Genomic DNA, 107,185 nt, shown 5'->3' on the forward strand with positions numbered 1-107,185 from the left:
AGTTCAGAGAATTATAATCAACTCCTGGAGCTACTCTTAATGGCCCTCTCTGTCTACCAATTCAGCTAGTCAGGCATTGTACTGTGCAATTATAAATTCAATCCTTATCTAGGTGTGAATAGAAAGTGCAGTAGTCTCATAGCAAAATATACTACTAAAATAATATTTCACTATTTTGATGCAGAACCCTTACTGGCCACTGTTCCCAACCCGGCGAGTTGAGAGGACAATACCAAGAAAAATATTCTCATTGTCTGATCATTGTGACTGAAACTGAAGGTGTTCAATTGGTTATAATTGCGCTTATTGTGACTAACCACCCAGTTCAGGCATGCCTAGCAAAACGTGTGGTTCTAGTTTACTTTTAGTCCACTTGAAATCATCTATGAAAAAGATAGTTCAAAGCAAAAAAAGTACACCTCTATAGGTGTTATTCTCAAATATAATTGTAATAACCAAAATTAAATATTCAAAGTGCAGATATTTTTACAAATTTCGATACTTTCAATACTCTGTTATTTTCTCATGGAGTGATTCCTAAAATGATTTAAGGTGTTTCCAGACATTCTCACATCTTTTAAATCTATATAGAAGAAAATGTTTGATATTTTTAAAAGCTTATGACAAATTCAGATAAAGACTAATGGTGCAAATTGAATTTAACCTAGGTAATGTGGGGCAGTGATATATAGTAATTTGAATAGACATTTTGTAATTATGATGTTTAGGTTGAGATCTGAACAATTTTGCTACATGCCATATCTACTGTATATCAGATAAAAATATGAGATATTCGTTACAAAATTTTATTTTTATGTTACGGTACTTTGAATACTAAAATGAATCATATTATGATAAATTAAATACAACATTTATACTAAAATGTCTTTATTTCTTAACAAGAATGATCTTAAAAAAATAGTCTTAATTTAAGAAGAAAGACACGGCAGTCTGGTTGTGACAAAATAAGTTATAGTATGATTAAAAATCTATCTAACTGGTCTCTACATTTGTTATTAGAATGCTACTGAAATGCTCCTATAAATATATGGCAGTGGGAAGGCAAAAATATCTTCAAATTGGAAATGTTCTTACACCATAGATATCTTAATGCGTAATTAGGGTTGAATGAGCCCTACTGCTGATTTCCTGCCTAATGATATTCTTAAAACTCCATTGTCAAACATAAACTAGAATGGGAAAAGAAAATGTCCAGACCACATTTAGCATTAGATCTCCATACCACACTATCTTTGAAAGAAGCTGGTATTGTTGCCTTGGATATCGATATTCAGATTCTTTATTGAACATATTCTTGGAGAATAAAACAAAAGAATGTTTGTATTATAGTAATATTTTAAAGTGTTAGTATTTGTGAAACTTAAGAATTTTTAATCAAAGTAGATATAATTTATTTAGTAGTGTGCTTGACTACTTGCACAGGTAAGGAACTTGCTGATTTGTCTATACGACATTGTTGCAGTTGCAGAAATATTTTCAGCTTCTTGGAGTTTTGTATTTTTAGCTCTTTACGAAGTGCATTGAAGTCTTGCACCAGCATATCCAGGCTTATTCTCAAACACAGTTGTCCTGTGAGTTGGTTAGTAGAAATCATTATCTTGTTGGGTGTTTTGTCCGTGGATCTCCTTATTTTTTGGGAAGTTAAGTATGCAGAACCACTTCCAGGATGTATGAGAAGCCACTGTCATGATGTAAAAATTCTTGAAAGTCTCTCTACAGCTGTCACATGGCTTCAAATTGATCATAATCCTAACACTTTTTTAAGGATCATGTGTTGGAGGTTGTTACATGATGAGCCTCCCCACAGAGTTATCTCATATCTCACATGTGCCTCAAATAGAACATAATAATTTGTTTTAGTTGCTTTCTCAGTACTAACGTTCTTAATTTTTTTTAGGGTAAAAATGGCAGTCCTGGGTTGGGTACTTAGTTCGCCAACATGGAAATTCCATGACAAGCAATCATCCGGCAATACCCCAAAGTGTGTTGTACAGTACCACTTGTAGATTTGGAGAGTTACAGATGTCCTCCTTGTGCCTTTCCAGGGCAAGCTATTTAGTTTTTTTTTTATTTATTTTCGTTGAACATAAGGTCATTCTGAACTGTTGTGCCATACTGAATGAGATGAATGTGATTACCACAAGCTATGCAATAGACTTATTAGCAGTCATGAGCATTGTATCATCACCATACATAATTGGATAAAATATATAAAATATGTGGTTTCATTTGAGATAGAACATCTGCTGTAAACAACACCGGGCCCATCACTAATCCCTGGGGGACTCCCTTGTTATTGTCAGGGGAGCTGATTTCCCTTCCTATGACTGTCCATTTATATATTGGTTTAATACAATCTGTTGACGTTCACTTAAATAACTATCAAACCAATTCAGTGCTACATTATTTATACCTAGAGAACTCAGCTTCCTCACAGCTTCACTTAGGTCGAGAAAAACACTTATGATTGCGTTTCTAGCATCAATATTGTCAATTTTCCAGTCAACCAAGTCAGTCAACGTAGATACTGTTGATCTTAAAACCAGAAAATCTTAGTCTTTCTGGAAATCAATCGATAAGATAAATATACCGTTATCAATTCACAAAATGCATACTAAAGGTATACCAACCAATTTTTTTTAGAGGGCTCACGGATACAACAGTTATTTTAAATATTCAAACTCGTCCTCTCCACAAAATACCTGTATAGATTTGCCTCAGGGCAGAGTCTTAAGCTCCTTGCTTTTTGCAATATATATCTCTGAATTAGAACAATGTATTCCAAAAGAAGTTAAAATATTGCAATATGCTGATAACATTGTATTGTACAGTACTAAAAAGGCCATAGATGTAGATGAAAACTGCAATGCAATAACACAGTGAAATATTTCTTAATAAAACTGAATTTATATTGTAGTACTAATAAACTCAAAGTAATGTTTTGTAGAAATAAAATTAAAATTTCTACAGAAAACTTGTCCTTAACCTACTGCCCTTCTATTACGGAATGATCCCGCGACACCAAGTGTGGACTCAAAAGTTTTATCAAGGGAGCGTTCCATGGCGAGTAATTTATTTTTACTTTTTTTCATCAATAGTTTAGAAATAATGATAAAATGAATGAGAAAACTCTTAAATATGTGTGCAAAAATATTTATGCTGTTAAAGTTATCATATACCGATATTTTATGTCAATTTCGGTCTAATATTTTTATTGTAATATTTTTCATTATTCTTAGGTTGAATCTTGTAACTTGTGATGTGTGATATTATTACTTTAATAGCCTTGTTTTTTATTTCAATGCATGGCCAACCAGTGAATGTATATCTGACATTATTGTTTTACACAGCTGACTTGTCTTCTGCTTTGTGTTTGGGAAGAAACACGTGCTGATTATAAACATTCAGTATTCAAGTGGGAGTTGTGTATAGTTGACTAATATTGTTGTAACACATAAAAAAATTCCATTCTACAATTAATTGAAATTTAAATAATTACCCTAATAAATTGTTATAAAAATCATAGTGTACTACAAAATGAAAATTTAATATTCTTGAAATCATTAGTTTGTTTGGAAAAAACCATTATTCTTAGGAATTATGCATACACATATTATATACGTTAAGGTATTTCTGTGTAGAAAAATAAATTCCAAATCAAATAAAAAAAAAACATGGTCTTTTATTGGCACACAAAAGCTGGTATTATGTTGAACATTTCAAAAAATTCTAAAATCTTTCTTTGTTTGCACAGCATTTATTTTTTAAGTATATGACTAAAAAATATTACTATTTATTATTACAGCCCATTTGATGGCAATTAAAAATATCATATGTTACCGGATACTCAAAAAATAAAATTTTTATGAACGTATAACAAAATCATTACGTTTCCGCACTTTTTTTTAGGATAACTCCAGAGTTGTGCTTAGTGTAATAGTACATTAAAGCCAATGGGTTAACTATAAACAAGCAAATAATTCAGGTTGTACACAATGTTAGGCTGCTAGGTGTTATTTTTGACAGTAAACTATCCTTTAAACCTTGTGATAATATTTTATATAAGCAATGTTTGAGATTTAAATATTAGTAAGGCTGTAATTTGTGACAGAAAAGGTACTTATCCAGATTTTGCCCTATTAATCTACAAATGTTTTATAAGACCCAAGCTTGCTATCTATATGGTCATTTATCAGGACAAATCCATAAAGAAAGATAATAGTCATAGTCATAATTTTTTGTTTGTACAAGGGTACAGAGATAAAATGATAAATGACAGATTAGTGTACAAGATCATAAGTCATCCCAACCACCCAGCCTATTGCTTTTCTATTGTATTTTAAAATTATTACTATTAAATATCTTGGATACTGGCATGAAAAATAAAACTAATATATCATAACTTAATGGGGAGACCATTAGCGTAGCCAGAAATTTCGTTCGGGGGGGGGTTTTAAAACCGGGGATCCGGGGGACGTTTTGTGTGTTATTTGCCAATGAGTTCACTGGTAAAAGGTAAAAATATGGAGCTTTAGTAACTATGCCTTATAGAAAGTGGAAAGATGTAATAGGCAAATTCAACTCACAGCAACTCTAGTACCACAAATTTTCTTATATAGCTACAAAAACTTTACGAAGTTCGATTCTGGCCAAGTAGAAAGCACCAATGTGATGTTGCATTCACTGGATAAGAAAGAAGAACAAAACAGAGCTTCACTCAAGCGTATAATTGACATAACTATATTCTGTGGAGAAAATGAAATACCCGTTCGGGGACATTGGGCCACTGAGGGCCGAAAACCCTTTAGAAAAGGTGGGCAATTGTCTAGCGTTGCTCGGGTACAGATCAAACTAACGGTCGGAAAATGCACCGGAAAATCTCTACTGATTAGAAGTTCGGCTGCGTTGGATTTCACTGATAGAGGTATTTATGAATGAGTTATAATGACGATTTTTTGTATCATTACACTGTAGACGAGTACATAATTATCGGAAAAAAATCACTTTCGGTCGGAAATAAAATACACATGACAAACTCTAATGATTAGAACTTCAACTACTTCGGACTTCAGTTATTGAGGTAAACGTGGTATTTTTTATTGAGTTAGGGCAACGATTTTTTGTTATCATGAATCTGAACTCAACTAACTGTATATATATTAGAACTTCTTATCAGTAGAGTTTTTCCAATGTATTATCCGAACGGAAGTGATTTTTTCAATTTTTCCTTCGATAATTATATATGTATTAGTCGGCGTTGAATTAATACCTAAAATCAACGTCGTAACATAATTCTAAGTACCACTTTTACCTCAACCAGTGAAATCCAAAATCGTCAAAACTTAAATCTGTAGAGAGCTATCACGGTATTTTCCAACCGGAAATGATTTTATTGTTTTGTTTCTCGATAATTATGTATGTATTAGTTGGCGTTGAAAAAAATCAACGGCCTAACATAATTCTAAGTACCACTTTTACCTCAACCAGTGTAATCCAAAATCGTCAAAACTTAAATCTGTAGAGAGCTATCACGGTATTTTCCGACCGGAAATGATTTTATTGTTTTGTTTATCAATAATTATATATGTATTAGTCGGCGTTGAATTAATACCTAAAATCAACGTCGTAACATAATTCTAAGTACCACTTTTATCAGACCAACTCAACCAGTGAAATCCAAAATCGTCAAAACTTGAATCTGTAGAGAGCTTTTCCTCGGTATTTTCCGACCGGAAATTATTTTATTGTTTTGTTTCTCGATAATTATTTATGTATTAGTCGGCGTTAAAAAATCAACGTCCTAACACAATTCTAAGTATCACTTTTACCTCAACCACTCAACCAGTGATATCCAAAATCATCAAAACTTGAATCTGTAGAAAGCTTTTCTTCGGTATTTACCGACCGGAAGTGATTTTTTTCTCGATAATTATATAGGTACAGTACGCGCGCTGAAGGTTCGGCTCCGAGTCAACCGAGCAGACTACGGCAGGGGACGGGTGGATTGTCCGATATAACAACTGTTCTGCAGACATCCGCCAATGTTTGGGCCGCTGCAGTCTGAATATTTATTGTCCCTGTTCTCAGGATTCTTTATACATCAGTGTTTCGTATTCATTCATCTGTCATAAAATTAGTGTATAAACAATAAACCCCAAAACACTTTCTATTCGAATACAATACAATGAAATTCAACATAATTTCATTAAAGTTTAAACTTTTACCTAAAGTGTGTTTTTTTTTTTTTTTTTTTTTTTTTTTCATAAATAAACTATTGCAAAGTGATTCAATGTTAAACTTTCAAATGGTATTGCCGTGTTGCATTTACGTGAATGGGCCATAAACTGTAGGGCAGCGGTGTCGGCGATACATTCCACTTCAGACTAAGTTACGGCTAAACTAAACTGCTGTATGTATCTGAAAAAAGTTAAATCTAAAATTAAATTCAGTTCATTCAGAAAAACTTTCCCACTGGTGAAAGTTTCCTGACCAAATAATAAAAACAATTCCTCAGATACAAACTTTTTTTGTATCACAATTTTGGCACAGTTAATTTTAAAATATATTTTATTGAAGAAAAGTAATAAAACATTGAAACTTAATACATCCATTAGCATTGGCATACACAGGAAAATAGATCTGCGAAGTTTCAGAATTTTATTTGTACAGGAAGTTGGTCTAACCATAAGTTGATTGTCGAGCGAGAATTAAACATTGCCGTCCGTGACGGATCATTGGAGAGTCAATGTTTTTATTTGGTTAGTAGGGCAACGACAGGGCCGAACCTTCAGCGCGCGTACTTGTACAGTGTACAGTTTAATGATAACAAAAATCGTCGTCATAACTCAACCGAAAACACCACGTTTACCTCAATCACTGAAGTCCAAATTAGTTGAAGTTCTAATCAGTAGAGTTTTTCAAGTGTATTTTCCGACCAAAAGTGATTTTTTTATTTTGTTCGATAATTATATACACGTCTACAGTTTAATGACACCTAAAATCAACGTCGTAACTTAATTCTAAGCGGTCATTTTACGTCCCCAAGACGAATTTAAACGAAGTGGTCGCTAATTTAAACTGTTCGCCGTGTTACGGTTCAGTTTACTTTGCCACGTCACGTGACCGCGCCCTATAGAAATACCGTGATTACACTACACTATCCGAAAAGCCGAGCCCAAAAGTATCGTTTGATACTTTATGATTTAAGCGAAAGGACAATTATATTTTTAACAACGGTCACTTTCATCAATTAAACCAATCAATTTAATGTTTGTAGACAAGAGTAATGATAACTCTCCTTTTTTCTCCTGCTCCATGCTTCATTTTTTAATGTCTTAAAATTTCGGGGGGGGTCCGGACCCCCTGGACCCCCCCTTCGCTACGCCACTGAGTGGACCTCATCTTTCTGTGGAATACCTGTTTTTGTATTACTGTGCGACTACTGTTGTACCCTCATCCTATGATGAGGGTGATGCTCCATCTTTGGCATCTGGCCAAAGGGTGGCGAATTTCTTTACGATGACCTGTTCTATCGTTTTCGGCTTTACAGTACACTTTCAGTGCGTACAAAAAGGTCCTCGAGACTTCAATGCCTAGCAGTAGGCCATCCCTTAGAATACAAAGAAGAATTCTACCTCTCCTAAGTATAATAAATAACTCTGATTAAAAACTTATTGATTGATCATGGATAGAAACGTGTCTTACTATGTATTTCACATAATTTTTTTTAACTCTAAACTGTGTAATTCATGTTCTATTCTATTCCTGGATAACTCTAGTGTGATAAAGCTTTTACAAGTGGTCCTAATTGTTTTATATAACATGTAGGAACCAAACTTTAATTTTTTGACATGAGAACCGTCTTTTTTCTAATTTGACAGGTATAGTGATATTACCATCGGTCAGCAGCGCAACATCTACACACATCTGGAGCGCTGCATCACTTCCAAATTGAGGACAGCTAAGGTAGTGGTATCCACTCTTCCTCACCGACACGACTTACCCGCCCAACATCCGATCAACAGGGAGACATCCTTAATTAACGCCTACATAGAGGAGCTCTGCGTGAGGCAGAGTGGAGTGGAGGTGGTGGATTTCAACCGTATCGGAAGGGGTGCATTCACGAACCATGGGATGCATCTAAAGCCTCAGTGTAAGCGCCTGCTGGCCGAGCTGCTGATGGAGTGTATGGGAGGGTTCTGCCGTGCTGTTACATCGCGTCCGCCTCCTCTCAAGTCCTGTAGACCGTCTCTGCCCCGGACTGACCACCTGTCGAAGAAGTCAGTTGCCTGTAAGACACCGGCTGCAGTGGAGCTTCCGACGCTGTCCTTTGAGACGTTTGCGGACGTAGTGAAGCTCAACAACAACAAGAGTGGCTACAACCAAAAAAACTCTTTAATTCTAGTGACATCAAATGTGACTTAAAATCAAGGATATCAGCATCGGATGTACAAAAGAATAACCTAAATTTTAAACAAAAACAAAATAACAAAATTCCGTTTTCACAATCAAAATTTTCTGTTGTGCACCAAAACGCACAAACAGCTTCTAATAAAGTTGATGAGCTATCGCTCATGGCTGGGGAGCTCCATCCGGACGTTTTCATAGTCACTGAGCATAGCTTCTCACCTGAAGCGGATATTGTGTTTAAAATTGACAATTTTCAATTGGCAGCAATATTTCACCGAAAACATTGCAAAGGCGGAGGTGTGGCAATTTTCGTTAAGAAAAGGCTAATATTCCAACCCTTCAAGGTTGATTACAGTTGTGATCTAGACTTTGAAGTGGGAGGTATAAAAGTCAATCTAAATTCCGTAGGAAAAATTACAATCATTGGCTTATACAGATCCCCAAATGGTTGCTCAATAAATTTTTTTGAAAAATTTGAATCCCTTCTAAATTTTCTCTGTTCTAATTCGTTGAAGTTTATCATTTCAGGTGACTTTAACATCGATGTTTTGGACCACACCAATCCCCTGACCCAGCGGCTACGCGATATTCTCACCTCTTTCGGCTTAGTTTGGTCCGTGAACACGCCAACACGAGTGAGTGCTACATCGAGTACGGCCATCGACAACGTTATTACAAACGTATTAGACGTTTCGGTTTCCGTTCTGGACGCGGCTGTCTCCGACCACTTCGCGCAGGAGGCCGTGATCGGGAATCTCAGTCCGAAGATCGAACCTCTTTCGGTAAATATAAGAAGAGATCTTAAAATTCAAAATATCCAAATTCTTAACAGATTTCTCCAAGAAGAATCCTGGTTTTTTATTGATAGTTTTGATAATGCGGAGGAAGCGTTTTCTGCATTTACAGACCGTTTTAATTTTTATTTGAACATCACTGATCATTCAAAGAGCGATCAGACAAAAAACACAACACTTGGATAAATCAAAACATTCTCAATTTAAGAAAAACATTAACATTTTATCATTCAATTTACATAGAATCGACAAATGAAGAATTCAAAAATTTCTTTCGAGCATACAAGCTAAATTACCGCAAAGAAATAAAAGCCGCTAAGGCTCGGGATATCGAAAATAGACTAATGAATTCTGAAAATTTTTCAAAAAGTGCGTGGAATATAATTAAAAATACAACTCAAACACAAGTCCTAAAACATTTCAAACCTAACCTTAAAATACAAGGTAAAATAACAAAAAAACCCGCTTGAAGTGGCAAGTGAATTTAATAACTTTTTCTCCACGGTTGCTGGGCCGGACCCATGTTTTAGTGGGAACAGCACCCGAGAGGACTCATTTATGGGACCGGTCTCGTCCATGGTCCTGTCTCCTGTAAGCGAGGCGGAGTTGGTCCGTGTGGTGCGGGAGCTGAAGCCGAAAAAGTCGGGTGACATCAATGGGATGTCTGTGTGGTTACTTAAGCGCTGCTTTAAGCACATTTCAGCACCACTCACAAAATTGATTAACCTGTCGTTCGTCCAAGGTGTTTTCCCGTCCACTTTGAAGACAGCAAAAGTCATTCCAATTTTTAAAAAGGACGATCCTTATGTCGCAAGTAACTATCGTCCAATTTCCATTCTTCCGGTCCTCAGCAAAATTTTCGAAAAAAGCCTTCCTTCGACGATTAGAAGATTTCTTCAATCGCTTTGAAGTTATTTGTAATGAACAATTTGGATTTAGAAAAAACAAATCGACTATTGATGCTGTCACGAGTCTCATTGATTCTGCTGTCGATGGTTTGGAGAGGCGGGAACGTGTGCTTAGCATATTTCTCGACCTCTCAAAGGCCTTTGACTGTGTGCATCATGAAATACTGTTGCACCAGTCAAGCGGTGTTCGTGGTTTGCCTCACAAATGGCTCTCGTCATACCTAAATGATAGAGAGCAGTGTGTGCAGATCGCGAATACCCTCTCAGGAAAAGTTAAAATGCCCTATGGAGTCCCACAAGGATCGATTCTAGGGCCTGTCCTTTTTCTCGTCTACGTCAACAGATTGAGTTCATCAATCCATAATGGAAAGATGATTCAGTATGCTGACGATACGACTCTCTGCATTAGATCAAAAACCAAACCAGATCTTGAAATCAAAGCCTTTGAAGAACTCAACTCATGCATTGATCATTTTTTCAATATCAATTTGAAAACAAATTGTTCTAAAACAAGCGTGATTAATTTCTGTTTTCGGCAACATGAAAACGAAATCCGATCAATTGTGATGGTGGATGAAACCATAATAGAAGAAGAAGAATCCACCAAGTTTCTTGGGATGCACCTTGATCGAGGGCTGACATGGGACGTTCACATTGAGAGTGTCTGTTCAAAGGTTGCTTCTGGCATTTATGTCTTACGCAATTTGGCAAAATTCTGTTCATTGGATATTCTGAAGACAGCTTACTTTGGCCTAATACATCCACATTTAGCTTATGGTCTAAGATTGTGGGGTGGCTGTTCTAGATACAAATTTAATAGAGTGTTTAGAATGCAAAAGAAAGCTGTCAGAATCATTTACAAATTAAATCAGAGAGAGTCGTGTAAATTAGCCTTCGGGGAGCTTGGATTACTCACTTTGCCTAGCCTCTACATTCTCGACGTCGTGCTATACTGCCGATTCAAGTGCGTCTCACTTCGGGGTAGCGACGTACACCAATACGGAACTAGAGGCCGGGACAACTTTCGTATGGCACAGCACAGAACTACTGTTTTTGAACGCTTGCCATCTCAGGTTGGTGTGAGGCTAATCAATAGGCTCCCTGAAGAGATCAAACGCGTCAATAACCACAAACAATTTAAGTCTCGATTAAAACACTTCTTAGTGTCCAAAGCATTTTACTCAGTTGACGAGTTTGCGATGGGTCGCTGGGATAGTCTTCACTAACATTAAAAAAAAAATTCCAACTCCCCTTCTGATATCCAAGAAAATTTGGCCACTATCGAGAAAACGGCGGCAGGTGGCACATAACCAAAAAGTAATTTTTATTTTAAATTTACTCGAATATTTTTTTACTCAGAATTAAAATTAATTGTGTTAGTTATTAGATTAGGACTTTTATTTCTATATGACGCTTGCAATACAATTATTGTTAATTGTTTCCTGCAATAAAGAATATTATTATTATTATTATTATTACAGTAGACGTGTGGCTAGTCAGGTATTTCATTTTTATAGATATTTTATAATCAATACTCTGTTTAACAAAACAGGTTCTATGGACTCGTAGTAATGGTGGTGGTGTGCGTTGGCTTGATTAGTTCATTATATGACCAGAGTAAACTATTTTTCAACCGCCCTGTATTAATGTCCTTGGACAGCTATACCACCCATGTCTGGGACATCCCCTACCCTGCTGTCACCATTTGCAGCGAGAACCAGATTAGACCTTCCTTCTTTAACTACTCCGATTCCAAGGCCAGAACCAATATGACAAACAGAGAGTAAGTAATTTTAGTAAACTGTACAATAACTAGTTCATTGTGTAATAGTGTTTCTCTAAACTACTTGTATACCATACTTGCATAAATTTCAACCTAGAAAGCATTTCAAACAAAAAATTCTTTGGGTTTCAGGCTGATTGAAATTTTTGAATATCTGAGAATGATTTGTGATTACAACATAACTGAATCTGGAATAAAGTTCTTCTCCACTGATGTACTGGATCAGATTCACAACGTGAGATGATTTAAAATATGTATTTGGTTAAAAATGTAATTTTATATCTTGGAATACACACACACACACACACACACACACACACACACACACACACACACACACACACACACACACACACACACACACTTGGACAAAAGTTTCGCACCACTATCATCTTTGTATATCAACTTTATTATTTATGAAGTCATTTTAATATCAATTTTCTCTTTTATTTTGTACTGAGGTAATAAAACTGTTAAAAAATAAATTACGAAATCAATTTGATTCCAAATATTTAAAAATGTGTATAGCAAATACGGGAATTAAGATAAATCATGGTCAAGTAGGACTGCAAAATCTTTTTCTTTTTTGTTCTGGTTTACTCTTCACCGTTTTTAATCAGTGTATTGTGATTCCATATTTTGCTCATATTGCCTCTTGGAGTCTCCGTCTCAAGTAATAAGATATTAAATATATGTTTGTGGTGTTGCCTTCCACTCCTTGATCATTTCCTTTTGTAAGGCAGCCAGGCTTGTTGGAGGATTGCTTCTGGCTCTTATACTTTTTAAACATGCCACACTTGTTCTATAGAATTGAGATCCGGACTTTTTGATGGCCATTCAATCGTGTGTATACCACATGTTCCAGGTAGTCTCGTTATGCGTTATGCAAATGAGCGTTGCAATGCATGCGTGTTTAAATTGAGGACCAACAAATGAACCAAATGTAACTACATCTTTTCTACCTACCTTTGTGCATTTAAAGCTGGTCTAGGAAGTGCTATGAGCTCTGAGCGTGCGTTAAAGTTCGACCCAAAACATAACTGAACCCCCACCAAAGCGCAACCGGGGGGAAAGCGGGTTAAGGAATCTTTCACACCGTCTTCTCTAGACACGCTGGCATCAATTTCGAGAAGTTAGACTAAATCTAGTCTCGTCTGAAAACAGTACCTTCTTCCAATCGTTTATGTTCCATTTGACATGATTTTGGGAAAACCTGCCTGGCCACCCGATTACTTGTCGTGAAGAAATGCCCTCGGCAAGAGTTCTGCTCCTCAAATCATCCTCTCTAAGAAGACGTCTACGTACTGTACGGCTTGAAATGTGCACGTTACTTACCTACCTGAACCGGTCCTGCAGCTGGGTACTGATACTCGGTCTCCTGCATATATTATTGCCGATAAGAAATCGCTCATTTCTTCTACCTGTGGTTCTTGGTCTGTCCTGAACTGGCATTCTTTTGTGATGTAAAGTTTCTAGAAATTGCCTTATAACTCTCCCAACCATTGAATGGCGAATTCAAAATATTCTACTCACTTATCTTTGCGAGCACCTCTGTTGAACCAAAATTCTTGCTCTACTTGCTTCAGCAGAAGTCAAACGAGGGTGAATATCCATTACTGTCTACTTAATGTCCAGCTTATTGATTGCAAACACAATTCAAGCTTACAGTAATAAAGAATAAGATATAATGAAAACTGTAAGAATTATATTCATTTGGAATTTGAACTATAGAGTAGATTACAAAATCGAAAATACGACAAGGAAGAAGTTTGTTATAACAAGTAAAATATTTTTCTTTAGATGATGATCTTTGGGATTTTGTTGTTAAAGTGCTTATTTAAACAAAGAAAAATCTTGTTCTCAATGTTTTGTTTGATCTGCAATTTGATCTCTTCCTCAGGTGGATGACTAACTTAAAACATAACTTAACTAAGAAATTCGGTCAGAATGAACAATAATAACTAAACATGTGGCATGCACAAGTCAGGAATTTCAACAAATATTTTGTATGTGAAATATATACGTTCAATTTTTAAAACATATACATGCAAATAAAACTATTAGTTATAAACTGAAATAAATACTGTTGTACACTTTACAATAGGTCTGGACGCTTTTATGAGGGTAATGGAAAAATGTATTTAAATGTATCAAAATGCAACTTTATCCCCCATTTTGAGTAATAAAACAATTTTACTTTGAAATTCGAGATAGCTAAGACTAAAATTTAGTAAGATATAAGATTATCCAATTAGAGGTTTGACATTGTTTTAGGTTGTATGCCATAGAAATTATTTTGTAAAAACTTCCGCAAATGAATAAAAACGGAATGCCCATTGGTACAATTAAAATCTTTCCTCATCATCATAAAAAGTTGTGAAGTTCAAAATTCGGCGGGAACAAATTCGGTTTCAAGCATTGCACCTTGTTAACGTGCCTACGGACTTAAACGTAGTTGAGCACAAACTTTTACATAGAATACGTGAACTATCAATAATGTAAATCAAACTTAAAAAGTCAAATATTACTTGGAAAATTACAAAATTTCCTTACTTTGTTTCTCTATCTTCAATGTTTTGTATACATTAAATGAAAGTGTGTTATGAAATAATTGTAAATCAATATACCGGAATTTTGTTTCCGATTAAAATTCTGCAAATCTTTAATCTCATTTATAAAATCTATAACAATAAAATTGTAAATCTTTTATAAAAAGAGGTTTATCTAAAACTTCTTATGTATATAAAATTAAGTAGCAAGATACACTATGAACCAAATTATTAATAGTTTGTCATCCTGTTATATTTTCTTATATAAGTACAGAGTCAACTCATCAGGTTATCAATCATTTACTGTATTTTTAATGTTTATTTAATCTCTGTTTGAAATGTAAATAAACTTAATCTTACTAAAAAGAAACTCTATCAATTACATTTATTTTCAGGACATTTGGAACAGTTGCAATGAGACGATTGATATTTGGTGGTTGAATAAATATGTGATAAATATCTGCAGTATTATCCAGCCCTCACTTATGCCCTCAGGAGCTTGCTACACCTTCAATAGCCTTCCAGGCAATCAACTCTTCCGGAAATCCATTTTCTCCTCGTCAGTATATTATTGTTTTATTATCTCTTGTCAGTTTCCAATCATACCCGTTTCCATATAAGTGTATTACTTAAGTACAGTTAGAGCTTTACAATTTAGCAAAAAAATTAAGTCAATTTGTGATTTTTTTCAAATTTTCGACGTGTACCGTTTTCACAATAAAAGACATATTAGTAGGCTACAAATGTAATGTATTGTATAAACGGAATTATAGCATTGTTACTCCATATGAATTATATAATAATCAGAGGTTAGTAAACTTGACTTTACCACAAAACGACAATCTATTACGTGTTTTTGAGTTATTTCTCATTCTAAAGTAATAATATTTTTTTAGTTTGTGCAGCTCCGTATTTGAGGTTATGTTGGCCGTTAGAATGTTCTAGAAGCTTTGCAGCGCACGTGTACATTTTGAGGTTATGTCAGTAGAAGTCGCTGTAAATAGGCTACTTAATCTTGTTTCGTTTCCATTTAGTTTCCATTTAACGCTAGTTTTCTTTATTAGTGGTACCATTTTTGAGAGTTTAAATCGACCTAACATCCCTAATGCACAAATGAAGCTATTAGTTTAAACTAGAGAGGAAATAATAAAATTCTATTTTTTTCCTCCCTGGTTTAAACAGTAATTTAACTTTATGTTATGAACCCAAAAGTAATATTTTCGTGCATCTAAAATACTGTTCAAATGATTAAACCTTTGTATTAAATAAATTACAAGAACTTTTACTTAAAATATTATAAATTGTTATTCTCAAAAATGCAATGATCGTGCCTCCGAAGGAATATGCAATATATTTCATATTTCATAAACCACAGAGACAGGCGGATTCGTAAAACCACTAATTGTATAATGCGCTAAACATGTAACCCTTCGGGTACAAAACCCACTTTACTTAAAGCCCAACATGTAGCCATTGACGACAGTTATGACAGTACGCGTATCCAATGGTACACATGTCGTCTTAAACCTGTAAAAAGATTAAACCGTGAACAATTTTGGAGTGACTTATGTTTTTAATTTTGATAACTAGATATAACAAATAATGAAATTTCAGTTTACCTAATCATGCCCATCAAGTGAAATACAATGGTGATATTATCTGGAGTCCTGACAGAGGATACAGGGGCAAGGATATATTTAAGAGCCCGCCATGGAGGGTCCGCGGAGGAGGCTATGATCAGGATGCTCACTTCCTTCTCAATCTGAATATCCCAAACTTTAACGACTCTTGCTTTTATGGAAGTCATGGGTTTAAGGTGAGTAAGAATTAAATTAAGTTTAACATCGGCTTAAAAATTAAAATAGCCTGAACAAAGTTAACATCTCGTCGTCTAGGGCTGTGACGGGTTGTAGAAACACTTTAAAGCAGAGATGGAAGAGTCTTGTGGATTGACGCAGCGAGAAGAAGCGATTCAGCGACTTAGCTGTCGGATCTACCGGCAACAGATCAGTGCACCTCCAAAAGCTTATAAGTCCAATGTTAGTACAATATTTAGGATACATATATGTTTAATTCATTTATTACTTTCATATATATATGTATTTTTAATAAGTGAGGTTATTATTAATTTATTTCATCCGTCTTATTTGTTTAATATAAAATAATTTTGTCTAATTTCAAAAATTCGTTCACGGTGACTGCCGTGGTTACTAATATTTGTGGTTCACGGTCGCCCCACTGTTGCTAGTATCCCATGGTTCACTGTGGCCACCATGGGTTTCAATATCCGTGGCTCACAGTGACTGCCACTATTGCTAGTATCCGTGGTTCACGGTGGCCACCACGGTTGCTATATCCTTGGTTCACGATGGACGCCACTGTTCCTTCTATCTTTGGTTCACGGTGCCACCACGGTTGCTTGTATCCGTGGTTCAAGATGACCGCCACGGTTGCTGGTACCCGTGGTTCAAGGTTGCCGCCACAGTTTAGATGTGGTTTATTTATGAGTATTAATTCTTAGGTGGAAAACATATAAACGTTTTTGGTGATTAATATAAAGTTTGAAAGTGAACAATTTGTTCTTTCAATTTTGCGGAACATAAAACCTCAATTAATATCAATTTAAATTTTAGAACTAATAATTTGATATAGGCTGCTATTTTTCTTAACATTGATGTTAAAATAATGTGAAAAGTGCTTATTTTAAGGTGTTAAAACTCATTTCAACACGTAACTTTTTTATTTTTTACGGTATTATGTAGTCTCAATAATTGTGTCAAAAATATAATTGTTTACAGGTGATTCTGCATAGCCCCGCAGAGGCGCCCACCCTTTCTCATCCTTCGATATACGTGCGCACTGATTGCTTGACCACCATCTCAATTGTCCCAGAGATCAAAACAACTAAAGAGGAGTTAAGAAGATGGGACCCGACACTGAGAGGTTGCTTTTTTGAAGATGAAAGGCCGCTTCAGTATTTTCAGTACTACACAGAGAAAAACTGTGACCTGGAATGTGGAAGTAACGCATCGCTATCACGCTGCGGTTGTGTGCCTTTCTATTATCCACGTAATATTTTTCTTAATAAGGGTTATTTTAGCAATCTTAAATTAATATTTTTGCTCTGTTTTAATGTAATATTTTGAAACTCCGTCCAAAATTAAGGTAACGTAGACTTTTACTTTACATCTATAGCTATTAATGTAGCAAGCTATAGATGTATCCAGGAAGCTTGCATTTTGTTTTGAGGTTAGCCGTGCAGTGGCAGTGGCCATTAGAGATGTGTCGTTCAATTCGAACGGGTCAGTCAAGTGAACAAGTTATGTAGATCAGAGTGTTTCAAAAGACCCGTTCATCTAGAACGTTTCGTTCACTTTTTTCTGCCAACTAAATAAGTTTGATACTTTTTGTCAAACCAGATATTTTATTTTTAATGATCGTTAAAACTTGTAATATTATTTATTAAGTCCATTTAAAAACTCTTATCCATGAAATAAATAATAATAAACCATACACAAAGTACAAATTTGAATGGCAGAAAGTTATTGAATACTAAGGGATACCATACTGATATAATTATGAGGTATAAAACCAAATATGCCCAAAAATATTCTAAGCAGCATGTTCTGCGAAAAGCTAAGCACGTGGAGGTACTGTAACGTTGTATACACAGACGGGTCAACGGGTCTGATACCACTTGTACCTTTGTGACTGCGAGAACGGAACACCGGTTTTGTGATTGCCGCCTGTGTCCTTCTCAGTGTTCTCAGCTGAGCTAACAGCCACTAGAAAAGCACTAATATGTATCCCTGTACTGGTAGGCTATTAAAATGATGTAACTCCTTGAGTAGCTTACAGGCTATCACTGACATACCCTAAACAGTTCATCATCTGTAACAATAAAAACGCTCTGAGTGACCTGGCGATATGTAATATCCAGGTGGTTCTTATACGGGTACCAAGTCATACAGGAATCCCTATCAACGAACTGGCTGAGAAAGCTGCACGAGATGTGAATTGGCTGATTATCACCCTTTACTCAACACCTAGTAGCTTCAGATTAGACAGCCATTATAAATGATATATTGTGAGATGAATGGCAGAGATCGTGGTCAGAAATTACCAGTAATAAGTTTGAAATATTAAAGAACAGTGTTACTTCGGGAATAATTGAATCGCACCATCCGCAATATACCGAGGTGGTAAGAGGTGCTGTATTATACCGATTACGGATAGGACCTCTGTGCCAATTCTGTAATATTGTAATCTATGAAAGACATCATGACAGAGTGGAACTTATATTCTCGACAAAGAAGGACTACCTTATTCCAGCAACGTTGGATTTCCAAAAAAAAATACTTTGTTACTTGGCAGAGTCTGAAGGGTCTTTTGAAGTCTTTAATATCATTTTTAATATGAACTGGGTGAACCCATTTACATCTGACCTTGGTCTGTAATTTTTATGTGCGGTATTTCTGTAATTATTAAATGTTTTACATGTATAAAGGCTGGTAGCGCCAACTTTGATGTCGCCAAGATTATGAGCAGTCGTTACTAGAGAAATTCATCTTGACGACCAATGTATTTGAAATTTGAAAAATACTGTTTGAACGTTATTCTTTACCAGGTACAAGAGATATTCCTGTTTGTACCATGGAAGCAATTAACTGCTTCATGGATAGTATAGGTAAGTACATTGCTAATAAATCAACACAATATCAATAGTATTATTACTATTCATTAACAACTGGATTTTTTCTACACATAGTACTCTAACATAAAATATAAATGATCCCTACTATTATAGTACAATTAACTTAGTTTACAAGACATTTAGAGTAATTCAATGAGTTGCTGCATAGCCGTTTCAGAACAATTCCGCATGTGAAACAAAAGCTGCAGTACCTAACATCTTCCACAACGTGGTTCAAATTTATTCAATAGCCAACATAAATATTGATAATTTATTTCTTATGGGTTTACATGTGATTAATATTTGTCAACCGTTTGAGATACTAAAACATTTTTACTATAAAGAGTTAAGGGAATGTATTAGCATTCCAGAACATTTTTTACTTTTTATTTAATTCCTTAGATAATTGAGTTGTGAATTTAAAATTTTCATGGTCGCCATTTTGGAACGATATGACGTACCAATCTGACCAATGAACGTGACCGAAATATTTATTATATACATTTTTTTGTTCAGAGATTGAACTTGTTTCAGTATTCCTATTGGCAGTTCTTGACGACTAAGGAAATACTTATGGGATTTATATGTAAATAATATTTTGAAAACTATATGAAATGCACAAGTTGTTATTAGAAAAAATTTAGGAGGTTTTATAGTGTTCCGAGTTAGCGAAAAAAGACAGGAGGTCTCGGAAGCGCGCCCCTCCCAAACTCGGAGCAAATCATAAAAAAAAAAAACAATCACATGCCACTAGTGGGAAGAGACAAAAACGAGACAAGATTTCGAGTACAAGAAATATAATTAGTAGGTGGCAAACATTTTCCATGCAACAAATACAATTATGCAGCACCACGGTGCACCGCCGTAACTTAAAAACTAAATAACAACAATAAATATAATTCCAATAATGACAATAATAATAAATAAATAATATAATAATAACACAATAAATAGAAATTTGGTCTATAAATAACATATATTCAGGTACGGCGGTGGTAAATATAAAATTTTTAACAGGTAAATTTTTTATGAACTGAGGGGAGGGAAAAAGGTTGATAGAATTTCTAGGCCCACTATTTTTGAAAAGTAATTTTGTTTCAAGTTTGTAGCCGAAATTAAAAAAAATATATTTTAAAGCCAATTTTCGAAGGAGGCGGGGGCTTAGTTGCCTCCACGAATCCGAATTAAAGATGAAATCCTCCCCTTCAGGTCATGTAACTAACTAAATAAATACTGGCTAGGTACTGGCCCCTCCTCCCAGATCTAACATCTGGCAGCGCTCCCTGCACCCCAGTCCTCGCAAGTTCAGTATAAGAAGTAAAAAAAAAACATTTTTTAATCCAACCTTGTTACAGAAGAAATGAATGGGAGCACTACACTCCGGTTGGATGCCGATCCAATAGCGCTGGCAGGGCGCGGGCATTCAATTTTTCAGTTGTTCGGGCAGACTCGCCGCACCAGTCCCGCTGACGGCACTCACGGGGACCCTATAGAATCCCAACATAACCAGTAGATATCAGAAACAACTTTAACTACAACCCGAGAAGAAATAATAAAAACTTAATTATGTTTGCCCAAAGTATAATAAAATATTTAAATTTAAACAATTAAAAAAAATAACAATCTGTAACTAACAGTACCTTTTAAGTATTGAAAAACTGTTTCCTAAAAAATAACTCAAGACACCAAGTATTAAAAGATACACTACTTGGTGACAATATTAAATATTACAAACAACAACAAATTTTCAAATATATAAACATTTACTTATAGGCTAGAACAGCCATACTAAATGATTAAGCGTGATAACAATTACTTGTAACTATAATTCGCTGGATTTTTAATTCATTATATTATAATATTATAATAATTTACATTTTGCTATTAAATATTAATAGTAAGGTAGGCCTAATAATTAATTATATAATTTACAAATAATAACAATACATTATTTCCCAAATAACAATAATTAAATTCCAATCAGTTCACGCTACTATAAAGGCAATAATTAAATAATAAAATTGAAATCATGAATGTTGCCACCTAATTTTGCACGCAACACCAAAACACGAGCTAACAAAAATTTGCAAAGTCTGTACCGTCTCGCTTACACTAAAAAAATCAAAGTGTGTACACGGAATAAATAATTTCCGTTCGCCGAACGGATCAGTTAGAAAGCACTAGAGCAAAAATATAAAAACTTAACTTGCATAGTAAATAAAATTAACAAATTTAGAACGTACGAAAGACAGGATAGAACACTTTGCGACACGAACACGTACACGAGGAACACCAGTTACAAAATAATATATATAAACTACTTATAACTAATCAACGAAAATATGTGTCTGGGTGGAGAGAAAAAACCGCCAAACTATAATTAAGTAAAGAGAGTGAAAAAGACAATTACCTGCCGAAAGTCGGTGAATAGCCAGCCATGGAGAAAACGGGGAAGAACAGAGAACAGCCAGAACACAGTAAGCTTCTCCGAACGTGTCTGACCGCTTCCGAACAGTAGCCAGAGCCAGTGCCGGTGCCGGTGAACAGCTGGTCGGTATAAACTAGTCAAGTCAACCAGCTGACCTCAACCAGGCAGAAAATCAATACTCTGACGGAGTGACTCCCCACCGACTGACAAGAGTGGCCGAGGTGGGCAAAATAAAAGACAAAAATAAATTGTCCAAACTGAGCCCCGGCTCAACCTCCCCCACTAAAAAGGGTGCAACCCAAACAAAACCTCTCCCCCACTGAAAGAAGAACCAACAAGCTCTGGCACAGGAAAACGGGAAGTCGAGAACCCTAACAGGAAACGAAGTCCTGAGCAGGAGGCAGACAAAAACACGATCCTCCTGAAATTTTGAGAGGCGCCTCTCTTGGAGAAAGAAGAAAATAGAAAGAGAGTAAAACGACACCACAGGGAAAACCAGGGGTGATCAGTCCCCGGACACCCCCGCAGCCGCACCAGTATCCAGAGCATGACCAGAGGTATCACCACGGAAGGCCTTCAGATGAGAAACGTGGGCCTTCCGCCACAACCTCCCCGATACGGGATCAACCAACTCAGCAGTAACTGGGGAGAGAAAACGAAGAATCCGGTGAGGACCTGTCACCGATAGCAAAGTTTGGCTGCCCGTTTATCCACGGCCGAAACTGACCGGATGGGCCTTACAAAAGACAAGATCCCCCACCTGGAAGGGGTTTAGCAATACGTCCCTTATTGAATTTTCTCCTCACCCTTTCCCTAGACTGTAGGAGCTTAACCCTGACTGCCTTCCCAAGTGTCACTCACATTGGGAGTACCAGGCATCTGGTAGAAGACTATCCAGACTCCAGAGATTAGACAAGGGATCAGAAGGAGGACGACTAAACATGACCTGGAAAGGCGTGGAATCATGACTTTCGTGAAGAGCAGAATTGAAGGCTAACTGAAGCCAGCTCAGGTTTTTCATCCCAGGTAGTTTGTTTCTCAGCGTGATAAGCGATGAGGGGCGGCTCCTCAGATTGCGGTTGAAACCGCTCAGCATGAGAAGGCTGGGGGTAGTAAGGAGATGTCGTAACATGTTTGATTCCATGACCCAAAAACAGAAGCGATGAAACTCCCTCGACACGAATTGTGTCCCGTTGTCTGAGACGAAGGTGGTCGCGGGCACTCCAAAAATTCTGTAGAAGGGCGGGACTTGAGTGCCTTGACGGTGAGCGACGCCGTGGCACTCCTAAGAGGAATCAACCAGCAAACTTAGAGAAAGCATCCACAGCGACAAGCAGGGAGGTGTTCCCCTGACTTGCTACGGGGAAAGGGTCCCCCACATAGTCAATGAACACCTTTTCAAGAGGCCGCTCCGCCACCCTCGGAGGAAAGAAGTCCTAATTTTGGTATTTTGTGCTGGTTTACTGACCGAGCAAAGATGACAAGCTCGTACTCTACCAGCAATGTCTCTGTCCATACTCTTCCAGATAAAACTTATCTCTGATTTTAGCGATGGTCTTGTGAATCCCTAAATGACCGCCCACGGGAGAAACATGAAAATAGGGAAAAGGACCATCGGTGTTATGAGGGCACTCGGCAGAACAATCTTGGGACCACCTCCGCGTCGGGCACGACAGCAGAGGACACCCTTGGACAAGAAGTAAGGAGAGTGGGCTTCTCCCTCCTGGAGCTCACTAATGATGTTTGACAACTCGGGTCTTTGAAGTTGGTGAGAGCCAAAAACTCTCAAAGGCAGCAGGGAAATCCAACATCACAGTCCCACACAACGGTGCTTGAGATCAACAGGATCGCTGGGTAGATGATACCATTCTAGAAAGAGCATCGGCGACGACGTTTTTGGGTGCCGCGAATGTGCTGCACCCTGAATTTAAAGGCCGCAATTTTGACAACCCAGCGACCAATCTTTCCCGAGTTGTCGAGGATGGGCCAATAGCCAGGAAAGAGCCTGATTGTCAGTTTTTCAGCAGAAATTCGGAATGCTCTAGGAACCTCCGAAACTTATCCATGCCGAAAACGACCGCCAAACACTCCAGCTCATAAATAGAAGTTTTCTTTTCCTGAAGGTCAAAGTCCTAGATGCAAAAGCTATAGGTTGCCGAGCACCGTCGAATTCTTGAGAAAGCACAGCTCCTACAGCACAGGATGAGGAGGAGTCAGTCTGCAAGATGAAGGGCCTACTAAAGTCCGGTATTCGCAGCACAGGAGGTTGGAATAATGGCCTCCCTAAAGCAGTTGAAAAGCACGTTCTTGATCTTCACCCCAAACGATAACTTTGCGTCTTTCCTTCTTTAAGGTGTTCAGTGAGGGGCGGCCACCTCGGCAAAGTCAGGAATAAACCTACGGTAGAAATTAACCATGCCGATGAATCTGGCAACACCCTTGGCATCCTTCGGAGGAGGGAAATCCCGAATGCCTTGGGTCCTGGCAGGGTCTATAGATACACCCCTAGACGACACGAGGTGACCGGAGAAACGATATTTCAGACTTGGCGTAAGACACCTTCTCCGGATTGACTGTAAGGCCAGCCCTACCCAACCTAACCAAGACCTCCTCAGATGTTTAACGTGTTCCGTGAAAGACTCACTGTAGACCAGAAGGTCATCAAGATAATTAAAGACATATCTGAACTTCACATCGTGGAAGATGGAGTCAAGCAACATAGTTAACGTTTGGGCCCCCACAGCTAGCCCCCATAGGCACAGATCGGTACTGATACAAATTCCACGGAACACAGAAGGCCGTGAGAGGGACGTGATTCCTTCTTCAACGGAATCTGATGATATGCTTGGTTCAAATCAAATATAGTGAAAAATTTGGCCTTACCGAACCAATCAAAAGCAGAATGGAGATCGGGGAGAGGCACTGAGTCTATTTCAATTTTGGCATTAAGTTTTCTTAGGTCAACCACCATACGATGTTTTCCATTAGGCTTTGGAACCAAGAACGCTGGACTGGCATACGATGAGTTTGAGGGCTCAATAACTCCTTGATCCAAGAGATCCTTGATGATACCACGCATAACCTCCATCTTTGGAGGGAGCCAACTTGTATGGGTGGGAGCGTACTGGCTGAGTGTCAGTCAGACGAATTTCATAATTTCAATGAGATGGGTAGAACCGAGCTTGGGTGTGAGGACCTCCGGAAATCTTGAGCAAAGCTCACGGAGAACCCCAGCTTGCTCCTCATCCAAGTGACCGAACGGGTCCCCAGGGCAGAACCTTCCTCACACTCCACCTCCACAACCTGCGGCGTCGATTTGCATTTATCAGAAAAGGGGACTGACACTCGCCGATTGAATTTGAAATAAGACTGGCCCGCCTGAAGATCCAGCACCAAACCAGTCTTTTGAATAAAATCCGCCCCAAAATACAATCCATACTCAGGTCCTGGGCCACAAGGAAGCTCCACACCCATGAAAAAATATTCAACCTTAAACTTGATTGAAGCCTTCTTCGAAATTGGAAGAGGGGAATTAGAAGCAGTCCAGCAAGTTAAAGAAGACTCCTCGGTGTGCTTCACCAAACTAACCTTGAAATGGCTTCAAAAAGACGGGAAGAGATGAGGCCCTCTACCACCTACAGGCTGACCCGGAATCAACTAGGGCCTTATGCACTGAGTCTCCCACTAAGATATTGATATAAGGGCACACCGAAGATGCTGTCCTAAGCCGTTAGGTTTCCCTTTTCTGCTAGGCTCATAGTGTCCAAACTATTAATCATAATTTTTTCGCACAGGTACTATTTTTTTTTGAAATTTTTTCTTAGACCTCGGGGGAACTTCAGAGAAAACCCCCTTTGATCTAGTTTTTTGGACCAGTGCGATATCTCCTAGGACACTCCCGACGAGTATGACCTCGTTCACCACAGGCATAGCAGATGGGTGGATGAAAGCCCACCAGAGTGATGTGGCCCATCCACGGGATTCTGTACGGCCGTGACAGCCCTGGAGGGCTGGATGGAACGATGATTGTTCCTCTCCGCCCTCTGCCGGTCAGCAAACTGCACGCTGCGCGAAGCAATGCACAGACGGTCCAGTTCAGAAAAGGTGGAAGGGCGACCACAGCAAAAAACTAGACGGGGACCTCTCTTCAGGATTGAGACCCTCAAGAATGGTGGTGACCACAGTACTTTCGGGGGATATTGAGGCCTATTAACACCCTATCAGTGTCCCTCACCTCGGCCACAAACTTAGCCAAACTCTCTCCGTTGCCCTGAGGCCTAAAGAATTTCTCCACACGGAGACGTTCCCTCCACTGACCAGGAACAAAGAAATCCAATGCCTCCTATGAAAATCATCCAGGTACCACCCCTCTGGAGAACTCGAACCAGACAGTCACCCAAAGGTGGCCTACAAAACGGAGAGATGACATGCAGGAAGCTCGCTCCCTGAAGACCAGGCAAGTCATGCAGTCGCAGGATCTCAGAAAGAAACCGCAGCAAGGCTTCAGTATCTAGACCATCCACCGTTGGTAGTCGCTGCAGCAACGGGGTAAGTGGGTTCGGAAGCTTGTGATACTGAACAAAGGATCCCGTCACCACAGTCCCAGTCCCCCAGATCCAGCAGGCATTTGGGTCACAGGCCCCGGGCCCCGTCCACACCAGACACCCCCGACGCCACGCCCACATCAAAATCAGCAACAACTGACCCAGGGATCCGGCATTCACCCTTAACAGCCGCAGCAGAGTCAATCGCAGACAAAGTTTTTTCAGGAGCCCCCTTTGCCCCTCGTCCCTCTCGAGTTACAGTCAGCAGGCCGTCAACAAGGTGACGCGTTCCTCCAACCACTCCTTATCACCAGAACTGGTAAGCTTGGCTCTAAGTAGCGACAGCCTCATATGTAGATGGGTAAGCCGGGACAAATACCTAGCCCTCTCTCGTCCAGTAGGCGGCGACTCCAACACAGTCCTCCTGACTATTCTCAAACGTCTCCAACTTAGCCTCCAAAATAAGGCCTCTGCTTCTGGAACGTCAAATCTCTAGGCCAGGTCGTGTCCAGTTCCATATTATCACGCAGTTGCTTCCGCATGGACTCGCAGTCGGAACCCGGAGTAAGCCCACGAGCCAACAACTCAAAATGCAGATCCTCCTTCAACAAGTATTCAGGCACCAGAGAGACAGGCATGATAAATAAATAAATGACACAGACTAACAAGTAACACACACTGACTAGAAGTCAACGACTAACAAAGCAAACAACTAAGGCGACAAGTAATAACGCAGTGAAACAACACTCTCAGCAGGGTCCCCAGAATTCCTGCCGTCCACGAAACACGGCAGCGAATCCAAAATACCACAACAAAAAACACTACGCCGTACCAGAACAAAACCAGAAAAAAAACAATGAAGACAAGATATAACAAAAACACACAAAAGTAACAATAATCAGAAAATAAATAAGTTCACACACTTCCTGTAAATCAGCGAAAAATAGCTCAGCGAGACGGCACAGGCGCAGGAAGTCACAAAATACTAACTTCAACTCCTCTCCTCTCACCACCAGTGGCAAAACAAAAACCCCGGGCCCGCAGAGGGTAAAAACACGTAACCACGCTCTGCTACCATTTTGTTCCGAGGTTAGCGAAAAAGACAGGAGGTCTCGGAAGCGCGCCCCTCCCAAACTCGGAGCAAATCATAAAAAAAAAACAATCACATGCCACTAGTGGGAAGAGACCAAAAACGAGACAAGATTTCGAGTACAAGAAGAAATACGAGTATAATTAGTAGGTGGCAAACATTTCCATGCAAAATACAATTATGCAGCACCACGGTGCACGACGCGTAACTTAAAAACTAAATAACATCAATAAATATAATTCCAATAATGACAATAACATAATAAATAATTATAATAATATAAACACAATAAATAGAAATTTGGTCTATAAATAACATATATCAGGTACGGCGGTGGTAAATATAAAATTTTTAACAGGTAAATTTTTTATGAACTGAGGGGAGGAAAAAAGGTTGTAGAATTTCTAGGCCCACTATTTTTGAAAAGTAATTTTGTTTCAAGTTTGTAGCCGAAATTAAAAAAAATATATTTAAAGCCAATTTTCGAAGGAGGCGGGGGCTTAGTTAGCCTCCACGAATCCGAATTAAAGATGAAATCCTCCCCTTCAGGTCATGTAACTAACTAAATAAATACTGGCTAGGTACTGGCCCTCCTCCAGATCTAACATCTGGCAGCGCTCCCTGCACCCCAGTCCTCGCAAGTTCAGTATAAGAAGTAAAAAAAAAACATTTTTAATCCAACCTTGTTACAGAAGAAATGAATGGGAGCACTACACTCCGGTTGGGATGCCGATCCAATAGCGCTGGCAGGGCGCGGGCATTCAATTTTTCAGTTGTTCGGGCAGACTCGCCGCACCAGTCCCGCTGACGGCACTCACGGGGACCCTATAGAATCCCAACATAACCAGTAGATATTCAGAACAAACTTTACTACAACCCCGAGAAATAATAAAAAAACTTAATTATGTTTGCCAAAGTATAATAAAATATTTAAAATTTAACAATTAAAAAAAAATAACAATCTGTAACTAACAGTACCTTTTAAGTATTGAAAAACTGTTTCCTAAAAATAACTCAAGACACCAAGTATTAAAAGATACACTACTTGGTGACAATATTAAATATTACAAACAAAACAAATTTTCAAAATATATAAACATTTATTATAGGCTAGAACAGCCATACTAAATGATTAAGCGTGATAACAATTACTTGTAACTATAATTCGCTGGATTTTAATCATTATATTATAATATTATAATAATTTACATTTTGCTATTAAAAATATTAATAGTAAGGTAGGCCTAATAATAATTATATAATTTACAAATAATAACAATTACATTATTTCCCAAATAACAATAATTAAATTCCAATCAGTTCACGCTACTATAAAGGCAATAATTAAATAATAAAATTGAAATCATGAATGTTGCCACCTAATTTTGCACGCAACACAAAAACACGAGGTAACAAAAATTTGCAAAGTCTGTACCGTCTCGCTTACACTAAAAAAATCAAAGTCTCGTGTACACGGAATAAATAATTTCCGTTCGCCGAACGGATCAGTTAGAAAGCACTAGAGCAAAAAATATAAAAACTTAACTTGCATAGTAAATAAATTAACAAATTTAGAACGTACGAAAAGACAGGATAGAACACTTTGCGACACGAACACGTACACGAGGAACACCAGTTACAAAATAATATATATAAAACTACTTATAACTAATCAACGAAAATATGTGTCTGGGTGGGAGAGAAAAACCGCCAACTAATTAAGTAAAGAGAGTGAAAAAGACAATTACCTGCCGAAAGTCGGTGAAATTAGCCAGCCATGGAGAAACGGAAGAACAGAGAACAGCCAGAAACACAGTAAGCTTCTCCGAACGTGTCTGACCGCTCCGAACAGTAGCCAGAGCCAGTGCCGGTGCCGGTGAACAGCTGGTCGGTAAATTAGTCAAGGTCAACCAGCTGACCTCAACCAGGCAGAAAATCAATACTTTTTTTTTTTTTTTTTTTTTTTTTTTTCAAAAGCTTTATTTCTGGTTCAATTACTACAAGTAAATAATTATACACAGAAGTTTGAATCATAGAGAACAGAAGAACATAGAAAATATTAACATTAGTGGGTTTGCTCCAATGGAGACACCCTATAACATATACAGTTAACAGAAAATAAACAATAAAATTAGTACTTGACAAACAATGTAAGTTTCAAATTATAATAAAATGTCTTGAACAAGACGTGCTTTCAGTCTTCTGTTGACAGTTCTTTGGCCAATGTTTAAAATGGACAGCACCTGTTGATTGGTCCAGAGTTTCTAGAAATGTAGCACTTAGTTTTCGGATGTAGTCACAGATGTCGGAATTTCTAATTCATTATGAATCTGTCGGTTTCTAACAAAACCATGGAGAATTTGTTGCTATTCTCAAAAACTTGTTTTGGAATACTTGAAGTTTGTTCATTTTTGATTTATGGAGGCAAGGACCCCAAAACTGGACAAGCATAAGTTAAGAGGGGTCTGAATTATTCCTTGGTAGATTTAAAAGAGCGCATTTAAAGTTTAAGAGATGATCTTCTATTGATAATTGGGTACATTTGTGCCAATCTTGTGTTTGCTTGATTTAATTTTGAATTTATGTGCTGTTTATAAGTAAGTTTAGAGTCTAATAAGACACCCCAAATAATTTAACAGTTCTGTCATTTTCATTCCATGGTTATGATGTTATCTTGAATTTCTATATTCCTTAAGGGATTGAATTTTTCTTAGCGAAATATTTTTCGCTTCACATTTTAGAGGGTTAAGTGCGATTTTCCAATTAACGAACCAATCCAACAGTAGGTCTGTATCAGTCTGAAGCATGTCAACTGCTGTGTCAATGTCTTGATGTTGGGAAATCAAGGCAGTGTCATCAGCGAAAAGAGCAAGCGTAGAATGAGCTGGAATGGGTAGGGTCATGCATGAACATATTAAACAGGATAGGTCCTAAAATTGAGCCTTGTGGCACACCAGCTCGGATCTGTCGAACAGTGGAATGAGTAGAATTTTATTTTTACTGAAAAAGTCCGGTTTTCTAAAAATGATTCGATGATGTTTTGCAAGTAATTTGGAAGTCCAGTTTGAAATAGCTTATACAGAAGGCCTTTGTGCCATACTTTGTCAAAGGCCTGAGCAACATCCAGAAACAAAGCAGCAGAGTGTCTTTTATTTTCAAAACCTTGCACTATTGTTTGTGTTAACCTCGCAAGTTGCTGCGTAGTAGAATGTTTTGCCCTAAAAACCGACGAATTGGTGGGGAGGAATACATTGAGCATCTTCAATGAATCTGCATAGTCTCTTCTGTATTAGCTTTTCAAATACTTTTGCCAGAGTGGGTAGTAGGCTGATGGGTCTGTAACTAGAGGGATTTCTAACAGGCTTACCGGGCTTGTGGATAACCAATAACTTCTGCATGTTTCCAGGATTTAGGAAAGTAAACCAACGTGTAGGCATGTATTAAATAAAGTTTTTAATAGCTGATGGGCTGTTGGCGGGAGTTCCTTTAATATTAAGTTTGTTATCAAGTCATACCAGGAGCTTTCCTCAACGGTAGGTATTGGATAACATTTCTAATTTCAGATGTTGTGATATACTGAGTGGGAAGCTCAGCAGATAAGATTGTGCTATTTAAAAACCTGTCTGACTTCATCTTCAGTTTGCAAATTAACAGTAGGGTTAGGGGAAAAAAGCATTTTCAAAATAATTCGCAAAAAACCTCACATTTTTCAGAGTCACTCTGGTACGTCTCCTGGCCTTGTTGAAGGGGAGGGATCGTAGAAGGCGTTCGTGAGAATTCTTTTGGTTGCCAGCCACATTGAACTATCGCCTGGGTTTATTTCACTCAAATATTTCTGATAGTCATTAATTTTGAAAATATCTAATTCTGATTTTATTTTCCTGATGAGCCTGTTAAGCTGCATGCGATCTTCTGGATGCCTGTGTCTCTGCCACCGTCTCCTAAAAACATGTTTTTCTTTAATTAAATTAAGAATTCTTTGCGGAGGGCGATTAGGACAAAACATGGTTTGTGATTGTTTTGCGACTGCTTTTTTAACCGAATTTTTAATCAGCTTCAGTGAATTGTAGTACACAGTTGTCAATATCTTCGAAAGACTGTAAACAATTCGGCAAGATAATATTAGTTTCTAATTCGTTATGAAATACAGCCCAGTCAACTTTACCATTTATTAGTTTCAATGGAGGGATTGGTAAAATCGGGTTTAATTGAAAAAGTTACAATTACTGGTAAGTGGTCAGACGTTAACTCGCATAAAGGTTTGCTGTACTATCGGTTCATTGAAATTATTAAACAAAACAATATCTAATATGTCAGGTTGCTGGTTTCTCTGCCACGGATAAAATGTTGGTTCTACAGGAGCAGATATATTAATAGTTGTACGCATCAAGTAGTCATTCAATTTATTACCCTTTGGGTTATTAGTGCGACATCCCCATAAAGTGTTTTTACTGTTTAGATCTCCCATTAAAATAGTAGGAGGACTATTATTATAGAGAATCCTATTAAAATCTTCATCAACAAAAAACGTTTGTTAGGAGGTAAGTATGCTGATACTAATGAAAAGTTGAGTCCATTTTGTAAAAATATTTTTATGGAAACAGCTTCTAAACTTTGTAATGGGGAGCAAGAAATTCGTGGTGTTTTATGTTTCTTTTTGATCAAAATTGCGACACCCCCAGAGGCATGAGGAGCCACTCGGTCCTGTCTGTAAATAGAATAGCCACTTATTTTAAATTTATCATTGGGCAGGAAGTGAGTTTCAGTGGACACATGCAACATCTATATTATGTCTTACTAGGAAATCTGTAAAGAGATGTTTTTTTGTCTTTCAAAGCCATTGGCATTCCAATTGAGAACAATTAAGTTTTTAAAGAGAGTTGGGGCCTGATTGTTAGTCACGGGCATTTTTAAAGAAAGAAGCAATTAACCTGCTGAATAACCTTTTTCAACTGGGGTATGAGTATTTTTTACTACATTGCTTATTATTTCGTCAAGACCCTGAGATGTTACCTGCTTCCAGAGATTGTGGATCCTCTACGGAGTTTGCAGTTGAAGGAATGTACGGACGGTACGGACGGATGAGCCACCTCAGCATAGCTGGGGGAGTTCATATTCAACGGAGATCGAGGTGGAGATGATTTTGGTTGAGTTTTCCCTAGGTTCGTTGAGTTTTCGGGTCGTGTCGTTGTAACTTGTGGACGAGATTCTTGGTCGTTCCCTATGGAGGATTTCTTGCGACCGGTCAATTTCTGCTTGAGCCCTGGTAGTATTTACACCTCCTGTAATTTGAAGTATGTTCCTCGCCGCAGTTAACACACACTGGTTTGGTTTTCTTTACTGACCGGGCAGTCTGAATAGAGATGGGATCCCGAGCACCGCACACAGCGAGGGTCCAGTTTGCAGAAGTTTTTTGTGTGACCAAAGTCTTGGCATCTCAGACACTGTGGGATGTTTTTTGACTTCCTTTTAATTTCCACTTTAACTATGGCGTGAAACAATTGTTCAAGGTTCATAATATCACGACCACTTTCCGAATTCTCCAGCTCTACAAAACAGAGTGGCATTGGACTTTTGTTTTTGTTGAACAATCTTGATACTTTAATGGTCGGGTAACCCATGTCACATAACTCTTGATTGATTTCTTCGTCAGTTAGAGAGTAGGGAACATTACGAATGATCACTTCAAGGTTTTTGTCCTGGGAAGGTTTAAAACGTGAAAAACTTTACTTGATTTGTTTTCATAAAAGTTAGTTAGTTTCCTGTAGTCATTTATTTCTGTTAGGTTTATCTTGATCGATTTAGCTTTGATTTCAGTTGTGATAACTTGATATTACATTACACTTAATATCTTTTATTAATTTCTTGGTGGTTATTTACGTCACGCAAAAATATTGGTGGGATCTTAGATCGTGATTTATTTTTCTTTATATCATCAGGAGATCCTTGTTCCATTTCATGTCCTTGTTGTTGAGGAAGGAAGACAGTAGCTATGATCTGCAACATTGGTATGGGTTGGTTCAAGTATCTTGAATCGGTTTTTTGAATGAATCTCACTCACATCGAGGTAGTACTTCTTAGGAGGTGGAGAAGCATTTGCAGTTTTAGTAATATGTCGCTTTTTTGGATTCACGAAGTCGTTGTTGTTATCGGGAAGAGGAACAGTTACGCATTTCTCATTCATGTCTAACGTCGAACTTTGTCCGAGCGGGAACAATTCATTAGCCTGGCTGGCTGTCATAGCGGTAGGAGTAGGTTTAAAAACATTTTAGGTTAAGCCTTTGTTTACAATATTTGAATTGAACATCAAATTTCTTGTGTGAACGAATCTTGTGAATTAATCAAACAAATACAATCTAAACACGGTAAAAAGTTAAAAACAATAATTAAAAAACACTTAAATAAAACTTTTTGAACAAACAATTCGAAGAAAAATAGCGGACTAGAAAACACTAGGTTAAAAACTGTTTTGTCAGTCAGCTGAAGATCTCAAAATCAAATACTCTGACGGAGTGACTCCCCCACCGACTGACAAGAGTGGCCGAGGTGGGCAAAATAAAAGACAAAAATAAATTGTCCAAACTGAGCCCCGGCTCAATAGGAATTCCAGAACATTTTTCGTTTAGGTCCATCAATAACGAAGTTGTGTTTTTTTAAGTTTGAACTGTTGCCGTATTGGAACATAATAGCATACCGAGCTGACCAACAAACAGCTGAAATACTTATAAGAATAAGTTGTGGCCCAATTTCAATTTGTTTAGGCTTTATCATTGACACAAGCCATGGTATATAGTATAGATATGAATATTATTTTGAAAATGTATAAGGAAGCTAAATTTAAGGTTAAACACGAAAAACGAAGGTACTTTACGTTTGTCGGCAATTTACAAAGAACATAGACGCATTCCTAAGCATTTTTTTTTTTAACTGAACAACAATCACATTTATTGTACAGTTTCGTTTTAAACCTGTCGCGCAACTCGATGTTTTAACATTTATCCGTCGGATTAGAAGGCAACTGGATCTGATAACATGTATTATTCTTGTAAAAAAAATTCTATTTAGTATTCTACCGATTATCACGATGAGTTTTTAACAAGTCTCTGACTTCTGGTTTGTTCATTTTCATGGAAATGTGCACTTTTTTATACACGTAATAAGATCCCATTCCCAAATCTTCCATAAGATTAGAGACCTATTAGTATCCTGTCTGCTCTTTCTAAAGGTTTGGAACGCACTGTTGTCTCAAATTCTGGATTTTTGTCTTGTAACAATATAATCAATATATTTCAATCTGGTTCTGTAAATGCCACAGCACTGATATAGCACCCTTGATAATCAATGACGACATCATTCTGATAATCCATGGACCGCAAGCAGTGCAAATGTAGATTCTTCTCATCTTCTTGATGTTGGTTTTTCTAATGTCGCATTATGTTGGACGGGATCTTACCTAGGTGGCCGGTAACAATTTGTGTGAGAGATTCTCGAAAGATATCTGACTGGATGCCTGTTGTTTGTGTTGTGCTCTAGAAGTCCATACTAGGCCCATTACTGTTTACTATTTAAATAAACGACATTAGTACAGTACCTACTTAAATATACTTGATTTCACTGTTACGCTAACGATCTACAAATATATACTCACATTAAAGTTACTGATGTTGATGAAACTTCCAACAAAATCAGTAAAGACATTGAACGTATTGTACAGTGAACAATAAATCATGGCCTCAAACTTAACTCAGGCAAATATAAACCTACTCGTATATTAATTAGACACTATTCTTTGCTAAACTCTTTGAGTAATGAAACCGTACCGAATATTAAAGTTACTGAAACATTTTTACCTCACTTCGGCAAAGTGTAAAGCTTACTGTTTATCAACAAAACTCTTGGATGTACTGACACAGTGATTAATACTTGTAACAGGGCATTTGCAGTGATACATCAACTAAAAATAATACAGTCGTTTCTACCGTGTCGTGTAGAACGTTTACTGACTACGTCATTGACATATTCACATTTTAACTATTACAGCGTTGTTATTACAGCAAAATCCATAAGTGACAGCAACTAAGTGACATACTACAGCGAACCAAAACTATTGCATTTATATTTAATCTACCGTGGGAGCACGTTTCTGCTTACTATACATAACTGAATATACTTTAACAATCGTACCAAAGACATATGCGAGTTGCATCGATGTTACACACGATACTATATACTTGACCTCCGTAACTTGCACGCGACTTTGAATATATAACTGTGAGTAGCTCAAGGCATATTCGTTCTGGCTCTTCCACTCTGTGTATTCCTCGCCACAGAACGACGGGCTTCAATAAATCCTTTACCTTACTGCTTGTCCAACCTGTAACAGCATACGCTTTTGCAGCAATAATCACTTTTCTATAAGTTCTTTTGTAAACTTGAAAAAAGCTTTAAACTCTTCATTGTTAGTAATTCTATTAATGTCTGAAAAATTTAAGTTTTTCTCTTGAACCAAAGATGCCTTTTGTGATCCAAGTATTTTGTCCCTTTTTTGTACAAACTATTTTAGTATGACATCAGGTATTGAAGTGGAAATTTAAATAATCAGTAAAAGTTTAAGACTGACGATTTACAAGTTGTAACGAATTTAGAAAATTCGAATTTTCTTTGAAAAGGGAGATGTTGATGAGAGCCTGGCCTTTTTTATAATGTTTGGTTCTTTTGTGACTAGTTTACCTCTGATAATAAATAGCCCCTTGGCCAAAGTGATCAGAGATTGACCAAAGGACACTGCGACACTAGAGACGTTAGTAACGTTATTGTCAATATTCGATTGTGTGTTAGCAGTTACTTTGGTGGATAGGTGATTGTTGTTTACTGCTTCGACATTAAAATCACCCACAATAACGTACTTTTTTGTTTAGTCAGTTGGTAAAGCTTCGAAATTCGAAAAATATACTTCATGTTCTCGCATATTTATGTATGGAAATATGTACTGATTTTTTTTATAATACATGTACATTTTTCAGTTACATCTCTGGATCCAGATACATCCACGTATCAAGATTGTAACTGCTTACCTGCTTGCTTTGAAGTTGATTACAGGATAAGTGTTACAAACTTCAGACGGAATTTATCAGCAATACAAGCCAAAGTACCCTTTGTACCCTTTATTAACACAAACATTAGGTGAGTCTTTATGTTTGTTTTCTTTTCATTCTTATGTACACTTTATACTAAAATTGTAAGGCCAATACTGAACTGCCAAAAAAGGTTAGTCTTTTAAGAACATCAGGTGATATTATTTCCTATCTGACTGTATCACGTTTAAAGAAAGATATATAGCATTACAAAAATAATTAATTCAATTATTCTTTTATTTAGGATAATGAGTAAAAATCAGATAGATTAGACCTTAGTATAAAATACTATATAATACCTTAGTACTATATAGTAAATTAGAGTCTCTGCACATGAGTATCCTCTCACTCACATTTAAAAAAACGTTTTGTAAAAAATAATTTTTATTGTTATGTATTAGCTTTAATTTTATATGTTTAATTTTCAATTTCTTTTCTTACTGTCACGTCATATTTCAAATACCGCCATTGCAACGTCTAAAGGTCAAGAAACTGTGTGTTTGTTGAACATAGTTGCAGTCGTAGCATTTGACCCACTGATATTGAGACATTATGTTCTGTCCACTCATGATGAGAATTAAAGCTTCTTACAGTCATACCATAATGCAAATACCACTATTGAAAACTCTCAGGTATCAGAAATTGGGTGTTTATTGTTGGACATAGAAGGAGTTGGAACGTTTAACCCACTCATCTTAAAACATTATGTTCTGTCCATTCATGTTGATGACGAATCCTTCTTAAAAATCTTACCCTACTCCAAGTACCACCATTGCAGACTCAAGGGTCAGAAACTGGGTGTTGAACATAGATACAGAACAAGCAGCCAAATAAGTTTAAAAATCTAACCATTTAATTTTTTTTTTTAAACGTGTTCATAAGCAATTTTTTATAAAGTGTTCTCAGAAACTTAGAAAATATTAAATTTTTTACAAATAAAATATAATTTTATAATCCTGACTCAAAAAAGTAAATATGAAAAAAATTAAAATGGTCTATAAAAGTGCATTTCTTTTAAAATTCGTTTACAAAACTAGTCAGATAATAAAACAAAATAAAATTTAAATACTGAATCAAGCAAACTACCAATCCACCCTTTTTGGTGTAGGTTTTTAACACAATGGTATATATATATAAAACGAACTTTAATTTATTTTAGTGTTTGAAGTAGTTAAAAACACATTTTCTGTACTGAACACCTATTTTAAATATTTATACAGTCCAATAATTATTCACGAGATAAAAGTGGCGTTTTAAAATATAAGATTAGCCTAATTTTTAAATGCTTGATTTAAAAAATATGATCTAGTTAATTTCCAAAGCACCTTATTTTTTGCAGAAAACAACTTTGCTATCGTTAGAATCCTGTATACAACAAAGACAGTGATTGCACAGACGAGAGTTGCTGTTTTCTCTTTTACTGATTTTCTTGGTAAGGTCTCTATAATTGTCAGTAGTAATAATAATTTTATTGTTTTTAAGGCTAAGCTGATTGTGGATAGTGTTGTTGGAAAATTAAAGTGATAATGAGTATCTGGCCCTAACTTTGTTTCGGGCTGCGGTCCCAATCTTTAATTCCGGCTCCGAGCCGTGTTTCAAGTGAGGTTCGAGTGGTCGCTCAATTGTATTCTTTCCTATCTGCCTGATAATTGCATCATTGCCAGGTCTTTCGGCATATTTTGTGATTGTAAAAAGGACTAAACTGAACATTTATTTCTATTTGTACAGTTAAATGCATTATACACACATTACCCTGCGATAAAGATTGTTATGCGAAATTCATCCACTAATGTGTTATAAAACACTCAAAAAGTAAAATTAAGCAATGACTCATTGTTGCCAACCGGACTACTTTTGTACTAGAGATGCTCGACTGTATGTAGTAGACTGCGCTAACATTAACTAACTAGTGTTAGACCCAGAGCCAGTGGTTTGAAAGATTATAAATTTAATAAAACATGATGCCAAAGAGAAAACATCATAATAAATCAGTTAAGCCGAGTATAACCATATTAAATTTATCACATGTAACCAAATTATCCACAAGAATTTCAAAAAGCTATTCTTAAATTTTTCATGAAACGTGTTCTATGATGATGCATGTCAATGTTTGAGCACTATTTAAAGCTATCATCCAGTAGGCGGGTACAATTATTCTTTTGCCTGCAAGATGGATGTAACAAATCTCTTTTTTGTAATATTATCTTTATTCTGTCTTTCTGCAGTATATTTTAAGAATTCAATACGCTATAAACCTTTAATTTTGCAAACATCCTTAGCAAAGCATATTTTACGACACATGGCGTGACGTACTCCTCCTTCCGTGTAATACAATATAAATACACCTACAAGATCACGGACACTATATCTGAACATTTACTATCAAAAACACAATAATTTGACCCACCATGTCAATACGTGCACTTAGTAAACTAAGAATTCATATGGTGTATTAAGTTTCAGATTATCAGAATAAAAAGTAATAGTATTATTATAAAATATTCTATCGTGCAATAATGCTTATTCAATATAAAATATTAACTTATATTTTCAGCTAACATTGGTGGCTTGTTGGGACTCTTCCTGGGATTCGAACTCCTCAGTTTTTCCCAGGCTATTTTCTTTTTTGCGATAAAGTATTTAAAGAAAAGACCAAACAGAAGGAGCAATTCTGATAATTAAAAATTAAAATTACGATATGTGTCTACATGCTAAAATATATGAGAGTGCTGTTGTTTCCTTACGAGTTGAGTTATTCTTTCATCTTCCTATAAAACATGTTTTAGAAAGGTTTACATGTAGTTTTTATATTGGAGTATAAACTGTACATTTCATTTTTAAGTTTGTATATTTTATAGATATAATATATTCAAAATTCTTTAAATGTTATATGTATACATAAGTTTCAGAAATTAACTTGAAAACAAACATACAAAACTTAAGTTTTATAAATATTGACTATAATATATTGGAATTAATAAGAAGAAATAAATGCTATGGTTGATGATATGTCACTAATAGAAGTAATAACCATACAATATTTCAATATCGATAAATCAATCTTTAAATTTTATAAATAATTACATCAACTATGTTTGTTCTATTTTTCTCGGGTATATGTTCTAAGAAACCTTAGTAATTATCGACAGAAGTTTATAAAATTTGTTTACTGCGAGCTAATATATCCTCACTTATCTTATAGAATAGGTAGTCGTATGGGAAAATCTGGCAATGTGTAATATCGAGTAGAATGAGTGTCAACATTTATTTTTCTTGTTTTAGTATCTAAAATTATTAAATTTAAAAATCCTGCTCAATAGAGATAAATTTTTATAGTGCAGAAAAGTTTTAAATTATTTATAAAGTACTTTACATAAAGTATTAAATTCTGCATTAAAACATAAATGGGTTTTCACTTAGTGGTTTTCTTGTTGTAGCGATTTTCTGTACCTTTATGAAACGTTTTCCCGTAAAATTAGCCTATTTTTATTTTTTAATTATGTAAATTGTTATTAGTAACAATATATTTTAATATTCTAATTTTTATAGTAAATAAAATTTCTGATTTCTAAATATGAATCATTACTTCTATAATAGAAATATATAACCTTCATTGGGCTCTTATTACACTAGACCATTGAGTTGCGTGGCTAGCGTCTTACTGTAATTTCGTTAAATAACTGTACACCATTTTATTCATTTCGGATTTTTTGTGATGACACGACAACGCATTTCTCCCAGTGTTGAACTTTAAATTTTGGTAACTTCAGAACACAAGAGAGTTTATATCTTCTTGTTTTTTCTGAAAGTCAGATACACTTTTTACACGCCTAAATAACTTAATGTCGTCGGATTAGGAAAGAAATGTACAGTTCTTTTTAAATATGGTGAATAAAAGAGGACCGAGATTTGATCCCCATGCGTAGTTCATGCATGTATGCTCAGCATTAAGGATATAACTGTGCCATGTAGGCTATGTTAAGGTTTGTGTATGCGTTTGTATTTGTATATTGTATATTATATATGTTTTAAGGACATATTTTAAACTCTATGACTTTGTCAATGCATTGTTGTGTGGGATGGTAATAAAAATATTCTTGATTCTTGACAGTGGAAAGCACTAAGTTAGAAGACGTGTATCTCATATGAAAAGAACTACGAAATCTGTCGGCAAGATACGAAGAAAAGACTAACAAGTTTGTGTGAGAGATGTATATAATTTAACTTGAAAAGCGATGTCAAATGGTAATTTTCCAAAGTCTGTGTAAATCACATAAACTTGTCCTCCTTAATCCCACACAGGTCCGGCGACACAACTGTTCCCACCGCCTGACTTTGTTCATACACAGAGCTAAAGTATTTAGCGTACCTTTATGCTATATGCCCCCCCCCCCAATCAACCTCCTCAGAATCAAGGCACATCTCAGCTATTCTATTTATTTACATTTTTCAATTTTTAATTTTACTCCAAATCAATTTTGAATCTATATTCAATGTATGATTTTTAAAAGATTTTTTTGATATCGAGAACAAAAGAACAAAATTATAGCAAACTATATTTTCTTATATAGTTTGTTATAACTTTATGTATTTCTACATTTATACAAAATTCTTTCTGTTTTTCTAATTAAAATTACATATGTAACGAGGAGGAAATTTCGATTTGCATTTTTGAAATTAGAATTGAAATGTTAAGAACATTAAAAAGTTTACTATACAAAAAAAACCAACAGCATTGCCAACATTTTTAATTCAGTGCAATTCTACACATGATACGCTTTTAAAACTATTATACGTTAAAGTAAAATCTGGTTTTCGAAATTATACAAGTAACTTAGAAAGTTTTCAAACTTATTTAGTTTATCATAGATTTCAGACGCAACATTAAGAAGTGGGTGATATTTATCTCCATTAACTAATCGAAATTCATCCTCATTTATAGTTAAGCTATCAATATCTGGCAATATAAAATCTAGGGTTCTACCATTTACATGTAGTATATGCTTTTATAAGATTTTTTTACAACTTCGTGAAAAATACATTTTTTTGCAAATTACATTATCCAAAGCCAAGTTGTAAGAAACCTCACTTATTGATCAATTATTGAAATCCTCCAATATTATGATGTTCAACACTAAACAATTCCAACTTCGAAAAATACGATCTCAAAGTTAGATGGACAATTAACATGTGAAATGATGTTTTTCGGTAATACTAATTTTAACCAAATAAATGTTTCGCCCTCAGTTTCCAGACAATTTAGTCAGTCGACTTTTATATAAGAAGCAACAATTACTTGCCCGGGTATTAGCATTACAGCATTGGAAAAGTAATAGGTTTATTAAAACGCAAAAATACAGTGCATAGATCATATACGAAATTGAATACCTGTGTATCTTTCATTAATTATTTTTTATACGATGACCATCATTGCTACAGAACACAAATGTGTCGCCATATCGGGTCTAAACTCGTCCAAGTTTCGGATTAAGAAATGACTGAACGACGCCATGTGAGTAGTCAATCCATGACACCTAATCTATTTATCATTATAGTCATAATTAATCACTCTTAAAATATTAATCCATAGACTATTGATAAAATAATGAACTACAAATTAATTTTATCATACGAGGCACGTCCAGAAAGTAAGTGTACTGGTACTCTTACAGCTGTAGGGAATACTTTTGCAACATTTTGGCAACACTGCCGCGTAGCCTGAATCCCCCCCTTCAAAATGAGACCAATCCGAGGTTAGTGTGTACTGTGTTGAAAACTCATGACGCAGTAACATCTCTCGCGAAAAATGTCGATCGTATCTTCCGCCAAGTGCGAAATCTGCGCCGTCATTCGCTACCTCGTTGTGAAGGGACAAGCTCCGGTTGAAATTTGAGGTAAAAACTGTTTAGACTGCCTCTTAGTTTCAGGCAAGTATTGGACAACCCAAGTTTCGTCTCCAGTGACAATAGAGTAGGAAAATGGTCGTTTTCGAGTTCGTAGCGTTCCGTAAACTCTTTGGAGCTCATTCAACTTGTGCTGTTCTGTCACCTGTTTTGGGACCCACCTCGCAGACATTTTCCGATATCCGAGAGTTTCTGTGATTGTTTCGTGTATCACGGATCTATAGATTTGCGAAAACATCGCAAAAAGTTCATCTAACGTCAATCTGCGATCGTCACGGACCGTATTCTCGATTTTTTCCACAAGTTCGTCAGTCACAATTGAAGGCCTTCTGCTCCTATGATCGTCATGCACGGAAGTACGGCCAGTTTTAAACTCGTGACACCACTTGTACACGCTCGTACGATTCTTAGCTCCATTACCGTAAAAAGTTTTCACCTCGTTATAAATTTCAACCTGAGCTTTTTTCGCACTTGGCGGGAGATACGATCGACATTTTTCGCGAGAGATGCTACTGCGTCAAGAGTTTTCAACACATTAACCTCGGATTGGTCTCGTTTTGCAGGGGAAGAGTCAAGCTACGCGGTAATGTTGCCAACATGTCGAAAAAGTATTCCCTACAGCTGTGAGAGTACGAGTACACTTACTTTCTGGACGTGCCTCGTATAACGAAAATTTAATCTATGGCTGTGAATGTTCATCTTCTATAGAGAACTATATATAGATTGCATGAGATCGTTCCCAAGCCAATGAAAAGCAGAGAAAAGAAGCACCATTGGCCAGTTTGACATTGTTTCAAAATTTAACCAAAATAGTTTATGACAGACTTGAAACAAAATAAATATGTTTAGGCTATATATTCATGATTAAATCATTTAAGTTCAAAGCTTTAAGTGTTATATGGACAAAGGTTAAAAGTAACCGCAAAGAGGAACTTCGAGGTTTTATGGATAAAACTCAAAGTCTACTTTTAGCGCAAAAAAGTTTATATTTGTTTTGATTGTAAATTTAAGGTTAAAAGAATGAGAGTAATGTTTTTTACATTATAGCTTAGTATTGTATTCATTGTCACTGATAAACTCTTTTTATTGAATTTTTGTATCTAATTATTCAACCAAAATTAGTTGCTTCATAAGCTGCTTCTAAAATGACAAAATTATTGCAGTGGTTACTTGGTGGACTTTTGTGTCTGGCTGTGTGGTTATCATTACTTACAAATATATTTGAATCCGAATTCATACAAAATTGGATGCATATCATTCTCATCTTACCAGTCATTGTAGTTGGAGTGTTCGGGGTAATTATATATGATTTTGTTTATTTTGTTTTGTAATGTTTTAAAGTAGTATTGTATCCAGAAGTAGTATTGTATGTAAGTATTAATCATAATTATCGAATCATGATATTCATGACCATCTAATAATACAGAAAACAATATGTTGGACCAAATAACATAATAGATATTTCAAAGAAGGCTATAGAAGTAGAGTACGATAAGAGGACCCGGTTTTTTACATCGCTTATTACAATTATCGATACTTCATATATCGAATAACAGAACTATCAATCGATATTAACTTATCTAAAATACTAAATTTAAGTCACATGGTTCTGCTGACTTTTCATCTTAAAAATTAATATATTAACAATAAATAAAAAAAACCTATCTATGCTATCAATATTTATAAAATTTTAAAAACAATACAATAACATTTGGGTAGGGTACGGTTTTTATATCGAAGAATGTAATCATCGATACCTAATATTCGCATCTCAAATCCTAGACTAACAATCAATATAAAAATACATAACAATCATATGTTTTAAATTAAAATATAAATTTAATATTTACAGTGATCAAATTATTATAACCAAAATTAGGAAAACTGAAGACCACCATATTTGCTCCTCTCACAGTTACAATTGTTTCCCTCAAATTTCGCATAAAGGGTTTTTCGGAACGAGTCCAACATGAAGCCACGAAGAACATTGACTGCCATTTTTAATAATCAAAATTACTTATGTAAAACTGTAATATTACCCTATGCGTATTATTTTTAGTGTTTCCAGCTGTTGATATAGATTATTATAGTTAATAGTTCAAAAAATTAATCAGTATCGACTGGTTATATCGATGGTTATGATTAAATAATATCGTTTGCCAGTTTCGATATAAAAAACCGAGTCCGCTTATCGTACCCTACCCTAACATTTACTTACCTAACTAATTTCAAGGATAAACGTGTGAGCAGAATCCTTGTTAACACTTTGTACCCTGAGCCCGAGTATAGGTCGGGCCGCATCGGCAGCGCCTGCTACCGGCACCCGAGTATATTGGATTCGAACATTTTGATTATGTTCATTGGTTGTCTAAGTTCGTATTTGTTGGTTTTGAGATCCCTGGGTCACGTTTTAGTAATGAAATAGTATATTTTTCGTCGTACTACGAGCGAGTCTAGACAGCTGATCGTAGGTGCCGCGGCTGATCGTCGATACTGTCAGTTTGCTTTGTAGTGTTTCACGTTGTGTGTTGTTCATTTTCAGTAAGAGTTTTTAGACGATCACGATCCATATTTGCACAATAATTGATATTATGTTTGAAATTTTGATTATACCCCAAATTGTACATCAATTTTGGGGACTAAAGGTAATTGGGGTTTCTGGAAGGGAGGTATTAGGCAAAGCTAAGGAGTATTAGGTATTGGTAGGTGGGATAATCGGGTTACCAATGTTCATGTTAGAAAAGTACAATGAATTTTAGAGGTCAGAGTAGGGCTACCAATTGTAGATAATTTAAGAATTGTTTGGTACTTTTTCCTTTTTTTGTCATTTTTGCAGTTTCTGCGTTTATGGTGAAGTTTGAATGTTGTTTTTCCTCTGTGCTCTCAGTCTTGTTTCTCAATAGGCAACTTATTTCCGCATCTCAATATTATTAAAATTAATATTTTGTGTTTCAGCAGATTTTGTATATGTATTTGAGCTAGTAACCTTCTAGAACAATAGATTTATCCTTACAAGTCAACAAATGTTTTACCTACGGACAATATATGCTGTGGATGCTCTATCAAGTTTTTTATTACATTTTTATTTTGATATGGAGTATTACATTTCTTTTCTAATTGTGTCACAAAAGAGGTGGCCATTGTATTTTAGCTGAGGATACATTGTTGTTTCAGACGGGTTTAACATGGTTAAGTGAGTTTTTAGTATACAGGGTGTACATAAAGTCCTGCACGGGTATAATATTTTCTGAACGATAACAGATAAATAAACAAGATTTGGTACATCAATACTACACCTAAAAATCTACTTTTTGAAGGAACTATCAGTTTTCTGTAATATCATGGGGACGTCCCGCAAGGAGTCAGAAGGAAATCTTAAATAGGAGCATAGGTCAACATGGACATCATTTTAAAGGGCTTATCTAGCAGAGTGTAATGCCGCAAACCGCACTCAAAAAGATTGATCCAGTACAAAATGGCGGCTGTTCAAAGATTTTACTTGGTTACATTTTATTAGTAGCCATAACCCCAGTAAAGCAAAACTGCAACCAAACGAATACTGCAGCTAACTACTACATTATGCTTGTCAGTTGTACAGAAGTGAATTATGACATTAGTTATCCTCAAGGGTTACAAATTTGGTCGTAATATATTGATAACAGGGAAAACCTGATAACAGTAACAATTAGAAATCTCAGCGACCTATGACGATCGGAAACACTTCCTGTTTTCATAAAGTGTTGAACAGTTCTCCCTACAGTTGTTCTAGAAATTGGCTGCCTCTCGTGAAAGTAGTCATTAAATAAATGGCATGCTTCCTCGTGTGATCGTCTGTTATTTCCCCAACCAACCATCATAAGAAGTGTTATACGTTCACGTTCGTCAAGCGACATAGTGTAGTTGAAGAACTACAAGCAATACGACAAACTCTTTTGTACTAAAGCGCACTGACAATAGCCTACTATGAATAGACTGGCTAATAGGAAAGTCCTAACTGCGACCCAAAGATAAGAGATTTCTAATTGTTACTGTTATCAGGTTTTCCCCGTTATCAATATATTAGGACCAAATTTGTAACCCTTGAGGATAACTAATGTCATAATTCACTTCTGTACAACTGACAAGCATAATGTAGTAATTAGCTGCAGTATTCGTTTGGTTGCAGTTTTGCTTTACTGGGGTTATGGCTACTAATAAAATGTAACCAAGTAAAATCTTTGAACAGCCGCCATTTTGTACTGGATCAATCTTTTTGAGTGCGGTTTGCGGCATTACACTCTGCTAGATAAGCCCTTTAAAATGATGTCCATATTGACCTGTGCTCCTATTTAAGATTTCCTTCTGACTCCTTGCGGGACGTCCCCATGATATTACAGAAAACTGATAGTTCCTTCAAAAAGTAGATTTTTAGGTGTAGTATTGATGTACCAAATCTTGTTTATTTATCTGTTATCGTTCAGAAAATATTATACCCGTGCAGGACTTTATGTACACCCTGTATAGTGAACATTAGTGATTAGCCTTTTACAAATTCATATTTTACTGATTTGTACTATCTCGAGGGATGTTTTTTGTTTGTCACCATTAACACAGGCCAGCACCACAGGTGTTGCCTGTGCCTTTGGCTGGAAGCATTACTTTTTTAGCCCGTTCAACTACTAGTGCCTTTATGAGATTCAATGTTTCCAAAATTTAATTTTTATCTGTTGTTTTTTAGTTTAATTTTTAAGCATTTTCTTTTTGATGAAACAACAAAATTATGAAGTGGCCAAAGTAAACAATTACCGACTAGAGTAGTCCGCACAAAAATAGACTATTGGTGGCTGATGCATCTGAATTACCTCTACACCCTGCACTCATCGTTAGTGCCAGTTTATACATAGGCTACATAGAAAATTACTCAACATCTGTTGTAATAAACAATCACCACAGTTGTTACTGTGAACATATTTTATCTGTGTGTGTGTGTATAAAATATACATTATATACTTCATTTCGTTTATCACTTTTGCAAAGAATGTGTAACTCAAGACAGAATATGGCTATAGTCATGTCATACCAGGAACTGTTTGGTGGTCATCAGTATTACGACAACACTACCTCAAAAATTTCTGGAAGGAAAAATCCATTTTGGGTACAGTGGTAAGCACTCTGGTAGGGCAGTCAGCTCTTGAGTAGGGCATTAAGTCCTCAGGTAGAGTGGTTAACTCTAGGGTTGAGCGGTGGGCTCTCAGGTAGGGCGATAGACCCTGGGTAGGTATAACAGCCAGGTAGTTATTGTTAGCTCATAAACAAATAACATTTTTTACTGTTATTCTATTGGTGTAAAATTGTCAATAGGTTCCATCAAGGAATTTCCCCTCACTACCCCCACCATACTTCATAGCCAGTTCCCAGCTCAACTCAAAATTCTCTAGGAACCTTATCATCCTAGCTACTATTGTAATTGCTATTCCATTTATTCTGTAATTTATAACCTTCAAAACTGTCTGCTAATTTTGTAGTTATTTACAACAGCTGGTATTTGTTCCTCCAAGTAAAAAAATCTGTCACACTGCCACACCTCTCTCAACTATTAACATCTGATTGAACATTTTGGATGATTTATTTTAGCTTGAAATGACATGATCAAAAGTTTTACATTATAGTTTTTGATTGTCCGTGTAAAAACTAATAAAACAAAAACGGAATAACTCAAGTCGTTGTACATTATTTTTATATCTGAATAATCAATTTGATTGTTCTTGTACAGTTACTAATTGTCTGTGGGTACGTTATTTGATTCCTACCCTTAGGAGTAAGCCAGACCATATTTAATAATAAGTGTTAGGCTATGGGAGTCCAGCAACAACCTGGTCAAATATGGTTCATCCGGAAAGCTACCGTGACATCTTACATTTAAAATATCACTATCAAACATTCTGGAATGTACTATGTAATATTTTGTACCGATCGGCCAGGAACTAATTGCAGGGAAGAACTGTTGGGACGGCTGGAACTGTCTAGCGGCACTAATTCCAAGTCCACGATGTTCTATTTGGAATGATTCCAGGAAAAGTTTGGCACACCTTTAAATTCACTTATATCTTGATTAGATAACAAATGTTCAATGGAAACTTCATAGCAACTTGAAAACTTTGTGCACCTTTTTCCTTCCATGTTTGAATCATAAAAGTTTTGATTAAGGAATGTTTAAAGATTGTTTCTATGTGCTTCTGCATGACAAAGGCTGCAGCTATATTATAAATTCAGGAAATATTGCAATTAATAATAATGCATTGTGGGAAGAACATGCAACATAGAATTAAAATAGATTCATTATTCTGCGCAGGTGTATCATTTGCCAGTACATTTGGTTTACAATAATATATTTTGCGTTTCAGATCTATGCCGCTTTTGTTGTGCTATGGCGGGTGTACACATTCAATGACTGTGAAGATGCAGCAAAAGAATTGCAACAGGTAACAGCATAGTTTTATAATCCCATCATTAAAAATGCGTTAGAATGTTCACTGAACATCAGACAACAGATGTCAGAGATGTGCTCTATTAGTTGTTCTTGGAAACCTGTTTATCAAACTGGTTGTTTCAACAATCAAACACAATTTTGGGAATTTTACATTGTGGGAAGGATGGCAACACAACTCTTAAGATCTGCGCATATGCTCTGTTCCTGTATCGGATAGCATGTTATATGTTATATCTGAATATTGTTTTCAGCGACTGACTTTAATTAGGACTCAATTAATATTTTTAAAATTATGATTGTTCTATTTTCTCTGAATTTGGCAAATTCCATTTTATGTTGTCTTGTAATTATTTATTTGAAAATAAGATATTTTAGAAGTCTTTAATAAACCACTTTTAATATTTGTACTTCTTATAATAACTTTAGAAATCTTAATTCATATAGAACTTTTAGCAAATAATCTTAAGTTTTTTTATTCAAACCTAATTGCATGCTAAGGAAAGTACAGGAATTTATTTTCAGCGCCCTTAACTAATACAATTTTTTATTTACCCTCCAGTAGAGATGCTTAAAGTAGTCTTAGATATATTACTAAGGATTGCCTAGAGCTATATTGTCTATACAGGGCTTTTCTGTTATTTCACTCGTAATTCACCTCATTTGCCCACGCCATAATGTTTGGTGCCATAGAATAAAAAATTGTTACATTTTGGCTTATTATAAAGGAGCTACTAGTGTAGTTTGAATTATGTGTTTTGTAACATTGGAAAGGTTTTTTGGGCATGAGCTCAAAATAAGATTCTACGATGTTAACTTTTAAGAATTTTTTTTATCAAAGTTACAAAAAGATTTCTGGTACATCAGAATGGAAGTAAATATTTCTAAATCAAGAGTGTCTCCATTGTTTATGTACACTTACCTGCAATGCCACTTGTACTGAAAAAATGCTTGATAGCATCAAATGTTTAATATCGGTGCATTGGATCAGAGACAAAGGTACGATTTGGGGCCTAGTAAAAATGTAGGTAGTTCACCATGCCATATGGTCAAAAAGAGACTCAAAGTGAATTTTTGAAATAAAAGAAAGTGGAGTAGTTTAATTTTGCTTGACTTTGTGTCATTGTATTGCAAATACCAATAGTAGTAAGTGATAACAATCTAAATTAAACACAACAGATATAATCTTACTATATACTGTACTTCTTATTTTCTGCATTAATGTAACTCTACTTTGTTTCAGCAAATACTGGAGGCTAAAGATGACCTGAGAAAAAAAGGTTTTGTATTTGAAACAACTGATAAAAAAAGTGATTAAATGCTCATTATCAAATGTACTTATTTGTTAAATATAATTATATTGTAAATAAACACCTTATTGAAAGATATCGCAGCCAATTTATTTTGTATACTGATCGTCACTGATTAATTTTATATTAACACTTTTATGACAACAGCTTATTTATTGCCTTTTTTAATTGCCACCAAAGTTTTCAATAATGACAGCAAGAAACCATAATACTTTTTACTTCAAATGTCTAAGTAGAACATGAAATTTATGAAGGGTTTGCAATTCTGAACAAAAAAAATTATCTGTTTTTTTCATGTACCTCAAGGGGCACCTAAAAAATTAATTTAGGTACCTTAAAAATTAAGCAATTGTGTGTTCAACAGAGTACACAATAGTCTAAGGTATTTATTTAAGTGCGGGATCACATTTAACAAAACCACCAAGACAGGCAAAATAAAAATGCAATATGGAAATATATAGCAACGTGTGTACCCCATCGGTGCTTTGCTCGCTTTACGAAAGGCCGTTGGGGTACATGTCGCCGTCAATGTGTTAATTCCCCGAACCTTTAACCCTCAAACTGCCAGCTGAAATTTCCACAAATGGATTTTACCATTATTAGATGTAGTTTCCAGATATAAGAATGCAATCATAAAAAAAACTGCGTTGAATATTATATTTTTTAGTTCTTTTACAAAATAAATGTTTTGTGACCAATATACCTACCCAAAAAATCCATGGCATTGAAAATTTTAAAAATAGCAGTTTTTCTTCAAATCTAATGCTGAATCAACAAATATATAACTTACATGGTTTATTTTGTAAAACAAGCCAAACAAACTGCAGTGACAAAAAACCCTTAGAAACAGTGAACATATTTACCTGAGTTAATTGAGTGAATACAAGAGATAGTAAGTTAATTCATTTGCTGCATTCACAGCTTGGACAGCAATGTGCCTCCCACCAAAACTGAGGGGGACTGTTGGGCCAGTGTTCTACCTGTCATATGCTACAATATTGCAGTGGCTTTTCAAACTTGTTCTATATGAAGTATACTTACTTTCTTCTCAATTCGGCCCGCAGTCAGTGAAAGAAATGACTTTAGATGCTGCCTCAACACAAACTGCCAACCACTTTTATACATACATTTCTGAAGAGGCCAAATGTGGTTGTCTTATTTTGCGGGGCCTTGTGTATCGATGTAACATATTTACCATCCCACTTCCCAGCCAATGTGTATTATATTGATACACAGAACTTAGCATTTTTCCTTGCCTTGAATGTCAAAATATTACATTTACATAAAAAAACACTAAATTTGCATTACCAGTGTCACTATGCCTGTTAAAAGATGAAAAAATTGGTTTGCATAAAAATGCAATTACCTAGCAACACTGCATCATATATTTGTTTTCCTACTTGACAACTATTATTCGTTGTGGTTTTGAGTCCGTTTTGGAAGTAAATAGAGAAAAAATGTCATTTTAACATTTGCTTATCAATCAATATATTATATATATATATATATATATAGAGAGAGAGAGAGAGAGAGAGAATATCTTTATTTCAAAATCCTAAAGATTAGAAATGGTGTCACTTACAGTTACAAAACATACAGATACAAAACAAATAAACAAACATAACAACAAAATTAAAAAACATTTGTAAACAGCAACAACAATATTGTCAATAAGTAAATAAATTACCAATATATTAATAACTTTTAATAATCTAAGGGAAAATGTCTGTCCAATTTAAAAATTCGTTTATGTTGTAAAAAGGCCTGGTTAACAGCCACTGACACAGTTTCTTCTTCATCACTTTTATTGATTCTTCTTTCTTTACTTCATCAGGAAGACTGTTGAAGAATCTCCCCCCCCCCCATATGATGGTTTTTTTTCTCAAAATATGTCCTGTGGTGACTGCGTAAAGTAAAGTTGTTGCGATGCCTTGTGTTATAGTGATGAAGGTCCCTGTTCCGTTGCATCTTCCTTCCAACTGCGTTAAGAACTGCTTCTTGTATGTATTTATATTTGTATGTATATATATTTATAGACCTGATTCATCAAATTAAGTTATTTTACTTGAATAAAACATTGCTTTCCCCCAAATTCGAGCAATGGCTTGCAATATTTCTTAATGTCCCAGGCCATATGCATATATTTGATACACAGTGCATAATACACTTATTTATGGATTTTGTTTTCTAATAAAATAAAAGTTTTCTTTTGTATTATGCATAAAAACCATCATGGCCTAGAGTGCTACTTTACCACAGTTTTTCATAGCCTGAAGAAAATTCAATATGTATCAAACTTATACACATGGTGGTTAATGTGATTACACAAAATGGCAACTTGTATAAAAAGAAACAGAAACACCTCCCAACCTTAAAATACAATGCATTACTATATCTAATAATCACTACACATCAAAACGTAAACTTCTGCTTGCACAACAAATTTTGTACATTTTCTACAAAAGTTCACCAGCTCCACAATTGTATATCCCTCATTTATAAGCCAGAAAAATATAAAAGTATGATTTTCAACTTTAAATTTAGGAATTATTCCTTCCCAAGAAAGAAGAATCTGCTCAAGCACTTCCAAGCACACGCCTACAAAACTTGAATTCTGGGCTGTCAGCAACAGGTCGAAGATGAAAACATGCAAGAGTGTATACCAGATATGGAAAAGGTACAAACAAGATACATTTGTATTGCATTTTGTGGGAAAGCTTTAATCTTCCACTGAACATTGTAAACTGCTAGGAGGAGGCTGTGAATAGTTTTTGTGTGTTGGTAAAATACATAAATGTACACACAAGACGGTCCCTTACAGTGTCCTTTGTAAATAAATGAGTGTTTTTTTTCATAGTACAATCATTCAAATAATATTTCTCCGTTTTCTTTTGTGTTAAATAAATACTACACAGCACTGTGACAATGATACATGCTTCTTGAGGAACCATTGTCCGAACAGATACGTACCTGACAGAACCATGTAAAAATCAAGGTCACCTCATTTCTGGTCCTTTTAGATATCACTCATCTCAACTGATAAGTAATTATAATGTTATACTTAGTTTACAAAAATCCTTAGCTAAAATTGTGTGCTACTGTCCGGACATTCTTGTTTATTACTTGCGTGTAAGAACATATTATCAATATGATTTAATAACATAACGGCACCAACTGGATGAAAATTATGACTTTTAAGATACACAAACTAGAATACAGGTAGAGGCCATGAAGTAGATGCAAAGAAGACATGATAACATACCGTTACTCGAGCAAATTATAACAACATTTTAGTCAGCATATTGCTCTGTGTGTACACAGTGAAGTTTTTTTTTCTGTAAAAATGTAGAAAAGTATTATGTGCTCCATACTCTACAGCCATCCGAGTCATAGCTCATTAAGACAGCATTGTGAACCATCTTTCATTTAGTATAAGCCATGCAACATTCCTGAGATCTGTCTGGCCAACAGGATTTTATGGCAAGGGATGGAAACTGAAAAGAGGTATAATATCAATTCTGGTCTAAAAGTATTGGTCCTGTAGGTTAATCATCCATGGATAGTTTAAAAATCTGTCCATCAGACCATGTGTGCAAGCCTCTTTTTTTTACTTTTGCATATTTATTTTAAACTCTTGTTTTGAACAGTCTTTACAATTTGATTTATTAATTATTTATTAACCTGTTGACGAGTGCAGCAAAACGTACCCAAATGAGTGCGCACGGCATTTGCCGTTTGGTCCCATATGAGGGAGCACGGCATTTTCCGTTGCAGACTAATGACTGTCAGTTCGTTCTCACTGACTTACTGTGACGTCTAGTGGAAATTTTTGGAACTTTTCAGTTGTTCCTAATAGTGTCGCTGCACAGTGTTGCTAGTCCCGTATCGTGGTGGCACCTGGTGATAACTTTTAAAACTATTTTACTGAGGCGGAACACAAGACCCGCTACGCCTCCGCCGTTTTATAAGGCCAGTCCCCCAGAATGACACAAAGAAGCGTAAACTACTCAGGCAGTGCTTTGTGTGCAAACACATCACTTGAACTGGACAAAGAAGAAAAGAAACCAGCTATGAATGTTCAACATGTGAGGTCGCCCTTTGTATATGTTTTGAGCAGTATCACACACTAGTAAAGTTTTAAAACAAGATTATTGCTTTTAACAATCTACAATGTATTTTTATATACATTTAAACTATAATAAACAAGTTTATTAACATATGTTTTTTTATTTTACTCCCTAAAAGTCTGTCACTGGTCAATGAGGCACTCAGTATGGACCGTCATAGCAAATGCTGTGCGCACTCGTCAACAGGTTAAAGTAACAAACTTTAATACTTAAATTACCAGTACATTATTATAAACAAGTATTCATTGTGAAAATAATAATGAAGTATCATTAGCTTGAACATTATTATTATTATTATTATTATTATTAGAGTATCGAATACATTATTTTAGCAAAGTCTACTAAATAATTTCTGGAAAATATTATTTATTTATTTTATTGTAGTAAAGAAAACAATTTACTAAATTAAAAACCAGTATTCCTGATTGCTAAACATTTCCAATGGTCTGGTAGTGCCAAAACCATAACCCAAGAAATGCTGCACAGCCTATAGTTACCATTATTTACATATTAGCAGTAATTAATGTATCAATATGGTGAGGGATAATAACTGTTTATTAAATTAATGTAGACAAACTAATATCCAAAATGATTAGTCAATAAATCTACATCAAATACTCAAAACAATTATTTAAGAACACAGTAGATTACAAAAATAATTCATGACAATTAGATGCTTTAAGAGTTTTTATTACAACATAAGACTTGTAAAAAGAGTTCAATTAAATAAATAAATAGTTCCACATATTCACGTCACTAAACAGATTACAACTCTGTTTTTGTGTGAATTACTTTCAATTCTTCTATACGTTTTATATAGTCTGTTTTCTCTAAACACCCATCACAGTTTTCGTTCCATTTGTTAAGGATGTTCTTCAAGTCACGAACTTTTAGTTTCTTTAAGTCCACTTGATTCAGATCAATCTCCTTTTCTGTAAAAAAATTAACTTGTAAGAAATCACTTTATAAGACAACATAAATCATTACTATAACGCTATTTTACTTAACAAAACAAAAAACACACACATATTCAATATATATATATACTATATATATACACACACACACACACACATTAATTGTATAAACATCTTAATCCATGTACAATATAACACAATTTTATACAAGTTTTTTTTTTACCAACAAACTCATATATCATAAGAAAATTCTAATGATATTTCTAGTGAGTCTTGGTCAGCAAACTAACCCCTACTACAGTGGTTTCACGTGAAAACAATATTTTTTTTGTACACAGTATTTTACTGCAATCTATCCACGGCAGGTAGTTTATCTGTCTCGCTAGATCATTCTATCTTTTTGTCACTGCTACATTAAGATATTACAAGATTAAACATCTATATGGTTGAAAAAGAGTTGCAACACTATAAGAAATTTTTTTTAACTCCCGATATCCTACAACAGTGAAATTTTATACAAGTTTTTCGTGCCCTCAACAAAAAGAGAACGGATATCTTGTGCAGATCAACAGCCTAGAGGGGTTGAAATAGGGTTGCAGTTCTTAAAAAATTATATTTTTACTTTCCAATACCCACTGTCCTGGAACGATGTAAAACCCCCATTCTAAGAAAGACTACCAATCAGTGTCATTATAGAATATTTCATAGTTAAATCATACATTTTAGAAATAAATACTTCAAAGGAAAAAAGATTTCCTACAAAAAACTGGCTAAAAATGAGCCATACTATTTACTAATGAACAGAACCATTGAGAATAGTACTTTATGTAGTTGTGCAATTAATAGTGTATTAGTAATGAAACAATAGACCTTAATTAAAATGATGAGTTGTTACACTATAAACTTTAGTAGAACCATGTTCATGGCCAAAAACTAGGATATTTAGTGTGATAGAACTACTTGCCTGTGTAGACAAAATTTATAAACTATAATTGTCTGATGCTCAACAATGAACTAAGCCCTTAACAATTATTATAAGAAGTATTTTATTTAAAACAAAAGAATTGAATAATCAGGTGCCAAGCTTTTTTTTTTTGTTCTCTTAGGACAAGAAGCTTATAAATTGCACTTAGTCCTGTAAGAACCTTTGCGCTGCTTCCGGAGTGATAGGATATTCAGTCAGGATGGGTAAGGTTAGGGAGTAGGGGCCACCTCCTATCGAGATCCATAAGGTACAATTAGGGCACTACATCTCAAAGTCATCCCGGAAGAAGGGGAGGCCAGTTCTGAACCAGCCTCTCCAGTCAAAATAGGCAGGGGTGGCACACCCTTGTTGAGGTTAACAAGAACCTCTAAGGTAAGGGAACAAACCCCACCAACTCCAACAGTCAACTGGTAGGTATAAATCAGCCTGAAGTGATCCCTGCTGGGTCAAGGTGCCAAGCTTGGAACCAAATATAAAAATACACGACTACAACTATGGCCTATGGGTTATCTATTACAACGTTAAAAATTCCAGTACTGTTCTTTTTTAACCCTTTTAACCCCAGCCATTTTTCCATGGACTTGCCAGAAAGCCCATGGCGATAAGGGACCGTAGTGCAGAATTGAGGGAAAATTCATCTAGTTTTCTTATTTTTGAAGATAATTTTTAGGTTTTTGTTTTAAATTGTTAACAAATAAGTGTACTCTTAGATGTAATAGTTAAAAAGTACTTTTACAGAATGATTTGTTTTTTTTAGCGTATTTAAACATAAAATTTTTTTTATTTTTTATAGTTTGGACATACATAAACGGTTGAAAAAAAAATTGTAGCCCCTGAAAAATGAAGCAATTTTGTTGTACACATATTTCTTACTACACACACAAAATTTTAAGAACTTTCCTTGATAAATGCAGGAGATATATCCAATTAATTGTATTGCTGCATAAGCACTTCTTCATATATTTCCACATACACGTCAGTAGAAGTATACAGATATGTTTACTTGTTTTTGCACTTTTGAAATAATAACAATTGTAAAATAACACAAACTAATTGTAATGGTTTGTAAGACTAAAACTTGTTTAATTTTTCAAAAAAGTAAAAGAAATAATATTTACAATATATACATTTTATGGTACTTTGGGAATGGGGTCAGATTCCGTTATATGCCCCCAACGCTTAAACCTTTTTCAATGAACTTAGAACGTTATAAAACGATGTAGTTGAGTAACAGAACTAACATTCCATTAATCAACAAGCATTTCCAGGTATTGTGATCGGTATTTTTGTCGCTGTTATCTTATCTTTCTCGAGAATCCCGATTACGGCAGGCCGCGCGGCGGGACTCTGCAATCACTTATCTACTAGACCGCTCAACTTTGACCTCTGTCTGAGGATGGGGAGGGGTTTGCGATAAGACAATTCCTGTTTTATATTGACGAAATATTGTTCTACGCTAATCTAGTAATCAGTAGAAGCAAAATGTCAAATAACGATTCATGTATGGGTGTGGTCGGTATAATCCCAAAGTACCAGTGTTTATCAAAGTGTTTTCACTCACTGGTAACTTTTCTCTACGACGTTTACTCATGTTTTTTTACTAATAATACAATAAATCACACGAAAAACAACCGCTTTCAATCACGCAAACTAATTGAGGTTATAAGTCAGCATACAACAACAATGCAACTGAAGTTGTCTGACAGCTGACATCGACAAATAAACTACGCTCAATGACGACGAAATACGATGCCAATTGGAAGGTTTATTGTTTTTGCATGTAGCCCGTTTCTTCACCGACTACTATACCGAAACTGATGGCATTTGGACATATTATTAGCCAACTACATTAAATTCTCGAGACGTCCGGTATATCGGACGTTGGGCATTTTAGCTAGACCACCTCTGTCCGATATATCGGACGCCGGGGCTAAAAGGGTTAAAGATTTTAACAAAAACAAAACATCTTTGAAATCCTGAAAGATATAATAAAATGATGAACTAAACTGTTCATATGCATTAAATTTAAGAGTAAATGTAAATTAATAAAATAAAAATATAAAAATACTTTACAAAATAATAATAATAAATAATATACAAAGTTGAAATAACGATTTCCGCATTTTTGGATGAAACTATTGTAACCACAACCTTTCAATCTGTATAACTTGCAAGTATTAATTGTATACAATGAACATAAGAAACTTATGTCAGACAAACAATACTGTTTTTAATTAGTTCTAGTGACTAATGATATTTGTTTTCTTGAAATTGTATCTAATACAATAATTTAAAATAATTATAACACAATAATTCTAAACAATTAATGCTCACCGTAGCGTAAAGCACAAAGCTGGGAGTCTTTCTTGCTCAACTTAGAGCAGATAACATCTGGTGGCATGGATGCTTTCACTGGCCAGGATAAATCTCCAAGAATGCCTGTTGCTGAATCTTCTTTGCCACCGATATAATAGCACTGTAAAATATTTTGATATATATATTATACAACCAACACATCACTTTTATGCTAATACAGTGTTTAATTTAATATAAGAGAACCACTCGAAATTCAAATTTCCTACCAAGACCTAATGTATGAGAGTCATTAAAAGCTTGAGATACCTGTACAGGGTGTATATTGCATAATGTTATCTGATTGCCAAAGTACCAGTCAATACCGAACAGCAACTTGGGTTCTTTAGTATACTTTTGTTCTATGTTCAGAAACATGAAGTCATAGCTTCAGTGGTGCCTGCAGCGCCATGCACACTGGTCAAAAACTAAAAATATCATCCCTTAAGGCAGTATCAAAAATCAAGCTGAAATCATGTAAGCATCTCAACCTCTACAGAGTTCAAGAGACAAGAAGCAGTGTGGTATTTGTACAATAAACATCATATTATTATCTCTATTTCAATTTATCTTCCTGTCCTCAGTTACGTTTGACTTAATCCTTTATTTTTATATTAGAAACAACATGTTTAAGTTGTTACAAACGAAACATGGAATACTGTAAAGTGATGTAATTGAAATGGTAGGTGAAGACAAAATCATTTATTGAAGTTGTTACAATAATAGTAGAGAATTATCTTGGAATTTTAAATGATCTAGGAATTTACTATATCTTATATTCTATATACTTACAAATCTGTCTTCTTTGTCATCTTTTACAGTTTTACAAAACTTCCTAAACTCATCTTCAATAGATTTCTGACTTGATTTTATATCATCAGTCAGTGAGCTGGTAAATCGTTCCACAACATTTATACAAACTGAAACATAAATACAGTCAACTCCTCAGTATCATTTATAATTTCTCAAGTAATTTTAAATGAAGAAATATTTGTTCATACTATGTTTAAATATACCATGTATAAGTGGAATATTTTAACATAGTCTGCTGCTGTACCATGACATTTATTGTACTACAAATATTTGAGAAAATGTATTTTAAAACAGAAAGAGAAACAAAATTCTAAATGTAAATTGTTGTACTTTAAAATTAATTACTTCCAATTAAATAATTTATGGCTAAACCCCAGTAAGACACTTTTGGCTTTATAATAAACAAAACATGTTTTTAAGATGGAGAACAATTTGCCACCAATAGGAGCACAGAGTGAACTCAACCCTCAGTATTCAGGTCTATAATTTTACATATTTTAAGAGATTATTTAAGCGTTTAAAATATACAACAAGCTTGCAAAATCAACCTTGGTGTTAAAAATGGAAGTTTCAGGACACAAATAAATGATTTTGAGCTCTTCACTTATAATATTGTCATGCTTGATGACAGTAATTATTTTCCCATCGATTGATAAAGTATAAATACAGTTAAGGTGTTTTCAGTGTGATTTAAAATATTTCTTTATCTGGGAAGTTAAATATTAAGAAAGATTTTCTTTCTACATATAAATGTTTTCTCTATGATACCACCCAGCGACTCATATCTAGTTGTATTTGCAAATAAAAACTGTATATTTTAATAGTAGAACATGGATATAAAGAAAATAATGTATTTTCTGTGTTAGTTTTTTGGGGATGTGATCTAAGGTTGGGAAAGTACCAGTTGGAAATGCCCTTGGCCATCAGTGCAGGCTTCAGCACCACCCTGCACTTCCGGTGAAATATTTGAGATAGTACCCAAATTCAAGCTCTGATCACGTGAGCGACTTGTAAAGGTTATATAAGAAATATATAACTTTAGCAATACTAGTAATATATTTCTGATAATCTAAGTTAGTCTAAACCTAGTAACAATGATAATAATGTTTTATTACTGTCAGACAATTACAATAAATTGTATACCAAATAAAATTTATCACTCACTCATCCATCAAATATACACAGTCGCATTCATTCAGCTTCCATCTGCTCACCAGTTATTTCCCTCTTCGACACAAGGTTATTATTATTCTCCAAAATCAATGGTTTCCCAGTTATATGCCAGGAACTCACCTATGCTATAAAAAGTCTTTGGGGCTAGAATTAATTTGAGACAAGTCTTAGATCCCTTGGGCATTTCTTGAATTTTGAGTGAGTTTGGCAGATTATTGAATAGTACTACACCTGCTTGTGAAAGCAGTTTGAAAACTACAGTCCTGCCTCTCGTGTTGTGACTGTATATGTCTCAGCCCCATGTTAAGGCACATTTAGACAAACATCCATAGCACATAGCCTAGATAGTTTTTTATTCATCATAACATTATTATTTTTAATATTGTAATTTGAAATACCTATTAACCATAATTAGTTTAAATCGTGTTATCAAAGATGTTTTTACTCATGTAGCCTATATCAATGATTCGATAATCCTGAATCTAGCATTCAAGTGTTTATTATACTATGATTTACTTTACTATGTCCATTACATTGAGTTTATTATAACTATATAAATATATAATAGTTGTATTCCTAAAAAATTAATGGCAAATAACCCAGAATTGATATTTTATGGGCTGCTGCATACAACCTTCATAACCTAGACCAAAACTAAGATTCAATATTGAACTTACCTTCACAATCTTCTCGTTTTAAAGAATTTGTGCATGAAACAAAGTAACACAATGCATAAATAACTAATAACCAGAAATGCCTAAAAGTTGTCATGTTAAGTTTTTTCAGCCCCGGTGAGAGAAATAAATAAAATCTTTGGTTTATAAATAGCCTAACTTATTTGTTTGAGGAATAATTATTATGTTTAACTTATCAATTATTTATTAATGCCCAGGATTTTATATTCAAAGGATAATACTAAATTATACTCATATCTACAATTACACCTCACACACTAAACAAACTTCAATTGCATTGAACTAGAAATTTCCATTCCCAATTCCCATATAAAACTTAGCTGACGAGATTCAAAACAACGTGCTGGAATTTCATTGGACGATGCGAGACGCTACTGTTCTTTTTCTTTTCTTTTTCCATGCTACAACAATAAAGAGGTCAGCATGGAAGTTAAATGTTAAAATATTATATGCTTTCTACTTATTATTTACTATCTATAGGTATGAACAAAAAGTAAATAATTTGATGCATTAACACGTTGAGCGCCATGAGGATCACCGGTGACTTTCACTCTGATGTTCACCTGACACCCATATGAGGGCCACCGGTGGCTCTCACTACATTTTCATCTGGGGCCAAGGGGTTTCGGTTAGAATTGTCTTGAGCAAACTATCATTGGTTATGCATTCCATGTGATCGAATATGGCGTACCGATTATTATAATCAATGCAATTCGATTCGATGGCAATTCTGAATGAAGTTACAGAGTTGACGACCAGCGGTCGCTTTCGTGGCGTGGCTAAGTCTTTTTATGCCTCTATGCTTGTATTTAGTCACTTTCAAAGCTGTTTTACAACAACAAAATTGTGCTACTGCGGTTTTTTAGCATTGCCAATCTTTTGTTCGTTTTAAGGGCCACCGGTAGCTCTCATATGGGCGTCAGGTGAACATCAGAGTGAGAGTCACCGGTCGAAAATGTATGTCCTGTCTTGTTTTCCTATTTCACGATCCTCAGTTGTTGTGTCTAACTATATAAATGAATAAAAAACGTCTCAGAGATGATGACGAAAATCTAAATGATTTTGTACACAGAATTCATGAGTAACCTTTGAGCACGGATCGAATGCATGGAAGTGCATCAAAGCGCGTGTTTGATGGATGATTTACATTTGATTTATACGCAATCAAATTCACCTACAAGTGTATTAACAATAAACTGTGGTAATCCAAGCTCAAATGAGGCTTGCGGTTGTTTGGCGTTTCCTTTTTGACGTGACAACGTCTTAAATTAGGTTGCGGCTCGGAGTCACTCATGAAAAAGTGTAACGCCCGGTAACGTTACGATGCCCGTCCAGTGGGTCCGCCGCACGGGATCCGCACGGGATAAAGCAGATAACTGTGGGTCCGCCGCACGGGATAAAGCAGATAACTATGTTTATTCGTGAAAATATGGAGTGCTTAGATTCGTCATTTACAACAACTACAACAATAAAGGTAAATAATTGTACACTGATATTTCATTATCGTAAACTATGATTGATTGATTAATTGTTAGATTGACACAAAAGTTGAGAAACTGAGTTTATAGGTTATGTCATACTATTGACAAATGTTGATAGTGTTAAGTAAATTATTAGTTTAAATCACTCTGCAATCAATCGTAATTCAGTCGATTGAGAAGAAACAGCGCGTATTGCTAGTCAAACATTTAAAATAACAAATTATAACCTCTAACCTGTCATAACAGTGCGACCAAACAAACGAACTAAACCGACCAATCACCACGCACGGAGTTAGAATTTAACTGTGTTTAGCAAGAATTTCAAATTCCAATTTTAGTAAATGTTTTATTCAACTTTACCATTTACAATAACAAATTTTAATTAATTTCAAATTATGTACAATGTTTTAGTAAACAAAATATATTTCTATAGTTAAAATTTGTGCAATTTTTATTTTCATTCAATTCCTTGTTCCTATTGTGCAATTTAATAATATTCATATCAATAAATATTCTACCGAGAAAAAGACGTTGTCACGTAAAATCTTCGCCCGTAAAACCGACTTTACAGGCAACCATAATTTTTTTCTTTCATTACTATAACGGTTTATTCCCCCTTAACTGTCCAAAGATTAATGAATTTTAAAATAGGGTGGAAATTTCATGTTAAAACTAAAAGTGTTTGGAGTAGGCTAGTTCCCAACTGAGCCAAGATTGAAGAAATTTGACATTTCAAATAACTAATTTGATTAAATATTTCATTGACTGTGTAGGCTAGACTAGAAGTTACTTTTACGTATGAAAGTGCTTCTTTTAATCTATCAAAAATTATATAATTTACTGTCTAGCCATATATACACTATAAGCTATAACTAGAACTTGTATCAGAAAAATGTTAATTTTAGTTTTTTGGTGCACAAAAAGTGTTTTGAGAAGCTTGGTTTTAACGAAATCCTACACTCATTTGAGTACTTTGGAAACTTAAAACATTTCTCGAATAAGGATGAACAGCATCTTTTTACATGGTCTTATAAACATTGTTGTGGTCATAAAGTCGTCAGTAGCTATTGACTATGTAGAAATTGTTGATGCAAAAATCCTCTTCAATAATGTATTTTATTGGCAGAAGTTAACTGCTTTTGTGTTTTGCATACAAGTCATCAAGAGAGTAGCAAATCTTAAAATTCTTTTATCATAAAGCCCAAAACAAAAAAAAGAGTCAGATATAGAATGTTCGTTTTTAAAAACATGAGTCGATTATGTATATATAATTCAAATATGAGTTGCATGTTTATGGAGATACTTTTGCGGGCCAAAATAAGAATCACCCTGTTTTATGACATGCCCATTGTCCGTTGTCAAGAGTTCTTCTCCGCCGTTGGCTATAGCTACTCACATTGCGATAGAGATGTCTCTATGATAGAGTCAGAAAACCTATCCGTCTGTTTATCACATACGAGGCAGCATCTCTAATGTTTCAAATCAGCTCATGCCCGAAGTTTTTGTTGTTGTAAAGGCTAATGAAGACATAATTTATGACTACCAATCTTGGTGGCCAAAATGTTATGAGCCTCCTTCAGGCTGTTCCATTCAACCATGGTTCAATAAAAGCGTTCAACAGCTTTTACATCAGGAATAGAAGGACCGCTAAAAATAAACAAGATTGTAAATATTGAGAAGGCTCGCTCATTTGTTCCAGATGAAACAACACTTCTATGCAAAGTTATTAGCTAATAGCATGCCTCTGTTCACTGGTGACGAAGATCAAATATTTAAAGGAAAATTATAGTCTATTAAGTTAATTCATATGTACACATGCATTTTCATTTGTAATATACACATTTTAAGAATTTATAATAATTTATTGTTATTTGGATTTTTACTTTACAACTACAAAATTTCTGCTAAATGGCAGATTTTGGCCGATTTTAAAAATTTCTGTACGGTAACTAACATAAATATTAAAAACGGTACTTTGGTATTATTGGTATTACAAAGGCCACAATTTTTGGAACAGTGTCTCTTACCGGACATATAAAAACTGCATTGCTAAAAAGAACATACTTTATTTGACTCACCATGAAAATTACATGTTATTGTGACGATCGCTGTTTTTCTGCCTCCCGAAAGGAAGGAATGTGGGCGAAAAGTACGCCACTCTGTTCTTATCTAAGTTACTTCTTGTTATGAGGCGATATAAATAGGTTTAGATATGGTTATCATAAATATATTACTAGTAATTATTTTAAAATTGACTTTTGAACTAGTGCTATAGTTAAAGATAACATTTACGAGCTCTCACGTTATCTCAGCTCAAATTTTGTTACTATATAGAGGAATGTTTTTCACCAGCGTGGCGCCGAAGACCCCATCGAAGTCCACACTGATGGCCAGGGACATTTCCGATCGGTACTTTTACGACATTAGATCACGTTGGACGATCTGGCAAGAATTAAACGCATTAGTCTTCATGACCACATTTCGTAATAGTCCACATACCTTGGAGGACATAACAAATAGCTAGGGCAATTTCACATTAAAATAGCACAATCTGCCTATCGTTGACTATGTAAACGCGTATTCTTTTCCTTCTCTGCTTCCTGCAGAAACACATGACCCTTCCCTTGTGGGGGCACTATTAGTCGGACGTATTCAATACTCCAGTCTGAGACTATTGTACATGAGATGATTTAGTTGAAGTAAGTTGTCTTGGTTCGCGTTATATTTACTTATGCTTTTTTATTTAAAAATCATATTTTGTCACAAATTTGGCGTTTTTGCATGCGTTTGGTGGTAAAATAAGACATTGTTCGCCCAAAAATAAATAAATAAGAAAGACATAAGTAAGCATAAATTGTTTAATATGGGTCAAAATTAACGCCGGTAGTTTTAATTAGTAGTATTTAGAAAGATTGGATAATTATGCATTATTAATGAAGTTACAACACGACATCACTAGCCTCAAAATGTATAGTTTAGACAACGAAACAATAAATAATACACAAAGATACTGTAGGAGGACTGCCTGAACTGGAGGAAATCAGCACTTCAAAGTATCTCGGGGTGACAATAGATGACTCTCTGAAATGGACACACCACATTGACAACCTCTGTAAAAGGCTTAGCGCAGGACTGTAAGTGATCCGCAGGATGAAACATATCAGCGACCTAGGAACAGCTAAAACTGCATACTATGCTCTCTACGAATCAAATCTTCGATACGGTATAGCAGTCTGGGGAGGTACCACACTAGGCAACCTGCAACGGGTCCTAATACACCAAAAGAGAGCAATTCGGATCCTTGCAAGCCTACGCACAAGAGAATCATGCAGGCAAACCTTTCAAGAACTGAAGATTCTCACTGTGGTTAACCTATACATCCTGGAAGCTGTGACCTACGTACATCTGAAATCACCCGATGAAGTGATGACTGGAGCACAGCAACATGACTACAACACTCGGCATGCTGCAAACTACCATCTTCCAGCTCACCGCCTAGCGTCCACGGAGAAGAAGCCAACGTATGTCGGAGCAAAGCTGTGGAACGCCCTCCCACTAGAACTGAAGAGGAGAGACCGACTGCAGTTTGGACACAAACTAAAACTCCGGCTTCAAGACCATCCATTCTACACAATAAATGAATTTTCAAACAGAACTTTCTAACCTGCTGTAACAAAATAAAATCTGACGATTGTACTGTTCTCTAAGAATATGTTCAATAAAGAATACCTATTTATTTATTATTTATTTAATCTAATTTACTAGATGTGTAGGTAACAACTAAGATTTGTATAATCTATATCATGTACGATAAAAACAGTACAGAAAAAATAGCAGACTAATTTTGACAAAGACGTAGATTTGGGCGAGACTGGAAGAAAGAGGAAGAGAGCGAATGAGCCTGAGAGAATAGCAGAGAGTGAGAGGGTGTAAGATACTCTGAATCAGCAGCAGCACTTGCAATCACAATACTACACACGAGTACGACTGACGAATGACAGACAAAGAGGATAAGATTCAATAGACAGCGAGTCAGCAAAGAAATTTACAAGTTTATAAGTCGCGACAGTGCGTGAAAATAGAAAGTAGCTGGAAATGTACTCGTAAACTTTTGATTAAGTGTCTTAACTTATCTATGAATTGGTGTTAGTTAATCAGATAAAATTATCAATCCTATTTATTGTTTGATTGCAAAATTATGATTTGATTGTAGCTGCCAGTAGACTTTCAACGCCTTTAATAAGTCTTCAAACCAATTACAAGATTAAGGTTAGTTCTATTAAAATAATACTTAATTACAACTGGGTTTTGTATAAAATATAGCCTTGATGGGTTGTATTCATGTCAGGTTTAATGTAGAATGGTTCAGATATAGTGACAAATGTTAATATCATGTAAATCTGGACGAAACATATTTTTTACTATGCAAGATAGGCCTCTTAACCCTAAACTGTTTGATAATTTCCTAGTATTTATGTTGTAAGTGAAATAGAGCCTCCCCCTGTATCATTGACAGAATTAACAATGTTAAATCATAATAACAATACAATAAAGTATTAATTTTTGAATATGTGTCAACAATGTTGATATTTAGTTAGAGATAGATAAATACTCTAAATAAGGTTAGAGTAGTTCAAATATGTTGTGTTTAATGTTTGAATTTGTCAATGATATCAATCCAAGAATATTGTAATGGACTGAATTATATATATACACACAACAGAAATATACTAGGAACTCTCATAAAAGACCATGATTGCAGTTGAAGCCTAACCACACCCACTTGTTTGTGCCTTCATTGTAACAAAGTCATAAGTTAAACTGGCACTTAGTTTTAATTTGTGTTTTATCAACACTGTCGTGAAGCATAGGACATTTTGTTAACTAGGGCTCTAGGGCTACAAAGTATCAAAATGTCCTGTGTAAAAGTTTTTTATTTGGTCAAGCCATCTGTCAGAAAAGTCGGGTAGAGTACAATAAGCAAACCCGGTTTTTATATTGATTACTATAATCATTGATTCTTAATATTCGTGTATCGCATACCAGCCTATCAATCATGTGAACAATAGTCATAATAACAATCATGTTTGAAATTAATATACTAATTCACGGTAAATCTTAAGATCAGCGACTACCGCTCCGATCGCCGTAATTTTTTGCATACTAACACAGGTTAACGTAATTTCAACAACAAAAAATAGTCCCAATTATCGCCGTAGTCGTGTACTCCCCCCCCCCCAAAAATTTGAAAAAAATAAAATTAAAAAAAACCTGACTGACAGTGCATTTATTCGTTTTTTTTTTGTGTTATTATTTCGTAGGGCAGTAGTCCAGGTACTACTTCTAGTATAAACTCGTCTTATCTTATCAGTGATAAACGCGCGCTGCTTATCTTTTGCCTATAATGAAACCTGCGTTAGTTCTGTCTGAGTTTTGTGTGTGTAAGCAGTCATGGCGTGATCTGGGCTTGGACTTTGCAAGCTCGGGTTAATTTTTTTTTCTAAAAGAGCAAGCAGCGCAAAGCGCTGCGCAGCGGGCAAGCATCGCGTGATCTGAGTTTTGAATAGGCAAGCTAGGGTCTTTTTAGCGTGTGACAAGAACCATCGCACGCCATGTCAATAACTTCACTAATTATTCCTTGTCCATGTGGGTTTGTTTGTTTATGTCTCGCGGTCAATCGAAGCCGTCCTATAGGTCACGTGATCCGCCCGGCCAATCGGAAACTTTCCTGTTTGTCACGTGACTACTGTCAACTCATCAAAACGGCTATGGTCGGCCATTGTTTTTAGTTTGATAGTCGAAAACCTTGTTATTTATGTGTTTTGTATTGCCAACATTGTACTGCCGAAAAACTGGTTTTTATATGTTAGTGATAATCGGGACTATTTTTTTGGTGAAATTACGTTAACCTGTGTTAGTATGCAAAAAATTACGGCGATTGGAGCGGTAGTTGCTGATCTTAATATTTACCTAATTCACATAGTGACAATCTCATAAGTTACATAATAATGAAACGATAACCACATAACTTAACTCACATTTATAACAGAAAATATGAAATACGCGTAAATATTTATATGTTTCCTCCAATACCGTTTTCAGCGTCCTCTGTAGAAAACTATTTCTATTCTATACAAACACTCACAGAGAAGATCTGCAAGCAGGTCAGCTGATATCCCACTTTTTAAACTTCCTCCAAGAGCTTTTGACTGTGCTATTGTCTATAAAAGACAATACATTTACTGTAGGCTATGAAATAGTTTTTAAAATTTATACAAGTTAGTTATTGTTCAAAAATCGGTATTTGGTTATATTAATAGTTATAATTAAGTAATGTTGTTTGTCAATATCAATGTAAAAAACCGGGCCCGCTTATCGTACTTTACCCGAAAAGTCTTTTGAAAAGACCTAAATAAATAATTTTTACTCTTCATAGTCTTTTAGCACATTAATCAATCTACTTAGGGTTGGCATATCGCCAGATTTCCTCAAACATTACAGATGTTGGGGGTAAAAATGATAGCTTTGGGAATTGTTGCTAAAAAGCTAAATTATTTTTAACTCTGGAATTGCCCAGCAACTCATATATAGTTGCTTTATCACCTGATGCAGTGATTTTATTTTGTTTGAATTAATTTTGAACAATATTGTTATTCTATTCATTTGAAAGAGCTGGCAATAATTAATTGTAATTAACTATAGTTAGAATGTTGTGGTAAAGCTATTTGTTAGTTAAGGTATTTCTAATCGGTAATTTGGTATGCTGATGTGATTGTGGTATTAGCCACTTACTGTACTGCAGCCACATAGGCTACCAGAGGAAAGTTTCGCTTTGCAAGATTGAAACTTGCATTAGTGAAAAGAGCAGCTCTTTATAAATACTTTCATGGTTTCTGTTACAAGTCTATATGTTTTTGTTTAATCCTGGTCAGTGTGTGATGCACATTTCAGATGTGCTTCAGGGTTTTTGATTATAAGTACTATTTATTGGCAAGATATGTGGATGATATTTATACCAATGTATTCAGGAAGTTCTAAACTATAGATTTATATATAACATAGCTCTTTTTTTGTAGTTTAACAAGTTTGTTGAACGCTTTTCAAAAATATAATTTCAATTGATCTAAAGAAACTAAAGAAAAAGGTAAGAGATAAATGTGTATGTATTTATATATACACTAGCAGATACCCTTGGCTTCACACACAATTTTCTGCTGAATGATCATTAAAAAGTAGGGACATAGACTTGGAAACTTGCTGTAGTCAAAGTTGTCTATTCTGGCAGTTTAAATTTTCTTATTGTTGACATATTTTCAGTGCCACATCTGAGTTTGTCTTGTTGCCCCGATCAACCTAATATATACATTTGCAGGTTTTGGAAACTTTCTTCGGTCAGAAAGCATCTACATCCTGTCTGTACCATACTTCAGGGTTTTAGATATTTCTAGTATCAAAGTTGAGTTTGCCTTGTTACGGCAATAAAAAAATATACATACAACGGCGCGCATGTGTGTGCGCATGTGCTCGCGTGCATACATTAATTTCAGTCATGTCTCCTTGGAAAAATGGGAGGCCAGCTCTGTACCAACCTCTTCAGTTAAAAGCGGGCAGGGTTGGCACACCATTATGTATAGGCTAGCAACAGCTTTTAACTCTTAGAGTTCCTCACCAGCTCCATCAGTCATCCCCCACAGTAGACTAGACTATCGACCTATCCTTGGACACCATATCTCAATATGTGTGGTTAGTGATGTGCAGCTCCGGGACATCCCCAGGGTTGTCCAGATTTAAGTGGCACATCGGTTCTTGCTGTACAGAGTGTAGGTTCAGGTAAAAGGTATAAACTAGCCAGAAGTGAACCTTCCTAGAATAACTGGTATATGTTACACTTTTGTTTCAATAAAATTTCATTCACACTTATAATGTGGAAGTGAGATCTCAAACAGATGACAGGTTTGCACTGCTGAAGATGACATAATGTAACATGTTCAATAATTCTTTTCTTTTCAATGAATTTAAGTAACTTTGTTAACTTTATAGTACTGTCCAAGTAACATACCTCTGTATAAACATATTAAAGATGACAATGTGATTCTATACCATTACCCAGAACTCTTAAAATGTAATAAAATGTAAAATTGTTGTTGGTTACAGGTATTTTTCTGCTATAGAAATCTTCCATAATGAAACCAGGAGCGGCAACCCGAGAACAACGTTTATCTAATCTGCTATCAAGAGAGGAGAACGAGTGTATATTTAGTCTTTTTGGAGCACGATGCGAAGTGAGCAATTTCATAGTAATAACAGTCTAGAAATTTGTCTTTCAATATTTAGTTTAGATATAATTAATACTTAGTCCTACACATATATATTAATTTAAAGAAGGATAATTGTCTTGGTGATTTTCTGTTACATTAACTTATTTTCTGAACCTTATCAGGTTCCTAATACACCTATTATTTTATTGTAGTTGCAATATAATCTGATATGAAAAATGCCTTTATTAAAGAGGTGGAGTTATGGCTGTCAAACCCTCTCTATTACTCAACCTCATATAAATACAGAAAATTAACACCAATTGAATACAGACATTGTAAAATTTTAACACAATTATAATTGTTATTGTGAGCTTTATAACATTCACTTACAAGAATATGAGTTACATTGACACTAACATCTTTAAACATGAATTCTGGACACTCCTCCCTAGATATGTCATATGATAGAATTAGGAATCTATTATAATCTAATATAAAATAAATAAATCACAACATGGAGTGAACTTTAACCAAAAGTTAAAGAAAATGCATAGCAATCTACTTCACTGCTGTGATCTGCAATGTTTTCTGGCATAAAACACTATTTACATTGTGAACATTACACAATATTAAAAATCTAAGTTTACAGCAAAATACAGCACTTAAGGATGATGGTGTTTGTCAACAAAGAAAAATGGGCAAACTGAACATTGAACATTAACAGTTAGACAACAATTACAGGGAGACAACAGAAGACACAAAGCTGTTCCATTATCTTGGTGAAAAGTAAACTCAAGTTCAATCAATCAATCAATTTATTGTTTTAAGACTTTTTACAAGTATTAACAACGTCAGTATTGCAGCACAACGCCAAGTCTAGATATACTTATAAATATAGATATAGTATAAATTACAGATAAACTATTACATTTTAAATTCAAATTTGTTTATAATTTGATAATTTTTGTATGTTAAGGTGTGAAAATAGTTGTTAAAATAACGCCATCAATTAGTTAATATAAATTACTTCGATTAAAACATGTAAAACAATGGAATTAATCAACAAAACTAAAATTCAACAATTAATAAAATATTTATAAATAAACTAACAAAAAAACAAATAAATAACAACAAGCGGTTATAGACTCATTTAAAATGACAAGAAAAAAGCAACATCAAATCAACACACAACATCAAAGAGTAAAAAATTCTCAAAATGCAATTGGACTAACTCCAAAATAACTCCTGATGGCTTTAAAAAGGTTAAATATTGTATAAGAAATGACAGTAAAGAAAGAAATCAGACATTATATATATATTCTACAAATATTACATAAAATGTATTGGTCAAATTACTTTTCGTAATTTGACCAAATAAGTATGTAATTTGTGTAATGTAAGGTGCTGAGAATAGTTTTTGCAATTTTTTACGATAAACCTTCCTACTGAATAACACTAAGACCCAACTAGCTTTTGGTAATCTTACTTTGGTCGGCCTCGGGCTGTAGCAGGGGGCACTGCAGAATTAGCATTCTGATTCAGGGAAATGCTCTGCATGTGATATCGGATCAGATACCACAAAGATTTTCCTTCGACAAATCCTTCAGGATTATCATACCTTCTAGGGAGGCTTGGTCTGAGGGAAAGAAACCTCTTCCACCAGCGGAGCTTGAATGGTTTACAGACAGCTCTAAAACCAAAAGTGGCACAGGTGCTGGAATTGTGGGGGAGATCATCTAGGGAGCTGGTAGTCTCTATGGGTCTTTATTCCACAGTCTTTCAGGCAGAAGTCACAGCCATTATGGAGTATGCTTGTAAGAATCTTCGTCTGCAGTATAGGAGTAAGATGATTAGCATTTTCACAGATTGCCAGGCAGCATTGAAGGCGTTGGACTCTTGTGTAATCAGCTCCAAACTTGTCTGGGATTGCTATCAAGTTGTTCCTTCCCTTGTCAGTATCAACAATTTTACTGTTTTTTGGGTTCTTGGTCATGAGGGGATCTCTGGGAACGAAAGAGCTGATGTCCTGGCTAACTTGGGCTTAGAATTCATTATGATGGGACCTCAGTCGTCTTTTGGCATTTAGGTGTGAATCCTTTGGGTCTGTCTCAGAATAGGGTCACACAGCATGAGAGAAGGTGGAGGCTGCATCTGGGTCAGAAAATGAGCAGAATGGTACTACAGTCGCCTTCCTCTAGAGTGGAGTCTGACCTTCTCTAAGTAAATCTGTGTCTTCTCGGGTTATAGGTCTGATCACGGGACATGATCACCTGAGGAAGCATCTTCACAGAGTCGGTATCCTTCAGGAAGATCCGCTCTGTAGAATGTGTGACGAGCAGGATGAAACTGCTGAACACCTGCTCTTTGACTGCCCTACAATAATAAGGGAGCGGTACGCCATCTTTGCTAGTTTGGACAAGGTTGGTGAATTTCCCCAGGAGGACCTGATCAGTTGTTTTCTGCTGTTTGTAGAACTGCTGAAACCGTAGACTGTTGGCCTCACGGGGTGCTTTTGGGGTGCGCAAAAGGCCCTTGAGGCTTATGTGCATGGCAATAGACCGCCCCATAGAAGAAGAAGAATCTTATTTACTGACTCTTGGTGACTCAAATTCTAAATCCATTAACAGTAATATATCTAAAGTGTAATTTGTAAGCAAATATACAAAATAGAATCCATTTAACAAAAATTATTGCTGTTTGATCTTACACCTGTACATAAAGTGAGAAAAAATAAATTATTTAGATTATATATCAGGTGATTTAGCATTTTGTAATACATTCGGACTGTTACAGCAGAGTGTTGTAGGTGGCTCTATCGGCACTAGCAAAGTTTTCCATAGTTTAGAAAAATTGTAAGCTATATTTCATTTACAATTTTTACACTGTACAGACAACATTGTATAGCCATATAAAAGCAGTTTTTTAGTGTGTGTTGTGTAACTGTTTCAGTCCCTTGCAACCACAGTTGTTCAGGTATTCGTAACAAGTGCCCCAGAACACTGTGACTGGACGAAACTCGACGCTGGTGTACTTTGCTTGGTCAAGGATCATCAGAAGAGATCGTATTACTTCAGACTATACTGTCCTGACAGACGTTGTCTGGTGTGGGAACATGAAGTGTACAACAGTATGCAGTATAATGCACCAAGACCCTTCCTACATACCTTTGAAGCGCAGGTATTTCTGAGTTATGTGGTAATAGAAAGAATAACAATAACAAGAAATATTATTTAAAGTAGAAATTGTTCTATACAGGAATCTAAATATCATTGGCTTAGCCCCTGAGGGCAAAATCTGTAAGGTTACTTTTTGACAGTACCAAAAATATTTATTGCATCAAAAAAAGAAGGGACATGAAGATTAAAAATTATTTTAAAAAGATTGCAATTAAAATAACTTTTATGTTGACTTTAAGCTGTTTTGCAGACATTTTGAAAAAGTTATAACTTAGGTAATATTTGTGTATTGTATGTATTTATATACAGGGACCAGACCACCCGTACAGTACTTATAGCGGCCAAACCAAACGAAGTAGATTATTCATAACAACTTAAACCCTCCTATTTCCACCCCAAGGAATTTAAGAAATTATTTTGAAATCTCTAAAACTCCCCAAAAGGGTAGTTTTGGGGGGTAGGGGTGGTTTTTGGAAAATTTTCAAATGTAAAGGTATGTTGAGTTATACCTTATTTTAAAGGTATTTCTTCACTGATTATTTTGATGAAAAAGGTTTGAACCTATCTTGCCGCTTGTGTACAGGGTACATCAAAACGTTAAAAAATCAGGTGTTTGTGGGTAAATTTATCGCAAATACCTGCACAAATGTACCTACCTACATCTATATATATATATATAAATCATAATACTTTATGGTTTTTGTCATATATATCTTTATAAATAAACGTAATTCATTGTAAAAAAATACTATTAGGCATAAATTTAAAAATATATAAATATTTGTTTACATTTTTATGTTGTTTTATGTTTTTTTAATATAGTTTGAGCATGTCTAGGATGGAAACAAAAATAATTAAGTGTAAGAAACCAATTCATTTGGTTCAAAATTGTATTTCAGAAACAAATAATATGCTCTGAGGTTACTCTCTAAATGCCATTATTTACATCCTCAACTACGATTTTATTACATAAACACTGATACAAATGTTCAAATATGAATCAACGTTAAAAAGTAACAAATTTGAATTATACACTTATTGTACAGTTTTCGGTTGGACAAAATGGGTGGTGTTCACGGAGCATTTACATGCAGTCTTGGTGCTTTTTATGTCATCAAAATTATTTTTATTTCTGAATTGTGTTTAACACAAAGTGTGTTATTTTGTATGGACTGCTTCAAAATTCTGTTTTTAGTACTCAACTCTATAAGATGTTGCTTTACTTTTAGGACTGCATTGTTGCATTCAACTTTGCAAATGAAGAGGAGGCGAGTTGGTTCAGGACTATCCTTCTGAACAAACTGGAAACCAAAAAGCAAAGAAGGGGTGAGCTTGATTCTCTTAAAGTATTATAATTTTACTACGTCGGTCAATTAATATTATGAGAAGGAAACAGGATTTTTCCGGACATTTGCCATCGTTCAGTGAAACAAGAAAACAGTAACACTACGTTTCGAGATCTGCAATCTGATCTCTTCTTCAGGTAAAGAACTAACCTAATACATAATTACAAACTAAGTTAAAATAAACAAATCTTACTAAAGCGTTGTGGCACGCCTAAGTCAGGAATCACAACCTACAAGTTGTTGTCAACTTCACTAACACTAAAGACATGCACTTAATACAAAACTATACAAAACACTAATCATTAAAAGTAAACTACGGAATACAGGTCACAATGCGTCTTCACTCGTCTACTGACCACCTACGACTGACCAGAGGGACTAGCCAATGGCAATCGTGACGGCTGGCTAAAACAAGATGGCGGACATACAAGGGAAGGGGAACAGGAATGGGCCCTTTCGTTATTATTGGTTCATGCGAGATGAACTTCTTAAAACCATATTGTGACTCCGCATTGGTTTATTACAAATATCCGATCCGTTTGATACTTTTGGTTTTCTCTTTAGTTCATTTTTTAGAATTGGCAACCAAATCCAACCATCAAAAATCTGTCAAAGAAGGAGTAGCCTACTCGTTGTTTGATAGAGCAAAGAGCTTGTGCTCAGATAAAGATGGACTAAAAGAAGAATTTAAGAAAATTGAATCGGATCTCAGAAGCAATGGATACCCTCAATTAGTAATTAATAAGTGCAAACGAACCAGAAGAATCATTCCTGAGTCAGAAAAACAGATTTTTGAAAAAATTTGCGTTTATGTCAATCCCTTATGTGCCGGGATTATCGGAGAAAATTAGAAGAGTAGGTAGAAAGTACAACATTAGAACCGCGTTTAAAACACACAACACTCTTAGACAAAGTCTCGTAAAAACAAAACCAAAAAATGGCACACAGGATTCCAAAAACTGTGTTTACAGTATAAAATGTAGCTGCAATAGGGAATACATAGGCGAGACAAAAAGACCACTAAACGCAAGGATAAAAGAACACAAAGAAAACACGAGAAAGGGTTTCACAGAAAAGTCAAAAATTGCACACCATTGTTGGTCCGAAGACCATCATATGAATTGGGATGAAGCCCACATAATACATCGGGAACCACATTTCTTCAAAAGGAAATTAATTGAGGCAACATACATTAAATTGGCAGACCAACCAATCAGTCAACCATCAGTCGAGATTAGGCCGCTTTGGTTGCCAATTCTAAAAAATGAACTAAAGAGAAAACCAAAAGTATCAAACGGATCGGATATTTGTAATAAACCAATGCGGAGTCACACTATGGTTTTAAGAAGTTCATCTCGCATGAACCAATAATAACGAAAGGGCCCATTCCTGTTCCCCTTCCCTTGTATGTCCGCCATCTTGTTTTAGCCAGCCGTCACGATTGCCATTGGCTAGTCCCTCTGGTCAGTCGTAGGTGGTCAGTAGACGAGTGAAGACGCATTGTGACCTGTATTCCGTAGTTTACTTTTAATGATTAGTGTTTTGTATAGTTTTGTATTAAGTGCATGTCTTTAGTGTTAGTGAAGTTGACAACAACTTGTAGGTTGTGATTCCTGACTTAGGCGTGCCACAACGCTTTAGTAAGATTTGTTTATTTTAACTTAGTTTGTAATTATGTATTAGGTTAGTTCTTTACCTGAAGAAGAGATCAGATTGCAGATCTCGAAACGTAGTGTTACTGTTTTCTTGTTTCACTGAACGATGGCAAATGTCCGGAAAAATCCTGTTTCCTTCACAATCCTTCCATCGTCAAAAATAACCTTTAATATTATGACTCTGAAAACTTATTTAATGGAAATGTAATCTGTAAGTTTTCTTCAGGTAAAACAGAAGTTTGTTCAGAATTTATGTTTCCAGCCACTATTGTTCAGTACATAGAGTCTGTATAATCCTAACCTTGCTATTCCGGTTAAACCAAATACTTTTAACTAGAAAATAAATTTAATATCAATTAGGACTGAGAGTTTAAACAAAAAGCACATTTAAAATAAAATTGAAGGTGGTTAATTTGAATGAAGCATGTATGAAAATGAAATAAAACTTTTTAAATCAAAACATCCATTGAAGCAATTTATTACATTAAAAATGTGTTCTTCTTTTCTTAATTTTTTCTCTTCTAAGGGTTGGCCTAAAGCATGCACTTAAGCCTCAAGGGTGTTTTGCTTACCCGGAAGTATGCCCAGCCAGCCAGTTCATAGTCAGTAGTTCTACAAACTCCCAAAAACAACTATTTCCCGTAATTAGACCCACAACCTGAGACGATACCGATCTACTTAACACATTCACTGCGGGTGATGAGCGTGGCGCGCCGAGAGGTGTACGGGCAAGCTCGGCATACGGCAGCTGCTTTCATGTTACCTCAGTGTGAGTTGAGCAGTTGCCTGGGAAGGCTGTAACACTCAGCGAGGTGTGCCTGTTTCTGTGAGTCAGTTTGTACAATTCGTCGCCGGTTCGCCATTTTCGTTTCTTGTGTATGCTTTGTGATATTGTGTGAGTGGATTATAGTGTCTGTTGACTGTGTAAGTGTTTGTACTCATAATGGAGGAAGACGATAATGTTATTGACGATAATTTTTCATCTGATGAAGACAATGAGTCAAGTTCAAACAGTTCTAGAGACGGTGAAGGCGGCGTCCCCCACCCCCAGTGGGCCGGCACGGCCAGCGACATGGCTGGTTTACGTGACCTGCCGTTCACTGGTCAACCTGGCTTGCTCGTTCCCATTCCAGGTGACAATAAACCAATTGACTGGTTCAATCTCCTTCTTGACACAGTGTTTTTAGAGAATATCACTAGACAAACCAACCTGTATGCCCTGGAACTATTTTGTGGCCCCACCACTTCTCCTGCATCTTGCATAACCAAATGGAAGGACTTAGTGATGGCCGAACTAAGAACATTCTTAGGCCTTCTACTGTTGACTGGTAACGTCAGACTGAATCGATTAAAAGACTATTGGAAAACTCATCGGTTGTTGAACTTTCCTATGTTCAAGGAGTACATTTCTCAAGATCGATTTCTTGGCATTTTTAGATGCCTGAATTATTCAAGAGTTGATACCCCTGATCACCCCAAACCTGCTAACGACCGGTCTTTTAAAATTCAAAATATTGTTGATTATTTCAACAATAAGATGCGACAGATCTATTATCCCGACCGTGACCTGACAATCGACGAAGAGATGGTACTGTGTCGTGGCAGACTGGTCTTCCGCCAGTACGTAAAGGGCAAGCGCCACAAAATTGGAATCAAAATTTATTCCCTGAATGAACCCGAGAGACTCATGCTGCTTGAAGGTCATACCGTCAAAGTCGTCATGAAGCTGATGAGTGACTTCCTGGGGAAAGGGCATTCCCTGTTCATAGATAGTTTTTATGATAGTTTTGTATTATCATCCAAACTTCTACGTCACTCAACCTACACTACCAGCACCCTACACATCGACAGACTCCATACACCTCCAGCAGTGAAGGCAAAGGCATTGGACAAAGGTGAAATGATAGCGAACTATGCCCAAAGTGTCATGATTGGAAAATGGAGGGATATGACGGTGACCTACATCTCCACACAATATGACGAGATGGTCCAAACCACCAACAGGAGAAACCAAAAACGAACGCTGCCAAAACCAATCATGTACTACAACTCTTACATGAAGGGGACTGATCGCTTGGACCAAATGGTATCTTATTACCCCTGTGGGCACAAGACCCTGCGATGGCACAAGAAAAGTTTTGTGCACTTTCTCCAGGTTATTGTAGTAAATTCTTTTTACCTGTACAACATGTACAACTCAGATAGACTGTCCCTGTATGACTTCCGAGTTCGTGTTCTTGAAGACCTGCTCCCTCCAAAGGAAGCCCCACTGCTCATCACACCGATGTGCAACAGCATGCATCGTCTCTCCAAACAAACGAAGCGCAAAGGAAACGGCAAGTCAGTTACCCGGAGGTGCCACGTTTGCTACCAAGAAGGCAAGTGTAAGGAAACAGTGTACTATTGTGCAGTCTGCCCTGACGAACCAGGTCTGTGTGAACTCAGTTGCTTTGATAAGTATCACGAGGACAAATAAGTAGTTTTTAGTCTTTGGCGGTGGGTGAGGATATATATAGTTTTTTTTCTAATTTATTCTCGGGGAGGGGGGAGTGTTAACTGTTTTTTATGTTGTATATTTTTCAAACTAATATGTAATATATCCGTGTCATTCATGTACTATATACGTGTAATTCGCGAGTGTTTGTGCCGAAACCTAGTGCGCTGCGAGCACATACAACACAGTGACCGGCACCCGGTGCGGATGACTCTCCACCTTCTCTCATGTTCAGTGTGAACCCACTTGAGATAAGGCCAAAATTTAAATACAAAAAGTTTTTAATTTAAAAATGTAAATTTCCTTAAAATAATCCCCCACCCTACCCTCCGAATACCCCTTGTAGGTTTTTTGGGAGTTTCAAAATAATTTGATTGAATTCTTTAGCCACAAAATAGAGAGTGATACAGTTGAAACAGAGTTTCTATCTTCACTTGTTACACTGCAACAATCAGTGGGCCAGGTGGCCTGGTTTATCGTGCATTTCCTTGTTTGTTAATTTAATTTACTGATTGTATAATTTTACAGTTGATTTTTCCAGTTGGATAAAGGTACATTAATTAATTTAATTACTGTTGTTACTTGGAGCAGCATTGTCTTAAATGCCAACTTGTTGTTTTGGACAAGCATAATGGTATATCAGATCATAGATTTGGTGCAAACTGCTTTGATCATTACAAGCTATTTACTAATCGTCACATTTACCATAAAATGTTTCATACAAGTTTAGTGTTTTGGGAATGCCTTATACATATAATGCAAATAGTTTAAAAATGCATACAATGGAATTTTCTTTGCAGAAAAAAGACTTCGGAACTCATATCATGCAAGAGAGCAACAGTACTCAAAACCACCAACTTACACTAGTAGTAATGGAGTAGTTTCATCAGGCAACAAATACTCTGTGTCCAACCTTCACTTACATTCTTCAGAAGGTGAGTGTTACTCGTACAGTGTTAGCACATTATTGCAATGTTTACTTACACTAGTAGTAACGGAGTAGTTTCATCAGGCAACAAATACTCTGTGTCCAACCTTCGCTTACATTCTTCAGAAGGTGAGTGTTACTCGTACAGTGTTAGCACATTATTGCAATGTTTACTTACGTTATATGAAGAATGTAAGGGTTCTTTTAACCCATTGCAGATTTGACGAGCTGGGCTCGTCACACAGCGGCAGGGCCTAACTGCCCGTTCCCGCTGGTGTGTTTTGAAGTGAGCGATGATGAGCTCAGGTCGCAAAAGCGGTCTGTTTTTAAATTTCCCTCCAAATAGTTCTTTTAATGTCTGATAGATCGGGCGATCGTCTTCACTTGTCAACTAAGAGTATTTAACAACGGTCTACATTTAGAGTTTTCAAAAGTTTTATAAATATCCTACAGATCGCAGTTGTATGTCGAAGTTGAAAAATCATTCATATGAGTTTACTCTCTGCTTTTTAGCGCTTCTGATTGGGTGTTTTCCTCAGTTGTTATTATAATACTTTTGAGGTTAATGATACAACGAAAAGACACAGACGTACATGTTGGCGTTTAGTCTAGACAATGGCCCGTATGTTGTAATCGCTTTGCCCGAGCCGCTTTATTCAGACATCATCCCTGCCACCCCGGAACCTTGCTCGCGTGTTATCGTTCCTACATCACGGATACCCCAGCAGGCCCATGTTCCATCTGAACAAATACCTTCACAGTTGAATTTTCTAGTATAAGATAGCGAGCGATACTGTGGCGCACCATTGCTGTTCGTGCGGCCGCTGACCGTAAACTAATTCGTGCCCGCTGGTGCCCGCACGCCAAAACAATACGATCCGCAATGGGTTAACAGTTGTAAAATGAATATAGAACAAATCACATGCAATTTGAAATTGATCACATTTATCATAAAATCAATCACACACATTTTGATGTGACTAGGGTGGGCCTATTCAGATATTCGATACCCTAAACCGTGTCTTTTTTTTCAAAACTGTGAATACTTGATTCTGATATCAATGTTTTAAGTATTTCATTAAAAATAATTAATCAAATTAACAGAAGTGCTTAAAGTATGCTTGGAAAGCTACAATTTCACGAGAAGTGTTACATTGAAGCTGAAACTGTAATCAACCGAATATTCAAGTAAGTCTATTCATGGATGAAAGCTTCAAACGCAAATGCATTGTGGATTTTCAGCTCACTGAAATGTGTTGTTGTAATTTTTTTTAATGAAAATTTATAGGCAGATAATTACTGTAATTATTTTTTATATTTTGCTCACCGTTGGTATTTTATATATTTATGATTGTGCATCGCCACAAGTTAGCTGCCACTATTCATCGAGAATAGCTGATCGGCAGCATTATTATGCTGAAACCAATCAACCAAAATGATAATACGAAGGCTATTCAAAAAGAAAGGAACGTGTTGGAATTAAAATTTAACTTAAAACAACATTTTTTTATATACACCTGAAAGATGGACTAAAATACTATTTTTCTACATAATCACAAATTTAGGCACTTATCATAACAATTTAGGCGATGAACAAGCTTTGAAATTCCTGTATCATAGAATTCTGCCACCTGTGATCTCAGCCACTCAGTGATGCGTAACTAGATCTCCTCATCATTGTCAAAACGCTGTGTTGCTAGCCAGGTCTTAATTTTCGAGAACAATTGACTTTCAGCAATATCAGAATTGTAGAGGGGATGAAGAAAAACTTTCAAATTGAATGAGTTGAAGAGTTTTTGCGTACGGTTTGTCATGTGAGATTAGGCATTGTCATGCAAAAGCAAAATTTTGGATGACGATTTTCCTTGGCGCTTATTTGGACAGCTCTCTTAAGGTTTTACAATGTTTGGCAGTACCACTCAGAGTTTATTGTTGCACTATGCTCGGAAAAAATCAATAAGAAGAACACTTTGCCTGTTCCAGAACAATAATGCCATGATCTTCCTTGCCGACATAGTTTGCAGAGATTTGCTTGGTTTTTTTTTAGGGGAACTTGTATACCCCCACTTTATGGACTCTGTAATTTTGTCTCACAATTCACATGTTTCACCTAGGTTTCGTCTCCTGTTATGATTCGATCCAGTAATACATCACCATGACTATGATGGGCCTCCAAAAACTTCAAAACTGCCCCATTCGTTGTTTTTTATGGTGATCTGTAAGCATTCTTGGCACCCATCTTGCACAAAATGTGTGATAGTCTAGTTTCTGTGAAACCATTTTCTTCAACTTTGGCAGCCAGACTGTCATTCACAAAGCTCTGACATCCACTCTTCTCTTGATCATGAATGTTTGTTCTGCTATTTTAAAACTGAATACACAACTTTCTGCCAGAACTTTCAATCATTACGTTGTTCCCGTACACTTAACACAATTCCCGATGAATGTCTGTCTATTGGTTTTAAGTTGTTGCCAACAAAAAAATAATCGCAGACCGTACTTCAAAAATGACGGGATTTTCGATTGCAGCACACATTTCAAATGTGAATATTAAAAAAACGGGCAGCGCCGACATTGTCACGGCTGGACGCTGACTGAGGTGCCAAGAACGAGTACACCAATATATACGTCATTGGTGTGCCAGGCGGTAACATTCCTTACTTTGTGAATAGCCCTTGTATTACTGTGATTACATTATTTCAGAAACATTTTTTTTAATTGCCAAATTATATGAGAACAAACAAGAGAGTGACAATTAAGCAAAGCAAGGTGGTTTATGCTTTGTGATTTAAAATTTAATCTTGCTTTTAATAGCATAAAAATCTTTTACACGTTTTATGTAAAATCTGTATTTTTGTTACGTTAAAAGAATTTTGTGTTAAAAGGTACACCTAATAATAAAGATGCGAAGAAGAACAAGAAAAAGGACAATAAAAGATTTACCAAAGCAGACATTGGTATTCCTAAAAACTTTCGCCATATCTCTCATGTCGGCTGGGACATCAACAAAGGTTTTGATGCCAGCGTGAGCAACGAGGAGTGTCCGGAGATGAAAGAGTTCTTTCAAAAGGTATGATACTGTTAGCTCTCAAAATTTAGTCCTACAAAATTTCCACAATTCAACGGCGTGCTTCTACTTTCAGCAGTCCCTTCATCTTTTATCATGCTTGGAAATCATGCCTCAGTCAGATTACAGCATTATGATTTGTCCTTTACAGTGGAAAAACTGCCTTGCTTTATACATAAGTCTGACAAGGCAGAACAAAATACTTTATTACTTTTCTTTCTGAGTTTTGTCCATACTTAGAAGAATTCTATTAATTCCAAGGTTTTCTCATTTCCCCTGCAGATTAATGAAGTTCACAGCTAAAATATACTAATTTGGCCTAGTCTTTGTCGCCAAGGCTTTTCAAGTTTCTGAGAACAAGTAGGTCAGACAGAAAGTTTAGTAAAGAACATTTACTAATAGATAATACTAAAGAATAATGTTTATCCTATTCCAAACTATAGTTTACTCTCTTTCTTAGAAATTTGCCGAACATCAAATGTATAAATTAGGTTTCCTTAATCAGCAAGTATAATATGTTTGCGTTCTCCACTTTGATTGAATAGATATGTTCTATGTTTTTTTCTGAATGATTGACAGTTCGTCATAATCATGATTGACTATAATATAAATAAATAATATAAAAAACTATTAACCTCTTGAGAGTCAGGTTTTCAGCCAGGCTGTAATCTCTGAGGGTTTATTGAAAAATATAGTTTTTATCAGAACTGTTCAAAACCTAACTCGGAACTGAGTAAATCCCAAAAAAAATAATATATCCTCCTTAATTTTTCTTTTAATCCCTGCTACACTAATCTAAAAAGAAAAACTAAACTCCATGATAAAAACTTGTAAAACACATCATACAACACTGTATGTTGATTGTGTAATATGAAAAGTTATCATATGCTTTGGTTTCATAGTTAGCTATTAGAGTGCAGTAGCAATATAACAGTATTACTACTTTTGGGATATTTTGAGCATCAATTACTCAGGCAGTTACATACAAATGTGGACTCTCACTATTAACAAGACGTGGTATTCACATAGTTAGCTATTATAGTGCAGTAGCAATATAACAGTATTACTACTTTTGGGATATTTTGAGCATCAATTACTCAGGCAGTTACATACAAATGTGGACTCTCACTATTAACAAGATGTGGTATTCACATAGTTAGCTATTAGAGTGCAGTAGCAATATAACAGTATTACTACTTTTGGGATATTTTGAGCATCAATTACTCAGGCAGTTACATACAAATGTGGACTCTCACTGTTAACAAGACGTGGTATTCACATAGTTAGCTATTAGAGTGCAGTAGCAATATAACAGTATTACTACTTTTGGGATATTTTGAGCATCAATTACTCAGGCAGTTACATACAAATGTGGACTCTCACTATTAACAAGATGTGGTATTCACATAGTTAGCTATTAGAGTGCAGTAGCAATATAACAGTATTACTACTTTTGGGATATTTTGAGCATCAATTACTCAGGCAGTTACATACAAATGTGGACTCTCACTGTTAACAAGACGTGGTATTCACATAGTTAGCTATTAAGAGTGCAGTAGCAATCTAACAGTATTACTACTTTTGGGATATTTTGAGCATCAATTACTCAGGCAGTTACATACAAATGTGGACTCTCACTATTAACAAGATGTGGTATTCACATAGTTAGCTATTAGAGTGCAGTAGCAATATAACAGTATTACTACTTTTGGGATATTTTGAGCATCAATTACTCAGGCAGTTACATACAAATGTGGACTCTCACTGTTAACAAGACGTGGTATTCACATAGTTAGCTATTAGAGTGCAGTAGCAATATAACAGTATTACTACTTTTGGGATATTTTGAGCATCAATTACTCAGGCAGTTACATACAAATGTGGACTCTCACTATTAACAAGATGTGGTATTCACATAGTTAGCTATTAGAGTGCAGTAGCAATATAACAGTATTACTACTTTTGGGATATTTTGAGCATCAATTACTCAGGCAGTTACATACAAATGTGGACTCTCACTGTTAACAAGACGTGGTATTCACATAGTTAGCTATTAGAGTGCAGTAGCAATATAACAGTATTACTACTTTTGGGATATTTTGAGCATCAATTACTCAGGCAGTTACATACAAATGTGGACTCTCACTATTAACAAGATGTGGTATTCACATAGTTAGCTATTAGAGTGCAGTAGCAATATAACAGTATTACTACTTTTGGGATATTTTGAGCATCAATTACTCAGGCAGTTACATACAAATGTGGACTCTCACTGTTAACAAGACGTGGTATTCACATAGTTAGCTATTAAGAGTGCAGTAGCAATCTAACAGTATTACTACTTTTGGGATATTTTGAGCATCAATTACTCAGGCAGTTACATACAAATGTGGACTCTCACTGTTAACAAGACGTGGTATTCACATAGTTAGCTATTATAGTGCAGTAGCAATATAACAGTATTACTACTTTTGGGATATTTTGAGCATCAATTACTCAGGCAGTTACATACAAATGTGGACTCTCACTATTAACAAGATGTGGTATTCACATAGTTAGCTATTAAGAGTGCAGTAGCAATATAACAGTATTACTACTTTTGGGATATTTTGAGCATCAATTACTCAGGCAGTTACATACAAATGTGGACTCTCACTATTAACAAGATGTGGTATTCACATAGTTAGCTATTATAGTGCAGTAGCAATCTAACAGTATTACTACTTTTGGGATATTTTGAGCATCAATTACTCAGGCAGTTACATACAAATGTGGACTCTCACTATTAACAAGATGTGGTATTCACATAGTTAGCTATTATAGTGCAGTAGCAATCTAACAGTATTACTACTTTTGGGATATTTGAGTTCTAATATTAATTGTAAGAAAAATAATGTAAATATTTTTGTGGAGTCGTCTGATAATCGAAAGGCCTCATCCAAGAAATAAACCATATTGGAAAGTTTTGTTTTATTAACATTTAATACTATATAAAATCTTTTCCAATTGCTCCAAGTCTTCAATTACCTTACAAGATCTAGCACTGTAGCCCAATAACCAGTCACCTAACCAGCAAAAACAGCTGTGCAAATGTTTACAAAAAAGTCGCTCTCAGACCACAGAGTAAAGATATCCTTGCTTTGAATGTTCTTAATAACATGGTGGATCTTCTCTTAAAACGATTTCTCTTAAAAGGCACATATGCATATGGCCCCTTCTTTCAGAAACCACCTCTATTATTGAAGACGCAACTACAGATTTACTTGTCTTCTCAAGGATGTGTGAGGATTTTTTTTATTGTCATTATTTTACAGTTAGTACAGTTAATGACTTATGCAACTATTATGTATGATTATGTTTTGATAAATTTTCAGTTGGAAAGGTAATAACTTGTTTACAACAATTTTCAGGCTGGGGTGTCTGCCATTCAACTCCAGGACAGAGAAACTCGTGATTTTATCTACTCTTTCATTCAGACTAATGGAGGGTTGAAGAGGGTTGTCAATGAACTCCAAGTGAGTATAGACATAAAATTTACATAACTGTACTCATTAGAATATGAATGTGCCCATTTTGGGATGCAGAAAATTTCTTTGTATTTATAAACACAATTTAAAGGCAAATCTTACAAAAACGACATTTATCAGTTGTAAAGTGAAACAAATTAGGAGCTTTATACTGTCTTGTGTTAAAGTAAACAATTAAGAAATACAGAATAGGATGCTGATTGTCCTACATTGCTGATTGATACAAATTTGTCATGATTCATCTTGTTAAATGAGTCTTTAATCAGATTAATTCTGTACTGTTTGCACTTACAAAGCCTGGAAGCATCTATCAGAAATTCTCATGTGTTGTGATTTTTGTAGGTTTTACAAGGTTTCTTGTAAATATCAGAACAAATCTTGTAAATAGTGTATACATAAAGTGTTATATGTGTATGTAATTTTCTTGACAAGAATCTAATAATAAAACTAATTACATATGTTTGAAGTAAAAAAAAAAAAAAACACTTTTACAACATATTGTATCTTATTATTTTACATGTGAACAGTCTTAGTGTAGCCTTCATCTTAGGCATTAAGAGTTACATGTCAAATTAAATGGAAGCAATGCAAAAAATAAAATATAATACATTTATAGTTTACAAAAATGAATAATTACACTATCTACATTTAAAATGTAAACAATACATGTAATAGGTTCAAAACATATAAATAAATGAAACACACAAATAAATATAAACATTCAAGTAAGAAACACATTTTTACACAAGATTAAAAATTTACAGAACAGAAATTCACATTTTTATATTCAGTTACATTATGAAATGCTTGACTAATCAACCAAGATTTAATTTTTGTTTTAAAAACATTAATTGGAAGATCCATAATGTTTAAAGGCAATTTATTTGAAAGTTTTATACAAATAAAGCAAAATGACTTTTGGGTTTTTCCGTTAGATGTAAGATAAGTTGATGAAATAAAGTTATTTTAAGTTTTCCTTGACATGGATGAGACTGTAGAAAATGAATAAACTAGGTAATGTGAGTATTTTAAGCTCAGGAAATTTAGTCCAACATGAATCTCTATCCTCAGACATCCTTTTATCCCATCCCAGGTATCCTTTTATGTACCTGACTACTTTTTTGCCATGAAGACTTCTTAGGCTCCACTGGAATTACCCCAAAGATAACTGGATTTCAGACATTTTCCATTGTTATGGTTACAAAAGCTATAACACAATGTTTCGAGGATTGGAATCCATCCTCTTCGTCAGGTGGGAGAGGTATTAGTTCATGAATGAAAAGTGTGCTGTCATCGACATAAAGAAGAGACTTTTCCAGGAGAAAATTAGGTAAATCATTAACAAAAATGATTAAAAGGAAGAGACCAAGGACATAGCCCTGTGGAACCCCCCTTCTCACCATACGGAACAAGGGCAAAAGCTGTAGTAAGGTTTCAAAGTAATGTTCTAGTTTCTTCGTGTTCAAACATGTTAGTTTATGTTAAACATTGTAGAGCCAGTTTTTTACTTAAAAAATAACAAAAACCAAAAATGAAAACAAAATACGACAACTTCCACTTCAAACTCAACAAAGTCTACCACATTATATTCCATTAGAACGTGGAGCTCTAGTCCACCTTTCCCATGGTGCAGTGTCTGAAATCTGACGCTGTCACAGACTTGACTCTTGGAATCTGGAGTCCTGTTCGTCTGAAGAAATCCATAAAAAGTCCATATTTTAGTTCAGCCAGCTGGTGCCTGTTGAGCTTTCACAAATTCTCTCAAATTCAACTTTCCACAAATTTAATACAAAAGTTAACAACAAAATTACATCTGGGAAAACCACACAGGTTGGCAACTAGAAACAGGATTTAAGAAAGTTGAAGACCACTAAATATTAAAAACAATGCATAGGCCTTCAAGTTGTGTTTAATTTAAAGATACAATGTAATATTTTAGAATCTGAAATTATATTTTTTCACAACAGAGTGACAAGGGGAATGATGTGGTGAGCAGGGACAACAGTTATCACAGGGGAGCAAGACATGAGAGGGATGCACTGTCAGCTCCCCCTCCACTCCCAATGCGTAACACACCCCTTCCGCCTAGCCACACGCCTACAGCCAGCAGGGCTGCACCTCAGCCCCCTCCTCCACCTTCACGGACCATGCCAGCTCCCCCACCCCCTACCCAGACTCCTCCACCCCCTCCACCACCACTCAGAGCGTTGCCGCAGCAGCCACCCGCTCCAGGTAAGTGTCATAGTCAATAGAGGTGTTAGATCTTAACTGTTGTAAAGCAACCTTTTGTTTAAATTTTACCTTTGACTAGTATATTCTCATATATTTTTATACTTGAATATAGAATTAAAAGTATAGTCTTTTTAATATCTCCCTAACCTGAAATATTAATAATGTCCCATTATGACATGTTGGTCACCCGATCAGGAAAACTGGGATGCAGAAACAGTGCTGTAGAATAAAACCAATATCTTTTCTATCAAAGAACTCATGATAAAAAAAACCAGAACAACTTTTTGAGTCAGAGGCTGATTGGAAATAAAACTTTTTTCTGTATGCAGTACTCTTAAAAGTTAGTAGTTTTATTTACCTAATCTAATAGCTCTTATTATATCACTAAGTAAAAACAGCATTACACGGCAAATAAAATATGTATTAATAGACCTTGACAATTGTGACATTTATAATTTTGACAAGTTAAAAATAAGATGTACAGTTGTAAGAGTAATTGTAACAATTGGAAACAATTTAACCCTTGTAGAGCAGTCTTTCACTCAAGAGGTTGGATAAAATTGAATATTGGACCTTGTAACAAAAAAATTAATGGTAAATTTCAACCATATGTCCGTTCAAAGTTAGGGCTTTTACCAGACAAGTGATATATGTGTTGGTGTGTATACCAAAATTAAATATTACAATTTAAAAAACATCATTTTTAAGTGGTTAAAACAATTATACATATATTTTAGAATTACAGTAGTTAAAAATTAATCATCCTTTGTTTTCAAGTTGTATTGTAACTTCATTTATGTTAGAACTAAAATACTTTATTCAATACTGTTGGTACACACTGATATTGTCACCAGTCATTATTTCTCTAAAATTTGTACGTTGTTTATATAGGAAGTGGGGCTCCACCACCACCTCCCCCGCCCCCTATGCTAGCAGCGGCTCTCCCTCCCCCACCTATGCCACTGCCTGCGACCCCGGCCCCGGACATGGACAACGTACCTGCAGCCTCTGATCCACACTCCGCTCTCATGGAGTCCATCCGCTCAGGAAAAACTTTACGGGTCAGTGCAATTACTGTTATACAGTGCATATCGTAGTAAATTCTGCCATAGCCGACCTAATGTGGCCAGTTCGTTAAAACCGTATATGAAAATAAGGGGATAGCAGGATTTCAGACATTTGCCATTGTTATAGGTTATAAAAGGTATAACACACCGTTTTGAGGATTGGAATCTACCCTCTTCGTCACATGGGGGAGGTATTAATACATACACAAATAAAGAACAGAAAGAAATAAAGTAGGGAAAGAAAATGGTTCAAACATACCCAGCTGCTTGGAGTCCAGTCCAGGTTGTGCCACCGTACAGTATGCAAGTCCCAAGCACAAATCACAAGTACGAGGATCACAATCATATATCACACTAGCACAGGCTACAGTGGGATACTGTATGACATGAGAAGTAACTTTTTATTTATATCAAAAGCACTATCGATGTCTGATTTGTTTTGTAAAGATACTACTCAATAAAATATGGAAACGTCAAATACTGCACTGCAACTGATTCTAGTGATATTTTGCATTGGGTTGTTTAATGTTTGTGGCTATTTAGGTAGCATAAATCAATACAATGCAAAGAGATATAAGTATACATTTATTATTTAAAAAATGAAACATTTAGTTTTGTACAATATTTAAAATTCACATCTCAATTTAGTGAAATGTGAAAAAGTAATAAGTAAATGTCCCACCACTACAACAAGACCCAGTGCAAATTCGAAAGGTGATACGAAGCATTTATGTCACTGATTCACCAATGTTATTCTTTTTAAAAGTACTAAAAATAACACGGGTGAGTTAATTGTAAAGGGAAACTAAGGCCCTGCCTCCTCTCTCTCTCTCTCATGCCTCTATTGCATCTGCCCCATTGGCTGATGTATGGGAGAAAGTGATTGAGCTTGATCTTGGCATTCCCTACTCGCAAAGCCTACAGTTACAAAACATTTTATGTTTCTCACCAAGCCGGATATCGTATCATGTGACAGGTTGTATTTTTATGAAACATTAATCACATTGTTATTAAACAGGTTCAATGGTGAATAACATTCTCCATGTTTACAATTGTATATTGTTCATTTACTTTATTGAACATTTGTTTTCCAATGTTAAAAAGCTTTCCATTATTTCACTATTAGCTGTACAGTTAATATGTGGTTTAACAGGATATTGAACTACGAGTATTGTACTTATTACTAAGTGTTGGCTTCAACATGTCAGTTTATCTCTGTTTGCAAAAAAGATGTTAAATTGTTGTTTTTATATTATGTTATTGACAAACACTTTTTAATTTCTAGAAAGTTGACGTGGATGCTGAAAGTAGAAACAGCAATGACTCAAGGGGCGAACTGCTTACCCAGATAAGACAAGGAATATCGCTTCGTCCTGTAAGTTTAATTGAAACATAATCAATTATTAAAAAAGTGAGAGATAAATCTGTCGTATTTGGTTTAGAAACTAATTGGATACACCTATTTTCTATTAGTTCTAGGCATGTTCTGTTCTTTAAGTTTGCATTAGTACTTAAAATGTTTGTTCCTTTTAAAAGGTTTTCTTATAAAAATAAATAAAATCAGATTATTTTGCCTGCAGTTCAAATAAATTGTGCTTGTTGGAAGAGTTAATGTAAAATATCCTTTGTGCAACACTGCATTAATCAGGAAAGAGTTAAGAGACCTCATTAAGTTGTATAAAATTTAAAATTAAAATAATGATTTCTTAGAGCACTGGCAAGGTTTTATATAATGCAGCTTTTGTAGTATACTGTTGAACATAGAGACAAACAAGCAACCAATGTGTAACAATGTAACAATGTATGGATTGTCAGCTAATCCATAAATTCCAACCATAGTGAAACAAACTAGTATGGACAGTAAAAGATCGGTCAAGGTCAGGGTATAGATTTTATTAATCTATTAAGTTGGTAGTTAGTTTCAGAGCCTCTGCAGGCTTGGTATCAGCAAAAATGTAAAAGTTTGGTTATACGGTAAAAACTTCTTTTTGTTTATAGTATAGCAATAAAATGTTAAACATATTTTAAAATAAATGTCTTTCAATATTGTTATTAACATAACATTTAAAAACATATTCTAAATTTTAAATGAACAAAACATTTTATTTGAAAAAAGCAAACAGTCATTTTGTGTGATTAAATTTTTAAAATTGATCAAACTCTTTTTATAGTACATACAAAATAGTATTTAAACGTTTTACTAGTATTTACTAAAGCATAAAAAGCCTTGAAAAACTGTTTCACCACAATTGCATTGACCATTACTATCACTTAAAATTATTCAAAAATCACTCTACAAAGCCGTATTAACTTTAGAATTACACAATGTTTCATAACCCATCACTGTACATAATGTAAACAAGCTGTCAGACAATACAGAGAACAGCTGAGCTGCCAGCTGATGGTTCAAGCACAGAGACAATAAAAGTCAGGTTAGCCACACTCATGAAGATGAAATAAATTGGTTAGTTATTTGTTGCATCTAACAACTTTAGTAAAGGACATCTCAACGATATCTAGTGGAAAATGGTCCTTGAAAGAACGTTTTTAAAAAAGATTGGTATTAATATGAAAATCCTTTGGAGATCTTAAAATATTAGTTTAAGGACTAAAAATAAAATGGAAAAAGTTAATCTAAAAGGACTAATAATCAACAAGGATATTCTGTTTCAAAGGTCAGAGATCTTGAACCATATTAGGAGATGGTTGTCCCTTGAAATAATATGTTAAGTTTTTCATTTATTGGGATTGACATTATCCCTATATTTATAGGTTTGGAATAGATATATTCCGGCAAAATAATACAATTAAAAGACTAATGATTTTTTAATAACTCTGATAATTCATCAAGAGAAATAGTTTCCTCCAGCCTTTGGCTGAAGATAAACATCATATTCTACAATATAACAAATATAATTTGAGAAATTTCATGGTGGGGTTGTTTTTAGACTTACTATAATTTTGTGATGTTTTATTCAGAGCACTTCAATCTTTTAGTATACCTGCAAGTAAAAGGGCATATGTTAATTATGCTGTAGTTCTGTGTTTAAAGTTTGATATTGACAAAAGATGATTAAAAGGGTAGTAGGATTTCGTACATTCGCCATGGTTATATGTTACAAAAAGTATATACCCTCTTTTACAGGTGTAAAAATTGTAATATATTTTAAAAAAAACAACAAAACTAAAGATTGTGATAATGGACTGCTACTCAAAGATACCTATAGGGTGATTGAGAAGTAAGTTGCACCCCCTTTAAACCTTTTTTGCTATTTTAGATATGTAAAATCTGTTTGCGGCTACTAGGCCAGCTACACTAATAATAATATTTTTCAAATTTTTAACCCTCAGAGGAAACTCCAAATTTTAAAAATAACTTATAGTCTTGTAACATATAATTTTAAAGGTCTTGGTCAGTCGATAAAAAAATACATATAAAGAACTGAAATCGGCGTTGAAAATAATACGTAATTTAACAAATAATGAAAAGTGATACCTGACTAGTGTAAGAACGGCATGAAGTCCACACTGGAGAGAATGAACCCCAGCGATATCAATGCACAAACAACACATCACACCCAATCTTGTGAAGGTGGAACACCGATATATTTATAAGTTTGACTTAATCCAGCAAAATTACGTTAAAAGACTAATTTTTTTTAATAACTCTGATAAAATTATGCCTATCAGGCAAGTACATTTCTCCAGCCAGATTCTGAAGATAATCATCATATTATATATATATATATATATATATATATATATATATACTAAGGTAGACTCTCTTGATTAATAATTTTCTACAACTTAAAGGTGTATCAATAATTTGTAAACTTTGCAGTCTGATCAGGAATTGGTTTTATCCAATTGATTCGGATTACTGGACCTCTATTGAGAGTGTTTTGTCATGTTCCAGGTTCAGCCGGTGGCCAAGCCTCCTTCAGGACCGCCAGAGAACAGCCTTGCAAGTGCCCTGGCTATAGCTCTGGCCGAGCGATCCCGCTTCATCCACAGCGAGTCGAGCAGCTCCAGCGAGGAGGACGAGGACGAGGATGATGACGAGTGGGAGGACTGATTCAGCGTTAAGAGTGCGCCTCTGCTGGGCCACTCGCTCAACCTCAGTCTCCCACGGTGACAGCAGTAACTATCGACCTTCACGTAATATTGCATTCAGGGCTCTTACCTTACAGATTATGAAATTAACAAAATGTATTGAATTACAGTATTTATTTTATTGTGCATGTAATATAAATAAGGGTTGATTTTCAAAGTGATATGAAAATAAATGGTAAACACAAAACTTACGATGAATTGCGTCTAGTGTAATTTTACCTGGGCGAGTAAGTGGACAAAGACTTCAGACATTAAGATTAGGTGTGTGATGACATAGCTCAGATCTATGCTCCAGGAGATAACAATTTGATTACTCCAGTTCCCTTCATGTTATACACCCAACTCCTTTATTTACTCAGCAAGCAACTAAACAGACAATTTTAGTATTCTCTGCCCATCCATTCATCTTGTAGATAACTCTTAAATTATTCATTGGGAATGGCTATAAACTTTGGTTCCTCCTATAAAATTTATAACCAATATAAAAAAATGGATGTAATTTTATTTCTCATGTTGAAAACAAAATTGTTGTTTAAAATTTTGTGATAATATTACTCCGGTGGCCTTTGGTTTAAGTTTAAACACCATGGCAAAATTTGGTCCAGTGGCTTTAGCACAAGCGCTCAAGCACTGTCAAGACAGTTTTCAACCAAATTCTTAATTTTGGACATGAACGACAACAGGTTCAATGAGATGATCCAGTTCTTGTCTCATGACAGTTGGGCTCTCTCATTACATCTTGTAAAACTAATGGCTCCTCAAAACTTATGGAACTGGAATTTACTTTCTTTAATTTTAATAATTCCAGCCTAACATTTTCTGCTACAGCTATGCACACATATTCAATTACCAAACAATAAAAAATATTCAAACACTTAAAGAACTTCTTAAAGTTTAATAATATTTGAAATAGTAATCAACAAAAAAGTAATAATAACTTGAAAACATGCTTATGGTTATACAACATGCTTAATCAAGTCATGATTCTATTTTCAATATCTAAAGAATAAAGTAAGTAGCTATTCTCATTATGTCTACAATTTTTGTGGATGAATAACCAGAAGCTCTAGTATATCATGTTGCTTTAGGCTAGGTTCAGGATAATTATAGGTGTAAATGCCATACCTGAATGTGGACTCGAACAGGGGTGATGGCTGAGATACTAATCTGTAACCAGGGACTGGATGTTTGTGTCAAGGGCGGATCCAGTCCTCATTTTCGGAGGGGGCCACCTGAGTTTTAGTTTCTATGATCATTGGTGTAACAAACAATTTTGCATTTTGATACAACAAAAAATAAAACTCATACTTAAAGTTTAGCTCTAACGTCAAGTTAATTTTATTTTTTATAATTACATTACAAGAGCAAATAAGTATTTTTTTCAAATAGAAATGCCCCTTTTCAAAATCTCAGAAGGAGCCATGGCCCCTCCACTGTATCCACCACGGGTTTGTTTAAATTTCTGCAACATCGACTGGTTAGTTGGTCCAAAAAGGTTTAAAATAAGTTGTAAAAGAAATATATTCATTATATACAGTAATAGTTTAGAGCTTCTTCCTTCATAACACGTTCTTCATTGCATAGAAAGAACACTTTGTAAATATTACTCTGTGATCTTCATTTTTATGCACAATGTCAAAGTCAGAAATTTATCTATGTCAATTTAGCGATAGTTTCTTTTAAGCAGAACTGTTCCATTGAGAAATGGGCAACAGAAGATTTTAACAGATTGTATGGTATATATCAGTCATATCTGACCAATCATCTCGCCTTATTTCCTTTGTAATCGTGTGTTAATTGCTAAATTTAAATAATAACCGTTATAATTCAATTCAGCCTTATCGTTGTTTGAATTAATGTCCCAAATTTGTCAGATATTTTCATTTTATATATTCCATAGTATGGTATTAAATGTATCCATTGTCTATGGGGACAGCACTAAGAATTGGTGTGATATGTATGGTGATTGGGATATAAATAAATAACTTAATATACATGCAGAAATTCAATAGTTTTATAATTTTAACCAATTGTATATAGTGTTTGACTTGTAAAGCTAAACGTTTGTCTATGTGCTTCTTAATATAATTTAACGTTGTGTAGTTTTAAATGCTTGTATCGATATTGGAGCAAAACTAAATTGTTATTTTTAAATGAACGTATTTTTATAGATATGTTTTAGAATCATTAGTATAATAAATGTGCTATATTTTAACCACTTCCATCTGGTTTTTGAGTATCTGTTGTTATATTGATCATATTGCTTTATTTTAGATAACCTCTGCCACAATGTATCAAAGTTTACTATGAATAAACATATTAAAGATTAAAGTAAACATATGCTTAGCTTTAATAATGTTATAAATTTCTGTTTCACATATTTATAACATGAGTACATTTGCTTTATTTAGTATATTTAGGTGGAATACTTTCCTTTATGTTGTTTACCTACAACTGAGTACAAGTAAAAAGTTACTTTAGTTTTGGATTTTATTGCTTTTAATAACTTCCTAATTAATTAATATTTTTTAACAATAAAACAATAAGTGTTCTGGTTTATGCAGCTTACAAAAATTGTTTACACAATTACATCTTGATTGTTACTCGAATTTGGTCGTGTAAGGAATGTTTGTGCGCTGTACGAACTCGAAAACTTAGATGTTAGTTGTGATTTCAGCCGTGTAAGCTTAAACTAACATTTCTATTTCAACTTCGAGTATAGTTACCAAACTCGTTCTTATATTCAAACTTGTTTTGTGCATAGCAATTTTTTTTAATTTTGACAAACTAGTGAATGTATAGATAATTAATTAGTCCTAGAAACTATATCAATTGTCTTAATAATTTACTTCTTAAAATTTCACAAAGTTATATTCATTGGACCAGTTCCATAATATTTATTTCAGTTAAATAAAAATATGTAAATAACTATATACCACTACTCTATCCGACTTCACCATTTGATTTGTCAGCTCAAAATAAGTAAGGGATGTCATATAAAGTAGTACCATCTTGCTTAGTAAACATCTTCTATTAATTTTTTTATAAAATTCAAACTTTTTAGTTGAATAGACATAATTTTTTCATAAATATCATCTTGCTTCAAAATGGCGATCCAACAAAACATTCAAACTGTAATAAAATAACTAAAAAACTGGAATTTTATGAAACGATAAAAGTTTGTGAAATATTGGTTACTTTTATTTTGTTACAAGAAATAATTACAGAGTAGTTTACAAAGTTTGAATTTTGTATTTTTTGTTCGGTTCAAAGATATAATTTTTCCTACGAAACACAGACATTCAGAAAACTAAGCAAGATAGGATTATGCTTTATATTATATTTCTGACTTATTCTGATCTTAATTTGATAGAGTAATTTAGGAACACTAGAGTCATAGTCTCCGTATTTATTTTCTATTTTGTTTAAAACTTCTAATCTTTATAACTTAACTATTTTTTTATAATTCTTAAGTTAATATTGGAATAATACTTCAAACCTGTCTCCTTTCTGTAAATAGAGCTTAACACTTATTGTATATTTATAATCTATTGTAATTTAGTTGTAACTATCATACTTCTTTATTAAGTGTAGAGTTAATAGCTTGTAAATAGACATATTTTCATACATATGTCATATACACATGCTGTTCTCAAGTACTACAATTATTGTAACTATGTTAATAAAAAATATATAAAACAAAGTACTTGTAGCTTATGCATTATTTCAAATTCCTAAATGTATTTGTGAATATTGGGTTTGGCTCCATTTCACCTTTTGCTTAGTGCAGCATCTGAAATTTCCTGGAATCTGGAGTTCGTCCAAAGAGATCGAAATAAAGTTGGTAACAGAAAAAATATGCAAAATGAACTCATTTTTGCACCGTTTTGACATTAGAGACACCTAGACCACCAAAGAGGTCTGTTTGATTTACCCAGTAGCTATCCAGTGTATTCTCTAGATAAAGAGGTGTCTATGAAGAAGAAATGTCTCTATGAAGAAGAAGAAGAGTATACTCTCAGTTTGTTAAAAGTAGCCTGCTCTTCCCACCATATCTAAATTATTTAGTTATTAAAAATATCTAGTGGTTCTTCATTGCTATATTATTTATACAGAATTCTGTATTGAATTCAGACCAAGACCAAATTTTGGTATTGTTCCATCCCTAATCAAATCTGTGGTGCAATTTTTTTAGAATCGGGCTATATTCTTATTTCTTTGTCATAAATAATACAAGAATCATAATAAAGACCACAATTTTGTTTAGACTCATCACTACAAATACTACCCTGACATTCTATACATCAAAGCAATATTTTAGAAAGAAATTCACAATATATCTAAATGTTGCTTGGTATTGAATTACTTTAAATTGAAAATTATAAAAATACAATTTTCAACTAATTTTTACCACTGTACATAGCGATTTATATGTTTTTCACATAATAACAATGATCAAAAATATTTTAGTTATAGGAAACAGCTTTGTTCTTTTTAAAATATAGTTTGTAGTTAATAAGATCCAAAGTTTTAGTAAATTTATATTAAAAATAAATAACTGTGTGAAAAAATGTTAGTACTCACTCTATTTGCCAAGTTACCAAATAACCAACTGGCGTGTTAGTAAACAGTGATGAAAGAATCTAGACTAACCTTGTTCTCACTGTACCACTTGCCATGGGCTTAAGAGTTCTTGTTTTTAGTTGTAGTAATAGGTGAGACATTTCATTAGGTATTATTAATAAGCATCCAAACACTTTTTAGATTGTAAAAAATATTTATACTGTTTATTCAGAAAAGGAATCTCAAACATTTCTGTACTTTGTTTAACATTTTGGACGCCAAAGCCCAAGGCTACTCACCACCGTGCCGGAATCAACTGTTCTAGCCAAAACCACCGACCCTGTTTTGATGGTTTTGCAACTTATTATGCTGTGCTATGTACTACCTTTATTTTTAATGTAAATTGAATTTTATTTTGTAGCAGATTATAAGTGCTATTGAATAGTGTTAATATAAATAGCATTTCGTATAGAAAAAATTTGTTACGACGTAGTAATGCCTAACCAAAACATTTGTCTTCACACAACTTCAGACCAAAATATTGGTACAAAAAGAATTTACCTGTCAGTAATATTTTTATTCAATACATCTATTATATCTAAGACTGCTCACAAAAATTCAGAACTTAAATTTGAAAAATAGTTTTACAAAAATTATTTTTAGTTAGTGTTGACATTAGAACAAATTTAATATAACTAGAATACTATTATGGTAGAAAATAAGTTTGTAAATACTTACATAGTATTAAAATAAGAGCATTAAGAGCATTTTCTTGTTTTTCTTCTTTTCCACCTTGGGCTGTACTTAGTCTACTACACACAAAACAATTTTGATCCTTGCCATTGGTCAATTTGTCAAGGTGTTCATCGACAGCACACTGCACTTTTAAGTGGCATTTTGTCACCAAGCTCTCGGCTGCAAGTCTATCAACCAGTGCAATTGTAAACTCGAGTCTTTATAGAAGATTGTCCTTGTTGTTTTTATGTAAGATATATGTTTGAAACGATTCATCCATAAATGGGAATGTCACCCCTGTGGCCAATATTTGAGTGTACGACGCTCATTCAAATAACAATCCATCTTACTGGTTTGGAAGGCTTACTGGTAATAGACACTTTTTCTTAAATTTACTTTTGGCATCATTATTTTTATCGGTGCCTCTTTTACTTTTGAAGCAAAAAAAGACACAATAATGAGTGACACTGTCCTATAGAGACCACAAACAAATAGCTGTGACAAGATCATTAGTACTACCAACATTAAAATTGATTACAGATAATCTTATTTACTTCAAAATTAGTCCAAAACAGTGTAAACAAACTTTTAAAGTTTATAAATAACTTTTAAAAGGCGTTTTTTCTCGGACGGCTAATTAATTGGCCGTTGGTGGTTTTCGCCCGGTCCTCAGCAGTCTGGTTAATTGGACGTTGTCGTTTTTCAACTAAACTTCGATGGCTCATTTAGTACCATATTGGCTTCCAAAGGGTTAAACATTCAAAAAGGATACACTTTACAAGAAAAATTAAAAAGTGTTTGGATGTATAATATGATGAGTATACATCCAAACACTTTTTAACTTAGACTATCTTTTTAGACATCTCTCATAGTTCTAAAAATAGGGCGAAATTGTTTTAACAGGATAAAACTCAAGGTCCTTTCACAGAAGCCAGCTCTTACAACCTGATGCAGAGGATAATGGCAAGATTATACAAGATCATGATCTTCTTTATTGTGATCCTTAATCGTTGGTATCTCCATATAAATATTAGACACTGAAATGTAAAGAGTTTGACAAAAGAAGTTGAATTTTGTAAAAATTGCACAAAACTATTTTGGGGAACACTAATATAAAGAGCAAAGTTTTATAATTTTCAGCACAACACTAATGAAGAATTAAATATTGTCTTGAAAACAAGACAACTGCAGTGATAAATACCATAGGTCAACAAAAAACTTGGTGCTCCCATTTCTGACAAATCAGCGAAGGGTGGAAAAACAGTTGACAAAAGAAATGTATTTTTCTGTTTATCTTCAAATGCTCAGTTCTCACTGATCTAGAACACTACTACAGTGGAAACTCGATGAATCAAAACTTTGATATATCGAGAATTTTGATATAATGAGGTTCGATATGTCAAGGTTGTTTGGAGAAGACTTTGATGCATAGAGGTTCCCAACTGTTGTTCTGGTATTCATTATTTCAAGGTTAAATCGGCAGACTGCGATATTAAGAAGTCCACAACAACTACAGAAATAAAGGCTTGATTATGAATACTTTATCGGGAAATTTATAGTAAGAAATGGTCTCAAGAGTATGCGCTGGTATACCAAACTCCTTAACAATGTCACTTTTTTCTTATTCCCGGTGTCCACAGTCTCTTTCAGTTTAACCTTATCTTGATAAGATAAAGTTTTTCATTTTACCATCGCACTTTTACATGAAATACTGTCACAGCTATTTATCTAACGCGCATAGATAACCGAGTTAACTTAAATTCATTCAAATCACGGTAGCGTTCAAATCAAACTAAGGGTAAATTGGTGAGTCACCACTGGCAACAACGCTCCATTGTATGACTATTGTAGATATAACTTGTGCATAACACAAATTAAATTTATGTCTGATCATGTATAAAAACTAAAGTTGGTTACAAATCTCACATTGTGAATAGCATTTTGGTTATCTCAGTTCTATTAATAGTCAACATGTCATTCCTTCTGTTCCTCATATATGATGGGAACATCATCAAATATTTCCATTACAAATACATCACTTTTTGACTAAGCGTTGGGGGCTGGAAAAATTTCATTTGGCTGTAGACTTGGAAGTTTGCATGAAGCTTAACTTATATTAAGCAAGACTGAGTTCGATGGTGGTGCATTTTACCCCAGGGGATTTGGCTGAGCATTAGCGAATTTTGTTTTACATTGGTCTTATGGGTAACCAAGATGACAAGAAAATAGCAGAATAAGTAAATTTGTAAACAACTGAGTACATCCATATGAGATTTTAATAAGTAACGATCACTCAGTAGGCTGATTTAATTTCTCTTTTGTCTGTCGTGGAAATATAACATTTCTTTTCGGAGTAATTGTCTATCTGCCAGCAGGACATCTCAGGAATGAAATGAGATATACATAGATTAGAACATTTTGCAAGCAACCTCGGCGAAACCTGTTGTGCGACACATGGTGTGGCGTACTCCTACCTTACTTGTGAGATACCTCGCCATACCATGCCTTTCCATGTTTCTTATTGTATTATATGGTGGAAAATAATGGCTAAAATCATTTTATACTGGGGACATTACATCTCTTTCCTACACTGCACACAAACGTAATGGGGCAAAGGGGCTCTTTTTGTTGAGATCTTTAAAGAGCAGTGTTACTCCTGACATCCTTCTGAGCATATGCTTACATTCAAAGCTTACGGTATCTCCTTATGGGGTAATTCCGGATGGTGTAAAAAAGTTTTTACGTTACAGAAGAGAGCAGTCAGGTTAATATGTGGCGCTCTGGATCAAACCCATTGTAAACCTTTATTCATATGCCTAGGAGTAATTTCATTGCCATCACTGTACGTCTTCTCAACCTTGTTGCATATTAAAGAATAAACTTAATGACTCAACCAGTATTCACGGCTTTAACACAAGATATAAAAATAATTTAAACACGAAAAGATGTATGTATACTAGTACACAAAATAGTTTTGAATATATGGGTATAAAAATGTACAATGTTTTACCAAATAATATAAAGAAATTGCCGTACAATAAATTTAAATCAGCAGTTAAGAGCTTCCTAGTTAAAAACTGTTTGTATGAGGTCTGTGAGTATTTTGACGTAGTTAAATCTAACTTTAACTGGAAAATATTCTAGCCTTAGTGACCTTTGACCATTGTTATGCTGTACAGTCTACAACAATAAAAATCTTGAATCTTGAATGTAATAAAAATAACTGACACAATGTTGAAACATGTATATTTATAACATCAAGAAAAGCTTACAAAATATCAGCATACAAAATTATACTGCACATACAATATTTAACAAATACAATATATAATAATGTAATGTCTTAAATATCAAACCATATTGCTTATTAAGAATACTACTTAGAACTATTTATTTTACCAAAGCTTAAAATACATTAAAAATTACTGTTCTGTTGCGATATTTTTAATAATCTACTGCCTAAATAACTGTGATTTATTCTGCTATAATTACTTTAAATTATAAAGCTAGAGTTAATCAATATTTACTTATTTTTCTACATTTGCTAATTTATATTAGTACGAATAAACCAAATCACATTTTCACAGGTACTCAATAAATTAAGTTTCAAATACTGTATTTAAAATATAAATATCAAGCAGACTATAGTAAATTGTCACTGATGATCAAACATTTATTAAAATTAAATACAAAAAGTATCTGTTTTTCCAGTTAGTTGTTATTTTTTTCTATACTGTATCTCATTTTTTATTTAGTTACAGAGATCACATTATATATTTTTGCAAATTCACTAGATTTTATGTTCTTTATAAAAATTGCTGAAGCCCGGTTATTATTGGTAAGAAACAACACAAATACCGTCAAACATTGAGATTCTGATATCAAGTTATTGCAAAATTGGTGTCACCATAATGTTTTGTTAATTTTTCAAAAGGAGTTATCAATGTAACATACTACTTTTGAAATAATAATTAAATCTTTCTTTTATATTAGTTTTTAATATTTAAAACAGGAGTTTAATAAGCTGAGCATATGCTCTGTTGCACACTGATTTATTTTCAGCTGTGAAATACATCAGGGAAATAATATGCATTATATCGTACTACTACTATTCATAGTTCTGATTGTTGATAAAAGAATATAGCACCAACCGACACTAGGAACTCAACTCATTGTTGTTATTCCATGAAACACAAAAGACCATACTGGGTACAGCCTTTAACCCTTTTAACGACAACGTCCCTAATCTATGGATATTGCCTTTTTTGCCAAAACTGCCACTATATATATAATGCAAAGGCTTGGATTTCTTTACTTTATTGGCTGTAGATTTAACTAAAGCTTTACGTTTGGTAGAATGAATTTAGAAGGTGAATTAAAATAAGGGCTCTTTGATAGTCTGTGCCCGTGAAGTTGAACAACAAGCAAACTACTGATGTTTGTTTAAATGTTCTTTGATGGTGTGCTGTGTTTACATTTTATTCCTATTAAGTTTCTTTTTATTCCCTCTAATGAATGCTTCATAATAAGTATTGTTAGTAAAGTTACCATACTAAACGTAACCACACGGCGTGGAAGTAACGTACACATGTCTGTACGTTCGTAGATGGTTGACGGTGACCATCTGTTACAAATCTGTGTAGTGTTTTGTATTTTTAGCTTTCTAGCTAGTAATAAATTTGATTGAGGGATGTATCCTACTTTACAGGAATATATATTTTCTTCAATTTGAAGATATTGCAGATATTTTAAATAAATAACTGTGGTCCAAAACGTAGATATTGTTTTACCAGTGATAAAGTTTGGAAAAATTGCTCCTTTAACAAACATGGTAGGCCTATACTTATTTGTTTCCTACGTTGACAAAAAAGTATACAATCTCATAGGTAGTCATTTTACTAGTAAGACTTTTATCTCATTGACCTCTAGGTAGGTCAAAAAATATTGTGACAAAACTAAAATGTTTAATCCAATTTTAAAATTGTTAGGAAAAAGCCCATTTATTCCCCAAAAAATATTTTTAAAATCAACTTAAATTCTTATCAAAAAATAATATAGGAATTAAAAATAAATATTGGCAGTTTTTGCACAGTACTGTAAAAGGATTAATAGTGAAATTTAAATTATTTTGCAAGAATATTACATAATTTGTAGAAGGTAAAAGTATCTATTATGTTGGTAGCAGGTTGTCCACATGTGGTGTTATGAACATTTAAAAGAAAATCATGAGACTTTGAAAGTATAGTGTTAATTAGGCGGAGAACTCAATTAGAGTTCCATAAATAGGTATTAATAGATGATTGGCTTTTTGGGCCATTCAATATTGCACTAAATTAAGTCTCCAGCAAAAACAGGTCTGAATCTGGCATCATAAACATTCATGTCATTTTGCTTTAACATAATTGGTGGTGATGCAAATGTGATGTTCAGACACATTTTTAGTTATGAAATATTACATTTTGTAATGTGATGTCATGCCTTATCTAGTTGTGTTGTAAACAACTCCTTGTATTTTTTTTATAAGAAAAGGAGAGACCAAATCCCTTTAAGCATTATTCTGTCCATCCTACACGGGGGCCATTGGTCTATGCAGTGATCTAATCAAACAATAGGGAGGAGAGTTGATACAGTACAAGATCGATTGTACTGATAAAAAGTGCTACGGTCACAGACAGATTTCGACCTCTGCTATCTATAACTCGGATCTAAAGTTCAACATCTTAGATCGCTCAGTCTTAGTTTAAATTCCAGTGTATATACTAAGTTCACAATAAATGTTTATTTAAATAAGTTCAGTAGTTTGTGGTGATTGAAACTTTTACATTTCGAATGTAAGTAGGATCGCATTTATTGTAATACAGCAAGTGCATTTTACCTAACAAGTTAAACAATTACTCAACAAACTAAACTGGCACTTAAAATTGGCAGCAACCAACCTATTCCTTAGCTTCTCTTGCACGGTTGTAGAAGCTTACAATGTGTCTTTAGTGGAGCCGATGATATCCAAAATCAAGACAATTCCATCCGGTTATACCTCAACTTAGGTCTGAAGTATACTTTCAAAAAGAATTTAGTTATTGTTGATGTGCTTCTCATTAAAACGGATTTCTTAGCATGTTTCTCCTTATTTCCAAACAACCACAATAAACAATTCATTAATAGCGTTACCGTCCTGAAAATACTTGGTGATCTCTTCATATGGTTTCTAACATACCTTGAAGTATAGAGCTGTACCAGAAAGATATCTAGGTCGGCATGATCTTGATTAAATAGTTGGGGGAAACATATATTTTCTGTTATAAATTTAGTGAAGACTTGTACACAGATACCAGTCAAACAAGATGATGTATATGTTATGATGATGCTCTTTGAAATTTTTCTTCACTAATTGTTTAGCTTTAATTAATTTCCATCTGTTTCCTTACATCTTCCACCTTAAACCAAGTATTCATCTACACTGTTTTAGCTAGCCTCAAGAGGAATTAGCATGTGAATTGGACTCAAACTTGACCAAGAATTTTCCAATTGCAAAAATAGACTCACAAAAGTTACTTAACTCGCTTACCCATACTCAAGAAATACCCTTACCAGTAATAAAGTCCGCCAAATATCTGTTATTAAGAGCTTTTATCTGATTCTTCACTGATGCTCTACCGGACATCGATTGGAGCAGATCTTGAACAACTTATGAACAAACAACAACTTGGATCATTAGATCAGGCTCTTAACGAAAACAAAGAAAATCTCTTCTCAAAGAAATTGAAGAATTTATATTGATTTTTGATTAACCAAGAGGACAAATATAATCACAGAAAAAGCAAATGAAATTAAAACTTGAAAGTTATTGGATGAAAAAACGCTCCAAACTTTATAAGATGCGCTCTCAACAACAAACTCATTACTGTCCAAAGTGAAAATATTTCTTAAAAAATGAAATTAAGGAACTTGAACAGATTGTAGAGCAGTACAAGGAGAAACAAAAAAACATGTGATCACTCTCTTGATATTTCTGCTCCCATCTGTGTAGAAAACCTTGGCCAGTATGTTATTGATTCCAGTCTGCTGATGGAAAACATATTAATTTTATTTTTCTATAGTTTACAGTTCGTCTGATGAAGTGGCTCATTCTACAACACTTGTTGCTGTGTATTCGTCAGCTGTACATTTATGTCAAGGATCCCAACAATGCAATGCATCACCAATGACCATAAGCCTATAACATAGTCAGCCTTTTGCAATGACATAAGAAGCTTCATCTTATCTAACTCAATCATCTAAGCTTCATTGCTCAGTTTACCACTGATGTCAGGGGGGGGGCATGTGAAGAGGTTCAGATGATAATATCTTTATCCAATATCTCGATACTTAAGTCTTCACATAACTCTAATTTAAGTTAATATACCATGTTCTGATATAAAATTTATTGCAACATGGCCTCACCGAAACCTT

The 107,185-nt window shown here is 34.9% G+C and overlaps 3 protein-coding genes and 1 long non-coding RNA gene across 4 annotated transcripts; 3 read left to right on the forward strand and 1 right to left on the reverse strand.

Moving 5' to 3' along the window:
* Nucleotides 1-14,865: 14,865 nt before the first annotated feature.
* Nucleotides 14,866-36,391, forward strand: LOC124357704. Its single transcript, XR_006921968.1, has 4 exons — nucleotides 14,866-15,023; nucleotides 17,263-17,533; nucleotides 19,092-19,151; nucleotides 36,243-36,391. It is a non-coding gene; the product is annotated as an uncharacterized LOC124357704 (long non-coding RNA).
* Nucleotides 36,392-43,212: 6,821 nt separating this feature from the next.
* Nucleotides 43,213-50,110, forward strand: LOC124357710 (dolichol-phosphate mannosyltransferase subunit 3). Its single transcript, XM_046809722.1, has 3 exons — nucleotides 43,213-43,551; nucleotides 48,640-48,717; nucleotides 49,966-50,110. The coding sequence occupies exons 1-3, from the start codon at nucleotides 43,402-43,404 to the stop codon at nucleotides 50,038-50,040; spliced, it is 303 nt and encodes a 100-aa protein (XP_046665678.1). The 5' UTR covers nucleotides 43,213-43,401; the 3' UTR covers nucleotides 50,041-50,110.
* Nucleotides 50,111-54,828: 4,718 nt separating this feature from the next.
* On the reverse strand, nucleotides 54,829-61,438 carry LOC124357721 (mesencephalic astrocyte-derived neurotrophic factor homolog). The gene is made up of 4 exons (XM_046809731.1): nucleotides 61,077-61,438; nucleotides 59,206-59,333; nucleotides 58,396-58,537; nucleotides 54,829-55,091 (listed from the first exon to the last, which is right to left on the reverse strand). Exons 1-4 carry the CDS (start codon nucleotides 61,168-61,170, stop codon nucleotides 54,925-54,927), a joined length of 531 nt encoding a protein of 176 aa, XP_046665687.1. The 5' UTR covers nucleotides 61,171-61,438; the 3' UTR covers nucleotides 54,829-54,924.
* Nucleotides 61,439-66,530: 5,092 nt separating this feature from the next.
* Nucleotides 66,531-98,144, forward strand: LOC124357730 (neural Wiskott-Aldrich syndrome protein-like). The gene is made up of 11 exons (XM_046809744.1): nucleotides 66,531-66,844; nucleotides 70,730-70,857; nucleotides 73,783-74,010; nucleotides 75,239-75,335; nucleotides 80,305-80,439; nucleotides 83,318-83,502; nucleotides 86,910-87,014; nucleotides 88,994-89,258; nucleotides 90,150-90,319; nucleotides 91,611-91,700; nucleotides 94,242-98,144. Exons 2-11 carry the CDS (start codon nucleotides 70,759-70,761, stop codon nucleotides 94,398-94,400), a joined length of 1,533 nt encoding a protein of 510 aa, XP_046665700.1. The 5' UTR covers nucleotides 66,531-66,844; nucleotides 70,730-70,758; the 3' UTR covers nucleotides 94,401-98,144.
* Nucleotides 98,145-107,185: the final 9,041 nt, after the last annotated feature.

Source organism: Homalodisca vitripennis, chromosome 1 (genome assembly GCF_021130785.1).
Source record: "Homalodisca vitripennis isolate AUS2020 chromosome 1, UT_GWSS_2.1, whole genome shotgun sequence".
NCBI classification, from domain to species: Eukaryota; Metazoa; Arthropoda; class Insecta; order Hemiptera; family Cicadellidae; genus Homalodisca; species Homalodisca vitripennis.

Coding starts and splice junctions, on each gene's coding strand:
- LOC124357721 (XM_046809731.1), bottom strand. CDS start 61,170: ATGACAACTTTTAGGCATTTCTGGTTATTAGTTATTTATGCATTGTGT. Junction 59,334..61,076: donor AAAACGAGAAGATTGTGAAG/GTAAGTTCAATA, acceptor TTTATGTTTCAG/TTTGTATAAATGTTGTGGAA. Junction 55,092..58,395: donor GCTTTGTGCTTTACGCTACG/GTGAGCATTAAT, acceptor ATTTTTTTACAG/AAAAGGAGATTGATCTGAAT.
- LOC124357730 (XM_046809744.1), top strand. CDS start 70,759: ATGAAACCAGGAGCGGCAACCCGAGAACAACGTTTATCTAATCTGCTA. Junction 75,336..80,304: donor AACCAAAAAGCAAAGAAGGG/GTGAGCTTGATT, acceptor TTTTCTTTGCAG/AAAAAAGACTTCGGAACTCA. Junction 89,259..90,149: donor GCAGCAGCCACCCGCTCCAG/GTAAGTGTCATA, acceptor TTGTTTATATAG/GAAGTGGGGCTCCACCACCA.
- LOC124357710 (XM_046809722.1), top strand. CDS start 43,402: ATGACAAAATTATTGCAGTGGTTACTTGGTGGACTTTTGTGTCTGGCT. Junction 43,552..48,639: donor TTGTAGTTGGAGTGTTCGGG/GTAATTATATAT, acceptor TTTGCGTTTCAG/ATCTATGCCGCTTTTGTTGT. Junction 48,718..49,965: donor CAGCAAAAGAATTGCAACAG/GTAACAGCATAG, acceptor ACTTTGTTTCAG/CAAATACTGGAGGCTAAAGA.